The sequence below is a fragment of the Aythya fuligula genome, chromosome 5 (assembly GCF_009819795.1).
Source record: "Aythya fuligula isolate bAytFul2 chromosome 5, bAytFul2.pri, whole genome shotgun sequence".
Lineage (NCBI taxonomy): Eukaryota > Metazoa > Chordata > Aves > Anseriformes > Anatidae > Aythya > Aythya fuligula.
In genome coordinates, this window is record NC_045563.1 from 20,442,453 (window position 1) to 20,586,631 (window position 144,179).

At 41.0% G+C, this 144,179-nt stretch overlaps 1 protein-coding gene across 5 annotated transcripts; it reads right to left on the bottom strand.

Annotated features, from left to right (window-relative positions):
• Positions 1 to 298: 298 nt before the first annotated feature.
• PTPN5 (protein tyrosine phosphatase non-receptor type 5) lies at positions 299 to 83,026 on the bottom strand. Of its 5 annotated transcripts, XM_032189506.1 has the most exons (17): positions 82,901 to 83,026; positions 78,818 to 78,978; positions 72,412 to 72,465; positions 59,058 to 59,183; positions 57,501 to 57,609; positions 35,513 to 35,679; positions 34,492 to 34,611; positions 32,627 to 32,710; positions 26,608 to 26,846; positions 23,111 to 23,300; positions 20,512 to 20,596; positions 15,350 to 15,429; positions 14,733 to 14,870; positions 11,237 to 11,347; positions 7,432 to 7,592; positions 4,117 to 4,230; positions 299 to 909 (listed from the first exon to the last, which is right to left on the bottom strand). In XM_032189506.1, the coding sequence occupies exons 6-17, from the start codon at positions 35,672 to 35,674 to the stop codon at positions 816 to 818; spliced, it is 1,578 nt and encodes a 525-aa protein (XP_032045397.1). In that variant the 5' UTR covers positions 35,675 to 35,679; positions 57,501 to 57,609; positions 59,058 to 59,183; positions 72,412 to 72,465; positions 78,818 to 78,978; positions 82,901 to 83,026; the 3' UTR covers positions 299 to 815. The 5 variants fall into 5 exon arrangements, with proteins under 5 accessions (XP_032045397.1, XP_032045398.1, XP_032045396.1 ...); XM_032189507.1 differs by lacking the exon at positions 72,412 to 72,465; XM_032189505.1 differs by lacking the exons at positions 59,058 to 59,183; positions 72,412 to 72,465.
• Positions 83,027 to 144,179: the final 61,153 nt, after the last annotated feature.

Below are 144,179 nucleotides of genomic sequence, written 5' to 3' on the forward strand. Positions count from 1 at the left end.
TTGCAAAAGTAAAATCTGGCTCCATGTTGAGATGCCAAAATATTGACAAAGGAAATGTAAAATATGAAGAATTCAGATTAACTTCTCCACTATCAATCTCAGATTCACCCAGCTGTAAGGATACCAAGGTATGTTGCTGGTAGGAACTGGAGGCAAGAATTTCACTCACATCAATGAAATCATATTTTTCCCTTTAGTTCTGATAACGCTGGTGGGGACTGCTTTAAAAAAAAAAACAACAAACAACAACAACAACAAAAAAAAAACAAAAACAAAAAAAAGCAAACATGACGTGTGAAACATTTCAACATGAATCTACTTGAATCTTTCAATGCAGAGGCTCAGAAGGTTTACGATATACACAGTATTCGGTAATTTTATATGTAAAAACAATCAGAAAGAGGCAAAAATTTACTTTCAAGCTTAGTCAACATACGGCACATTTCAGCATGACAATTCAAAAAGTTTCACACTGTATTTGGATATAATAGCAATTATCTTTTAAAAATAGCAAACTGAAGACTTTTTTTTTCTTTTTGATTTTGTAACAAATGAAGCTACTATCCTTATTTACAGTATAAATAAGCCTTTTTTGGTGAAGATAATGTCCTGTCACATATGTTTAAGACAAGGCGTACCTCAGCTCTTAAATGTCAATGCAAACAAGAGCATAAAAGCAATATCAAAGTAAAATAATATATCTTTCTCTCCAGCTAAGACAGCCAGGTTACCATGCATCTCTTATCAGATCTGAAATATATCTGAATGCAGTCAAAAGTTCTCTTGGTTTTAGCCTTTAGGAATATCATGAACACTTATTCTTCTGCTGCTCTAGAAAGCTGTTTTCCATACAAGCTCATGACATGATGGACAAATTGATACTGTTCACAAGTCTGGATCATTCCTCCCCTGAAAAGGAAAGAAAAAAAGGGGAGGGAAACAGTAGCCTTATTACATGCAAATAACATACTAGGAAATGGCACAGCTAGCATGAAGCTGGTGTTACACACAAAAGATCTATTCCAACATTTCCTGAAAGGAGTGAGAAAGCACCCATTGATTGTAACCAGCTTGCAGTGCAACCTCGAGCTCTGTTCTGAAAGTCTCTGCTAACCAAGGAACAGAAACAAGTCAGAACAGGATAGCAGAGGCCTGAATCCAGTAAGACAATGCCATCATCATTTGCATATATATATCTGGCTGTAGCACCTGTATTCTAAGCACCATTTTAAATGTGGCAAAAAGCAACCCATACCTCAAAGCTCTACACTGACAGATATGAGATGGGGGAATATAAAGAGGTGAATTAGCTCATTTAAGACTTAACAGTTGCACTAGGGACTGAATTCAGGAACAAATTCAGGACTACAGAGAGCCAGGCTAGCCCAGAGAATTGATGCAGCACCCTACTTTCCCAGTCTGCAATATCTTTGTGCTGTCCCAGACTGTGTTTTTTGGGGGGGTAAGATCACCAGCAAACCAGATGATTGAGAGCAGGATTCAGGAACAGACACTGTAATTTTTACAAAGGACAACTCTAACTATTACCTGAATTGACTGCCAACACACCTTGACTAGTAAGAGACTCCAAGAGCAGAAATGTGTTTTGGTTCAGCTTTTACTGTTCTCTTTAAACCTGCAAATCTGAAAGGAAATGCAAGCAGGAGCAGAAGCACAATTTGCTTCTCTGTGCATTTCTATAAGTACCATATTAATGAACCCAAATACTACAGTGGGAGACAAAAATGAATGAAAAAGAAAAACACCTTAAATTTTGCTAAGAGTACCTCATAACAGTGATATGATCTCTTCATAATTCATTATGAAAATAATTAAAACCTGTAGTTCAAATTCACAGGTTTATACAAAATTGTGCCAGCACTAGTGCTGGCACATGGATCCAGGGAATGTGTTGCCAAAAGGAATTTAAAACAAGTGGTGTTGAGGAACATGGGAGCCTGGGGGTGGCCAGTGCCAACCAGACTGTGTCAGCTTGAGAAAGAGAACATGTGATGCTTTCCTTCAGAAATCAGAGGAAATTAATGGAAAGTTGCTTCCTCTGAGCCAAACAGGCAGCAGACTGGTAGCACCACCCTCAGGAACTGCCCTCTTCTCTGGGGCCCAGCTTAACAATTGTGGATCACACAGTAATGCTACCAGAAGGTAAATGAAGGTTCAAGACAACCTCCTTCTTCAGCCTCTTGCAGTTACTTTGCTAACAGAATGCTTGAAACACACTCTTAACAATGAACAGGAACCATGCTTCAACCTCTCATCAATGAGCAAAGGGTGGGAAACAGTGTGCTTTTAAAGAAACTATTTCCTAGCTGAGCATCTCTTCTCCATCTGCTCTATTTAACACAGGCTCATGGTTAATTTGAGTCCTTCTGTGCCATGCACAGCACTGAAATATATTTATGTCAGTCCATGACACACAAGGAATTTGAGTCATATCTGGTAACTGCTCCCCATTAACAGCAAGGTTGGACCCTGAAGTTGTAGCAACAGAAGCACTAGGGTGGCCATCAAGTTTCAGACCACAGGAAGTGATTTTCCGTTTTATCTCGTTCCCTGTTTTGCAGTAGCTTCCTCCCCTTCCCGCACATGCATACCACAGCATGTGCTTGCAGTCCAGGCTTTGGCACAGAACAGAGATATTACTCTTTCACCCCTGCTAGCCACAGGAACCTTTCAAATTTGAGTTGCATTCTGGGGAAGGACAGCAAATGTGTCTCAGCACTGCGGGAAGGATGCAGGAATGATCACTTCCTCTCCTTAGTCATACCGTGTTATGTTAGGACCAACTGTTGGCCAGCAGTGCAAAGCCCAAAGCACAGTTTTTTTGCAAAGGGAATCAGTGAAGGAATGAAGGGATTTTTCACTCCTTGAAGAAACCATGTTTCCCTATAGCAAGGTGGTGATTTGACTGCTTTCCATCTTGAGTATTTCCTCCCATGAGATTAAATGGCTTTTTCATATCCCACCCCACTAACAAGAGGTATGCAGCAGCAACAGTGGCCCCTGAAGGCTTGCTTTTGCTCTGTTGCATCCTCCCTTCTGCCTCTACAAATGACTGTCAGTTGCCCTCTCCCAGCAAAGCAAGTATTTTTAATCTGTTTTCTGTGCCAACTATGTTTGTAAACAGGTGTCTTTGACCATCATTCGCGTGGCTATTTTCCCGTGTTATACTAGTCATGGACACAAGATATATCAGATCCAGCCAGATACTTCACTGGGCCATGGACAACCAGCACTCACTATTCATATTTTGGTTTTCTTTTTCCTTAAGAGGCCTTTCCTTGTTTGGCCTGAAATCCATTGAAATAGCCAAATCTCCAAGCCCCTGCAGGTCCCTGTCTATCAGAGCCTCAGCAGGGCAGCAAGCATTTCATTTTCTGCCTCCCACTGAGCATAATTTCTCCTCTGAAATAAAGTTCAGCGTGGGGTTGAGGTTTTTTTCCTCAGAAAAATCTTTGGTATGTTTTTCGTGACATCTCTTCCCCCGACTACATTTATCATTATCATTAGAGAGAGCACTGAGACATGTTTTGATGGCACTTGAAACCAGTGGGAGAGGAAAAATAACATCTCTGGTGCAAAATTCAAGTCTGTTTACTTCATAATCAAACTCAAGGTGGTGTGTTAAGAAATACTTAACTGGAAACCATTGAATTTCTGGAGATTTTCACAGCTCCTTTCATATGTCTGCAAACACTTCAGCCTGTGCATGCTTGCCCCCTCCCCACAAGGTCCCAAGCAGCAGTGCCCTCCCAACAGTGCTCACAGCTCCAAGTACATGAGGCCAATTTTCCTTCTGGGAGCAAAGAGCTGATCTACAGTTCTGAAACAAGTGCAACTTTGATCCAGCTCCTCTGCTGGTGGAAGGTCATTCCAAGCCTGCACAGCTGCACAGATTTGGATACCAGCTATGAACCTAGCCAGGGATGTTTGTTAAAATTTACTGCTCTCATACAACAGGCAAGACAGAATTGCTTAGAACAGGACAACTTTGTTCCAGGAATGTTCTCCCTCTTCCTGTTTTGTTCTCCTTAGGTAAAGGGAAAGGTTACCAATTTTCTTTTTCTTTTTTTCTGGAAAAGAAACAGGTTTTCTTACCTGTCTAACCGTAACTGGCAGGCTGTTCGCAATATGTCAACTATGCCCTCACTCTTCAGCTGTTTACAACAGACACTAGTTGCAATAAAGCAGCCTGTCCTCCCGATGCCTGCACTAAGGGAGGGAAAAGGAGAGAGAAGCAGTGAACAAGTTAGAAGGGCTTTGGAACTTCATTGCACCCATTTAACAGGAAAACCAGCAGTCAAACCCCATTATTCCTTTCCTCCCTCCAACCTCTGCCAAGTGGGTGCTTGTGAATATGAATGGCTTCAACAGGACAACACGATTCAGCATGAGCTGTTTGCATTAAAAGCATGATTATTTCACATATAGTGCCAAAAAATAGACTACCACATACTGTCTTACCTAATATGTCATTGAATTTGTCAAACTAAGAATATAAATAGTATTTCTTGGTTAGACTTGCTTTGAGATCAACCCTTGCTTTGAGGGCAGCCTTTGCTTTGAGATTCTTAATCCTTACAGCTTCTTTGAAAGCTATTTTTCATTCATAGGTACAGTGAAAAAGCCCCCTTGCTTTAGTAATTCAATTTAGCTAACAGCAATATGATAAGTATGGTGCCATTTGTTATCAGTTCTGCAATCTATTAGTTCTCTGAATTAGAGTAGGATACAACAAATTCACTATTAAAGAAGCTTCACCTTTCCTGAATATCTTTGTATCCAACTCAGTCCTTGCTTAATGACCAGAATTGATTTTATTCTCAAAGGTACAGTGCTACTGAAGCTGTGAATTCTTATCACCTTATAAAAAACAATGCAGCAAAAGCTGACAGCCCTTCTTATATGTTAAATAATTAAGTGAGCATCCTCAGGAATAATTACCTGACACAACTGTAAGAAATCCTGCTTCCATTTAAATTGTGTTAAAGTCATAACACAAAAACACTGGCAACAAATGTACCAGCAATAATGGAGTCTGCAGATAGCTGCTGCTGATTGACTCCTAATAGTGTTTTTCTTTGATTGTATATATATATATATATATATATATATATATATTTTAATTCAGTATTTATGCTTGTTATGGAAACTGCATTAGCAACAGCTACAACAGCTACATTGTAATTGTTTTAACTTGTATTACAGAATGATTGAGGCAATTCAATGGAAGTTTGGTGGGCCATCTTACTCCCTAAGAGCTAATCCCAGTCTTATAGTCAAATAACTGTGATGAAGGTACCTACCTGACTTCTTTTTCCTTGTCCCTATAACTCTGTGCCTCATGTCTCAATTTATCTTCTAGTTTGTTTATCAATACTTCAGACATTTCAGAGTTTCAAAATATTCTTTGATGCATATGGATGCACATCAAGAGATTAAAAAAAAAAAAAAAAAAGCCCCTCACCTTACATTTGATACCATAATCAAATAGACTACTGTACACATCTCTTGTATGCTGCTTCCCATCCATAAATCTCATTATTGTGCAAAGGGAGGGTGCGACATTTTCAAAGACAAACAGCACCAAGAGAATACTTATCCCAGGCCAAGCTGCAAGTCCCTCAGTGGCTGAAAAAAAGTCATAATCCTTTTAAGACTGCCACACTATCCACAGGACCTTACCAAGACTGCTAGCCTCCTTTAACTTTACATTGCTTTTAAGAATAGCTTCATGATTAGGCTTGTACTTATTTTTTTCTTCAAGGTGGGTTACTTTACATCACTGAAGGCCAAACCCACCAGATTATGATCTACTGAGGACCTCCCACAGAGGCCAAAGGAGATGCAAGTACCCTGCATAAGTCAGGCCTTGACTAATGGCTTGCTGCACACACCACTCTCAATTAGAGGCATCAGTTTAAATTCCTTCTTTGGATAAAATGACTGCAACTGAGAATAATCTGAAAGGGCTCTGGTCCCCACCTATCACATAAAATACTTCATAACCCTATTGCCATGCCTCCTAGTGTCTCTTAGGTTTGGTTGTTGTTGTTTTTTGTTTTTAAATAAAAATGCCCTAATTGCCTCCAAATTATATCCAGATCAAGGACATGACACCATACAAGAAGACAAGGCAAATATGCAAAGCGCAAGTGACACAGTGGTCAGAATCTTCACCTGCAGCAAACACCATGCTTTCTCAATGGGATTTTTGAGAAATACAGATATCAAGGGTAAAGGGGATCTTGTTACAAACCATTCATTATTTTTCTCTGAACTCTCCCCTATTTCTCAAAATCCATTCCAAAACAGAGGCAGAAAAGTGGACATAAGACTTTAATTATTTACCCATTCTGCATACAGAAGGAATGACAACTCTGCATTTCTTATTTAATTTCCTTTTCTGGATTTGGAACTGCATTTAACCTCTCATCTTCAGCGTTATACAGGGAGCTCATATACAACCAATACAACCTCCATGCTATTTTTTGAGACACCTGCTTTCCAGGAGATCATAGCCCTAAGCATGATATCCATTTTTTTCCTGGACATAGGATCTTGTCAGTAGCTACATTAAAATGCATGTTCTAAGTAAATAAATCAAACAATCAAGATAAACCTGAAGAGATCTGATTATGACTATTCTATTAATGATTACTCTCTATTTGCTTATAGGTGGATCTTTGGCAACACTGGCACATGAACCATTCATGCCAGCCTCTTTAAAAAAAAAAACGACACTCCTGTTATATGATATCTCATTTACTATGGCTTTTGATTAACAACCATCTGTCATTTCCTAAAAAAAAAACTATGCAAAACTAGGTGAAATTCCTTACAGAAATCCCCAAAGTACATATTTTTATTGAAATAATGGAAAATTATCCTGGCAGTACTACTGCATCACTTACCACATTTTTTGCAATTTACCTGGAATAATTGTTTTGAGAACTGACTTGTTGTTTTCAAGTAATCACATTTAACCTTTCTAAACGCTAGCAAAACAAGACTTGCTTTTGTTCTCCAGAACTTCTGTTCTTCTTATTGGTAAAACATATTATTATTGTAGTTAAGGGTTCTTATTTTTCTGATTGCATGCATCTTCCTACTCAGTTTCATTCAGTGTGTTCATTTTGGTAAAATGGCCCTTTTAAGGTTACTGAAGACATATATTTCTGGTAAGACAAATGAAATGAGACTTATTACTTGTAACTGAGCCATCAACAGCTTCTGTGTTCAGCTCAGACTATGTGCATGATAAAGGTGGAAAGAGAAAACTTGAGTTTAGGAGCTCCAAGAATATTTAAAGCAGTTGGACCAGATCTCTTACATGTCTGACTGACGGCCAATACGACAGTATGCCACTGTATGCAAAGAAGCCCTTCGAAGTTGAATACATCATTTATTTACCTGCAGTGAACAATCACTGGGGCATTCTTCTCTTCTGTACTCTGCATTACCTCATCCACTTCCAGCACTAGCTGTAACAGAGGGGGAGCTTGATCTGGTGTCTTCTGGTCTGGCCAAGATGTGTACCAGTAATGTTTCAGGTTTCTGACTTCTTCTCCTTTCTGCAACCCAGTTAAGATAAACATCACAAAGTGGTTTTTGTTTGTTTGTTTTAAATTTAATTGTAAAGTCACATTGAAACCTGGCTTTCCTTTAGGAACGCAGTAAGCAAATCAGTGGTTAAAGAAAGAGGAGAACCAAATGGTGAGCATAGCAACACAAATCTGGACTCCGAAGATCGAGTCTGCACTTCAGCAAACTGCCTCAAAAAAAGGAAGAAAAACCTAACCTCCCCACCTCACCCCCAAAGTACTCTGCTCTTTTAGTGCCAAGAGCTGTGTGCAAAACAGTCTGCTCCCTCTTGACAGATTCATTCAGCATAGCCAGAGCTGTACTTGTGACATAATTGCTTTCATAATATATTTGACAGACAGAGAGCCAAGAGCCATATCTCTGTCTTTGATAGCTAGCTAGCTAGATGAGGGATAGAGATGGGAGCTTATTTTTCTCTCTTTTCTGACAGACAGACTCTTATCAGTTTCCTGTCACTTCTCTTCTCTTAGACATGGTGACAGATTCAGAGACACTGGAAGATGGGAATTGCATCTAGTTGCAGTCCAGGGCTTTTCATGAGACAAATTCTGATTGCCTCTATCTCTCAGCATATAGCAAATGTGTCTTTACCTTTTATGAGTGCCAAGCAGCACTCTGTGCCTCTGATTTTGTGTTCAAAGTGACATCCTTATGCCTGATTCCTGAAGGTGCCAAACAATAACATGGAGCTCAGGGAATTGGCCTTACCCTTTCAGCCATTACATAAGCCAGCTGGCACAGGGCTAAGCAAATGGCTTCACAAAGCCCAGGATCTGAGGTGTTAGTTTCCACCACCTTTCTTTAAACACGTCTGGCTGAGTTCAAGAGATGAAGGTGGAAAAAAGAACAAATTTGATTCTTTCTAAAGAAAGAGATGCAAAAATCTAGGAATAGTTTCTGTCACTGAGGCTGTTAAGTCCCTATGACTATCAGCTGATGCATGTTAGAAGTCCTCCATGATTGCCACCTTCCACCATTCTCCTGGGTTGGCAAAGCTTTTCGTAGCTTCACTTGTAAACTGGACTGTGGAAGTCATCTAGTTAAATCTTTTCTCTTTCTCTCATAGGATTAATTTTCACATGGATCAGCTTCCCCTCTTTGAGTTACTGCACATTCTCACAAATGCTTGTATTGGACATGGGAGATGGAACAGGGGTAGGAAACAAGAGAGCTGGACAAAAGAAGGCTGGGCTTCATTTAGTTGTTGCTCCAGCTTACACTGTGTTTAAAGTGCTCATTGAAGTGCACAGTCACGGGAACCTGAAGGGTACATCTAGCTCAGCTGAGAAAAAGAATAGTACTACTGTACCATAGAGCATGGCCCTAGGTTATTTACCCTTGTCAGAAGATATTCTGGTTAAGAGAGGATAACTAACTGTCATGAACAGCACTTTGAGCTCACGACAGTAAACCAGATCAGATTTCAACACTGCTCTGAAACATGGATATGCACAGTTGCCTTTCAACATGTGACTATGTGTAAGCCACAGAAGTTATGAACACTGTATTTTTAAGTGGGTCGTGAAAATTGCAATTCAAATGTTGTCAATAAAACTCAGAGAAAAGTAAAAGATTAAAGTCATCTGAAGAAAAACATGAATCACTACATAAAACCACTCATCTGACAAAAACAGAAAACAGCCAAACTTCTAAGCACGAACACTGGATATCTTTAGTTTTCTCTATGCTGTTACCAGTTCTACGATTCTGCTTGTAGAACCTTGTATACTTTTGATTTGACTTTAATAAAAATATTCTTCACTGGTGCTTCTTTGAGGCTGAGATGACTTGGGATAATTCTGAAGAAACTCTTCTGGAAGAGATTGCAGGATTTTTATTGAGGAAATTGTTTTGTCACTGTAACTAAAGTGTGACCAATTATGTGAGATATCATTATTCCAGAAGAAGTAAGCTATATATTGTTCTTGCTGCTGCACTGTATTGTTTGGGATAGGTAGTATTTAAGGTCAATGCAAGTCTGCAGTACACTTATAAATATTCTTCCCACTTGTTGGAGAATGTGATTTTCTCCTTGCTGCTTTCACAAAAAGTGTGAGTGACAGACTTTCCACACTCAGTCCAGACCTGGAATTTCATATACTGGCTTTCTGCCTATTAGCATATGGCTGAAGAAACTTGAAAGTGGTTGGATAAAAGGAAGGATTTTTTCAGCTTGGAAAGAAATTGTGTTGTTGTATTGAAGTCAAGGCTATATCTGGTATATTAAATATGTATTAAGTTTATGTAAATAGATTGTTCTTATTAAAGCATATAGCTTGAGATTCAGGAACCTAGCAATGAGATCAGTTTTAAAATAAGACTGGTATTTTAGACTAAGTAGCATCCAAGTACTTAAGTAAATCTGCCTTTAAACTCTCTTTCTACAAGATGATAGAATGGTTACTGGTATGTAAAATTAGACAAATAGCTGGAAAAATACTATGTTTAGAAACATGAGCAGAGAGAATTCTGTGGTGAAAAGTGTTGATAAAGGTCATCAGCAGTTTTAATGTCTTAGAGCGAATGATTCCTTAAAGCATCTTCAAAATCAAGTCAGTCTTGTGAACACCAGGAGTGCTACCACACCACTATTATGACAAGCAGACCAGTAGTCCAACCACTGCAAGAAACTGAAGGCAGGCAAGAACCATGAAAAGACTTTTGGTCAGTTCTCAACTTCTCCATTTCTTGTTAGTAGCACAACAGTCATCTTAAGCATAAACAACTTGAGATACCTAGCAGTCTGACAGCATTCTAATAATATTCACACATAGACAAAAAATACCATCTAAATGTTTTCTAGGTGCCTCCTATTACAAAATATGTAAAACTCCATGCAAGTAAAAGATTCCTATTAGCAACCAGTAATGCTTTGACTAAGTCTATTGCCCAAAGAATACAGAAGCCTTTGAATTCTACAGAATATCATCACAGTGTTTAGAGGGTTATTCCTCAAGCACTGTCTGTAGTATTACTTGCAAAGGCTGGTAAGATGCTATCACTGAACTAACACGTCACTCTAAGTGACCAGTCATAGAATATCCTGAGTTGGAAGCAACACAACAAGGATCATCAAGTCTGACTCCTGGCTCTACACAAGAACATCCAAAAATCAAACCATATGTCCGAGAGCATCGTCCAAATGCTACTTGAATTCCATCAGGCTTGATGCCATGAACACTCCCCTGGGGAGCCTGTTGCGGTGCCTGATCACGCTCTCAGTGAAGAGCTTTTTCCTAAAAAATCAAAAGATCAAAAACGTGCATCTTCATGCCATTTCCTTGGGTCCTGTTGCTGGTAACTGAAGAGATCGATCAACACAGAAGACACAGGCACAGAATGAGTCACTGATTTCTTCCACTGAGTTAACCCTGTACTGCTGAAGTTGGCCTGGAAGTTTTCAGATTGTACGCATATGGTATAAATCTTGGATTGCTTACATTATTGAGGTATTTGTATGTTGGTGAATTGGACAGAGCAATAATAACTGCAGTAATTAAAAGTGATACTTGTACAGTAATTTACTGTGCAAATATTTCTACACAGCTCTCTATGAAGGCCTGTTTAAGGGTTTAGGTAGCAAAACTATTTTAAGTACATTTGAATGATTTACCTTTAGGGTGATGAGCCTTAAACGGTAATCATCTGCTTGTATGACTTGGTTAACTGTGATTTCTATTCCTTCGTAGGTGACCTGTTCCTCTGGCCAATATTCTGTGCATTTCTGTGTGCAATATAAAATACATCTAGTCAGGCAGCCATCAAGGGAGGTTCATTTTTACTCCTCTGAAATTGGATTAGCGCATGCATAGATGAATATGAATGATGGTTGTTTCTATAATAAGTACACATTTTCAATTTCTATACAGGGACCACATTTCTGGCAATTTTTGCTGCATTCATAACAGCTTGATTGCATGATAAAAATGCACAAATCAAATAATGACTAACCACTGTTTTTAAATACACACATCCTTATTTAACTTTGTGAAATTGATACACATTTTGAAGTTTCACTAGAAAGGCCAGCAGCAATGTGCTTGTGTTTAATAATAGCCCGTGTGTTCAGATTAATTATTTTCTTAATATAATAATGATTAGCACAATGTAGACTAGTTGCTGCTGTTTCTGTGGTGTGTATAAATGGATACGGAAATACAAAATAATTTTTTTCTACTTTTGGTAAAGGGCCATTGCTCTCTGAATATAAGATTATTACCTGCATAGGTTTTTGTACAAAAGAACATGACTGGAGATGTTTGGGGAATTAGCTTGTGTACCAAAATCCACTTTAAATGGATGTTGAAGATCTTACATCAAAGATGAGGAACAAAAAGGAAGCAATAGCTATGGGATTTATCAGACTGCTACATTTGATTTTGCCAAAACACCACCAGAGCTGCAGCCAGAATCACCTGACAATTAGAGAAGCTGAAACCACAGTCCATTTGCAAATCTACATCATGGTACTGATACTCTGCAAAAGTTGGTGGGGATCTGTAACCACTCTTGTCCTGGAAGGACTGAAAACAATTGTGTTTTTCGTATGCAATCGCTCTTTAAGCTAATCAATATGCAAAAGAAGAGACAAGCACTTCAATGCGGTGTAGGGACAGGTCCATGGACAAGGAATGACATGAACAAAGCAGTTTCTTAGAAAAAGACTCCCCTGTGTTAAAGCAAGAAACAACCTCTTGTTATCCTAAGAGAATGAGAACCTGCTGCTGGATGGACCCAGTTAAAGAGGATGGTTGCAAGCTTTCTCTTCTACATGGCAACACACAGTCTTGAAGGAAGTGAGTTAAAGGTGTGTGTTGCCCTCCCCCACCAAGAGTAATTCCATTTCAGGATAAAGACTAACAACAGAAAAATATTCTGCAAAGCTACTGAGTCAAAATTTGTGTGTAGGAGAAGCAGTGCTGTTCCATCTGTATAGCGCATCAGTTAATAACCCACTGGGAATGTGGCCCACTGTGTCTCTGTAAAATTATTTACGCAGATTTCATCTTTACTTCCTCTCTTCTTAAACTGCAGAATCCATTGTAAAAATTGTCAAGTGCGCTAGCATCTATCAATAGCACAGACGTTGCTCTGCTTCAAGGAGTGGAGTAAGATTGCCCACTCATTTCCGTGGGCTGTCTGTCAGTTCAGATTAGATGCGACAGAGGGCTGAGATACAGAGCTCTTCATACGCACATTAGCCAAGTTGTTGCATTGAGCAGGAACACAAAGCCTCTGTTACTAGCATCATGGCAGAACAAAGGTTTTGGTTTTGAATCTACATAATTCTGGAGTCCTGTTATTCATATATTAATATGTATTATGGAAAAGAGGGAATGAATATAGGAGACATCCACGTGGAAGGACTTACCCTGTATTTACGGCTGAGATTCCCGACACCTTTTAATTTTTGATACAAAAGGTATCAGAAAAAAATCAACAGTTCTGTTATAATACAGAGACTGTAGCTAGCTCCACTCATATAGAGCAACACCACTGCACTGTGCTCCTTTCCAAGACTGAGATGATGGATGAAATACTTTGTCAGTGTGGATGAGAGAAAATTCAGATATAAAGGTTATTTTACATTCCTGTTATATGAAAACTATAGCAGAACTTTTCAGCAAATACATCATTCAGGACCAATGTTTCCTCTGTTTCTTTTTCTCTCTCAAACCTCAAAGTCCTTTAATGATTTGGGTACATTATGTCACAATATTTCAACATCTTATTCACCGTAACCTGCCAACTCTGATCAATGAGCAAGTTATTCTTTCAGTGCTGCCTGAGATCTGAGATAGAAGTGGATGTGAGGACATAAGTTTAAAATGTTAGTACAAACACAACATTTAGATTAGCAGCTAACTTTTTTTTTTTTTTTTTTTTTTTTTAAATCAGCAGTGCCCTGTGAGCATGTGTCCAACTAGCCAGCTGCAATTACATATTTTTTTGTGTTGCAAAGCATGGTAATTCTGTATCTGTCTTATCCATATATTTTTTTTTTTTCATTAAAATTCAGTCTAAAATGATTTACTTCACAACTGGGGAAAGCTAAAGGTTTGTGAACATGCAAAAATTATGGGCACTCAGCTTCCAGCTAGCACTTCAGGCTATCTGTATGACTATATTCTCAGTCTTTTAAGTGTCTGAAATGTCTTCTCCAAAAGAAACGCTCTCAGCTGAACTACTGAGTTTCAGGGACCAGCTTTGACAAATATTGCTGCTGCAGATAAGAAACACCATTTCCATTTCTCTACTACACTTTGCTGCCAGAAGTGAAGGGGGATGCAGAGCTCAACACATGCCCAGACCATATTCCTACATTCTACGCTGCCAATAAAGGTGACAGAAGATCAGCTACCGACCTGTAAACTGAAGCCTAAGCACACGGTTCTTGCAACTCTGCTATGGGGTAAATTTTGCAGTAGGTAAATTAGTAATCAACAGCTGCAGGGCAGCAGTATTTATTACTGCAAACAAAAATAACATTAGGCAGATTACCAGAAACACTGTAACAATTTACTTTCTAGAAGTACCAATTCCAGAAGGTTGTAAATAGAAAATTTCCGCTTCTTAATTTCAATATTTCAACAGCATTTCCTGGACATATTTGAGGAAAAGAGCCTCCATACCCAAGTCAGCTCTAGTTGTTGATTATTGTAACTATCTTTCACAAATCAGGGACAGCCTCTCAGAGAAGTGGCTATAGACAATGAACTATAATAAATGCAAGATTGAAAAACATTGATGTTGTTGAAGACTAAAATAAATAGGGCTAGAATACAATTCGTTCTGATTCCTTTGGAGACAGCTTTAAAGCATGTCTGCAAATAGAGCTGGGTTTGGAAAAGCTTCAGGTCAGCAGGGAGACAAAAAAAATAGCAGAACCAGCAGTAGGCTAAGTCAGACAGCAAAACAAGACTTTCACTAAATTGAACTGAAAGAAAAGCAGCTCACCTCTTCTCTAACTCTGAAGAATTTAATTCTAGCTCTGATTGTTTAGGCCAGAGAACTAACTTCTGTTCACTTATTTCTGCAGGCTTTGCATCTGTGCCAAAAATATCTGCCAGAGTACAGATAAAAATACAGACTATATGTAACACCATTACCTCATTCATCTCTTCTATATTGGTAATCATGACAATGATGGGAGAACGCTCCTGCCACACCATTCTCCAGAAATCACTGACAGTATTAACTATTGGTCCCTGAGTAGCAATATATACCTTTTCCTCTCCTCCATAGCCCTGCCAACAAAACAACAAGAGAACAGTTTTAACAGGGATGCCCACCACAACCTTGAAGGTTCAGTCTTTTAAAGCTGGTTGGAATGAAGACTCTGTGGCATCAGTTCTTCTCCCCTCTCCTGCACATATGCACATGGAGCAAAGGCACAATATGGTCTCATAACTCCAGCAATGAGAGTCCAACAGCCTCAAGGTGACTCTAGCTAGGTCACAAACCTTTTTGAGGCTTATTTTCCAGTGCTGACTGGAATCAGCCAACTGACAAGCAATTTGCATCAAGAAGTGCAGAAGTGTGCTTTTCTCTGGTTTGAACCAGTGCAATTGCACTTTGAGATTTAGTTTTCAGTTAATGTAAGCAGGAGAGAAGAGCAATCAGATCAGCCACGATGCCTTTAAAAGCCAGTGGATGTTGCAAATTTGTTTACATTAACAGTGGCTGATAGAGGCTAGGCAAACATATAGGAATGTTGAGCTCTTACCCTGATGTAGTTAGCATTGATGTAAGAGCTAAGGGGGTCGTCCTGATCAGCTGAGGTAAGGCACACTCTGCTGTGAGGATCTGAAATGTGTAAAGAGATAAGCAATAGTTTATCATTTGCTGATAGGAGAGAAAGAGAGACACAAGTGGTTGTACAGTGAGACATTTAGATGCATTCATGGCCATCCCAATAGATGTCAGTGGTCTTGGAAAGATCCCATGCTAAAATGTTAATACAGAGAAAGGTGAAGGGTACTTGGGGTCATTTAGCTTCCTCTGATAGTTTTACTCACTCTGAAGCCTGCTGAATTTTTCCTATTACAGTCAGTGCCCCAGAGCAACTCTGGGAAAGCAGCAACTTTTCTGCTCCAGAAAATTGTTTCTCAGTCTGTTGGGTGAATAGATCCATCCTGGCTTGTAAGACATTATTCTAATGGCAGCAAACGCTTTTTCTCCCAAATCATAAACGTACATTTCTTGCATGCAGGCAAGCCAGCTGCGTATTTTCTCCTCCATTTTGTCTTGCAATAAGCTAAAGTTTGAGAAGTGCTATTAACAAATGTAATGGCTGGGGAGAAATTGAAGGTTATTAAACAGTCCTTTTGCACAAGATTTTTCAGTACTTGAGGCCCTTCCTCTTTGGGACTGTTTATGAAGCATTATTCTTGTTTTAATAGGACAACAAATGAAAACATGATTCCATCTGAGAACCTCAGTCTAGCTCCCACTGAAGTCAATGGGAGCTGTTCTACTTGTTTTAATGCAAGCTTACACAGGCCCATATTCATCCATTATCACCAGTACTCCAGTTTATCATTCACAAGAAACATTCTTCTGACAGAGGACTTCAGCAAACATTAACAGTGCATCACCAGGGGAATATTAGAAACAAACCACAGATAACATCTTCATTAAAAAAAACGAGACTGTTCAGAAACCAGAACAAAATAATAAATATGCAAACACAGTGTGATATTGGATCAAGCACAGAGGACCAAACACACAGCTGTTCCTACTGTACTATAAACAGACTCAGCATGAAACACTGTCCTCAGATAGAACTAATTCACATAATCTATTATGTGATAATGAAGTCACAATATCATGTGATCTACAAAGCAAAGATAATAACAGAGATGGTGTTTAGCAAAACAGAAATATGGAAGCAAGTGAGTTCCTCAGAAATACAATTCCTTCCTGCTCTCCTTTGCTCATCTCCCTAGTGCTGGGGAGATGATGAGACAGGAGATAATGCTACACTACAAGGTGACATTGTTTGCCAGATGTTTATTTAAATGTTACTGGACTGGTTAGTGAGGCCCCTTGCCTAAGGTCCTTTTGTCTGGGTTTTATGCAGTCATCCACGGAGCCTGCTCAAGTTTGAGTAATGATTACATCATTTCCCCCTTCTCAGAACAGCAATAATACTATAATACTATATTGTCCAGCTCATAGTGAATCTCTAGGGACAAACAAATTGGATTGAAGAACTCTATCAAGTAAGTTAAGTGCCACAGACTTCTCAGCAAAGGTTCCTTTTGATATTCAGCTGCAGTTGAACTTGAGTTAATTCTCAGTGTGGACTATTACTGCTGAGCCCACAAATATTAAAATGTTATCACAGAATCACAGAATCACAGAATTTCCTAGGTTGGAAGAGACCTCAAGGTCATCGAGTCCAACCTCCAACCTAACGCTAACAGCCCTCCACTAAACCATATCACTAAGCTCTACATCTAAACGTCTTTTGAAGACTTCCAGGGATGGTGACTCCACCACTTCCCTGGGCAGCCTGTTCCAGTGCCTCACAACCCTTTCAGTGAAGAAGTTCTTCCTAACATCTAACCTAAAACTCCCCTGGCTCAACTTAAACCCATTCCCCCTCGTCCTGTCACCAGGCACGTGGGAGAACAGGCCAACCCCCACCTCGCTACAGCCTCCCTTGAGGTACCTAAAAAGAGCGATAAGGTCACCCCTGAGCCTCCTCTTCTCCAGGCTGAACAAGCCCAGCTCCCTCAGCCGCTCCTCGTAGGACTTGTTCTCCAGGCCCCTCACCAGCTTCGTCGCCCTTCTCTGCACCCGCTCAAGCACCTCGATGTCCTTCTTGTAGCGAGGGGCCCAAAACTGAACACAGTACTCGAGGTGCGGCCTCACCAGAGCTGAGTACAGGGGGACGATCACCTCCCTAGCCCTGCTGGTTAACTCCAAATTACGATACTTGGCTTGTGATTTTTCTGTTAATGTATTTACGTTTTTACAGTAGTATGTTAGTGAGCAGTTCTAATCTTATTTCATAGAAGAGAAGCTTCTTAATGCATTGTTGATAGAAGAATTTGTACTGTTTTAAGGAAGCGTAACTGAGTTAAACGGCCTCTCTTAGAAACGTATAAACAGGAATAACTCATTCTTTTCAAAAATCATAACGTTTTAATATCATGAGAGTTTGTGGCATGAATTTCAATTTTTTTCAAGACAGAAACATTTAAGTTAAATCGAATCCTACTCTTAACAAAAAAGTGTTCTTCCAGGACAAAACTAGTACATAGACCAGGCTAAAGAAGACACTGTATCTATTAAAACAAACAAACACACACACACACACAAAAAACAAACAGTAGTAGCCTGCATCTCTAAGAAGCCAAACAACGTCAGCTATTTTTTCCACAATCTATTTTATGGACTTTCTGTATTTATGCTATGTTGGACATTTTAGAGGAATTGGCTAAACTTACTGAAACATTTTGCATAACTGAACATGGCATAAAAGCAATAAAACTGTGTAGAAATTAAAAGGAAAGTCTGTCTAGACATTACTCTTCAGAAAAGGATTCAAAGAGACTGACACGCAACATGCCACCCTCTGGGATCCTGTAACAAGAGCCTTTTCCATATAATCAAACAGTGCCTTCAAATATCCTAAAGAAAAGTCATAATTTTCCAGGAAATTCCACAGGACTTTTCCCAAATAGAAGATTGCAAATAAGTAACTTCATGTTTATGAAATAACCACATCAACCTTGTTAGCTCTGCATTTTTTCAAAAACACCTTTCTGCCATCAGAAAGCCATCTTCTAAGCCATTTTACTATCAACAGTGAAATGTGAGTATCTGCAAAAAAAATTTACTACAAATGAAATATAAATTAGATGAATAACAGACTATTATCACGTCTCTCACTTACTACAATTAACTTGAGGGTTGCAAGCAACTGATTATCATGTTAAGTGACTACCTTTTAACAATAACTGCTTAGAGTGCTGCTGGAGATGCAGTTGGTGATGGAATTTTAATTATTTTTAGGGTTTTGGATTTTGGGTTTCACCCTGGTTTGGTAATCAAGCACTTGCTGTTCCCTTGGATAATCAGTTGCCTGAGCCCGCTCTGCAGCAGCTTGTCCAGTAGTTCCTGTCAGTAGTGCTTTCTGCAGCTTGGAGAAATACTAAGTAGATACACAAGGCAGCACAGGCAACATTTGGTCAGCTTGTAAACTGGGAAGTCAGTGGATGGTCAAAACCCAAAAAGGACTGGACTCTCCCTCATCTTGTCTACAATTCCCTTGCCTACTTCATGCATGGACACTTTACTGGGATCCTTAGATTTAAAGCATAAAGGAGATAAAAGTATAGTTTTTGCACTCCTTGCTAGCCTCTTTACTATCAGCATCGTATCCTTCAAAATGGGGGTAGCTGAACAAAGATGAACCCAGTCAGCCCATTTCTCTCCTCAAAGACATCAGGCCATCCTCTGGCCACAGCCTGGGACATAATTTTGCACAGAGACTGTGGTTTTAAAATTCATTCAAGAAAAATAAAATCCATATCATAAAGAGCTTGGAATAAGCTTGTTAATCTTTGGAGGCATGGTAGGGTAGAAACTAGTTACCAGGAGAGGTCAAAGCAACAGCAATGGCTGACACAGATATCCATAAGGCTGAGGTAAAGTTTGCAGGAAGTAATTAAACTGGAGTGTGATTGTTCTTAGAAGTATATGGTAGCATGTTGGCAGTTATTGACATCTCAGGAACAGGGTGTTAAAAATGGCAGCAACTATGAGTCTAGAAATACAAAATGGGATTTTTAAAATGGATCCAGTTCTCAAAATGCACATTAAATACGGAATGTGGAACAGACAGATCACTTTAAAATCCAGCAGTTTAGGCTTCTATAATCAGCAGTAGCTTCTGCAATCTTCCCTTTCCAGCAAAACCAGCAAATTAATACTTGAATGATTCATCACAATCATTAGCACAGAAATCGTAAAACATCTGGCTGAATGTTTTTATGCTTCTGGTTTAAGGTGGAATGCAAAGTCATCAAAAGGGTTGTGCATGTTGAAACATTAGCTGCAGCTGAAAAAGTTGTAAATCTAGGTTTAAAAAAGCATAAAACCTAGCCTGGAACCATTTCCAGCTAAGGTTCATTTTCTAAAATGACAAGTATAGCTGAGGACTTTTTTGACTTCTCTAAACCTATCTTTACTAACCTGACACTGAACCATTTGGGCTTTGCAAGTATAGCTAACTCTGGTTAGTGGTGGCATCTTCCCACAACGGCTTACAGCAAAAATGAAGCATGACATCTAAATGTATTCATTTTCAAGCAACTTAAATTCAGACATAGGAGAAAATTATACATACAGAAACCTGTACAAAATGTTTCTTTGAACTCCAATACTTGGCTACAAATAATGTAACAGAAGATTCTGATTTTCTCTGTCATCTTAATGCCATCAGACCTTTTTTCAATACTCTTTCTCTGTTTGCATTTGAGGTATGATTCTGAGAAATATATTGCTCGGTCAAATAACGTTGATAGAATTCAGTCCTTCTAAAGGAGTTTATCAAAGAAACTACTAAGTAGCTTCTGAATAAACACACCAAATTCCTGTGCAGAAATTTTAAACAGAACCAAATGATGTAATTCAATTGACTTTAAAACCTAAGTGCTACTGATCTTCTGTCAATTTTAGGTTGTTCATGCTCTGTACCTCTTTTGAAATTTGATTTAGCTTTGAAGCTATGTTGCTGCTTCATAAATACAACCAGTGGACAGGGTAATGACAGCACACTTGATGTATCCTGGAAAACACACCAAAGTGCAAAGCCCTTCAGCATGTGGAATAGACCACCCTGCACTAGTGATTAAAAAAAAGCAGGATACTTACTTGGGAGAATTGTTTTGTAGCGATTCTTCCGCACCAAGCCTGGAATATCATATTCCTTTGGATCAACAAAGTTCATTGGAATTTCCTGCTCAAAAAAAAAAAAAAAAAAAAAAAAAAGCAAGCAAACAAAAAAACACAGAGTAGATTGTATTATTAGATTCACAAAAGGAATAAAAAAATCCCAAACCCATTATGTCCTGGCTGTGAGGGAGATAAAGTGATGAAGTCAACCGAAACATATGGTGCTGTACTTCTAGCAATTTACCACCAATATGTGATTGATGTTTCCTTTTACTGTCACTGGCTTTCTTTTCTGAAATCCTTAACATGAAAACGTTCATAGTGACTAATTCATTGAGTAATATGCGAGACAGCATTATGTTAGCTCCTAATATTATTAGAACTGAATTGCAAGTGTAGGCACAGAACTAAGTAAAAGGTAGTACGTAACATTCTCTGCTCCAAAAGCGATGGACCTCAGACACCATCCATTCTGACTCACATTCCTTCTTCCTCCCTGAGGGTGGAAGGAAGTAATTTGCTAGTGACTCTCACCAGCAACAGATGACGACACACACTATGACAGGTTGCTGCATTGATCTGATACCATAGAGCTGGGCAGGAGCATTTATCACTCATTTTGCTCACCGCACTTTACAGTTCAATGGGCAAGGACAGCAAAGAGGTGTTCAGGGATTACCTGCTCTCTACACTACAGTCCTAAAGAAAACAATAAAGGAGAACCTTCTTATTCTCCAGTACTCATATCCTGCAATTAAGCGGACAATGCCAGGCAGGGACAAACAAGACCCTTCCACCAACTGGAGACACTAGACATGTGATAAGATGGGATGTGCAAATCAGCCTCAGCAGAGAAGCAGCTCATGGAGCTTAGGAGCAGAGATGGTCAGCACAGCTGCAGCACATTGAATTTGAGAGGCCAGTACTGGACACACTGGTAGTGAAGTCGGGAAGTTATGATGACCTGTTAAATTCTCAAGCTTTAGAAGACTGCCTCTTATACAGCACTGAGCATGCTGTGGGCCTTAACCAGAGGCAATTAATTATAAAGGATTTGGTGGAAGTAGTTTCCTCTCAATTTGAGGAGCTGCATGGGAGGCGAAACCTTCATGTTTTCCTTAGTTATGTTGTGTTCGGTCATCCACAACTCTACTTGAGCCAAGCTCTCTGGAGCTTACTCTCCACTCAAATTCTTGCTGAAATCAAGAGGACTTTGAGTGATTAAAATTCTAAATCTTGTAAGAATTTCAGGACTTAGCCCTGCAAGTGACACCCCTGACTCTTCTTCAAATGTCAAGCATGGCTGCTTGCTTTGTTATGAATTTGCACTTGGAAAACCAAGCAGGCTAGACAGAGACAGAAAATACAGACTGTAGAGCTAGTGGTAACTGTTTCAAAAAGAAATCTAGTTTACTTTTTTAATTAGAGAAGTTACATTTTGATTAAACAGCATTTTTACCTACACTTCAGTTTTCAGTAAAGTATGAAAATGACCTGGGATGGTTTGGCTGTTGATTTTCTGAACAGAAGGAAAACTAATTCAAAAGTTCTCAAAGAAAGGAAACTTATTTCTTCTAACATTGTTTTCTTTGCGTGAAAGCTACAGTGGGCCTCAGAGACTGATTAAACTGCATATAAGATTTGTTCAGCAGTCAACTCAGACACTCATTAAGTGACCACTTCTTCCCTTGAACAGCAATAGATGCTTTATTTCGAAACTATCACAGATTACCTAAACAAAAGCTTCTTTTCTTCAACTTGTACAGCACACTAAGTGAATTAAGGACCACAGATATCTGTCAGCCTTCTTTAAAAAAAAGAAAAAAAAAAAAAAGACCAATCTATCTCATATCTCTGAATCTCTCTCAAGAGCAAGTGACACTTGAAGTGTCATAAAGGGGACAGGCTGAGAAAGATTCAATGTTGCAAAGTATTTTCTTTCCACTCTGCTGAGATCCTATGCTTAAGAGAATCCTAAAAGCAACAGACAAAGCAGTTTACAGCTAGTAAATAATTTCTGTGCAGAAGAAAAACCAGTACAACATACTTTCTAAGGCTCCAGCTGAGTGACCTAGCCATCCTGTGCTTCAGTCATCTGGAGAACATTCAGGCAACTTGGAAAGTAGCTCCATGCCAAACATTCAACAACAAAGAGCATGCACTTGGACTAATTTAATCCCTAAGGCAACTCAAAATTTCAAGAAGCTGTGTCTATAGCAAACTAGGCTTTTCTTCTATATTTCAGTGAAGAAGTTGGATTTTGCATTAACTAGTAGCACGCTGAGGAAGAAAAGAGGAAAGGGAAAGAAAAAAAAAAAGACAAACTGGTGAAAACAAGACTTTGCTGTTGTTTCCAGAACGAATTCTGTAGTTTTTAAGAGAAAAGATCATTGAAAGCTTTCAGACATTGCCATTTCAAAGGATGATGAATTTGGGGATTTCGTTTAGTGCTTTACTGATCGAAGTGGAATTTTTATGTACTAATTTTAGTCCTGCGGAAAAGTAATAGCAAGGCTCATAGAATACAGACAACATCCCATTTTCCTGATGCTCCTATGAGGAAAGGTCGGATACTCACAAAGAACTCTGCCTGGAGTATGAAAGGATCCAGAGCTTTCTTGTGCAGTTCCTCTTCAGTAAGAATGTTTGATGCTGTCTGGAGGTATTCTTGAGCTGACTGTTCCCGTGGTGACATAATATAGCCAAAACCTTGCTCAGAACAGCCTGGGGTACACATATCTAGCGTGAGTGAAACATTTGAACCTCTCCTGCAAAACAGAGCAATCAGTTAGCTTACAACAGGATGGACTTCCCCATCATTACCAGCATGTGTCAGCAACAAATGCAGCCCCAATGACAGATAAACGACAACTTTAGAAAAGCACCCATCTAGTTCTATGTATATTATTGTCACTACCTTTGAAAAATTGGCAATGCTTCTTGTCTCAACAAGACTGAAGATCATTTTGTGCACTGGAATACAAAGGCCAATATTATCAAAGTGTTTTCTGTAGTAAGGTAACTGTATTTTCTCACCTAAATGGAAGCATCGAAGGCACTGAGCAGGCAACTGGAGGAAAAGTTTTCATACTTGTGTAAATCACAAGGCTAAATATGGACACTTTAAACATCACAGGTGAAAAGCTTGGTCCTAGGTTTCTTCAGGCCAGATCCTACTGAATAACCATCTCTTAGTAGCCCAGACAACATCGGGGGGGGGGGGGGGAATCTTGGGATAAACATTACCAGTTCAGCATGAATCAATACATAAGATGCTAACCTTTACAGTGAACAACTAACCTGTTTAAAAAAACAAACAAACAAACAAACAAACAAAAAAACAACTTTCTTTCAACGATAGTACATCATGAGAAGGTTATAAAGAAGGTCCCAATATTTTAAGAGTTAAGAGCACCTCTGTTTATAACCTAAGTGGAGGATTTTTCGCGGCATTTATACAAGTTAGCCACAACAACAAAATGAAAAAGCCAAAATGCCTGCATTTGTTTATTGAATATTTTTAAAGCATTCCAAAGCTTCTGTCAATCTCACATATCACAGACAAAAAAAAGACGCAAGTGCCATCAGTGAATGTGTATTTAAATATCGTTAGTGTATTAATGACATCACACCATACGATAAGTACTAGGTATAATGTTTATATATCCACACAGTAGACCTATTTTTGATGACTTTCACTCAGCTGGAAAAATCTACTTGGGAACAGTTTTTAGAAGCTGCCGAAAAAGCATGTAAACACATGAGGATGACCAGCTCACAGAGAAATGGGTAGAAGTTGTTACTTGGATCACAGCCTTTTTCTAGATTCAGGAGTTTTTCCAAAAGCATGTGCAGCCAGCCTCCTGCTGTAATTCACAGTCATGGGTAAATGATTTTGGATGAAACATGACTACTAGTGGTAGACACTGAGTCTTTAGTGGTGCTTTTCAAAAATATTTTGACCCTATCATCCTGTGTGCTGTTAAAGAGCTACTACATCCCTCCCCCAAAATAACTGCATTTGATAACAAATGCTTTGGGTTCTTTTAGGGTAGAAGAGGCTACATACGTAAAGGTATGAATAATTCTTCAGCATGAGGAAATGAGATGGTCTCTTCATAAGAGTAACATTCAGTGCTGTTTGAATTTAGCTAGCAACTACTCTATTAATGGCGTGGGTGGTTAAGAATGAGAGGGAGGAAAGATGCAGAAGCAAGATGGATAAAAAAAGAGGGATGGATAGATAGTTTAAACACAAAAACACAAAGGAAGAGTGACCAATGCATGATGTAAATTAAATTTCTCAGAGCATATTCCAAACCCCAAATGAGGTCTGGCTTCTCAAGCATGTGTATATTGAAGAGAAGTTCACTTTATGTCTTTGTATAACACATTCTACTTAGTGAGAGAACTTCAATCAGCTGTAGTCTTTTTCCCCATCCCTACTTCCTTGACAATTTTTAAATTTTAATTCACTACTTTAACTACTTGATATTCACTACTTCTCTTGAAACAGTGAGTATTTTCCCGAAACCAGCTGCCACCTGAGGAGAAATGTCAGCATCTTTAAAAAGAGAGATGGAATGAGATCAAGGAAGCTTCAAAGCACAAATGACTGAAACATTTCAGTCTTGTCCATAACGCAAAAATGACAGCAAAGCTCGCTAATATCAGCAGGTTCAGGGACATGCACCCAAAATTACTGGAATCTCATATTTAAAGCAGAAGAATATAATACAAGAAGACATTTTAGGACGAATAATGTAATCAAGAGTAAAGTATGAGAAAAATATTTTAAGCTCACAGACTGCAAATTAAAAGGCTCTGCTGTAACACTTCACTGTGTCACAGGGAGCTTTCAAAATTCAGTATTATACTTTTTTTTTTTAAATGAATCTAAATTTTACTTTTTAAGTTTTAGACATGAGAATTAACTATGGAGCGCACTCCAATTAAGTTTGAAAAAATGGAAGTAAAGAAAGCTGACACCTTTCTACATTGGGCCCTGCAATAAACTTGTTCTTATTCATAACATCACCTTTCAGAATTTTTGTGGGATTTTTATTCTGAAGATTTTTGTTCTGTTTCATGAAGACAATTGAAAGAACAAGACAGGAAAAAAAAATGCAGACAGCTAACAACGTAAACAAAGCTTTCCCATGGTCCACAGAAGAATAAAGGACAGGAACTTTAAATCAACTTTCACCTCAGAGATGAGGATACTAAATCTAGCGTACTTCCTTTTCACTCATGCACACTCTTATGATTGGTAAAATGTAATACAATAATCTTACAGATTGAAGTTCAATCCAACTGAACACTCAGCAACTCTGCTGAGCCTTCCCCTATCCGGCATTCTGGAATTCACACACCTCTGGGCCTTTCGAATTTTGCCTATTACAGGTGACCTACCTGTGAGATGTATGAGTGAAAACAGAAATGCAACAAAAATCAATGTTGCATCACCCCTGCCTTCCTTTCATCTCAGCACTGCCTTTTCCCAGTTGTGCATCTCCCTGAAAAGCTGTTGCTTTCGTGGCTCAAGAAGTGAACATCAGCTCACTCTACAATTCCATTACTGGGTTCATTTCAGAGGAATTAATTTACTTTTTGACTAACTTAACTGATTTAAGAGAATTACAGCAGATTGCCATTTGTACTATGGTTTGCCTCTAGAGTAAGGAGTAATCCTTCAACATGAGTGACAGAAAAAGAATTAACCAGATCCATCTTTCAGTGGTAAAAGCTTTCACTGTCCTATACTGGTTTTCACACTATGCAGTTGCCATCTTGGGGAAGGGCAAGAAACTGATAAAACAAATGCATCTTTCCAAGGAAACAAGTGAGGATTTTGAACAAAACTTGTTGAGAGTCATCTGGAAATTGCACTTGTAGATCAATATCTTGCATATTTAGGACTGGACTGAAAACAGACAGGAAATAAAGCAGCTACTTCTGTTTAAAACCACATTTGAAAGTGACATTCATAAAGGTAATAAAGCTTCCTACAAGGTACAGAACTAAGCCCACAAAATCTGGGACCAAACTTCCCCCTATTCGTTACATCTACCCTACCTTTCTTGCAAGCCCACGGATTTAACCGTTAGAGTAGCTGGATCTGTCTCCGCTTTAATGTCCATTACGCAGTCAAAGACCGGGGTCTCTGGTACAGGATCCAAATCTAGGAAGTCATCCTCATTTTTATCCTCTGTCCACTCTGAGTACGTGAATGAAGGCTGCCGGCTCACAGATTGGCGTCTGTCCTCTTGTAGCGGAAAGGGGGGATCTGGACGGGCTCTGAGCAGATGCCGAAACTGGAGGAAACAAACATTTAAAAACCTTTCTGCTTGATGCCAGCCCTTCCATACAATCTGGAGGATGGGTCATTAGGGCAGCATCCCAACTCACTGTAACATATCAGGATTGGGTAGTATCAAAGAGGACAGGAATGTTCCATGCAGGCAAAGCTTTGTGGTGTGTTACAGGAATTCACATCCACCCATTCAAACCTGCTTTCAGGCACAGAGGTTTCTACAGAGCTGGTTAGGCTGAACTCAGGAATAACAGTGGAAGCAGAATGTGCTTGTGATCATCACATGCAAGCTGTGACACCACTGTCCTTTTGTTCACTTTCTTACCTTTCCTAGATTTGTTTACAAAATCAAAATCTACTACACTATTCCACAAATGATACCTCTCCTGAATTAATGTTGTTTTCCATCTAACAATTTGATATACTTGGGTTAAGAAAGGTAAATATAATTTTCCTGAACTGCACATCTTTGATAACCTGACACCATAGCCTAAATTCATATATAAACCAATCATTTTTAGAGACCTTGAGTTTTAATGCACCTCATTTTGAGACTCAGAATGCCTATATCATCATTTTTTGGCCAGTGGTGAAGCCTGTTTAAAATCAGACAATTAGGTTACAAAGCATGACATAATCACTAAATAATAAATCTTGCACAGTTCTAGGACGTATGCAATATTAAAGTTGAATATTTTGCATTAATGAAGGGATTGAAATAGCATAAACCTAAAAAAAATATCATATTGTTTTGCATTGGTGCTGTGCCAGACTAGATGATTTTGAGATATTATCAGTGGGCTGTTTAATTCTACACATGGGCCATAAAAATTAGAAGTCCATCTCTGAATTCCAGTATCTGAAACTTCATGCCAGCTTTGTCCCTAGCATTGAACTAGGAGCAGTGTCACTCAGGCTAGGATTACACAAAGTGTCTTGTACAGCCATGCAGCCTTCTGAGACTAAGAAGAGTAGGTTGCATTTTTTGAAGTTAATATTTTTCTTTTTCCTTATATAGCTTTTAAATGGGTAGTTGAATTTAGAAAACATGCAAATAAAAAGGTCAAATTTGTCTTCCTAGGCTATGAAAACATGTTAGCTTGTGCAGGATTTTAAACAACAATTTTCTTGTGTGTGTCATGTACTCTTCTTTCTCTAAGCCTAGAGAATGAAAAGTGAAGCAAGTTTTCATTTCTGTCCACAGCCAGTTTTAGAGAATGTTAGATTCTCACAAAGCAGCAGTATTCAGTTGACAGTTATTTCAATCAAAATGTTGTTTCAGTTAATCAGGATACACAGCAATTACAAAAGCAAACAGAAACATGCTTGCTAGACTTATATTCTATACAAATTTGGGGCCAAATCTGTCCTTCACGCTTGGCCTGCTGGGTGGCAAGTGAGAAGCTTTAAGATCTGATTCCATTTTCATTCCCCAAGATGACTTCTGGAGTTTGGCCATCCCCCAGTACTAGCCATGATTCTTACACATACCATGAGACTGTGATATCCAAGCGGTTCACAATGCAAAGTACATCAGCTCAGCAACTTGATACTGCTGGATAGTACTGTCATTACTCTAAAAACCTGTTCAGGAGGACTAGACAGTGCTATGTTGGTCCTCTGCAGCAGCTGGAACCTTAACACACCATTGTATAAGGCAGAAACCAACAGAATCGCTACCACAAACCTCAAACACACTACTCAGCCTCTTATGTGATCGCTTGCTTCCTAATGTGTACTGGTATCTGGGCATTCTCTGAAATGCACCTCAAACCATAGCTGAGGTCTGCCCTCCTGAGAAATTTGTTCAACTTGTATCGCAGTCACAAATTCCCTGATACAGGAGTGAGCTATATTTTAGCACGTACACAGACAAGGCAAGACAGGGCCCCAGTTCTCTTTGTATCACTTCTGAAAACCCAATTGACTATCATTTCCTCAGCACTATTTGGTGGCCCAATAGTTATTACTCTACAATAAGGCAGTGAAGTAGCTATATAAGTAAGTGTTTCTTCTCCCTTCCCCAGCGAACTACCAAAATATTAGTGTAAGTTACCACAGTTGCTAAATAAAATATGCACAGGCTGTTTAAACTGACATGCCATCTTGTATACGTGTTGGCATGGGACTGACGTATCAAGTCCATCTATAAAGAAACAAGGGTACATTTGGTGAAGAAAGATTTCATTATAATGGCGCTCCTCAATGTAAAGCATCCCTTTCTATGCACGAAGTCCTTTCTGGGCATCACATCACTTAAAATCCAGAGGGAATGAAAAAAAGATCTGAGTGTACTGGGTTCACACGGCAAGGGTTTGGTGGCAGGGGTCTGTAGGTATGGCCTCTGTTAGCAGAGTCCAGCAGCTGCCCTATGTCAGTTCAGAGCCTCCTCTTGTCAGCTCCAAAGGAAATCACTGCTACCCAGAGCTGAGCCAGTGAGCGATGCTGTTTGCACCTCTGTGAGAGAAGTTCTAAGAAGGGGGCTGGGGGGGGCGAACCTAATGTGCAACAGCAGTTGAGAGAGAGGAGTGAGAAACAACCCCACAGCCCTCAAGGCCTGTGCAGCAGGAGGACAGGAGGTGCTCCAGGCACACAGCAGCAGTTCCCCTGTGGCCTGTGTAGAGGCCCCTGGTGGAGCAGGCTGTCCCCCTGCAGCCCATGGGTCCCACATGGAGCAGACCTCCACGCTGCAGACCATGGAGGAGCCCCCGGTGGAGCAGGTGGATGTGGCCTGGAGGAGGCTGCGGCCCATGGAGAGCCCCCGCAGGAGCAGGCCCTGGGCCGGAGCTGCAGCTCGTGGAGAGGAGCCCACACAGGAGCAGGGAGTCTGGGGGGAGCTGCCACCCGTGGGGTACCGGTGCTGGAGCAGTTTGCTCCTGGGGGATGGACCCCGTGGTATGGAGCCGTGTGGGAGCAGTTCTTGAAGAGCTGCTGCCTGTGGGAAGCCCCCACAGGGTCAGTGCAGGAAGGACGGCATCCTATGGGAGGAATCCTGCGTGGAACAGGGGCAAAGTGAGGATGAAGGAGCTGCAGAGAAAAAGCATTAGGGATTGACCGCAGCCTCATTCCCCTGCACTGCACAGGTAGAAAAGAGTGAATGGGGCAGAGGAGAAGTGGTTTTAGTTTGCTTTTAGTTTCTCACTGTTCTAGCCTGTTAGTAAGAGGCAATTATATTAATCTCCCTATGCTGAGCCTGTTCTGCCTGTGACAGTAACTTGTGAGTGATCTCCCTGTCCTTATCTCAACAATAAGTCTTTTCCATCATATTTTCTCCCCCTTTTCCTTTGAGGAGGTGGAATGAGAGAGTAGTTGTGGTGGAGTTCAGCTGCCCAGCAGGGTAAAATCATGGCACTGAGACAGAAGGAAAATAAAGAAAACTGCCTTCATGCAGCTGTCTGTTGTCCATCAGGCTAGGATTCTAGAAATCCTGCTTAGCTCCATCCCTGTGGTATTGCCAGTGTCTTACTAATGATTATTTTAAATCTGATTCCCTAAATACTGGTAGAAACCGATGTTTACAAATTGCAAATCAGCGTGACCAGTGATGAGAAGTAAGGTGACAAGTAGAAATGGACCAAGCTCATATGCTCTCTAAGCACCCACTCCTAATGCCACTGTCAATAAAAAAAGAAAAAAAAAAAAAAAAGAAAAAAAAAAAAAAGGTACTGGGAGAGATAGACCATTGCTCTGCACAGGACATTACTTATGGTCTGGTGCTCTGTGAATTGTCCAGAGAACAGGCTGTCACAGTGACATTTGTGCCTTAATCCACCTAGGACCAGTCCGTTAGTGCAGACCATATGATCACAAAACACAGCAAACTCAACTACAGAGAAGCTGTTATAAAACTGCTTCTGTACAGAAGTTTTAACTAACACTTAATGAGCCCAATCAGTTCTCATTTACACTGGTAAAAATGTTCATTTGCAAGGCAATGCTATAGATTCAAAGCAGTTAAAACTGAGTGAGATCAGGATTTTTGGGAACAAAACTCTTGTTTGAAGTTACTTTGTATCCTAAGAATAGTTTGACAATAAAATGTTTCCATCCACAACAAATAGGCTGGATATACAGAGATATCACACCCCTGCTATTCTGATTTCCAGCTCAGAATGTTTTGCTGGAATACACACAGTTCATCAAAACCCTCAGATGTCTCATTTTTCTTCATTACTATTTACAGTCACAAAATCACAAGACGAATTTTTGTCCTCAAAAAATAAACATCTGGATAAGGAACAGCAGCATCAAAAAAGCAGAACATTACATAAGCCAGGCTAACTTCCTTGCCTACATCAATGATCACCGTAATGCAGACATTAACACTAACTACTTTGCCTTGAGAACGGTTTTTAAAAGTATATCATCTTACACAGTAAACATAAGATTTTGCCACTGTGCTGCCTCTGAGTGAACTTCACCATGGAATATAATGTGACAAACTTCATACAAGGTGACATCAGGAAGAGCATGGCCAGCAGATTAAAGCAGGTATTAGCCCACTCACCTTGGCACTGGTGCAGCTGCACATTGATTAAATAGCATGTCCAGTTTTAGGTCCTCCAGTTTTAAATAGATATGAACAAACTGGAGCAGGCCCAGTGTAGGGTTACAAAAAGGTCAGGGGTGTAGAGCACATGATCTTTGAAAAAAGTGGAGAGAATTGAGCATTTTCAGTCTGGCAAAGAGGCAGCCAAGGGTGATGCAATGAAAGCCTGGAACTACTTCAATGGCAGGTATGGAGCTGATGCAGCCAGACCCTTCATACAGCTGATACCACAAGGGACAGGGGCCACAAGCTGCAGTTTGGGAAATTCAGATCAGACATTAGGAAAATCTTCCTCCCCAAGCGTGCCATATTGTTAAGGCACGGGTACCTTGAGAGGTGGTACATCTCCTTCCCTGGAGGTTTTCAAAACCTGTGTAGAATAATGCTTGTCTGACTGTATCAAGTATTGGCAATAGCCCTGCTTCAACCAGATGTTGGATTAGCAAACTCCAGAGGTCCCATCCAACCAATAGTCCTTGTGATTCTATGATACACTTCATTACATTGCACATCACTTAAACTGCATGTACTCAGCATAGCTTCAGCTTCCTGAGCTGCCTGAAGATGCTATAGTGATAGGAGGCCATGTTCTACCTGCACCCCCCACTTTAACAAAACAACATAGAGGGGCAAGAAATGCCCTACTCAATTAAAACTCCTGAAGTGAGAGATTTCTCCCTAGCTTTCCCATCTAGTGCACACCTTTATGCCAATTACACAGTCACACAGAAACACAACATAGTGCTCCTGCTCCCCAGTGGCTGACAGTTAACTAGATTAATTGTAGTCATGCCACTAATATTGTTTTGCAGCTGGGGCCTTGGCCTGTATCTACAAGGGTATTGCACCTGCAAGTGCCCTGGTGCTCTGCAACAGCTCTTTCTGCCACCTCAGACAACAGATGCTCTGTGGTCAAGTCATAAGGCAGCAATTTGAGATGGTTCCTTTACTGGGCCACATCCCTTCTATTCTAAGTGAAAACATTTTGCCCATCTGAGGACGAAAAGAATAAAAACCATCAGTGTAATCGACAATTCATCAAGAAATGGATTAAGGATAAGTGTAGTCATGATTTCTCTATGTAAGTCATGCCAAAAGTTACATAGAAATTGCCCAGATGTGGTTTTAAAATCATCCTAGGCGTAATGTCAATAGCTTAGGGTAAATTAGACATCTTTCAAAAACCTGCTGAAGAAAGCGCACAAACACAGTTTGTGCAGTACTGTACTTACCAGAGATGCTACAAGTAGCAGTCCTAGAGATGCTAAAGACAGCAGGATATATGATACCACAACACTCCCAATTCTAGTCAGGTCCTGCAATACAACAGAATTGATAATAATTATGAAGTACTTCAGAGCACAGTATAGTCTCTGCATACATGTTTTTTGGCAGAGAGTATGCATCCATTCTTGGATTTTCCATGTGGATTAGTCATACCCTACTCTTGTTTGTGGAAAAGCTACCACCACCACCAGAAAACTGCCAGGCTTTGGAGAAGACTGAAACTATCTGTGAAGGTCTGAAAGGCAGATTCTACTGTGAAGGCTGTTGCTGAAAGATTAAATCTGCTTCCTACCCATAAATATTTCCAAAATTGAGATCTGGATCCACTATTGAATTTTGCAAGCTGGACCCAAGTTTCATTGCCACAGTCAGCCTAATTTAATCTCTTGGCAGAAGGCTCTGAATTAAGTTTAGTACTGTTCCTGTGTTTGTAGGTCCTTACTAAAAACACAGCCACAGAGGACTCTCCTGCATTTTCCATGCATTCTGTTGAATGTCATCAGGTTCATTCGCAGTACTTGCAGTGAAATTCATTTTAATGCCCGAGTCATATTTAAGTAGTTCAGAGTCCAGCCTCATTCTCAGCAATATGTGCAAAATGCTAGAAAGAAATTCAGAGTTAAGAGTTTTATTTAAATGTCAAATTTCTTTGCCTTTACTGTTCTCAAGTATAAATTTATACTGTAGATAGTGCTATAATAAACAGTTCTCAAAGATATGCATGAACATCTGCACAGAGTCATACTCGGGGTGTTCCTGTGGTGCATTCTAGGAATCACTTTCCTCCACACTGAACTCACAGAACATTTATTTTCAGTTAAAGTCCTATAAATCAACAATTTTGTAAGGAACAATTTGTTAATGATAGGCCCACTGCAAATAAGATACAGGCAATGCTCTATGAAGAGCTTTGATTATGCATCATAATAAATCCAACCAAGCAAGGACAAAGAGAAAGTGCTTCTTTCAAATAAAGAAAAGAACAGGTGACATGCAGCTCAAACACTGTTAAGGGAACACAGAAAACAGTCTCCTCTGTACTTCAACCACAAGAGGCACTGACTCAGATTTCCTGTTTGTACTTCTTGGCCTCCTTTACAAAGATCATGTACAATGAATCTAAACATTCTGATAACAATTATATTTCACCTGATTTTTGAAAGTAGCTGCTCACCATTTAATTAAGGTTCTGTCCATGCTAGCAGAATCTGCACTGGGTATAATTACCCCAGTAATTAATCAAATGAATCATACCAGTATATGTGTCATTATGTCATGGTGAGAAGTTAAGCAATTTTACTGAGGTAGCTTTGAAGATATAATTGTATCCATACTCCCAGTACACCTGAAATACTTGTACCACATCCAGATATGCTCTAAACACTCAAAAAAACAGAATTTTGTGACAGAGTATCTTGTGATCTGCACCCTTTATGCAGTTTCATTCATTCTTCCGAAATTTAAGTTCTCATCAATTCTAGTAAATGAAGTTCCAGCTCTTCTTTTATGTCAGCTAAGCCTTATAGGGCTGACTTCTCATTGCTTTGTTTCATTTGCAATCATTTGTACATTATAAGAAAATCCACTGAGCTGATGTAACATCATAAACAAAAATTTAGCCCTGTTTCTTGAAAATAAAATATTAAAGTGCTTTCAGAAAATGCTTTTCAGAACATACACACAATGCAGTAGTCACAACATTAATCTGAGTACATGTGTATCATACATGTAGTCTAAAGAGATATTGGAAACATCATCCAAAGGTACTGACATCAACCATATGGTCAGAGAGAAGAGCACAGGGACTTACCTCCCCCTGATCTGACAAAAATCGTTCAAATGGGGTAAGCAGGTAAGACAGTAGGTCAAAGGCATTCTGAGCTACTGGGATGGTCCCATAAGTGCTGTACCACAGCATCATGCAGAGAAGCTGTGCAATCGATCAGAAAATACATAATGAGTATCCCTCATTATACAAACATTCATTTTCATTTCAAGACAGCATAATTAACTAATTTAGTTCTCATTGATTTTATGTTGATCACCACTTTTGCTTTCAGAAGTCAGATATTTTCTATGCTGTAGCTTAACAACAATAAGAAGACTGAGGGCTAAATGCTCAGCAAGCATGAACTAGATGCTTATCGGTGAGTTCAGCAAGCTTACTCTGATCTATACTAGCAAAGTGATTGCCCACAGTAGTCTGTGTATCAAAAGAGAAGAGATCCCTCTGATTTCTGAGCTTTCAGCATTATCACTTTTAAATCAAAACTGGAATTCAATGAACTTGGTGTTATTAAAACGTCTACCTCAAACTATGCAAAGCTCTCACAAATAGCCATGTTCACATACTTATCCCTATAAAAATATATACACACACATATTGAAGCATTTCATTTGAATCACAAGGTTGCTACACTCACCACAGTTAACATAAAATGACAAAAACAATGATGTTACATTTAGCACTCTCACAAAGGGGTATACCCTCACTTCCTAGCACAAAGGACACACTGGAATGAACCTTAAAGGGTATATTTACCAGTTCACTTTTTAATAAGATCGTTATTTACCCCCAAACATATTAGCGGCAGAAAACTGATCAGTTGTGAGATTGGCCATTTTACAAAGGAGGCATTTTCAAAGGGGCAGGGAATGGGATGGGAATTTGGGACATCCAAAGGCAAAGGCTGTTTGCAAAGCAAGGCTGTGGGAGGTGATTGCAGCTCTATCCACTGCTATGTCCACCACTATTGAGGAGGAATCCTCACAAGACAAGAAAGCTTGAGAGAAGGGTCCCAGCATTTCAAACTGATGACAAGCTTCCTTACCAGTATCTGTGAGAGGACAAACAGATACATGTTGTCTCCAGTCATGAATCCATTCCACCAGGCAGCCCAACCAAGCAATGCTGTTTTCTGGGAGGCTTTCAGGGACTGCTCTTTCCTGTTCAGCTGTCCTTGTTGTCCTTCAGCTTCATCCATGGACTCCATCGCAGCTGGATTGGAAAGACCTTCACATGAAAATGACATGTGCAGGGAATGAATAGCACATAACCCTGCAGCCACTGCGGAGGCTGCAAGAACTATTGTTTTCCTAAAGACGATGGTTACCTCTCAGTTCTGCATCAGTAAGTGCGGCTCAGGATTGCGAGCGTCACACTCTATTAGTGCAGCTGTATTCACCTGCCTTCGTCAGAAAAAAGTGAGTGTGGGCGGATAAATTATTTTCCCTTTCTTTCCGGAGGTGCAGATTCTGGGCTTTGTTGTTAATGCATTCTCATTTACATCGCTGTACCTTTTTGTTTTTACTTTTTTTTTTTTTTAAAGGAACCATCTGTGCTACTTCCTAGCTCCAGCTGCATGATGGCAGAGAATCCATTTTGTCCCTCCCTGCCTCAGTTTCTTCCTCTCCACCTATTTGTCTGTTTTGTCTAATTTGATTATAGATTTCTGGATTTTTGGCTGAGTGTTCTATGGCAAAGGCTAAGTCTAAAAACTTACTTTGTGGATGAATTTGTACTTAAGAGCTATTTTAATAACATTATAATGTTATTCCATTCAATAGAAATATGCACTGGAGTGGTAAGTCCCTCAGTAGCAGCTTTTTGAACACAGTATGCATAGACATTAATTAATTTACAAGATAAAAGGAGTAAAAGATCAGACCTATCCACTGTAAATCATCCTGATTTACACCTTTCCACACGAGGAAAATCCCAAGGCTGCTCTATGTACAACACTATTCTTAACCCTAAATTGGCTCTGTGTGCCTCAGGTAAAAGCCACATTGTTGGCACTTCTGTGGTTGGTCAAGGTCAGGTTTCTATAGAATGCTCTCTTCATCAGATATTTCTCTACAAGTCTTGGAATAGTAACCCTGTGTCGGATAAGCATCCAGAAACTAGCCACAGCTCTAAATAGGCGAAAGAAACATTGGATTCATGTATCATCTGAGGATCTGGTCATCTGTACAATAAGGATTAATGGAAATCTGGCATTCTGATTTCTAGAACACAAAATCGTGAGAGTGGGCAGGAACATGAGCTGTTAATTTCCTACTACTCCATAGTCTTTCCTCCCCTTGCCGAAACGGACCTTAGGACATGCCTCCATAAGAAAACAAGGCATTTGGGAAATGTTGGTGGCTTCCTACAACGCTCTCCATTCCCACAGCTGCTCAACAGCAAGAGGATCATCAACATGCAGTGACTGGGGAGACCCAGAGATGAATCAAAAAGGAGCACCTGCAAGGTACTACCTAGTACTTTCAGTAAAGTTCAGGTTATTTGTTTCTTATATTCAAGATATTTCCACTCAATTTGTGAGAGGGAGTAGCCCCAGCAGGGTATGCTGGCTCTAAGTGGATCTAGGTAGCTATTTTCATTGTCATTGTACAGGTATTTCTCAGGAAACACTAAGAACACACATCTAGAGAGACATACACCCAGGTATGTATGCCATTTTCATATTAATCATACAGCAATAAAATGTGCAGAAAATATGGAATTAAAAAGGTAGTATCAGAAACGTTAACCAGCCTGTATTTCTCAATAGTAAGTTTCCTTTCACTTCCATCTATGCATCCTTACTGCTGGAAGAAAACAGTTTGAAAAATAGCACTTGTTAATAAAAAGCAGACAATTTCTGAAATACAGCTGAAGAGGTCATGGGAACTCTGCCTCTCTGCCCTTCAGGCTCCAGACAGTAGTGCACAGCCCATGACAACCCCACCCTCCAAGAAACACACACAGCCCAAAAGCTGTCCTTCATGTCCAGAGACACTGGCCACATGCTTAACATCTGACCCCTGATACTGTGCTACATAGAACTGGATGCAAAGATTTCCATGAGGATGACACAGCAGTCATGTCTATAGTTAAGGCTGCATTATAATTAATACTTTCAATGTTGGCCTTCATTTTCATATTCCACAATGAGTTAAATTTGAAAGTTTCCAACTCTTCAGACTGCTTCATATCTCATTGGATCTAGATTAGGACAAAGGGAAACCCCCTGTTACTATTTGCCTATTTTTTTTTCTCCTGCTCTTTTTGTGGAATGCTTATGCTATGTGTTTTGGAACAGGAAGTTGAAATTTAGCCAGGACATAATCTTGATGTCTGAAATTATTTTTGCCATCCATGCAAAAGGCATTCACATGTGGCTGAGATAAACCTACAAGAATGTCTATTTACATAGTTTATTATGACTTCCTCGAGTCTCTAACCCATTTTCACTAAGCATGTCCCACTTTTTTTTTTTTTTTTTTTTTTTTAAGTCCCACTTTTCCTCCATCTGCATTAAATAATGTACTTCAGTCCCTTAGAATGGCTGAAGAGTCTTTCACTGTCATTCCAAATCCTAGTGATGGCCTTTGTTGGATGCACCTTCCTGAAGCTCCAGATAAAATATGTGCAAACCACAACTAAAATATCTTCGGGAAGACAACCAAAGCAAGGAACCAGAGAATACAGATGTCAAGTTCAGCTTTCAACTAGTTCTCATAAACTCATATTTCATATTTCAGACTACTTCTTTTTTAACTGACCAAAAGCTCGTTTACCTTGTTATGCAGCAGGTAAATAGAATGTCTTCATTTCTTATCTGTAACAGCCTGAGATTTTACAAGGCCAGTCATTTCTAAGCTGGAAGCAGAACCCTGACTCCAGATGACGATGTTAAGGGCACTTAACCACACACCTTCTGGAACAAAGACGTCAAAGTTAGGGGAGTGCTGGGTCCGTAACCATGGGGATCTATGCCTCTCCAGAGCCAAGAATCCCAATTCCCAGTATTCCAGTGTTGTCTAGCAACAGATGTACAATTGTAGGAGTCAAGTTCTTCTTCTGCCCTATGTGAAGGACAATAGACTACTTCTACTATCAGTTAATTTTTTACTGCATGAGGTAGAGATCTGCTCTATTGACCTAAGAACCACAGATTCCTGCTATGCTGAATTGCTTCTGTTCAGCTGCTATCAACAGGTGTTTTCACTGTTACAGTAAAAATCAACAGTGGCACTAGGTCAAGAACTCAAATACTTGAAAACTGTCAGAATTCATATGTGTAAATGTATATATTAAGAATCATGTCTTGGATATACAAAGAATTTGTTAGATTAATACAAGTCCACTAAAATTTAGTATTCCAAATCCCAGAATATTAGATTTTAACAAACGTAGTGATGCCCATCTAGGATTTTGTATTGATTTAACTATGTCTATGTTAGACAATACTTCAGTCATCATTCAAACTTCATATTACAACCCTATATTCATGTATTGCTTGCAATAATGGGGTTGGGGTTTCTTTCAGTGCACAAATTACATGTCTCACGAGTGAGACATTGGTAAAAGTTTTCATGTCAAGGTCAGTGGGAAGGTCTTGAGAGAGATGATAAGAACAACTACATCCAGAAGGAGTCAGTTATGCCTCACCTCTGAGCGATTTGACTGACAGTGAAATGTAACATCCACATGATAGCCTCCTGAAACCCTGTCCCATGATACAGAAATTCAAGTTCCACCAGTACTTCTCCTTCGACACAGGGCTAAGAAAAAGGAATTGCTAGAAAAACCCTTTGGAGGAAGAACTAAAAGGGCTCTGATATCTGTATCAGGCATACTCCTTGTTAAAGCAAATTGGAATTTCAAAATAGCACTGTGAACTTGACCATCATCCTTGCTGTTCAGGGAAAAATAACTTTCTGAATCAAACTAGCGATACACCCATCCCGTATTCTTTCCCTAAACACAGCCACCAGACCAAGTTGCCAAAAATAAATGACACAACAATTTGCTAAGGAATGATCTATACAGGGGAACTTCTTCATCCCCTCACAAGGTAACAGTAGGCTTCCATAACTCAGAATATATCTATTTCTAAACCCCCTTTACCTCTCTTTTTTTGTTGTTGTTTGCTTGTTTTTTGACTCTGCATATGGGTACAGACAGGGCAGAAGAATGAAACAAGAATATATACACACTCTAGGAAGAAAGCCACACACTTGGAGTACCAGACTTAGCTGGAACACTAAATGGCACTGTAGTAATGGAAGTATGATGACAATGCCTTGCAGTAACAAATACACCATAAACCAATTGAATGCCACTGTGGACAAGGCAGCAGCAGCTCTGTAACTCAATTGATTCATATTTAGAACCATCACAGGAAAAAAAACAATCCCCTCAACCATGTATCCTCACTGTATTTCCTAACAAATAGGAAACACAGGACAGACAACAGCAAGAAAAAACAAGAACATCCACTCCATGCTTCTTACTGTGCGTGCTGTCCTTGTGGCAGTAATGAGCAGAAGTAGCTTGGGGCAGTGTAGCACAGGTTGGCAAACCATGAGCTCTGTGAAACTACCTGCCAGATGCACAAGGTAGAAAGGAGAAATGGGCCTCGCCTATATCACCAGCTCTCAAGCTGCAGCAGCCAGCAGATTGCAGCAGCTCAGCAACACTGTCCCATGTTTGTGCTAGGTGTGAGGAAGATATATACCTTTGTCAACCTGTTTACGTCTCCATGATGACTGTACTTGACAAGAATTTACACTGAAGTGTGGGACCAGAGTTAGGAAGCATTGCTAACTATGAACATGACAGCAATACTTAACATCCAGCAAAATTACAAACACTTTACATCACAGACCTAAATCCATATATAGCCTCTACATCTTCGGGTATCAAAATGCAACTCTCTATTGAAATCACTGTCTCAGATTTCCATCTAATTGCTAGGAAGGTCTGCCATTGATTAGAGAACATTAACTGAACGTATGCTACTGATAGGGGTCTGCAAAGCTTGTTTTCACATGCATTGAAATTGCATATGCAGGACATAACCCTGGTTTGGTACTTCACCTAGCCAGTAAGGAACCCATTAAATCTGCAAGTCATTAGACATCGGTTTCAGTGAAGTCCAGATGCTGTCAAGACACACCCAACATGGATGAGCTGCCTCAGGGAATACACAAACATGAGGCAGCTTGTGCTGCTGGAGTGTGAAAAGACAGCTTCTCTACTCAAGGAATAGAACTATACATGTAGTACTAGTACAAAGAGATGGCCTTAGGAAGCATTCTCTTTTGCTTGCGACACCTTGCAGTATGAGAACGAAGGAAACAGAATAACTAGCTTCTAGATCACGAGGATTTTCCTTTTGCACTGAAGTGGTATGGGAGGAAGTGGGTATAAGGAAGGGGATCTGCCATATTTGCATTGCAAACAACTTGTGGACTTGAATTCCTCTCCCCACAGGAAACCAACCAGTGAGTCACTAACCTACAACTCAAACTTTTACTGATCTTTACAACCAGCCAATCTGAGATATTCATGAACTAAATACAATGGCAGAAGCTATGTCATAACTTACTGATGTCCTTACTGATGGGTACAATTCCTCATGAGGGAAAGGCTGTTTTTTCTTCATGTTCTCTACATTCCTAACTCATCTGACAAGTTACATTAAAAATTACACTCAAGATCTAATGAGCTGTGTTGAAAGCAGTGGGAATGCTAGTTCCACACACAGTTATAATAAGAATGCATCTCTATCTCTGGCTCTTCCATTATTATTTTTTTTATACCTTCCCAATTATGATACAGTACAAACTACTATTCTACTTGATTACTGTTTCCAACAGTCCCATACTTTACCTTTTCCAAATATCTGAATAAAACACTGATTGAGAGAGCATGTAGACCCTGAAAGTATCCAGATGAAGAGCTGAAAAGAAAAACAATCCCACATGCACCTTATAGGTACCTGTATGCGTACACGTGTGTGCACATATCATCTGCATGAGCTGAAAGCAAAGAGTTCATCTGTTCTTTGAAAGATCAAACTCTGGAACAGAAGTTGATGGAAACTTCAGTGACAACAATGCAAACTACAGCTCTGAAACTGAGGTTTTGGTAAGTATGATCACAGATAAAAAGCGCCTACCTCCTGTTGCTTAGTTTACAGAGAAAAATCTTCTTCAGTCCTTTCTTAAGAATAAAACCGATAATAAAATATCTCAATTTTCATTTGTATCATTACCAAAATGCTTAGTTAGACACTGCAATGCCCCTCCCTACTATTAGCTGAAAAAAAAAAAGATTAATTTACCCCTGATAAGATAGAGGACAACCCACACTGAGCATTAGTTTTCCTTTGCACCTGCTTGCCTGTGAGTGGCAATTAGTGCACCTAAAGCCAGCCTTCATTCTGAGAAAGGCAAATGTTCTCTGAAGTTTGTTTAAACAGAAGCACAGAGAGGGAAACGTGTGCCTTCTACAAGCCAGAAAGAGCACTGAGATTTATACTTTTCAAGGTCAGCTGGTGGAACCTGGACACTGCTTAAGCCAAACCAACTACCAGAATGGACAGATACATCAAAAGAAAAAAAAAGGAAGCTGGAAAGTCATGCAGAAAAAATAACGATCAAACCAGGCACCAACCTGAGGTCTATGTATTTCTGGTCCAATACCTCTCCTCTTTTACTGGTAACCTTATTTAACCAACTTAGAGAGATAACTTTCCTCTCTACTTAAGATAAGTTCTGCTAAAAAGAATATGCAGCCCTTTTCCCTGCTGGTGGGCTGCAAAACTCCATCCATAAATGGCCTATTCTCATCTCTGAAGGAACAGGAGCCTGATACCAGAGTGTGTGAGGAGAATAGTTGCCTTTCCACTCAGAAGCTCCCTGCTGAACTGCTGAGTCACACATTTTCTCTGCATTCATTTTCACACTGCTCCCACTCAGTCCACCTGCCACTTCATCTGGGATGGGTGGGAGGAGAGAAAAAGAGGTGAAGTCAGAAAAAATGTTCATGTTCACCCAGGACCATTATTATGACACAGCAGGGTCACATATAAGAGCAAGCCTGCAAGCTGCTAGAGAGGGATGGAGAAGAGAAATATCAGATTGCAAGACAAATTGCCTCCCCCTCTTCTTCTTCTACAAGAAGAGACCGGCCAGCAAACAGATTGCAGACCTCATCTGATTCCCAACTGGTCACTGCTGATTTGTTCCACAAGTTTCAGGCTTCAGACCAGCCCTTGAGATTCCTCCCCTTTTCTCCGACTTCAGAGTTTTCAAGATGCTGTGACTTTTTCAACAGTCCAACAGGCACTGTGTAGTAATTGCCTGGCTGCCACAGGGAAGTGTCACAATGACAAGTGACAATACCTTCTGGATAGACCCCAGTTCCTAAGGCCATCTTTAGCTGATTTGCTGCAGTGGAACTATCCATCAACTGCAATCCTTTTTCAAACAGAATAATATGAAGAGAAAACGTTAGTCCTTTTCCTTTGCTTGATTTTCATGGGAGCTACAACAGGAGTCAACATTTCCTGCCATCTGCTAAATTCTAATGTAAAGAAGGGACCCTGCTATCTGTGGTGGGAAACTTGTTTTATCAAGGTTATAGCAGGCACAGGTCTCTATTACATTGGACTGTACAGTTGAACAGAAATATACATTTAATTAAATTATGAAGGTAGTAATTTTTCTCTAATTAGATTTTTGGACACTTCAGTTCTTAAGTCATTAAAAAAGAGAAAATGCCCAGAAGCTTCCCAGTTTATTCAACTATTCCAAAAATACACCTCTGAAACTGACTTGCAGACTAAACCAGGATTAATTTTCAGACTAATTCTTAAACTAATGCTACTGCTTATATTCAGTAGAAAAACTAGAGGCTTGTTAAGAACTAGATAAGAATTGTTTTATAAGGCAGAATTAGCACTTCAGAAAGTGAGCCTGATTTTTCCTTGTGAGAAGGAATCTGTTCTTAGCTAATGTTTGGCCCCATTTCTCAGAAATTCTTCCAGTGCAAGTTTACTTGCTTGAAAGTGTGCTTGTTCTCTACAGGTCTGAAGTGCAAAATCAAAATCCATTCCAAGAAGATTTTAGTGAAATTGTTTTAACGTGCCTTCCTATATCAGGTCTCTTCCCTCCCTTCCCCCCCCCCCCAAGAGGCTCAAGAAATAGATCACAAAAAAATGTGATAACTGGTGGGAAAGGAAATACAGGAAAGAGAAAAAGCAAAATTCATAACCATTCTCCAAGTTCCTTACCTCTGTCAGCTTGTTGTTCCAAATAATCAAAAGAGTTTGGAAAGCACAATTTTATGTGACAGGACTCTGGTCTATGAAAACATCGTTGAAGGATGCAGCCTGCCACCAATGACTTTGCTGCGCTAAAGGGTGAGACTCAGAGACCTCATTTGAGCAGCTGCCAAACTCTTCCTTCCTTGGAGAAACCAGCTGCTCAAGACAGAGTCCTGCACAGTGCTACTGACTGCTTAATAGCCCTAGCCCATTGAGTATGAGCAAGTAACTTACTTGATCATCTCATCCAATTTCTAGTCTGTAATAATTCACATGAAAGAGCTGCAAGAACATGGCAGCTCACAACACCCTTGGCTGAGAAGGCTAGCTCAGGTGCAAGCCCTGCTTACACGGGAGTGAGAGGAAAGCAAAATCATCAGGCTGTTTGCTCGAGAAAGACAGGCCTCCCAGTTCAGCACGGACAAAACAGTAGGAGCCATCAGAAGCAATAAGAGTGTCAGATAAAGGAACCAAAGGCAAAGTATACGATAGTTACTGTACCATCTGCTCAGGTCTCGTTCTCCTCCAATATTAGTTATAAACTGCAATGCTTCCACTAATAACATGGGAGATGCTCTGAGTTTCCAGTGGAAGGTTAGTTATGCCACTGTCCCCATATAAATCATAGTTCCACTATTAAATCAAATACACACGAGGTTTATTCTTAACAGATCTACTAATGCTTACAGGTCTTAAACAAAGGATGTGTTGTTAAGCACTGTCCTTTTTCCTTTTCTCCTGGGAAACCTGTCAAGTTCAAGAATATGCTATTTCTCATGGCAGCTAGGGCCCCTAGAGCAGTGTTTGGTTCAAAACAATTAAAATATTAAATACAGTGTCAAATTACAGCTCTTGAAAAGTGAATGCAGACCCTCAGCGGGCAGAGGCAGCGAATATTAACTTCCATCACACCCACACATAATTAGCATTTGCCATCTTTCAATCAGGGCTCTATTCAAAGCTTCTTTTGTTTTTGTACAAGGCTTTTTCCTCCTTTCCTATTAAACCCATTGCAGAAGGTCCTTCTCATTACTGCTTAACAGTTAACTGCATTCCCCTTTTTAATATAAAGAATATATTTCTTGGTTATACTGTTTTCTTTGGGGAAAGTATTTCAAGTGCCTGGCAGTAATTCTGGGGGTGCCTTGAGCTTTTATAAACAGACCACAAGTTGACTTTCAGCTGAGTTGGTTGCCCCAGATCATTCCCAGCCTGCAAACTCCATTTAACAGGGAAAACTGACACCCACAAAGCAGCTCGGCAATTCTGTAGTTCAAGAGCTGTTGCTTTGACTGCTTATGGATCGACCTTGCACAGGAACATAGCTAGGGAGAATTGTCAAAAGGGCAACAAAGAGGCAGATTTAGATGTCCAGAGTTTAATTCTCTTCCTGAGATAGAATAACTAACTCTCCCTGCTCAAACCCAAATGATCGCTTTTGTACCTTCAGCCATTAACAACAGGATATGAGTAAAAGCGCCTGACTGCATAATCAAAAAACAGCTACTTTAATTTAAAACCAGTCAAACAGCCTCTGCAATAGCAGAGTCAATTAGAAGATTAAACAGAAAGTGCATTCTAGTTTCATGCACTTTTGAAAGTATTTAATATTAATACTATCGTTTATATTGGCATTAGCACACTTGTATTACTCAAATAAACCATATTTCTTTTTTGCAAGTAAAGAACTTCCGCAGCTGCAATGCAAATACCATTGCGTGCTTCTAATTTCTCTTGAGCAACTTCCTAGCCTGCTGACCTGTATGTTTTACATCTGTTTTCTCCTCTGGGAAATGAGAGAGCTTGCACCCTGAAGCAGATGGGTGATATGCTGGCCTCCTGCCAAGTTCAAATGTGAAGATTTTGATGCCGTCCATTTGGATACAGCCTGCTTTACTAAGTGACTAAAATCTTACGCCCTGGAGCCATCAGCAAAAACATCTAGGAGACCCACCATCACATTCAACATTTATTCCAATGACATTCTCTTCCCTGAGTAGAGTGAATTATATCAAGACTAGTCTCAACAATCATCTTCAGCCACAAACCTTTTATACGCCTCAAGGGTACCATCCCAACTATAAGCATTTCACTTTCTTTTATGGATTTAAAAAGGCTATGCTTGCACTGCTTGGCTTCCTCAAAAAATAATATCTTTCAGATGCTATCATTTAGTCACCAGAATAAGCACTTGGTTAGATAAGGGTGTTGGACACCTGGCAACAGGATGTCCACACTTCATTTTCTGTTTCCACCCAGGGCAGTTCCATTATGGGCACAAATGCAAAGGCTACACAATCAATCATTGTTGCTCCGGATCAGTGCTCTGCAACCTCTGTAACTGCAGGCTCTTCATGTTAGGGCCATACTGAGATGCATGCTAAGTATAATATTTCCATCAACCTCTCCTCCTCTCTGACCACCTAACAACACAAAAGCAAACAGTTCACATAGAGGAAGGTAACAGCTCACTTGGTTTCTTGTGTCCAGTTTTTAAAGGTTCCTGTACTGTGCTCATCAACACATACACAAAGGTTTAAGTAGCTAACTAAAAGAATCCAACAGTTTGCCTTCTCATCCTCTTCCCAGTGACAGAAATGTGCACAGGACAATGTTTCGTCTAGCTACATAAGCAGACATGCACAAGTTGTTATGGATTTATGTCAGAGTAGGTGAGGAAAAAAAACACATGCTGATGATAAGCTTTGCAATTATTCTGGGAGCATTTTTGCACTACTTGCCTGCAGTCAAGAGCTTCAGTGGCTTATAAAACAATCCAAAGAAACACCTCTCACAGAAGCCTGCATCCCAAGGTTTTCCTTGATCTGAGAAGGTGACTGTCTTGTACTCCACAGCCTCATGCCAAGTCATCTAGCAAGAGCTGACATGAACCAACAGGTCCACAAGCTGATAAGCAAAGCTGTCAAGACATCGTTTTGGAACCAGATCCTGAAACAACACAGCATTGCTGCTTTCAGCTCCAGAGCAAGGTTACTATCGGCTAGCCTAGGATTTTTTTTTTGTTCTGTGCACCAGCAGTCAGAGTGGATGCTTTCTCAGATCCCTTGGATCAAGATCACTCCAGAAAGGTCTTGTATATGATTTGATGTTCCACAGAAGCAGGTGGCATGTCTGCTGTATTTGCAGGAGGCAGAACTGTCAATGTACACTGTTAAAACCTTCAATTGCTACAGTTATAAAAGGTCTCACACCATCTACTGCTCTGAGGATGAAAAAGACATGAACTCATTTTACCACCTCATTTGTGCAACACAAATTGGGGTGGTTCAAAAGATTGTTTTCTCAGGCCCTGATTAGAGCATTTCTCTTTTCAGGAGCTCCTGATTTCTTAACATTTGTAATGCAGGTCATCACAAAGGCCACATGTCCTCATGGAGTCCAAGATGTCCCACCGCTTTGTTCCCATGTTGGAACACTACTGTGCTAGCTGTCTAAATCTGTGTTTTCAGGAATTTTATAATGTATTTGGAAGTGCATGCAGTCAAATGTCATACATACAGTGTTCCTTACATAGTGTGGGTGACTGTATGTGCCAATGGGAAGCAAGATTTTTTCCAGTGATACTTCTCATCCACACAGCTTTCTTCCTGCTATGCTATCCAGAACACTTCGTCTGCATTTACCGGAGATGCCAAATGCCTTATACCAAGTCTCTTCCCACACTGAGATACACACTTGACTTCTACAAGAAGTAGTTAAACCTGTACTGAATGACCTTGGAAGTCTCATTCTTAGCTCCTAAAGACCTCTGCTGAACTTTCCTACCTACCCTACTTGTCTTCTTCCACAGGGGCCAGATTCCACTCAATTTTTTTTCTTTGCGCCTCTTGACTTCCAGTTTCAACTATGTGTAACACACTCTTTGTCCTTTATGCTGTAGAGGACATTAATTATCCTGGGAAAATCATAAGCAGAATGGACAAGGAGATACGCTTTACACGCGGCTCAGGTAGAAGTGCTGTGATCTATTTCAGACATGCCAAATGTGGACTCAAAAGACAAGAGATGAATCAAGAAGATATCAAGTCCTACTTTTTGGGGAAGGGTAATTACAATATTTGTCTGTGTACTGACCTTTTATCTCTACAGATTTAAAGTGCTCTTACCAACTGAAAAGCCACAGAGTCACCGAAGTCATACATGTCTCCACTATGAATTGCATTTTAGCAACACACAGCAAAGCCTCAAGATCAAAGGAAGCTTCACCCAAGAGCTGCTGCACAAGCACTTTCACCTATGGAAAATGGCACAGGCTAACAAGGCCTTGCCAAGGACATTCAGAACCTGCCAGAGTCAGCGAGCACACGGCAGCAGCAGGCAGTGTGCAGAGTGCTAAAGGAACCATTTTGCGAGCCCCCGCCCAAAAACTACAAAACAAAATGACCTGCTCTGCAAAAGCTTTCTGTATTTATCTTCCACAGAAGACCTACAAAATGGAAGGCACTTAGTGTCTTTCAGGAGTGCCATCCTTCTTCCTGAAAGCCTGCAAAATTGGTTAGATTATTCTTATTTATTTATTTCTAACCTATTTCAGCAGGAATGCTGCCTTGGCAAGGAATTGAGAACCAAGCCTTTCAGCCTTACCACCTCAGCCCCCGTTTCTGGGCTCAGAGGTAAGAGACACTTCTTCAGGCACGTACAGAAAAGACAAAGGCATTCAAACTGCTAAAGACTTTGCCAAGGAGCAACTTTGGACTGTCATTTGAAGGTCAGTCTTAAACATACAGTATTTATCTGCCTATTGTGAAACAACTGCTGAAGCAGAACAGTTTTAATAGAATATGTTAGTTAATTAAATCCAGAATGTTAATGGGTTTTTCATAATACCATGGCACTGTATCTATGAAAAGCAATGAAAAAATTGTTCTATTTAAAAGTGGTAATAGCTGTAGTCTTTGAACATATGCTTAATGAATAAATCTGTTAGGAAAAAAGGCCTGTGTGTATTGGAGGAGGTTAGTATGTTTGTTCTCACTTAAAGTGTGCCATGATGGCAATAATCAACAGCAAATGGCCTCTATTGTCAGGACTAAAAATTTCATTTGGCCATTTACTTTCAGGTGAAACTGCTTTTTATTCAAAATAACACATTCTTTTAGCCTAACGAGTGAGTTGAAAACAAAGCCATGCCAGATTCATGTTATTAAGGACACCTGATAAGCACTCATGCTCTTTGGTGGGTGCAGAGTAAGAAACACAATGTAGTAATACCCAGGCAGCTTGCTACCACAGCATGGGGTGCAGCACACAAGGAGCCAAACAGACTCCAGTGAAGAGGCATTCAGATCCCATGGTGAGAACAGTCTAACAACCCACTATGAGCACATATCGTAGTGGTGGGCGCAATTTCAGAGATGAAATTATATAGAATACAGTACAATACAAAGCCTGAACAGAATAGTGCAATTGAAGCTCTGATGCCCACCTGAACACTAAGACAACAAAGCACACAGGAAGAAACTCAGTCTACTGGGTTTCCATGTCCAAGAACAGGTGTGAAAACACACTGGCATGTTCATATGTGTGGAAATAAGTATGGGAGGTATGTACAGTTAAACCACAGCCAGCTGGGTACTTTTAAAAGAACTGACAGATGTTATTAAAATGCACCCCACAAAAGTCACGTGTGTCAGTATTTACTCAATTCCTCTCCTGTCTTCCCAAAATCTTTTCCCGTGCAGTGGCAGAATCTCTTTTCTCCATTAAATCTGAATGCTCCTTAGGAAGATTCACCAAGGCAGACTCCCCTTCCTGTCCCTTCCCTCAATAACATGCTTGAATATGGTGCTTTTTACAACACCCAATCTAAGCCAAATCTGGACTGGAAGGCACATTTTGTGGTTAAAGGGCCATGGTTGAGTCCCAGGTGACATTCAACCAGATTTCCAAACAGGGCACATTGCAGGTGGAAATCCTACTAACCAGGCAGCAGGGGTGGGAGAGTGCTCCTCACTGCTTCTGAACAGTTGAGGCATAACTCAATGCCTGTTCTCCCTCAGATTTGATAATTTCTCAGTCCTTGCAGTCTTTCTTCTTTCCTATAAGAAATTTCCCCTATGAACATATAGAGCAGATCCAGATTAACAAAGATCAGAGATCATGAGTGGGAGGAAAGAGATAAAAAGAGGCAAAAAAAAAAAAGTAAAAAAATTAAAGCAAGTCTCAGGTTCCCAAGGCTTCTTTTTGAGAGAGAACTGTGACACAATGAAGAATATATTCCATCTTTAAAACCTCTGATTCTTAAGGATGGTATTCCCCTCCCACCCTCTTCTCAATATTATCCTTACTGAAATACTTCTCTCATTGAGTTTTTTTGCATTTCTTTCTGCTAAATACAGAAATGGTACCAGCAGGTATAAGTAAAGCATGAAACTTCAGTCTGCAAACTGTTAAGGCAGAGGTCTAGATAGCATGGTTCCAAAAGAGCAGGGCTTGTCAACGTTACAGAGTTGCTAAAGGAATGGCAGGAAGCTGACTTAGACTGATGGCAAAAAAATGAATGGATGCTCTTACTTTGTTTTCAGGCTGCCTTCTGGCTGTTTAGCATGAATCAGCAGTGGAGGTTTAAGATACCATGACATGAGACATTAGACTTCCAAAGAGTGGTTTGCTTCAGCTCAAAAATCAGGTTTATGAGACCATTACTAACATGTCAGCAAGGTTCTGTTCTCTAAAACGACTAGCATGTTTACTAGGCTGACTTTCAGTTTATTTCAGCATGTAGCTATGTAAATACTTTGCCTGTTAATCAATCAGTCTACCAACTCAAACAGTGACCATAAGGCATGCAAAAAAAAAAAAAGTTGGGATGTAACAAGGCGCCTGAACCAAAAAACAATGAACTGTTTGGGATCTCAGATCCCTAAAACAGGCCCTTGGTTATTTTTGACCTCTAAAATGTCTGTTTTATGACATAAAACTAGGTCCTACAAAACCACTCTCCATCAGGTAATATAAAAGATGAAAGTCAAGATAGACAAGAGACTAGCAACAACAAGAAGGGAAAGACAAAGATAAAATAAAGGTGAAGACAGGAACAAAAGAAGGAATGAGCATGCTTAAGAATAATGGAATGAGAATATGTGATGAGAGAAGAGATGAAAGAAGGAAAATGAATATAAGGCCATAGAAGAAAAGCCCACAGGAGGGGGAGTGTGAAAGCCTGGCAGAAGGACTGAGGGGAGACTAAAAACAGCAGCTGGCAGCAACTCAAATCAAACAAGACAGCATATGCAAGGAGCACAGTACACTGAAAACTTCCTTCCTCTTGAGGATTAAACCTTAGAGTTATGGTAGAGTCTTCCTTCCCTCTCCTCTGGAAGCCCCTGCCCTAAACTCTGGAGCAGAAGATCTAGTTAAACTTTTCTGCAATTATCATTTTCCACTTGCTACTGTGAGCTCCTCAGGGAAAATTTTAAAGGCAGACCTGCAGAAGTAAGACATGGATTTTGATTCATCTTCTGTAGTGGGAAAAATGATGCTGGGCACCACCCCCTAAACAGTTAAGGACATCAGCAAGCCAGATTTTCAGAAGGTCTATGGAAATATTCAAAATCCCCAATCCAGACAGACAGGGTCTTAGTTCTGCTGAGACAGGACTTTATACAACTTTAATCCTTTTTCAAAAGATGGGCCTAAGTTTTGTTGTTGTTGTTGTTGTTGTTTGTTTGTTTTTTAAATAGCTTAAGGACATGGGGTCTGTTTTGTACTGAAAGATAATGAGACAATACTGCAATACTGCACAGTTGCTCTCGAAACCAAGACTGGCAGGCTTTTCAAGCTGCTGCCAGCCATATGCTTTTGCTTCCTTTAATTGTATGTCTGCAAATACAGCACACAAATGTGTGTCCATGTGTCACTGACAGTTAAGGAATCAGGTGCAGCTGTGAGAGCATCAGCTGCTACAAACTGGACAGTCTGAGAGCCCAGCCTTCCAGGCCTTAAGCTATGTTTATGGTATCAGCACAAAACCTGAGACAAAGTTCTAAGTTGGGAAGTATTACAGTACTAGCCAGGGCTAGTATGCATGACAAGCCAAGAAATTCCTTTGCAGGAAATATCCCACTACGTCCCACCTGTTTTATGTCCTGGTATGCACAGGCTGCTACACCTAACTTCACAGCAGGAACAAACTACAGCTGTGACTCTTCTCCCACCATGACCATCCAGAGCAGGGTTGTAAGAGGAGATTGCTGTTGCACTTCTCAGGCCCACATACCCACATTTCCCTTATCAGAAACCAGGAAAAAAGAAAGATGATGCCATCCAGACCTCACTCTGACACAGTTAAAGTACATGGACAGACTTATCTCCTGTGATTGCTAAATATCAAGCCTAAGAGACATACATCCTTGTGGAAGGGAAAGAGATGTACATGCATCCTTGTGGAAACCCTGGAAAAACGCAGCTGCTGGAGAAGCAGTAACAGGAGTAGAGAGGTTAAGATATGCTAGAGAAACACAAATAGTGAACTGGAGCTTTGTACAAAAACACTGTGCTAGATCAACCTGGGTTGATTTTATTTTGTTACTTGGACTGTTACACTGAAGATGACAACACACACCATAATACACCACTTCAAACTGCTTTTCACAGAAATCTGTCTGCTCTAAACCAGTTCATCCTCCTTTTGAAGTTCATGATTAACCCTCATAGCAATTCAAAACTCAAAATACACACTCCACCAATACCAAGCTGTCAGCATTGCCAGAGACCAGTCAGCTTCACAGTTCTCTCCAGAGCTGTTGTCACTCAAGATGGCCTGCTGAAGTCGTTCACTTGTCAGTCATGCCCACCTATCCTATCCTATTTCTAGTTTCTTTCACATGGCTGTAGTGCTACAAGGAGAACTGAAGTCTCTCCACCATGGCCTAGTTACATACATCCATGGCCATACCAACAAGGTGACTCTATTGTGGTTTTGTGCAGGATGCCTGAAAGGTGGCCAAAGGATCCCAACTTCCATTAAAGTTCAGTGGAAAATAAATAATCAATTTCATTAAATGTCTCTGGAAATCCCAGATTGAATAACATAAAAGTATCTTTGATATTCAACACAAAGATATCCCTGATATTGTGAGAAGAATGAGACTACAGCAGAGGACAACCTTAGCAGATGTAACCTCTATAAGTTACAAACTTCAGTTTATCAGTTATAGCTGCTACATAGTGTAAGGCAAGAATGAGAAGGACAGACAGGACAGGAGAAGGAAGAGCATCATGGCAATTCACTTGCTAACTATCCAGCTTGAAAAAGGGTCAAGTACAAGAAGAATTCGAAGTAAAAGCCTAAGAACCTGTCCAGTCCTTCATAAAGGTATGTCTCACACACTCACACACACACACACACACACAAAATAGTCTTTCAAACATCACCTTCCAAGTCATTGCTTTTGCATCAAGATCTTGACATAGGCAGAATTTTGCCGTGTGAACTTTTTGTATTTAATCCATTGGTATATGCTGAACTTGCCATCCACAGCTAAGTTTCTTTTGATGCTGCTCCTCAATGTTACAACCGGCATTTTCACCATTTACCTGCTGTGCTGTGAATGCCACTTCTTCATGACTCGTAATAAAACAGGAAGAAAAACTGGAAGGAAATCTTACATGAAAACCAATGGGATTTTTCATGTGAAAGTCAGAATGGCTTTTTTCATGATTCTATTTGCATGTTGTTAGCCAAACTGTTCATGTTACTGTACAAACACTTTTTAATAACAAATCTTTCTGAATCAAGCATTCATTAGAAATGCTGACTAGTGTTTATAAATACTACAATAAAATCATGGAATGTCCACATCATGAAAGCTCAATTTTAAGTCAACAGTCTGTTTAAACTTGTATTTGTTAAAACATTAAAGAAAACAACTATGTTCCCAGGGCAGCCTTCTTTCTACTGTCAGTGGAAATTGTTAGAACCTCATTTACTTCGTTATTTTTGCAAAAAATCTCCCTGAAGTCATCAGGATTATTTGTGCAACACCCTCAAATGAAAGAGATCACAATCTGGCCCACAAGAAACAACAATTATACTCTCACGTACTGTAGACAGCCCATGTCATCCCTCAAGTGAAGTTCCTTCAAGGCAAACTTCCTTATATAATTCTGACAGAAACTTGTACTAAAGCAATAAGGACCACATAACTAAAACTAGCACATGGTAATTTACCAAATAGATACCTGTCAAGAAGACTAGATTGATTTTTGATTTACCTCTGTTGAAATCAGTGTCCCTGTAGATGCGAACCTTAAGAGGCAGTGTACCTTGGCACTGCAAACTGCCTCATTTTCATCATCTCCCTCTGAATCTTAGATGCAGTTCAGAGTTAGAATGAGATTTACATCAGTTTTCTACCGTGTTGAGTTTTGTGTACATACTGCAGAAGAAACTTGCTTTAATAAAGATTTAACTTGAAAGACCTCAACTTCAAACTGTCAACTCAAGCGCACGTTTCTTCAAAAATAGCAAGTTTAATTTTGCTCTTTTTTACAGATTCATGTGACCCCTTTTATCTGCATCCTCTGTTCCACCCGCACCACTGCAGCTCACGCATCTACAGCGAAACTTTTCAAGCCTCCAGGAACACCATCCAATTTTATTTTACTTGATGAACTATGAGGATGTAAGCGCGCACAAAATCCAGCATGAGGCAGTTCTGTGAAATAAACAGCCTTCTGGGAGTTTGAAATGACAGTTTTTCCTATATAGTCCATCATTTCATGTTTTAGCCATCCTTTTCCAATGGTTAGCACAAACACATTCTAACAGTTTCCCAAAGCATCGCTCAGAATTTGAAAGTAAATATTTATTCAACGTTTATGCTTCAACCTACCCTAACCAAGCAAAGCATTGGAAGTGTCTCATTAGTTCACATGCACACCAGTGAAAGTGACAGTGTTTTCTTTGCACATGTTCCATTGATTGCTCAGCTTAGGTACTAAATACTGGGACCCTTCAGCCACACTCTAGACAGCATTTTCTGCATTGTCCAAGTTCATTAGCTTGTTCATGAGCAAGTAGATGATATCTGTTCCTTAGCCAACCTGGAAGCAGGGGTCAGTCTATGGCCCTATAATGGACAACGACTAAAATGTTTATTTCAAAGTATCTTCCGGCAACTTTAAAGACACTGGTTTGCATTTCATACACCACTTCCTGAGCCTTGGCTCAGATTACCATCATATTTTATCATTGTCTTTGCCTCTTGTACCAAAACCCATCTGTGCAGCCACCTCAGGCTGAAGCTGTTTCAGGGTACCTTTTCAGCAAGCATGCTTACCAGAGGCAGCCTATACAGCCAACTCTCTTCCTCCACAGTATTTTACCAATGCTTTCATACTGACAATATTGTGTTAACATGAAGGCAAGCACACAACCTTCAGCTCACACTCAGCTGGAGACCTTTGACTTTTTTTTGTTGGAACAAGTTCACCTTGAAGTCAAATGGTTAACAGCTGTCAATCTGTCAATCTCGTCTCTCCTCCCATATCAGGTTTTCCCAGGCTAAGTCCTTCTGCAAGGCAGAACTATCACACCTTATTCTGCAATAAACAAAACTTAGTTGTTTTTTTCTTTTAAAAAACAAAACATACAAGCAAAAAAAAAAAAACACCTTTTTGTATTGCCCACATATGAAGAGGAAGACACTATCACTGCTGAATTAAAAGTCTTTTTGTTAAATATCCTCTAGGCTACATCATGAACACATGATATGTAGGCCAAGCACCATTCAGTGGAAATGAGTAAAAATTCAAGAGGAGAACACTTTGTTTAGGGCAGTGCAAAAGCCTAAGCAAAAACAGAAGGGGGAGAAGTGATGTTTCATACTAACTAGAGGAAAAAGAAAGCATTGTTCTACTAAAACCCTTCCTATATTCTCCACAAAGCAATCATATATGTGGACAGGAAAAAAGGAAATGAGATGTGAAAGCTCTGAACGTACTCAATATCTTTAACACATACTGACCTCATATCATAAACATGTAACATTTACTACTCAGTAAAAACACTAGATAGTAGTAAGAGTAAAAAAAAAAAAAAAAAAGATTTTGTTTGTGGTTTCTGTGTTAGCAGATGGATCAAATTCACTCCTGTTTTAACTACGTACTTTTAAATGCACTTTACTCCAAATCTCACTGCAGGGATAAATTTGATAAGTTCTGTAAAGTAAGTTCTGAATCTTTTTTGTTGTTGTTGAACCAGCAGAATGGCATTTACATCTTGCTTTGAAGTTAATATAAAGTCTATGCCTATAAAGAAGAGATAGCGTGCAATATCATGTTTTTACTTATGCTCAGCTATCAAGATTAAGTGCTCTGAGGCAATAAGCAAGTTTGACATTTACTGCATGTTTGAAAGCATTCTAACACAATCAAACTTCTAGTTATTTGGCACGTCTACACATAACCTCAATGTAAAAGTAACAAATACTGAGGTTTTATAGCCTAGGTTTAACAATGGCCTCAAGGGACCTGGACAAGACCTGTGTAACACGAAGACTGCAAAGAACACAAATGTGAGCTTATGGACAGGAAAGCACATCCTTTCTCCTGTCAAATGAGCAGTAAGCATTGATCACCAGCTGGCCAAAGCTGACCACTAGTGCTTCATCTGAAAAGACAATATGAACGCACAGGAGAGATATTTGCAGGGTACCTGAAGCTTCTCAGGATTTTTATGTAAACAGGAATAGGCCACAGCTCATAAAGGGCATTTTTGAAATAAAACATACAGCAGGTGGAATTAACCCATTCACCTTAAAGCTTGTTTGCATATGGAACATGTTTTTGTTCTCCAAATGCTCCCCAACAAAGGCTTTCAGAATCTTTCCATAAGCTGGGCCTCCCTCGCAGTGTGGAGTTGATTTGAAAGGCTTACCCGCACCAGCTGAACTGGCTTCTGTACAATAAAAACAATAATCGACCGCAATAATCTGCAAGGCAACTATACTTGCAAGATGGTATGGAAGGCTGTACCAGTGCAACATCAAGGCATTCTGATGTTGTAAGCAGAAGGTAAATGGATTAGCTTTCTAGATAATAAAAAGAAAAAAGGTCTATCTACACCAAATGCCTTATCAAAATTCCAATCTTTCTAATGTAGTTCTAAAAGCCCTCACTATGGAGACAGGAAACACTTTAGAGTTAAGAGATAAAACACGCTTAGAAACAAGTCCAGATTGACTTAAGTTTTCACCCACTACCCTGACTACTTAAAAAGAAAAACCAAACAACCAAAAAAAAAAAGTGTGCACACACAAATCCACACTAGTTTCCTTACAGCTCACCACCAATAAACAAAAAATGTTTGAGACAGCTATGGACTAGATTTAAGATGACTTTCCTAGGAGCTTTAAGAAGACTGAAGATCAATCCATTAAGTTTCTTTAGAAATCCTAATTAAATTGAGCTTCATAGACATCAAGGAGTCTTTTAACAGAGGACAAACAGACCCTCCGCATAATGTGAGAACCACAGCTAGATTTAAAGATATAAAGATATTCAGCAGACCAAAGTGATCTAGCAAAAAACATATATTCCCTGCTAACCGGGACTTGCAAAGCATTTACAACCTTGCTGTTCCTTGTTCCCTTCATTCTCCAAGAAAAATTAGGACAAGTTCTAGAAGTGTATGATAATTTTTCTTCCATGCTGAAGCATAATGTAATCTGATCTTCCTTGCCTTACTTACCATCAGACGTGCTCAGTTCTTTTAGTCACATAGTAGCTTAGCTCCAATGTCTGCTCCAGGACAGATGATCCTCTGGGATTATTGTTTATGTCCTTTAAGCTCTAGAATCCTGAAAAAAACATAAATGAAAAGTCTAAGCTTGAATACTACCAGGTGTCCAAGAAGCATTGTGGCCTTTTACACATCCTTTTACTCAAAAAAAGAAATTCTAGGGGACCATGATGTGATTTTCATCCCTAAACTATCAAGCCACTGATCTGAAATAAGCAGAAGCCAGAAATTACATTACCAAGAAGGAGAAATGTTTAATGTTATGATAACATCATTAGTCTGGTACACTGTTTATGGTTCATGTTTATCATCACTGCTCTGGCCCAGATCACTTTCTTTTGGAAAATAATCTGGTAGCAGCCTGCAAATTCCTTGAACAGTAGTAGACAGAAGTGCATCCACGTGTACTTTGTCCTCTCCTAAGGCTGGAATCCCGTAAGCAGTGTCTGAAAGCAGCTATGCCTGAAAGCACGTTCAACAGGTATTTGACCTCTGCTTTACTGATCTGCTCAGCTTTTTACAAATGATGGGATTGGAGGAAGCACAGAAAGGAGATTAAGTATATTCCTGCATTATGCTGGCCCACCTACTTTTGTTTATTACCTGCATACAGGAACTGTGATCCATCCAAAACCTGCAGCTGAAATCACAGTGACTGATTTCACTAAGATCTCAGAGTCCTTAAAGGTCTGAGGGTATCTAGGGAGCTAACTGAACAAATAATTTGGAAACGGTCCATCACAGCCTTAGACATTTTGTGCCACACCATGCCACTCAAAGCATAGCAAAAAACATAGGTAAAAGAGGGCCATGCAGGCATGTAATAAAAATAAATAAATAATAATAATAAATATATATATATATATATATATAAAAATAAATCCCCTCTAACAAAGTGCAAGGACTTTTTCCTCCTTTACAAATTCTACTAAGAGTGAGGCCAAAGCTGTATTTTGTTTATCCAGAGGATACAGTGCTCTTCGTCCAAATCTTATATGGTGCACCACTCATTTCTAAAGCACATTCATCCAAAGCCCACAGAAACCAATACAACTCTTTCTACTGATGCCAACACACTTTGCATCACAAGCCTGATCAGGATGCCTCCTGAAGAACAAGAATAAAGAGGGTTAAATCCTGAAAGTACACTCTTTTACAGAGATCTTGTTGAAATCAGGTAGTTTATTTTACTCAAAATTGGAAAGGCCAGTTTTGAGTAAGCTAACAAACTGAAGTCCACCTAGAAATGCAGCCTTCACCTCTGACACAAGGACATGAGGTGACCACTGCATACAGGTAAGCATGTCTGTGTGTTAAAGAAAAAATATATTTTTATTTATAATAATGCTAGTCACATTCTTAGAAGACACCAGGATACAACAGGACAGCAGCCAGGTAAAACAAAGTTGGAGTCAGCTACAAAACATAACCTTAACACAGCATATCTTAGCATTAAGGAATCTTCTGCTACACAGGGTAATGGACTGCTAAGTCAAAGAAACTTACTGTAAAGCCTCGGTACAGCATCTTTCACTTGTAATACAAACATAGCATGGAAGAACTATATAGGCCCAAGAATACGGAATACTGTCTGTGTACAGTGTGTGTCAAAACGTAATCCAAATATAATTCCTAAAACCAGAAAAAAAAGGAGTAAGATTCACAGACCATATTATATTTTTATATAATATAAAAAAATATAAGACCCTTGGAAATACCTCTCCCTCCTTCCCAGGAAAAATATGAGAAATGATTATTTTTTGTAAGTGTTTTTATTAAGTTTGTTTGCCAGTATGTTTTCCAAAGTCAAAGCTCTAACACTGCAAAGATGTCTTGCAGACAAGTCCGAAGGGGCAACAGAATTCTTTTACAGAGCAGATGTCATTCAAAGCAGCTAAGTCCCATAGAAAGACAGGGCGGATAGTTCTAAGTCTACCATCACCACCCTCATTGCTCCACTGAGGCAATAACATAATTGCCAGCACTAAGCAACAGTTCCAGAGTACGAGGCTTTGCAATATGCTCACTGCAATCCAGCAGCCTGTCTGTGAGGTGCAGAACCAAGAGGTAAGTGGATTTCATGACTTGGTAGATGGGCATATGATTTGGCCATCAGTAGCAAGTAATTTATTGAAAGATGCTCAGCTTCTCTATACCGCTCCCTTTCAATTCCTATAAAGGGCTCTGGTGTGTCAACACATAAGCCCGGTGTAGAAAGTTACTCCTTCAGTTAGGTGGAAGTGCAATCTACTCTGTATGCTCTCAGCGCAATGCAAACAGAAAACATCGCTAAAATTCAAGCAAAAAACACTTAATGCTTTTACAAAAGCAGAGTAAGAATGCGTATGTATAGTTTCTGTGTTTCAGCTGACATGAAGTAATGGTCGCACATACGAGTTTTTAACATAAACCTATTTACAGTGACAGCAGCCAAAAAAGCTGTTCTTTGACCTTCCCTAGTGCCTGCAGTTCACCATAATATTTGAACACTGGTATAAAAGTCTTCTTTACATCCACTGCTGTGCAAGAAACCTGGTATTGTGACATTTCTAGAGAGGCCAAATGAAGAATTAATGCTGAAGATGCAGGCACAGGGCCTGTATCTCTAAGTCCTTGGAGCTTCTAGTGAGAGTTCCCCCTTCTAAGCAATCTGCAACTCTTGTTTTTGGCCTTCAGTGTAGATGCCTTGCCAGACTACACACTGTGAAGGACTCCAACTGGTGAAAGAAGTAAGCCTATCTATTGCCTCACTTGCTCCATCTTTCTGTCTCTCCTACAACATGTCAACACTCAGAAGAAAATACTACTAAATCAAGGACAGTTTGGAGTCAGTCCTCTCTCTGACAACACAAAATCTTATTCTCAAACACCTTAAAAATCTTGCAGTTACCAAAACTGGTGTGAGAACAATAAGACTTGATAGCATTTTGTACCTACTTGGCAGTGATCTGGACAAAATATGCTGCTATGTGCCCATGACTACGAGAAAAAACCTCCGAGGCTGAATAATTTTACCAACAGCTAGTCACCTGAAACACTACATTGAATGTAGCCTCCCAACCAAGCCCTTGCTTTTAAAACTCTTACATGTCCTTTGTTACATTGACACAAGCCGATAAAACTAGTCACACGCTTACTCATGTGCATAAGTGCCAGCAAAACCAGGCTCTGAGTTAAGATAGGAATTCAGCACATCATTTTACCCTGTGTGAAACCTCTAGAGGATGTGTCACAGCAAACTGATAAGCAATTGCTGAACTACTTGTACCACGTACTCAGCAACACATCCAGACTACTTTATGTAAGTTGAAGGGACTTTACTTTGTACCAGCAAGACCCCAATTTCTGCTAAATCCCCAGGTTAATTTTTGCCAAAATCTCTGGCATACTCTGCCCAGACACAAGCAAAAGTTGCGCACATCACTGCCTGGGCACTGACAAAGCAGCAGAGAAGGCTGGTGTGCAGGAGCATCACCACAGATCAATAACACAAATCTAAAGAGTGGAACACAACAATATAATGGTTTATTGCTGGTTCTTCCCTGTTTTGTGAAGGACACAGAATCTAGTCCAACAAATACATCTATCAGGCAATCTGTAGCAATGTTGTGTTGTAAGATGTTCCCTCCCTACATCTACAACCCCTAATCAGCAAGAAGTACTTTGTTACAGACATCTCAACAAAGTAGTTTTTAACAAAGGGTGTAAAGCATTTCCCTAAAAAGCCACACACTCTCCAACCTTTCATCCTTACATTCACTTTTTCCACCTTAAGAATGGACAAACCTGAAGACAGAGACAAGTCTCCTGAGAGAGATGAGCAGGAATGTGTTATTAAACTAAAGCATGCATGTTAAGTGCTTTCCATCTTGGGACCAGAAAAACAAGTTAATTAACCAGATGAGCATACTGCACAGTTTATATGATGCAGACTACCTGTAGACTCTCACCCCAGCCATTCCAAACAACTTGTAACTGCTAGTCCACATAACAGCTTTTTTTTGCTAGTAAAATTTTGCTAGTAGAAGTAAGGTAACTGGAATGAGGGATCTGGATGCCAACTTTCACAGAGATCAACAAAGAAGAAACAGGTTTTTAAAATGGGGACAGAGAAAATAGAGACCAATCTATACAGGCTACTGAACATCTCTGTAAGGGAAATCTGGCTTTCCTGATTACTGGTCTTTAATTCAGAAATGCACTTGTCATCAAATGGAAAGTTATTTAGCACTAAAAGGATACTGACAGACTCTGCTGCTGTCAAAAAAAGAGTCCTGGGAAGAGTCTCAAGAGTTCTGCCTTCGTTTACCTGGTCAACATTGGAACTCTGCTTTCTGAAATACCTTGTAGGATGAGCCAGAGATAAGTGTGACGAATTTGGAAAAACATTAGCTCTTGGAACAAGCTGAGATCTTTCCATCAAATACTGATCAGCTGGTTGTCAGGTCACAGAACCAGTACTTGGTGGTTTGAAATTTTGCCTCCTGTTTCCAGGGCCTTCGTTTTTTTTTTTAAATCTTTATTTTTAAAGACAGCTGAAGAGATGGTCTCCCATTTTGTGTTGGCAGAGTTCTTGGCTCTGGAGGTCCTCAGCATTCCTTGGGGGATTTAAATGACACTGCCATATAAACAGTCAACACTTCAATGCAACCGAAAACTAACCTTAAGCTGATTTAACCTTACAGTGCTACAGAAACAAATGTTTCACCCTGCTCACTCTCCTCCACTGCATCATATTCATCCATCTTATCTATGCAGAAATGGGGCTGCTGCTTTAGCTTGCAGAATTGATGGAAAACTAATTAATTAAGGGTGTGGATTAGTCATCACCGAGAAATTGAAAAGGGGATCACCTTCAATGGAAGCTCACTGTTAGTTTAAATGCAATGTGGAAATGCATCCCTCTTACGGGGATTTACAGAATTTCCCCTAGGTGTTCAGCTTAGTCATGTCTGCATGGGTATTTTAAAACCATGGCTGAGCAAGTATTAAATGAAATTCCTTTGTTACAGCATACTCATTTTTGTCAAAATCTCAAACACTTTATCAAAGAAAGAAATTGAACCTCAAAAAAGGGCAGTTAAATGCAAGACTTTCCAACAGACTTTCCTCTGGAAAAGCAAAAGGGTTCTTCCAGAGGTTGAAAAAATTGTAAACTCAGATAATCACATCTGATACACACGGCTATCCTAGTGAACATTTATAGCAAGCACTTGAAATTCTGATGTCACTCACAATAGATATATCAGCTGGTGATTTTAAAAACTTGATCGTATATTAAAAAGTATGACCAATATTGTTTTCTGTGCATAGAGATAAACATCCTGCTCAATGATCTGAACTCCTATTTAAAAACAAAACCAAACATTAAGAATAAAAAGCACTCAGTATGGTTCTGAGACACATATGTGGCTGCATTGCATATTCCCTGCCTACACTGACAGTGTGGGAGATCTGTTAGTCATCTAATGCGCATATTTGCTTGGCACAATGCCTTCACTTTCATATGCAGGCAAGAAAGATGATTACCAGTTTATTGTATTTTTACATCTTCATTGCATGTTCAGCAGTCAGTATGACCAGGCCTTCCCAGATCAAACTACAAGCTGTTAGGAGACAGGCAAGTTCAAGGTACAGCCCAAAATCTGGAAGGTTATTAAGCAAGTCTATGAAGACAAGGATGACATTTTAGACTCATGTTGCCTTTTTCCCCTTTGGTTGGACTAAAAATGTTTCTTTTCAGAATAAGGACCTTTAATTATGTATAGCCTTACTTTTGATTTCAACCCCAACACAGATTCCTTTAATATCTTAATGGGCATTACAGCTTCTCAGCCAGTTTGCGTTAACTGTCTTCCTCCACCTCCCTTTCAGACAAAGCTGGAGCAGAACCAGAACTTAGTTTTCAAGCAAGGCTGTCATAAGATCTCCTTGCCCAAACTACAGCAATTCACCAGGTAAGTTCACAAGGATCCCATTCTTTTGGCATCTCTATTTTACTTAAACCATATAAAAACAAACACACACACACAAAAAGGTGTGCCTTTTCACCCTCAATATTACACGAAAAACTTTAGAGAAAAGGAGTGAAGCAGATCCTTCAGGCACCTCAACATTGCCAACCCTTGAAGGAACAGCACTGCCATCTCCCCTCCTAACGGCCCTGAATGCTGCCAATGAATATTTTACCATGAGATACTTCGTGTTACAACTTGCTTTCTATAGAATTAGTAGCACGCAAATCTAATTCCTTTCTGACACACAAGGGGAGTAGTGCTTTGAAGGGAGGTAGCTCAGGCTGTTTCTTAGGTATTTCATCTGTGAGCCCACTCAATATTGACTACTATATTTATGTCAAGAAGACTCATGCTGCACCTCTCCACCACAGAAACTGGCAAGGCCAGCCTTCCAGGGTAGCCTGGGACAGCCCTGCAGGACCTCCTCTAACTTCTTCCTTGCTATTTTAAGTGCCATAGATGATGTCTGCTGCCATGTCTCTGCTGTTCATCCCCCAGAGGCACACAAGTTTGGATTCCTGAGGACTGTAGTGCTTTGGTGTATCTGCCGACCACACTCAGAAGGTTAATGTCTAGGTGAAGGGAACAGCTTTTGACAAGCACGAGTTCAGAATATGTTGGGTCTAGTCTGATCTTGTGGAGCTCTGCCTTTAAGTTCCATGATGGTAAGACAGAAGAAATATGTGGGAAGCATCCACAATAATCAACTATCTCGAGTTAATTAGCAATTAATTTTGTGAGCTACTAAAGTCTAGCAAAGATGAATCCTGAGAGATTCTGGTCACAGTTACCCTGATGTAAATCTAGATTAACTCCTAGAGAGAACATCAATCCCCATGACAGTTACTTCAGATTTACACCCAGCTCCTCCGAATTTGTGCACTTGTTTTCACAGCCGTGTGGGAGATCTGTCTCAACACAAATCAGCTCTGCTCTCCTGCAGATTCTGCAAGGTACACAGAGTTATATTTCTGTAAAAATCTAACATCGGTGAAATAGGGAAATTAAATTCTCTGTTCTGATGAAACCTCGAACTCCCACATAGCAGTCAAAAAACCCTGCTAGAGAGCCAGCCACTATAAGTGGTCACAATATCTTCCTCAGCAATCAGTCTTTGTGCAGTAAGGATAATTCCTTTCAGCAGATTTCATGAAAATGATACACAAAGCAAGCACCAAAATTACTACGTTCTTCTGCTAGGACTCTTATGAGGAGCACTAAGAATACCAGATCCACAGACGTGCACGGCTTTAAGTCCACAACCCTACCAAAATCTACCTGAGCCTTTGAAAGACATCTTTCTATGAGGATAAAAAGAGAGGGGAATGAACACCTCCTGGCCACCAGCACTGCACCATGCGATACACACTGCAGCTGCATCCAAGAAATTTTATATAAAAAAGGAATTACTGTTCTGCCGCACAGCCCTTCTATCAACTCCATGTGGGTCTGCATCCCCACCTCCGCACAACCATCACTTCCCTGTTCCTTTATCCCTGAACTAACTGCTGGATTAAAATGACATAATGCTCCTTCCCACCCACATGAATCTCAATCCAAGTAGTGCAGCACTGCTCATGAAATTCTAATACAGACATTTGCTTACCTGAATGCTTCTGGGTGAGGCAGAGTACAGGCCATAAGTAACAAAGGGCAGAAACAGATCACATGCCATATACAAATGTAAGTGCTATAATTCTGACTTCGACACTTATCCAGAGAACTTGCCAAGTGGTTTGTGGAAACATGATGGAGAAATGCATAGAGACACCATTGCTAGATGACTTAAGTTTATTAAGAACTCTTTGCATCAAATGCATTTGCCTGACAATTTTTTTGGAAACAAGTGATAAATTTCCCTACACCACTCTAACTTTGACAGAATCAGACACATTCCTGCCCTCATTCTACTGCCAATTATGTTTGCACTGCAGATCCTAACTGGCTCAGCTAGTTTCATCCTGTGCAGGAACCAACTCTCCAAAGGAGCCTGTTATCTACTGAGTATTCCTTCGTCACATGCCATAAGTGGTGTTGACAGGGTTCCTCAAGATGATCCAACAAGCTCTCAGCATATTCTTCTTCCATTCATAAGGATGATGCTGAGGTCTGTTTCATTTATTTTTTTTTTTCTTCTCTTGTGCACAAAATCACTCAAGGCTGTTTTGCCATTAAACATTAGCGTGGATTCATGATCTCTCAGCACTGAGTCTCCATCAAAACAGTCTGATCAGCTTATGAGCAAGCATCATGCTAGCAAAGCATATGGCATGAGGAGAGGTAGCCAAAATTTTCATGGCTCCCAGCGTTTGTAGAGTCAAACAGAGTAAATCAAGCACATCCATAAGTAACTCAACCCACAGTAGAATGCACAGAAGAATATATGTCATGGCTAAACAAGCTTTCATCTTGGGTAGCATTTTGATTTTTTTGAAAGTTAAGCTACTTTCATGGTTAATGCTAGAATTTTTTTGGTGTTTATTTTGTATCTATAAAATTGCTTCACAAGGGACAGCAATACAGTTTTATGGACCCACTCTTTAACTAATGTCTCAGGGAAAAAAAGAAGAGACAGAATTTACAATACATTTCAACACTTCAGTGTTTAAATCACGTGGCTAGAAAGTATTTGACAACCAACAACTTGAAAACAAAACAAGAAGCATTTAGGGTGGCATGCCTTGAAAGGTAGTATACAACAGCTATGTAAATGCTGATCTTTTATATATATATTTTTTTAAGGTATAGAACTGCTTAGCTAGAAGGTTTGCCACACAGGCCAGTTTAGTTCTTATAATTAGACCTCTCAGTCATTATTAATGATTTATGAATTTGTTTACAGATACAAGTTATGCCAGAGTACAGTAGGATGAGTATTTTAAGAATGGCTATTCTAGAATTACTGTGTTTCTGTAAATGAAGTTGTTTAGAAACAGCTATTGCACAGTAATGTTACATGGATAACCTGTAAGGAGTACAGAAAATTGTAGCATACCACAAATAGAAGCCAGTGTTCTTCTGAGAAGAAGCAAAACAATCTAGCCTCCAAATGTACTGAAAAAGAAGTAAATCCTATAGCACCCTATAATGCTGATCTCCACCTTCGTCCATAAAGTGACTGGGCAGAAATAGAGCTAGGATTACATTTAAACCTCTGGTGTGTTTTCTGAACTTAAGTGAGCTTCACCAACATGTGAAATATTAATTAGATTGGTTACTTGCAACTGGGCAAGAATATCCTGCTTAATTTCTACAAAACTAAGTGGACACTAAGCAGACAAACAAAGCAATCTGTCTTTGTACTGTATCTCCAGGATCTCCCCAGCTGACTCATCCTCCTGCCTAAAATACAGCAGAACGGTAAAAAGAAATTTTTTACTTTTATCTCTAAAACAAAAACAAAACAAACAAACAAACAAAAAAAACACCATCTCACATTATGAGAATCAGAATTCCTTTGTGTAGTAGCAAGAAACAGACTAAAAGCAAAACTGGATGCCAATTTGCTAACTGCCATTAAATTTCCAGGAAGCTAATCCACCAAGGAGCATACTGCACCCTAGAGAGCCCTTAATTAATAGTGTCACATTTGCAACAGGCTAGTTAAGGTTGTGTCACCATTTACATTATAAATCCCTAATTATATGTTAGCAAAACAACCCCAAAGCTTACTGAAACATGATATACAGGGTTCCAGTCCACAAAGAAAGACCTGGAGCTTGGGCGGGGAAAGGAGGAGGACAGGTAAGGAAGAAAATGTTAGTATCAAGGTAGATTTGATTTGATAGTTTAATTTGCAAATACAAAAAAAAAAAAAAAAAAAAAAAAAAAAAAAAAAAAAAGACAAAAAACTTGGAAGCATTACAAATACCAAAAGCAGAGAACATTTTGGCAGGCATCTAAGGCTGAATCTCAGTGGGAAGTAAGGTGGCTAGCACCCCCCAAAGAATGATGGATTACCTGTTTCTAAATCAACGGGTGTTAAAGCATGTACCACTCCTAGGGTCTGGACCACAGTCCCTCTGTACTTGGACTGCTATCCTTGGTTTAGAGAGCTTGATTTTGCTTCCATCGCAGGGCGGATGATATCTATTCAGGGTCAGGAAGATTAGCGCTATTCCATTCCAAACATTATAAAATATACAGCACACGTGAGAGCTTTATGCACAGAATATATTTTGTATTGGATGGAGCATTACTTCCCCCTTGACATTTATATCTGGTACGTTTTACAGTTTGTTTACATTGTGTCTTTGATTACAGAACATATAGTATTGAATTTGGAACTCCTACAGCTTCCAGCCCCATTGGCTGGAGAAGAAAGCATGCCTCTGATTTTTAGTTCTTGGAAATGGATTACAGTAACGAGGAGGAGAAGCAGCATTAGACAGCATTAGAGAGTGTATGGAACAGACACTCCACGACCAGAGTCTGCACTAAGTGGTCTTAATATTAAAATATCAAAAGTAAGGACAGTAAAGTCACACTGAAGTCTGAGTAAAGCCACTAAGTGGTTTCAGTACCAAATGGAGGCCCATCTGCTGACTGCTTCCCACCTTCATTGTCCCAAGGTCCAGGCACTTGTGCCTCAAATGTCCCGTGACACACTACTCAGTATTCTTCAATGTCTCTGCTCACCCCAAGACAGTGTAATTGTCTCCAAGAACAGCCTCGAGAGAGCCTCCGGCCTCATTTGTGGCCAAGCCTGTCTCACTCATGACCCACAGCTGACTGGCAGTGGGGCACAGGAGAATGTCCCTTTTAATCTGTTCTCTGTATTATGGCTATGCATCCAAGTAACAGCACAATGTCATCAGAGCCCCAGGGTCATGCCACAGCCTTGCCCCACTTCAGATGTGCCACCTCAGCCTTGATTTCTACACCTTCAAAGCACTCATGCATGTGGAAAAAAAAAAAAAAAAGGATAAGAAAAAAAAAATGTACATTTATTCTAGGGTCCGAAGCAGTAGCTCAAAATGCAGTGGGAATCTCTTATGAGTTTCCTTACAGAGGAAGTTGGGTGTGATAACTTGGGTCCTATTTCTGCACTCAGGAACTCCATACCTTGTCTAATATAGACCTCCTAAATGACCCTAGATGTTTAGTTTTTGTTCATCTCATGTCCTCCTGGATAAGGCACATCAGTATTTTCAGTCATCCCTGGAGAAAAAAAAAGGAGGGCAGAAGGATAGAAGGAAATCAAGGCCAAAATTAAGACATTGAAGTATCTGGATACCATAAGCTACAAAAGAGTGACATATACACACACATGAAACATGGCCACCCTTAACGTACCCTGATTTGAAAAGCTTACCCATTCACAACATTCAGACTCTGTAAGCCAGCAATCAAGGCACTCACCCAGACTGACAATTACTGAATAGAAGTCATACAGTAACTCATAACCTCGCCTTTCACATATTGAGGTCTCCCCAGCACCAGCTAGCAAGCCGGACTGTCTTGCATAATCCCCCTCTTTCTATAAGTAGGCTAAGTTTATTAGCACAGTATGTTCATCTTAAGAAGCATTTCCATCAGACAGCAGACAATGCTCTAGAAAGAAAACCATTTTCTTGTTTCTACCATTGTACCAAATGTCACCTTCCTGTAGGCTAAGAAGCCTACTTCTCAGGTTGAATATTCCCAGTCATCCTGGGGTGCCACACGTCACTGAAGGGAGCAGACCTGGCTATCCCAAAAGGATGAATGCAGCACCTCAAACCACCAGTGTACCACTACTGTATGCACTTAGCCTGCTGCTGTCACAGCCTTAAAAAATTAATGAGTTCTCTAAGGAATATACAGACATAATATTCAAAGCAAAGGAAGCTGCTGCCAATACTGTTTTCCTCTCTCTGGACACCACTTCAAACAATTTCAAAACAGAGCAACAGCTTTTGCCCCACAGCAGACTATCAGGATTCTTTCAGACAGAAAACTGCCAATGGTTGTGTGCACCGGCCTTGGTATTATACAGCCTGCAGACCACCACCATGCAAGTCTGACCGTGTTTCACCCATTCGGGGGATTTCTGCCATTAGGTTTAACATAAGAATTAAGCTTCACTTTGGGGGTACTTTCTGAGGTCATTTTGGACCAAGTCTTTTTTTTTTTTTTTTTTTTTTGTGAAGATACTAAGCCCCACATAGAAATAATGACCTCCAAATAACTAAAGGAGTGCTTAGTCTCTCCAGCTCTAGCACTGACTTGATTTCTCACTTTCTCCTTCTCTCTGCAGCAGTTACCAACACACCCACAGACGTGATATGGCATACACTCAGAAACACAGGTCCAGCAACAACATTTACATAAAGTCCCTTATTTAAGGAATTAACTCAAAGGAACTAACTTATACCAAGGCAAACATCAACAGATGGGGCTTTCCTTCTGCACCATACTCCTCTAATGTAAATGCCTGGCAGGTACAGAGAAGAATAGGACCAATCACTCTCATCTTTTCCAGCCCTTGCTTTTCAGAACATTTCTGTACAAACAAGACGCTGAAGAGAAATGGCTTCTTCTGCCTTCCAATCCCTTTGCTTCCCAAAAAGTACTCCCCACATCAACCAGTGTCACTGAGAGACAGTCTGCCACCAAAAGGCTTAGAAATCCTCAAACAAAACAGATTAAACATTCAGAATTATCATCAATTAACAGCTCCAAAATGACGCATGAGAGATTAATACAGCAGAAAAACTTTAAAATTTACACTGGTGTAAAGTCTGAGAACAGTTCTTGAACAACAGAGGAAAAAAAAACCTTCTCTAGGACAAAGGACCAATATAATGTAAACTATTATTACTAGGAAGCAAGGCTTTAAATAGCCTGAAATGTCAGAAGGATCTCAGATTTCTACTCATCTCCAGCTCTGGTAGCTCATGAAGCATCAGCTCCTAAAACCACACAGCAACTGCAGAGAAGAAGATAGCAATCACAAGCAGATAGACACAATGTATAAGTTCGATATTTCAGGAAGCAGCATAGAAATAGTTGAATGGATCAGTGCCACTATTTCTAGGATCAGTAGTGGTTTTAAAAAGATACTTACAAATACCTGCTGTGTCCTGAAGAATAAGAGAGAATGACATCCATAGCAATCAGTTGCAAACGAAGAAAAAGGTGAAATGGTTGATTCTTTTACATAGACTGTAATGGTGACACAGGTCATTTCAAGGTCAGGTCCCATCCCATTCTGTCCCATTCTGTGACTGGGAAATCTCAACATCATCAGCTAATAATATTCTAGGCTGTAATAAACTTGATCCCAAGGGTGCTGAATGTCATGAAAGCAAATTAACCACAAATGCTCCACAAAAAATAATGCTTTTCTCCAAATCTAATTATTGCCTACAAGTTACCACTACACCTACTTGAATATAAGGCTCTAGAAGACTTTATTATGAACATGAGAGAAATTGTCATCAACTCTTAAAACTTACTTGAAATTCCTTATCCTCTCCACAAGCACTGAGCACCTTGCTTAAGGACAAACATCATAGCAAATGAACTAAAGAAATCATGATACCACAGTATCAGATCCTAATTTAACTTGCAGTATTTCCTCCTTGATTCAGAAGCCATAAAACAGATTATTTTCCCCAAAATTCCTACTGGATGGCACATCATCTACTGTGTTAAGTACTAGAAAAAAAATACCAATATATTTGAAGCATCTGTGTGAAGTAATTTCTATATAATCTCAGTGGTTCTAGCTACTTACACATCAGCCTTAATTATCTGGGGTGGGTTCATCTTCAGGTCATCACATATTGAACCCCTCTGATATCTCCCAGCTGAAACAGGTAATTAACTCTCCAGTGGTTTGAAGTTCTTCCTCATTAACACTTTTTTTTTTTTTTTTTTTGGCTTGGCTATTTGTTTCTGCTGAGGCTCTCAGTTGCCACTGATTTTATGCTAAATGTGGAATTCTTCCAGTTAAACTGTTCACTGCATTTATAGGTAACCTACTGTGTCTTCAGAAGTTACGAATGTAGGTGATACTATTGCTTCAGGGAAAAAAGCTCTTTCCTTCATTCTTGGGAGAACATCAAACAGAAGCTGTTAATCTGTGAGGATGTGATGGACAAAAACAGTGGTTTGCAATTCCTTGGTTTGAAGCTGTTGTGGCAGAAGGTTATTGAGCTTTTTGAGAGAGAGAGAGAGAGAGAGAGAGAGAGAGATACATAGCTAGAGGAGATAACAATTGGGGTGAAGAGGTGACACACCCAAGCAGAAAGGAGGAGAGCCATCCACTGAGCAGAAGACATTGGTATTGGCTGAAAAAAAATAACCAAGAAAAGCTTATAGACACAGCTAGGAAACTACATTCCAAACTGGAAAAAACATCTGGTTTCGAGGACTGAAAGTCAGTTTGGAGATCTGGTCTCAGTTTCTACTTCTGTTCAATATTAACAACCTAAGAAGGAAGCAGGATGCCTTCATAAAGCAAATTCCCAAATGACAGCAGACGCTACTCCAGCTAGCTTTGGACTCCCTTCTCTTCCCAGCATTATCAGTAATCTCACAGACACAGCTTTACAAATCCCAGACCACCAGATAAATCCACTCCAGTAGGCTGTGACAGAACACAGTAAAGACAGAAATACTGTTAGCAGGACCTGACTTTTAAGCAAGTTTGCCAAGCAGAAAATAATCTTTTTCAAAATTCTAGGTACACAGGTAATGGTCTCCTCTATTCAGCATGACACCTGAATCAGTATCTTATCACTGACACATTTTTTTGTGTTTAAAAGCCACTATGTGACATTAAAATCATACCAGGATTAACACCAAACAACAGTTCTCAATTTAATCTAATGCAAACTAATATAATGTAATCTTACCCACTCAAGGATAACAGACTGTGATAACTGATGTTCTCAGCTGCATAGAGTACGCTGCAAATAAAACATATTGTTGCTTAATTGCTGGTTCTCTCATTATCTAGCATCATCACAAAACATTAGAGCAGTGAGTCTCCATTTGTGATCTGCTGCCCACTGGCAACATGCAGAACTATGGCAAATGGCCAGCACTATATTCAGCAGCAAGATCTACAACAGTGTTCCCAGTCAGGAGTTTGAGGAGCTGAAGCACCAGAGAGCACATGGGGAAATTCAAAGGGATGATGTTTTTTTCCTAAAAAGTTCAGGATATACACTGTTGTGCATGATGCTTGGAAGTTCAAAAGAAATGAAAGTTAATTAAAAAGGGCAGTGACCACTTCAGGGAAAAATGCATAATTAAGGAGACAGAGATGTTATAAAACATGTTACACATGCTTGCAATAAATTTACCACAGAGCACTTAAACGCCTGAAAACACGGTGTAAGACAATAAATAATGGGTGAGCTAATGCTCTGTGCATTTTAGCCCAACTCCTCATGTGTATTGGTGCAAGTTAGGCATCATATGTGTGAGTGAGAAGCCCCCCCTTTCTAACCTAAAAGAAACTTGTAACTATTTCCATTATGCAGCCATTCAAAATGGGCTCTGGATTGCAGAAACAATCACCAGCAGAATAAAATAGCCATTACATGGTTTTCAGTCACAGGATTTGTTACAATAATTCACGAAGCTCCCAACAGTTTCATAACAAAGTAGTCACATCTGCAGTTTCACAGAAACGTTCATGTCTGTGCCAAGATTTCATCTCACAAATGTTTTCAGGCTCTGATTTCCATGTTTAGAAGAGGACTGAAACAAGCCAATTAGTTAAATTATTCCACCTCTCTGGCTTGCTATTCTCAAACTTAAGGAGCAACTGTTTCGGTCAGCGTAATGGAATGGTGGCAATGATCTGTACTGGCAAGGGAGGCTTTGCTCCTAAAGGAGACAGATACAGCCAAACTGCAGGCTGGTAATATGTACTGTTATTGAGACTGAAAATGATGGAACAGATGCTCTTGGAGTACTGAATAGAAGATGTTCTGTAAAAGAAAATAAACAAGTCTAGCTGTACTCAACAAGTCAAGGTACAGGAAGGAAGCAGCAAGTCTCTGTTCCTAAAAGTAAAAGGGTTCTGCAGAACTTTCAGAAAACTGTACTGGCTGACAGATAAAATAGAATCCTTTTCCCAGAGTCTCTGGATGCTGCTGGAAGAAAAAAAAAAAAAAAAAAAAAAAAAAAAAAGGCGGCTTATTTTATTTACAAGTATATTAAAAAAACAAACAGGCGAGAGTAATTCAGTGAACTGACAGTAAATTCAAAAGCAGCATCACGTGTCCAAGAGAACGGCATAAATAACGTATCTGGCAAAACAAATACTCTCTCAGAGAGGCTGAGTCAAGGTGCCAAGCTTCTTAAATCTTGCAGGAGGGGAGAAACATTAAACCTCAAGCCCATGAGGACTCATTGCCATTAGCAAGCCTGTAGGAATCTGCCTTCTTTATTATTTCATGAGAGCATACACCTGCACCCTGCACAAAGTACTACTGAGATTCAGAATCTTATGAATGATTGGGAACACTGGGAATGCATCCCGGTTAGTCTAGCTGCCTAGCTTTCGAGCAGTTAACTACTCAAGAACAGAATTTTAAGAATAACCTTCCAGAGTGGCTGTATGGCAAGGTTTCTGCTGTTTGTGTTGTCACCACTGCTGCACGACAAGTGTCGGGCCTACAATCCATGGACTGCTTGTGACAAGGCACTCTTCAGAGACCAGCCAGGAGCAGTGAGCAGGCTCAATGAGACAAGTAGTGGAGAGAGGAACAGTCCAACCAAAGAAAAAAATTCTCAACCTCTCCTCTCCCAGTCTCCTTGCCAAATATTTATAATCATCACTCTGCATGGGAACAAGGCTACAAAATACAACTTCTCTTTAAGAACTGAAATCAGGCAAACATCTGCCCCCCCCAAAAAATGAACCAAAAAAATTATTACTGCTGGTTTAACCCACCTCAGCTTTTTCAATCCTGCTTTCCAAAGGTACCCAAAGCTGGTTATACTCCAGTGGAGCCTTCCCTTCATCTCACTTCCACAAAGCATTCACCTCCACTTAAAGAAGCATGCAATGCTCTTGGCTGCTGAATACCTCCTGCCATTTAAGTGGCAGTAAAAGAAAGAAGATAGTAATTGGAATGACCTGCTTTTATAGACTGCAAGTCATCTATTATGAAAATACTTCGTATCTATAGCACCTGAGAGATATAGTTCAGAAGAAAGACCCCCCTCCCCACCATGCAAAATTCTTAGCTTATGTTTTCAGTAATTTTGGTTTTACACAGTGATACCTGAAAAAAACTCTGCATCTTTACAAAATGTCAGTATTTGCATTTCGTAACAAACTCTAAGATACCATTAGAGACTCGTGATATCGCTGGTGGTATAAACAGAACACATTTTCCCACTGAAGGGGAGTGGCAACTACCTGTAGGAAAAAAAAAAAAAAAAAAAAAAAAAAAAGGAAATGTTTTTCTCAGGGTAGAAACTGCTAGGTTTGCTACTTTCTCAAGTGCAGAATTAAGGAAAAATGCAGTAAAGCCACATTTTGAAAGCAGCAAAATGGATAGGCTTGTGTACAAGCAACTAAATCTCATGTTATAGCAAACTTCAGTATAAAAAAGAATTCACAAATCACGTTTAGTGCTGATCACAGCCTCAGGAATTAATATTTCCAGTGCACCTTTCTACAAAGAATCCACAAGCATCATAACCTGGGAGGGCAAGACATTTCTTTAGAGATTGTCTGCAATCTGTAGCATGATCTGTAATCTTGGTCTTTGCAAAGACCAGTAAGATCAAAAAGCCACCAGTACTCCTTTGGCTTGTCTAAGTCTGCACTGCAAACAAGGCAAATTACCAAACACAAGCCAAAGCTTTTAAAACACCAGATGCAGCTAGCTTGGTTTTAAAGGGTTAAGTCTCCAGAAGAGGCCTGTGTGTGAGTCAATGTCTGAGATAATTCTGTAATAGAAGACATGCTCTGAATTTCCATGTCTATTGGCTTATAATGTCTTGCAAGGCTTACTGGTTACAGCATGGAGTTGGGGAGGGGAGGAGGGGGTCAGGGAGAGAAGGCAAGGGAACTGTGACACTCAAGTTGTTAACAGCACTACCTGGAATTGAAATGGTGTAAAACGGTTGGTTTTGGCTTCCATCGGGTTGTATTTGGCATTTGCAGGATTAGTTTCTGGGGACCAATAAGGATGTTTTGTCCTGCCAACTGACTGGCTACAAGTGTGTCTAGCTTCTGTGTTAAACGAGAGATGACAAATTATTTGAAAAACTGAAAGTTTTAGCTCTTCAGGAAACCATCAACTTTCCTTCCACATAAGACAAGATATCTCACCCATCTGCAAGATTAGGCCCCAGTTCGTTTGCCATTGACTCAGAACCACATTGATGCTCTGGATTAGAAAAAGCAACTTCAAGCTCAGCCTCCAGAGGCTCAGATATGTGGGAATATTTCTGCTGTACTCCTAAGAGGTGTGAAATGTTTAAGTGTCTGGAGACAAACAAGAGCATGAAGTGCCAGGTCAGTCTGTTCAGAGAAGTAAAACAACCATTGTGAGACCTATGGGAAACCAAGGCCTTATGAAGAACAAAGTATCTCGCTGTGAGGAGTGCTCCAAATTCTGTAGTGTCACTGTTGGGTTTTGCTGTTTTGTTTTGAAGAGCACGGCCTCCAGGAAGAAGAACAGAAAACCCTGGAGTGAAGATCCTTGTCTACCTCCATTTGCTTGGCTACACAAACTAGGGGATCTGTCTTGGCTAAAGATCAGTGATACTAAACCCTGGGACTCGCTGGCCCGCTAAGAGAGGTCTGGGTGCCCAAAGGCAAAAAGAGGGAATCCAAAGCATGGGCTGAGAGATGTCAGAGCAGTAAGCCAAATATTCCACCTCCCTTCATCCTTCCCCAAAAGCAAGGTAGCCATTCATCCAAATGATTGCGTCATCTAAATTTGTTTAAGCTGGCCCCCCCGCACTGATAGGTGAAGTCACAGAAATAAACTATACATTAAACTGTACACAGTTAAATAACTAAACATTAACTAATTATGTAACATTAAGTAGCAAGTAGCGTGCTATTGTTTCAATACTGAAACAGCTTATGCACAGGTTTCGTAAACACAAATGGCCCTGTAAGCTTTAATTGAGTCTTTCTGGAAATGAAATCTCAAGTTTCTGCTTCTAAGAATGCCAGAAAAAAAAATGGTTAGGTTATGAAAAAAGAAATGACCCAAAAGGAAGCATAGATGAAATAACTGAATGTAGTCATAATATTCCAACTGATATTCCTCCCAGAAAAATACTGCTTTCTAAAACATTTTCAATTTTAAGTTTTCTACCACAACTTTAAATTTGGCGTTGGCATATGAATTAAGCTATATTCTATTGTAACACTTCTTTGACATTCATTTGCAATGATTTATAAACTGATGTACCACAGTGCTAATACTCTAACGTCAAATACTTACGTCAAAAAAGCTGATTGTTTACAACTTGTGTATCACACAGAAAATCTAAAATACTTGCTGAAATTTAACAAAACTCATAGAAATTGTTTTAAAGATTTCCTTCAAGCATCCTGTTTCTTACTTTGCTTGCATCAAGTCTGCCATGTCCCACATCGTTCCTCCACCATTTATTTCAAATAATTTTACATTTTACTGACATAAGTTTAGAGACTAGTGCTATTCCAACAACAATTTTCAGTATCTATTTCTTAAAGATAACTGGTGTGATATGTCATTATGTATATCCCCCTGAATTTCAGCAAAGGGCATACATCTCTAGACACAAAGAACTTGCAGCGTCTAGGGAGGCTGTGATTTTTAGGTTTAATCCTGATTTCATAACCATGCATTTCAAAGAGTAACAGACGTCCCAGAGTCACTTCTCTGCTGCGCTAGTAGTACAGCATGCATCATTACCTGAATAAACAGTTAAAATCATAAAAAGAAAGTATTTTACCACTATCCACTATACATAGCTACAGAACAAGCAAGGGTGTGGATATTTAAAAGGACATTTAACCTCGATTTCTCACATCGGTTTTACAGGTGAAAATACCTATATTTATCAAAGCACACGTGCTTTGAAAGATCTTCGTGCTTTTGTTACATTTCAAATTGCATAATTTTGGGACTTCACCCCCCCGCTTTGTTGTTTGTTTTTTCCTCTCCTCCATGTTTAGAGGCAATTTTCCCAACTTCTGCAATAGCAATTTATATCTAAGAGTCTGTCTATGCAGAGGTAACTACCAGAATAGCCATTCTTATTATTTAGGCTTATACATCTCCTTGCTCACAGCCTAGTTCTTTAAAATGTATGCACATCTAGCAAATAAGCTTGGTATACTAATGTTAGCAAATTTCCATATGTAAATTACTCCTCCATTTCCCACTGAAAAACATCCATCTCCTGCTTCTCTCAGGGTCACACAGGAATAAATGACAGGATTTGATCACTGACTATTTATAAATAGAATCACACTTTACAAGATTGCTTATTGCGTTTACTGTTTCTTAAGAGAGCTGTGTAACGAAGGTGAAAGGAAATGGAAGCCTGAGATATGGTTCTTCCACTTTTTGAAATGGAAAAAAGTCCACTGGACTTGTAGTTTCCAGTAAAGTATCTGCTAATATTGATTTTTTTTCCCCCCAGTTGTAGTATTAAGCTCATATCTGCCAAGTGTAATGCAATTTTTATATTTAATACTGTAGTTACAACCATGTAATATATACTGCCAGTGTCCTAGCTTCCTGACCTGTAACCTGGTCCCTACTGACAGGTCTCTATACAGTAAAAAGCCTCAGTCAAAAGCAGACTCTGCAAAGGTATGGATATAATTCACATGAAATATTTTTCATGTTTCATGGCATCAATGATTTCAAGACTGTTGGTAACTACAGGTTCCAAACAGCTTTCTGTAAATGAAACAATTCCTTATGAATACACAGCTTCAGAAATGGAAACTCCCTTGGTAGATTCAGTCAGGCTGTAAAGCTTACACCACCTATTTCCTAGATTTCCTAGCAGTTCTGCAGACAAAGCAGAAAGCAAAGGCTCACCTGGGTAAATAAACTCCATTTCCTCTAACAGAGAAGGATTCAGCTAAAATCTGCATATGGAGAATACCTGACCCACCAAAGAAAATTTAGCTGCTCCATACTGACATTAGCACAACTGAAAAGAAGCAAACACATACATACAGGTCCTGAAAGCAGACTCCAGCCCACTATTAAGTTTCTCCAGTATAAGAACCTTTTGTAAAATGAAAGACATCAAGTCTTTCTCAAGACTTACAATTTCAGACTAGACTATGGTGTCATCTTATGCTGCCAGTGTATGACAGGCACTCTTGAGCTCTATCCTCCATCAGCTTCTTTAAGGAACATTCTTATCTTGCACAAAACTGCTGTCTTCAGAGTTCTGGGTGCTCCTCAGCACTTTTAACGAAACATGATCTGTGGACAGAGCAGGTGGAAGAACAATTCTAGTGAAATATGAATTACAAAATTTGAATGATTTCAGAAAGCAATGTAATTAACACTATCTGTGCCATAGGTTATGCAGTTTGACGAAGCCATGTTTACACACAGACTTCCGTCAGAATGGTGGCATGCTAGGTCTGTGTGACAGTGGGTAAAACTGCTGGGCAGTCTGCACATTGCAACCATCACTATTTTCACTGAAGCTTTCAAAACCTTTCTGAACCACTGCCACATCTGCAAGTACCCAAGTTTGCACACAGCTTTATGAAGACATCCTAAACAAATGAGCGTACCTGAAATATATTACATGTGGCTAGCATTTTTTCTGTCACTCCTTGCTATGTGAACCCAGCATCACATACACAACTCTTCTGGGGGGGGGGGGGGGGGGGAAAAAAAAAAGCTTTATTGCACAGCCGTGTTTGACAAGGCTTATTGGAAGGTATTTATCTGATGCTCTGTAAAGAATATCGTGATCTCCCTGTAACTTGAGTTTTTTATACCGGAAGGATGAGATCGTGTCAAAGCCAAGAACTCTTGTTAACACATGCAGTTGTGTCCACGTGAGTTTTGTTATAAAAACGCTGAAGGTTGCACTAACAAGCTGTTATTCTGATATGCATAGTAGTAGAACATAGAACTAAACTAGTCCAGGTGGTTCTATACTATTAAAGGAACATGAAAAGAGTGGGGGGGGGAAAAAAACAAACAATTATTGTGCCTGAGCTCTGGAGGAGGTTAAAAAATCCTGCCACATTCCTGAGACATTAGGGCCCCTTGCCTTTTCCATGTATCATGGCTCACTTGCTATACAAATAAGGGGCCAAAGTGCTTTGGCAGCTATATGTAATGAAGTCCCTGACTGCAAGAAACAGATGACCAAACATTTCTAAGATAAAGGAAAAAGCCTTTTTTTAAAAAAAAAAATAATAATTTTATATATATATATATATATATATTTGCTTTTTGCCCTTTTGAGTCATTTCTTGGTGTTAGATTGAACTTATTTATCAAACCAGTATGAAAGGTGAGCCTGAAGGAAGGCATCTCCTCTGGTCTTGCTTTGCTAAAAGATGCCTTAGCACAAGTCACCTCCTCAGTTCATAACTTCCACTTGCATGTTCTACTTGCAGGAAGTCTCAAATATCCTCTAAAGTAGAAACACTTTATATTTAAAAGATAGAAATAAATTCTTGGCTTCACCAGCTTAAATTCAGAAGCTACACACTATCACAGCTTGAATCTAGGGTCACATCAGTTGCACTTTGCTGTGGTCTATGCAGTACTCTCTGAGTTTGCTTCTCATCCTGTGATAACAAAGTTCTCAGCAACCATGGGATTTTATCATGCACCTTTAAAAAAAGCTACAGTTGAGAAGACCTCTTCTGTAAAATCCTACAGTGCTTGAGTCACCACTGCTTCTTCTGCTTTTTGATTCAATATCTCCCAGGACAGAGCAGTTTGGTTAAGCAAACAGCAACCAACGAAACCTAGGAAAACTGCTTTTTGGTGAGGTTTGTGGACAACTGTAAGGTCAAACCAATAAAGTAGAATCCTTTAACAAAAACTGTAACACAAGCTAACTGTTTTTTTCTTCTGGAAACGAACGCTTCCTTTAATTTGTGCATTAATTTCACTCCCGTAGTGAAACAAGTTTATATGTGATGCTTATCTCATCTCTTCTGTTGACAAGCCCTAAAAAGGGCCAACCAAAAAAACAAATCCTTAGTTCCAACCTTCTCAGACTATTTGAGGGACTTAAAGCTCTGTATCTGATCAATGGTTTATGCAGGAAGAGTCAAAACAGATATTTTTTCCCCTTCCTGTGCTGCAAGTCATTGTAATTGCCCCTGCTGCAGCAACATCTGCCTTTCCAGATACTGAGAAAACAGACACTGGAAAGCATCCTACTGCATAATGGAATTTGGAGACACCCTCCCCCCCCAAAAAAAACCAAACAAACAAAAAAAAACACACACACACACACACACAAAAACTACCACCACCATCGAAAAAAATGCTCATAAATAACTTCTCTACCCCATTCTCTTGTTTTTCTTTAAGTCTTGAACTGCATGTCATAACAGAATAAAGCTCTTCCATTTAAAACAACTTTAGTTACTTGGAAGCTGAAGGCATTAACCTGCTTGTTGGCTTTCTACCTTTTCAGCATTTGCCTCATGAGATGCATGCTACAACCATTCAGATTTGCTTCCCTGTTGTGTATTCTACATTTATCACACTAAATGGATGGTCTTGCTATCTGGAGGTTCTTCTAGTTTTACACACACGACATCCAGTTGACAACTCTTTATAGTGCACTAACAAATATTTTAAAGCTTAGCCCTTAAAATACAACCATAATTCTGGGTGAAGAAAAAAAAAAAAAAAAACAAACAAACAAAAAAAAAAACAGCAAAATATTACAAAGAAGAACACCTGTTCAGTTACAGCACAATGAATTACACAGGTGAACATGATATGCTCAGCTTCCTGCGCGTACCTACTGAAATCCCTGGGATTCATCGTACACAAATGTAAACCAAGAGCTCTAGGATCCATTTTATTCATTCAAGTCAACAGGCTAAATTCTGTTCTGTCTCAATGGGAGCATACTGAGCCTCAGAACTATCCTTTGCTTCAAATATACAGCACAATTCAAATGTATCAATGAAACCATTGACCAAAGCGCTACTGCAAAGGAGCAAAATGAAAAGCGTCAGAAAAGCAAAAGGGAAAATTTCTATTTCAGGTATCACAGACGGTAAAATTCAGTACTCCGTCACATACAAAACTTGTGCTAAAATCAGGGCGAGCTCTGAATCTACCCAAATTTCAATTTGATCCATTAGCTCCAGCATTTATACAACAAGTTATCTCAAACTGCCTGACAAAAGGCTGAAACCAAAGCAGACGTTGCTTCTTCAGTGCATACAGTTATAACCAAGTAAGAACAGAGGGCAACACGGCCACAATTCTTCCGAATCCCTCACCAAAACCAGCACTGGGTCTCATCCTCAGCTGCAAGTCTTTGCCAACCAGGTGGCAAACCGCGGAGGGGGCTCCAAACCCCATAAACTCCGTGAATAACACCGTTATCCAAAAGGATAAACCTACTAAAACCGTCTTTCCAGATACAAGAATCACCACCTCGCTGAAACGCAGCTGATTAAGGAGAAAACCGCACGTCAAGTTGAAAAAAATCGCTCCTAACTGAGAGCTCGGGGGGCACGCGTGAAGCCCGCGTCCTGCTCCGTGCCGGCAGCGCGATCCCCACGCAGAGCCCGGCTGCTCCCCCCGCCCGCGGCTCCTCGGCACCAGGCGCTGCCCGCTAGGGGAAGCGGCTGCAGCGCTGAGGAGAGCGGCGCCGAGCCGCGCCGCTGCCGCCGCTACCGTGCCTGGGGGTGTGCGAGCAGCCTCCCCGCGCCTTCCCCGGCGGGGCTGCGAGGCGCATGAAATCACATTGGAGAAGAAGGGGAGATAAAGCGCGGTGCGAGCAGCCGCCCGGTGCGGCGGAGGGAAGGGGAGGGCAGGGCACCGAGGCAGCGGGAAGGCGCCGGGCTTGGGGGCTGCCCACGGGGCCCCCGCCGCTCGCCCACCTCCCTCCCGTCCTCCCCCCGGGACCCGGCAGCCGCCTTGTGGCGGCGCGGCACGGCTCAGCCTTACCTTGCTGCCCCCTTCTCCCCGCCGCCACCACCGCCGCCGTCGTCGCCGCCGCCGCCTCCAGGTGCGGGGGGCGCACGAAGGCGGAGCCCTCAGCCCGCCCCCCCCGTTTCGCCCCGAGCCGTTACGACCGTTAACGGCCGTTGCAAGTTGCCTCGCGCCTCTCCTCAGAGCCGCGCCCCCCCCCCCCCTCACACCTCCCCTGTACCCCGCCGCGTGCACGCGCACCCACCCCTCAGGACGCCGCCGCTCCCCTCCGCGGGGCCGCGCCCGCCTCAGCAGCCGCCCCGGGCAGGGGCAGTGAGGCTGGGGGCAGCGCCGCCAGCCGCCCCCCTTCCCCCCCGGGCAAGCCGCTCGCCCTCCTTCTTCCCCCGCTCGCCTTCTTCGCAGCGCGGCGGCGGCGGCGGCGGCGGTGTGACTGACAGGGAGCCTGGCAGCGGCCGCCCACGCGCGCTCCCGTCTTCTCCCCTCGCTCGGCGAGGGAGATGGCGAAGGCAGGAGAAAGCATGAATGGAACCGGCGGCGGGGGGAGCTCAGGGGGGCGGCCCGCAGCTCCCCGCCGAGCGGCTGCCGCAGTGAGGCCACGGCCCCCCCGCCGCCGGCAGCCCACGCGTGCCCTCAGAGCCGCGGGTGGGGGGCGGCGGGAGGGGGCTCGTTCCTGTCACGGTGCCCCCCCCGCCCCTGTCACGGCGCCAGGCCCCCGGCAGCAGCGGGCAGGTGTCCCCTCAGCACTCGGCCATTTTCGCCGCGCTGGCCCTCATCGCGCCGTGCTGCCTGCAGGTAACGCGTTTGGTGCTGACACAAACCCGGACGGGGACTCCTGTCCTGATGTGATAAAAGGCAGCAAAGGATTTCAAAGACCACACTACGCTTTCCCCTCTTTCTTCCCCCTCCCTTCTCCCCCTCCTCCAGTGATTACTTGGTACTGAGGAATAGCCGTGTATCCCTGTTGTTCCTCATATCGGTTCTCCCTAAAAAGGTTGTAACTTGTTAAACACACACATCATATGCTGGAGACCAGGCTTTTCTGAGCGCTCTGGCATCGATACTGTTGGGTATGACTTGTGGCGTTAGCTGGCTTACTCCACAGGCAAAGGATTCAATGTTCAGATAATGGTGGGCCTGTAAAATCAGCGAAACTACCTCAGTATCCATTCACCAAAAGTCAGTAATTGGTTTCAGTTACTTCGTATTTCATATATTTTCTTACTAATTTTATTTAATGGAATCCTTGATTGGAAAACCTGACGCTGTTTATCTATCTAATTTTTTCCTGTAATTTAAACGGGGCATTTTTCTTTCCTTCTGAATATTCACTGAATATTTTGTTATATGCCGCTAGATATGTTGCGTGCTGCACTTGAGACATATCTGCATTCACTGTTACATAATCCATAAACATGGGTTTTCGTCCCATGAATCTGGAATCAGATTCTGAGCTGTTTAAAACCAGTATGCCTCCACAAATTTAATGCCTGCCAGGAAATTTATATCAGCTAAAGTTTTAGCCTCGGAATTAAAAGGCTGTTTGGGATTCATGCGATGAGAGGCATCTCAGTAACTTTGTTTTTAAATTTTGCATTCCAGAAAACTGAGTACGCAATAAAACATTGTTGAGTCCTTTGCTATAGAATAACAAATGTAAGATTATAATTTAGATGGGTCAGTGCAGTTCTTTATGTATTTGTTTCAGCTTTATGAGGCTCTTCTCTTCATGCTAATAGTTCAACATGACTCACCTACAGTACATATCACTGCCACAGCTGTTGTAAACCTTCTTCTGAGTCAGAGAATGACTTTATGACCCAGAATTCTGGCAGCGAGTACTATCCTAGTGATTTTCCCAATTAAGAGAGAATTGCGAGTTGGTATCAGTGCAGGGTGAGTCAGAGTTTGATGCAAGAGGCAAAACTGGACTCATCAGTTACTACTGGACTAGCTCAGTGTGCTCTTCCCCTCCAAAATTCAATAACATGAAAAGCTGGAAAGAGCCTGTGTTGGGAACTCCTTTCAGATTTCAGAAAGGCTACTGTGTGCCGGGGGATTAGCTTCCTTGGTCCCAAATGCTCCGAGCTACTGTACCAGCCGTCTGCCGCTGGCTGCTGTGGGGTGCACAGCGACTTAGCAGGGGGACGGGGCCAGCAGCAGTAAATAGCTGAGAGGCCGTAGGTCTTCTCTGCTTTACTCCAAGAAACTCTTTTGCTTCTTGGGCTTACCAAAGTGCGGGAGGTGTGACATTAAAACCGCGTGTGCTGCTGCCAGCGGTTCTCTGCATTTTATTGCTGAAAAACTGCAGCTCAGATATGCCTCGACCGATTTTGAATAGCAAAATTTGGTTTCCTGGTAATCTGCCAACTGCTCGCTACAGAGCATGTATTGTGATTAGTCAACCAGCTATTTTTTGTCAAAAATTCTGTCAGGAGGGGCCAACATTTAGGGCTGGATATAAGGCTAAGCCATGATGGCAAGATGAGCTAGAGTTTGGGTTTGAGCAACCATTGTTATGGCCTGGCTTGAGCCTCTGGAGGCAGTGAGAGGGAATCATTGCTGGGGAGGGCAGAAATCGCTAGTCTGGCATGATTAGGAAGGGCTTAAGTGTGGGACTGGGGTGAGGTTAACGTCAGGCATGAGGCTGAAGGTGAAGATTTGGGACTTGGTGACCACCAGAGATGGGTTTATTGCCAGATGTGACAGTGCCTTCGGTGCTGCCACTGACAGCAGCTTTCTGCAAGGCAGGCAGAGGTTGCTGATTTAGGTTTACAGCGGGGATAGAGGTTGAATGTTGAGTGAAGCACAGACGATCAGCTAGGCTTGGAGTAGCAGTCAGGAGGTACTACCAAATAATTCCAGGGTGTCCACTGACAAGGTTGCAGAGCAGAGGCTATAGCTGAAATTTGAAGCATGATCAAGCTGAGAGTGAAGCACTCATGGTATACTGGGTTTGAGGCATCTGATGGAACAGGTAAAGAATCCCAGCTGTGGGTTAAGGTGGGAACAGTGGGGAATTTGTAATGTTTGAAGCTAGTGTACAGCCATATTTGTGCTCCCTGCTAATGCTTGATTGTATGGCTCAGGAAGTCATTCAAAAATCTACCCCAGCTGGTTCTAAGTGACTGGTTTTTATTTCCCTTTTGACCTTCTAACTGCTTGCAGCAAAGAGTGTGTCAGGCCCTCACAACGTGTTTCATTCAGTCACTACTGTTAATGGGTGAAGGATATGGGTTGAGCCTGTTCTCAGGGGCTCTGCTACAGAGATTTGTATTTTTTATTTTTATTTTTTTTTAAACTTCAGGTTGACAAATGCAAATCAGTCTTCTGGAGGTAAACTCAGTGCAGGTTTTAATTTTGTGATAAGTTAGATGTGCTGAGGTCAAAGTGTCATCTGGGGTTTGCCCTGGTAAGGTGTTGCTTCCTTTCCCTGTGTGTCACCTGCAGCAAAACAGCTGTACTGCACTAGCAACCATGAACACCATTTTAGTTCTTAGAGTTAAGAGAAAGCCTTGTGGAATCAAAGACACTCTGGCAAGTAGTGTTTCTGGTTGATTTTGTGTTGTTTGTTTTTTTTTCCCCGCTATCTGTGGTTGAGAGAGGACGATCAGCTTTGTGCCACAAAAGCCCTCTCCAAATGCCAAGGTGATGCCCTGCAGCTTTTCATCTGCAGCTCTGCCACATTTCTTGTTGCCGCTCTCAGTTGCTCCTTTTAAAAAGGGAAGCAGGTCCCACTGACAACATGGTGCATAAAACCACAGAGTCCCCAGTGGACTTGCACTGTCTTGGGGGAAAGTAACACCTCATAAATAATTCAACTGCTTTGGTTCCTTCTCCCAAATGGCTCATTTCTTTCAAAATAGCACAGTCTGATGCATTTATCTGGCCATGTTGATTTGTTTGGGCTGCATCCTTTTTTCTTTTATTTTGTAAGTGTAAGGAAAGATTAGTCCTGCTCCCAATGGGAAGAGTCCAGTGGAACTTGGCAGGCTTCTACATTTCTTTTCCCTCTCTTTGGGTTCTTCAACATATGTCTTCTTTTAAACAGGACAGATCTCACACGGAGACAATGGAATAAAAGAGCCAGAAAGCTAACCAGAGATGGCAAAGACAGATGCTGAAGTTTGTTGTACACTGATGGGAGCAACGTTCCCAGCCCAACTCTGTAGTTCTGCATCAGGTATGTGAAATCATACAGAAGGCCTTTCCAAATCGTATTGAAGCCAACTTATATTTGATAAACCCTCAAAGTCAGGGTTTATCTCCCCATCTTGGCCCTGTCCCAAGGTGAGGCAAGGAAGAAGTGGAGGAGATGGACTGACCCTGTCCAAGTATCCTGTTCTCAGACTACCAAGAACAGGTCCTTCAGTCATAGAGGCTTTTTCTTTCTTCTTTTTTTTTCTTTCCTTTTTCTTTTCTTTTTTTTTTTTTTCTCTCTATAAAATGTTATTCCAAATCCTGAAGTAATGCATTCATAGTATGTTTATTGTGATGTTAAGGTATGCCCCACCATGTCTGTTGTATTTTTTACAAGTTTACCTTTCATATAAAAAGTATCTGTAGATGAATGCCCATTGGACCAGACAAGAATGCTAGAGGGGTGGCTTATGTCAGTGCAAAGCTGTTTTCTGCTGTCTCTGAAAGGCTGTGGCAACTAGGAGGGGTCCCTGGTGACTGAAGAAAGGTAAATGTGATGCCCATGTTAAAAATCAAAAACAAACAAACAAACAAAAAGGCAAGGAGTAAGATTCGTGGAACTGCAGGCTGGGCAGTCCCTGGGAAGGCTGTGAGGGAAATTCACCTGGAAGTAAGTTCTAGGCATGTGAAGGAGAAGATGGTGACTGCATTCAGAGTGGGTTTACCAAAGGCAAACAGTACCTGACAAGTCTGATTGTCTTATATGATGAAAAGTTTAGTTCAGGGACCAAGAGGAAAACAGTAAATGTTGTTTCCCTTGACATTAGCAAGGCTTTGGCTTTTGACTTACTCTCCCACAGCATCCTTGCAGACATTTACGGAGATATGGAATGAGACAGGAACTGCAAGAATGGCAAAAAATGGGCTGAGCTGCAGGGCTTGAAGGGCAGTGACCAACAATTCAAAATTTATCTGATGACTGGTTATGAGTGGACTTCCTCCAGGGATGCTGCTGTTTAACATCATTATCAATGACCTGCATGAGGGGACAGGCTATTCCCACATTTCCCAGATGAAACCAAACTGGGGAGAGCAGTCTGTGGGCAACAGCATGGGGTTGCCTTCAGAGGGACATCAGGAAGCTGTGGAGTGGAAAAGTGGAAAACTTCTTGATGTTCTGCAGAGACAAATGCAAAGGTTTGTGCTTTTATGCAAAATTTTGGGTTTTGTAATGCGCTTTTTGTACTAAGGGAGTAATCCCATGTGACAGTACAAGCTGGGGACCATCTGGACAGAGAGCAGCTTTGCAGGAAAGGATGTGGGAGTCCCAGTGTATGACAAGTTGAACCTGAATCAGCAGCGTGCCCTTGCAGCAACAAAAGCCAACTGCATGCTAGGTTATACTAGCAAAACCATAGGCAGCAGCTGAAGAAAGTGATTTCTCCCCTCCATAAGGCACTTGTGAAGCTATGTCAGAAATTCTGAGTTTCCCGATACAAGACAGAGATTAACAAACTGGAGAGAATCTAGTGGAGGTGTCCCAAGGATCAGGCTCTTCACAGCAAAAAACAGAAGGCAGTGGTCTTAATTTGTAGCAAGAGCTACATTCTGACCAGATAAATTCTGACTAGACATAAGGAAACAATGACTACTTTCACAGTAAGCAAAACTGAAAACCAGTACAGGCTGCCCATACAGGTTGTGGTATCTCCATCCTTGAAGATACTTAGAACTCAGCTGAACAACTCCCTGAGCAACCTCATCTAACTTTTAAGTTGGCCCTGCTTTTAATAGGAATTGGACCAGATGACCTCCACAAATCCTTTCCAACCTGAATTATTCTATAGTTTTGAGAGTTTTTGCAGTTAGTCTTTGACAATGTCTCCATTTTTATCCTGTTTTTCCAAGAAGAAAATATAAGGGTAAGGCAAGGAAACAGGAAGAGCTATTTAAAACAGTGGGGTAAAAATACCAGGTAGTAGGTACTAAAAAGAGGCTACAGTAGAAACTTTGTGGCCAGAAGCTTTAGGAAGAGTGTGTGCTGTGGATCCTGGATAGAGGAGGAAGCAAATACATGTGAACCATCTGCAGGAACCTGGCTGTGTTGGTGTGAAAATATTCTGTTAAACAGGCAGAATGCAGGGAACTTTACACAAAATGCTGCCTCTGGTAAATTTACCCCTTTGTTTTGTGGTACCCTCCATGTCTTCCCCTCTGACCACTCTTCTTATGTCTGTATGCATAATATAAATCAGCATAGCTTTACTGAAGGAACAGAGCTACGCCACATTTGTTTTGGTTAAATATGAAATTAAAATTAGAGGGTTGTTTTAGTGCAGTAAACATGGTGGGAGCATAAGGGAGAAATGCAACTAAAAATAGCATTTGGGAAATATATATAGCAAAATGAACAAACAATATGCAGTGAGTCATGTCCAGCAGTTCTTGCAATAAAAGAAAGAAGAGCTTCTCTGGGGAAAATAACTGGGAATAGGTTTTGCTTCTCTGGAGCTGGAGCTACCTTCTGGGTGCAGCTTTTTGACAGTGCCTGTTTGCCCTGTAGCAGTGGGGTGTGCTGGCCCCAGGAGAGAGTAGCACTTGACGTTCACAGCAGTCATGCTGACGGTACTGCAGAATCTGAACTAATTTGAACTAATTTCTGAATTGCCAGCACTCAAAAAACTAACTGTGTGCAACTTGAATCACAGTGTTGTCTCGAGTCTTGGTGTCTGCTTCAGCACTCTTGTCCTGTAACAGGCTGCACGTGATGCGTTGCTGTGCTTAGCTAGTGCTTGCTGAAGCCAAGGGAGATTGTCGTGGGTGCAGAGCACTCTGGGCAGAGGTCGTGGCAGGGCTAGACCACAGAAAATGATGCATTGAATGACACTGTAATTAGCAAAGAGATCTAGTGCAGTCAAGGAAACCCAATTTTAAGACTGGTTAGTTTGGCAAGGACCAACAATATCCATTTTATACATGGCCAAAGGCTATATTGGAGTATGTCCTAGGGACATGACAAATGAGTGTCTCAGGGGAGCTGCTACAACATACTCATCCTCTTACCTGCCTGCTATGCAGACTTATCTTATACACTGGTGGAACTGCTACCCTGAAGCAAAACTAACCATGCTGAGGTGGAAAGCAGCAGCACAGGGCAGCTTTGCTTTTACAGCTGTTGGAACCCAAGTTAAGCAGGATAGCATTGGTCAGGCTTGGTGGCAGCAGTTTGGCCATCCCTATTAAATATAAAACTCAGCACACAGCAGAGAGAAGGGGTTCTGATGACACTATTTCAGCTTTGTTCTCATGGTAACCATTATGTCATCAGGATTCCATGGTTACTATAATATTCCTTATATTTCAAATGTGAAAAAAGGCAGAAGGAATAGAAAACTTTTCCCAAAGTTGAGAGAGAGATATATTTATTCAAAATTAAGTACTCCTAAGGAAGAATCAACCAGCAGTTGTTATTAGAAAAGCCATTTTGAAACCATGAAGAACTGTTTTAATTAGTAGTAGTTGTTTCTGCTGCTGTCCCTGTCAACATATGGTGCATGTCCTGGGGTTTCCCCTCTCTCAGCTTGTGTCACCACCAGTTATTCTGATAAACACACACTGCAGAAGGCTAACATTGTCATATTCAAAACTTTGGAAGCTTAATTTTTGCTTGAGGTAAAAACCTCAATTTATGCAAAAGTCAGAATTTAAAAAATCCAAAAGTTTAAGACTGGGGCTGTGGGGTTATCCACTTCAGATATTCAGGAAAAACAAGAGAAGTCTTGGTTTGGATACTTTCAAGCCACCGAAGCATGTGGCTCAGAGGAAATCAGAATGACAGCATGCTGTTTCTTGTTTGAGGACAAAAAGTGCACTGATGGCAGCGTGCTTTCAGGGGATCATGTCTGCAGAGACCTCGATAGCTACAGCATGAAAGATACCTTTCCTGGAGGAGAGAACATGTGCTCTGATACTGTGCAAACATGCAATTTTGAAAGTGGTCTGATAATGAGAAGTGGAAGAGTTTTAGACATTTCATGTAGAGTATGAGAAGGAACAAAAATAAAATAGATTATGTGTTTATTTTCAAAAGCAGCTGGTGTTCATGGGTTGTTCAGTGTTAGCAACTGCTCAACTCAAGGCAGCTTAAAGAAGTCAGTAGGCATTTTGCATGTTGTCAGTATCAGGTCCTGGGAGATAGCTGAAGGCAGAACCCCCAAACTCAGCACATTCGACATCTCAAATTCATTTCTGGACCTCCTGTGAGGTCAGGATTGCTCAGCTGGTGCCGGATTGGTTTTCACAAGGTAGGAAAAAGATGAATGAAGTGTTAGGTATTAAGATTTGATGGAGAAATTCTAAAATCAAACATAGTTTTGTTAGCTTTTGTATTTATTTGATCTTATCACCTGCATTGCTCTTCCTTCATTTTTCCCTATTTGTTATACCTGAGTGATGTATCAATTTTTCAGAATTGGATAGTAAATTCCTGAGGCCAAGATTGTAGTTTTCTGGGTTTGCAGTATATGAACTCAACAGGGCCCAATTGTAAAAAGGTGTGTGAGATTCTTACAAAAGCATGAAACTACACAAGCTAGATTTTAGGTGCTAAAAGCCATCTTTTTTTTTTTTTCTTTTTTCTTTTTTTTTCCCCAAATAACAGTGCAATCCATTGGCATCTACAATGTGTTGTATACATACTTGCAGCCCATGAAAGTTTGTCACATTAGCCAACAAGCAGAGAGCAAAGTTTCATGTCTACTCTGTAAAGTTCACCCAAAGTAATCAATGAGAGTGGTTCAGTTAACTCTAAAATGTTGCCTTTTAATACACATCAAGCTTCCTAAAGGATGAAAGTACCCCAGTTATCCCAATATTCACTTGACCTCTGCAAGATTGCTTCTGTATACATCCAGCATTCAAAACATTGGCTCTGCATGCTTTTTGCATTCTTACTGTTGCATGTTTTAGAAAAAGCAAATAGGCAAATCAGAAACGTTTTGGCAAAAACAACAGCAATCATCAGCCAGATCTCCCTGTACATAGAAATCCATAGTCTAGCTTCAGCTCCTCTAATTTCCAGGGGAATGGGGTAGGGGACAGGCAAAAGCACAAATCTGAAAGGAAAGGCTGTCACTGTAGAGAATCTTGCCTCTTGACTATAAGAATTTTCCATGCCAGCAAACAGCTAGAGGTGTTTCTAACAATTTTTCTCTCTCTAGATTAAGCAATCAGCTGCCCTTTCTTAACGTTCACTGTAGCCTAGCTAATTTTGTACATCTGTTGTAGTCTTGCAAATATTAGTAAACAAGCATTTCACAGGAAGCCTTGCTGCTAGGCAGAATTGATAGACTTTTCAGATAGCTGAAGTCCGTTTATCTGGGTATGGCTCAAGATATTTACCCGCTTATCTCTCCAATTAATCGTTCCCCTGCTCCAAGTTCAAGAAAATTAATGTCAGAAATCATCCTTGGGAACAGAAATAGATGCTCCCTTGGCAAGAGGCCACCTATGGCAAGAGGTCCAAGAGTCCCACAGAAAAATGTTTCCTGGAAAGTATCTTCTGCCTCTGAACAGTCCTACCATGTCCAGAAATGTTTGAAAATGCAGATAACTCATTCAGAAAAGAACCGTTTCAGTGACAGTTCCTAAGTTTTCCATGTGTCTGAGATAAATGAGTATTTTTTACTACTGAAGTTCATTCATTGTTAGTACATACTAACAATAGTGGCTGTACAGACAGAGGTTAATATGGACGTGATGTATGTGAATAGTGATGACTCAAAGAGATCACCATAGAGCAAATCAAAATACTGAACCAGGGGCAACGAACTGATTAGAGCCTTATGATTGATACCTTGGGCAGAGTTAAGTTCTGTGTCATATTTCTGAGAGACCATCAGCATAGAAAACAAGTTTATGGGTTTTAATAGTATCTTGATATCTTCAAGTATAATGGAGAAGGATGAGATTTGGCTCTGGTTTAATTACGTTTTACGGAATATAATCAGCTAAGAATTTTAACCTGTATGTCACGTCAGGATGTTATAAAGACAAGCTATACATCCTTTTGCTGAAAATAGCTTGATTAAGAAACCAAGGACCTGCATATTGTATGTAGTCAGAGGAAGTTGGCATATGCTCTGCAAGACTGCTTTGTCTGGCACCTGAAGCTGTTTTCAAGCTTTTTCTTTGAATTTTTCTAGTTGGTATTCGTTCCCAGTCTCGTTGTCACTTAGCATTACTGAACTGCCAGCAGCAGCAGCGCCCTTTCTTTCTGCCTGTTGTAACAAAGCCTAGTTGATCAGGCAATGCTCAAAAGTTACTCTGAATTCTGACTTATGGGAGCTTATGAATTAAGTGTTCCTCATTTGAAAAAAATATTAATAATAAAGAATGACAGTAATGAAAAATTGAATAACAATTTGGCTTTGTTCGGTGAAAGTTTTCTGGTGCAGCTTATCTCACATAGATGCTCCTTTTGCAGATGTAACTAATCATTTTTCTATGTTATTTAGAGAACATGTGCAGGAACTCATTGTTAATGTCATTAGTCTTCTTAATGCATACATGTAGCTTTACTTCTTAGCCAGTTTTTGTCATTACACAAACACTTTCCACATAAATAACCATAATACAGTCTGATTTACTTTTGAGTGGAAAAAAAAAAAAGTAATATATGTATACAAGTTCAAGAACACTTGGATTGAGCCTTTACTAAAACCAACCAGTTGGGAGTAAATGTCTTTGAGAAACCTTACTGCTCTCATATGTGACAAACAGTCCTGTCTCTCATGTAATTCGGTAGCTCTCTATATGCAAAATACGATCTATATGATCTAAAATATGTTACTATTTCTCAGAATGAAGCAGGGAATGAACTGCCACAGGCCTTCAAAAGAGGGAGGTAGGAATTCAAGCAAGTGCAGTTCCTCCAAGCCATGCAGCCCTTACAGTTACAGGTATTTTATGATATTGGCTCAGGACTGGGTGGGTCTGGGCAAAGAGTTTTCTAAAAGTGGCTAAGGTCATGTTGTTGAAGAGGGTAGGAATATTGCTCTTTTTTTTTTTATTTTTTTTTCCATGTCTTGCTTTCATGTAATTTTTTTAAGCACCCTTTATAAGTCAGATACAGAGACAGAATTCAGAGCTAACAGAGTTATTGCTTTTTTTCCTGAGTGGTAATAGCTACATTCCATCTTTCCATCTATTTCCTGTATAAAATAATGCCATCAGAACAAAGCAGTAAATGAGCTTGAGAACAGTGAATAGTGGTCATTAAGGGCCTATTGCAAAGTGCTGCTCTGTCAGGGAAATGGAGCCTGGTTAACCTAAAGCATGCTGTTGAAAACCAGTTTGGTTTTACCCAACTTGTTAATGTCTGCCTGACAGCTTGGTTCTGCAGGAGAAAAGGGAGAGATTTATTTCAGCACTGTACCACATCGCTGGTGCTTGTTGAGAAAAGTCTCCATCTGACTGGAGTTGTCAGAGAGACAAGCTGCAGGTCCAGCAGACTGTCTCTGGAGATGTAGCTTGGCTCCCCTGTAGTGCCACTGAACCCCTGTGGAGACTTAGGCAAATAGCAAAGGGTGCTTGATGACTCACTGTGCTCTCAGGCTTTGCCAGAGATGTCCCCAGAAAGGAAACCTGGCTGGAAGCCCCCCTGTTATTCTTTCAGCTTGACCACCTGTTTTTCCCCCACTTAAATTAGGCTGTCAGGTAAAGAAGATAGGGGAAAACTAGGACCTGCTCAGGTAACAACTCAGTCTGGAGATGGGAGATTGCCAAAGTTTGCATCTGGAGCATGGAGAGGGGAAATGATTTTGAATATTAATCTCTCAGCACTTCACTCTTCTACCAGTGGAATACTGATGAAGCTTTACCTCAGAAAAGTGTTGCATTGGCTGGCTGCTGATATAGGAAGAATCTGTGCAGAGATCATTGCCTTATAGGAACTGACCAGGAGAGAGGTGTTTCCATCAGTCAATACTTGCAGAATGACAGAGTTCAAAGGCAAAGTCAAGAAACCGTAACATTTTACCGCAGGTCTGGCAGCATGTGATGCTGTCATGGCTAATGCATAGCTACATTATAAGAATAAAATGTTCCTTCTGTTATGAGTTTTCAGGGACCAAAACCCAGAAGGAGAAGAAAAAGTACCACAGTTCACGACCTTAAGTGTTTAACTTTTTTTTTTTCCTGACATTTTCATGGTTTCAGACTGCTTGGCTGCAGTGAAATATGAGACCAAAACTGAAATAGGACAGAACAAGATAACATCAGATGTGACTCATATCAATAAGCTGGGCTAGCTCTTCTTTTAACTGAATGCTTTCAATCCTGGTAGCTTTAGTAGGGTTCTGCAGCTGTAAAAAACAGCAGTATTTACCCATGGGTGTTACCCCTCTCATCTAAGTAAGGCATAACAACAGAAGCAAGAGAAGGTTTATGAGGTAGTCAGCAGTAAATGCTGGGAATTTAGTATCCTGAGTGTGTTTCAGGTTCACAGCACTGGTAAAAGGACAAGGTGACATTACATTTTCAGTAATGTAGTATCCTTGTATTGTGCTGTTTTCTGCACAATCCAGGTTGATTCTGCTCTGTTCTGACTGAATCATTAGATATTCTCTTGCACATGCCTCCCCACAGTTCTTCACAGCTTAGGTCATGCTCTGGACCATGCAAGAAAGCCATTTCTCAGCTCTAGTAACAAGACGATGAAGGGACTGGAAATAGCTCTTTTCCTTGGGCCATGCTTCCATTTCTCTGTGACATTCCGGGGCTTCCACATGTCTGGACAGTGGCTACCTCTGGGTGCCAGGTGGTCACTAATGAAGGATGTATGGAAGGTTGTGGTAACGCACAACCTCTCAAAAAGCAGAAGCTCCGATGATGTCATTTTCTTGAAGTTATGGATGGGGAGGTTTTGGCTTCCAGCAATGTCAATTTGCTGTGGAGTAGATAGTAAACTAAGGGAGGAAAAGCCTTCGCAGCCTAGAGACTGTCTCATTCCCGGTCTGAAGGGTCAAGATACTGCATTGTGTGATGAGACTGCAGTATTACTGTCATTGAAGATTCAAAGATCTGCAATTCTAGCTGAAAAAGTAAGAAAATCCCTTCTAAAACTAAACAATGGGTCAAAACTATGAAGTTTTGGACCTTTTTTTTTTTTTTTGAACTCTTTAGAGGTTACTTTACTTTGAACTTTTATAGTTGCTTAAGGTGATATCACCATGGACAAAGCCTGCCTTACTCCTCCTTAACCCCTTGCCCCCAGATCCTAACTTCAGAGGTGCTATTTTGAACTCATATCTGCATGTATTTGACTTAATGTATGAAACAAATGTTCTCTAAAGCCAAACTCATCTGTGGCATAAGCCAGGGAAATTCTGTTTGAAGCTAATGTGAGTTCTGTCTGCTTATATCCAGAGCAGACTAAGTCTTAAAAGCCCTGGGGCTTTATTTAGTCTTTCCATGTTCTTTATGTGACTGGTTAAAGCTGTTTGGATTCAAATAGCTAATGGAACATTTTGACAACTGGGAAGCAAGAAAGTTAAGTTTTTGTTTATTTGCTAAAGCACCAACTGAAAGCTCCCTTCCCAGTTTTCGTTGCAATTTGATGGTGAGAGATTTGCCTAAAGCAGTACTGAGGCATGAATAGATCCATATTTCAAAGTAAATTCTATCTGAGGTCCATTTTGCTTGTTAAATTTACAGTATTTTAATCCATTTATTTAAATGTCAATTCTATGCCAAATCTTTCACAACATGGGAGTCCTGTTTATATTTATTGATACAATATCCCTGAGAGCAGGAGAGCAACAAAAGGGTGACCTTCCGCTTCAATTTAACACGACTCAGGAATCAAGCAATCTAATATCTCTCTTGTTGATTCAGAGAAGTGACACATATCACTAATATATTGCCTGCACGCACAAAAATAACACAAGAGATACTCTTGATTGCATTATTACTCACTTCCTATTTCTAACTTAAGAATGTGTTAGTAAGAGTGTTACACAAACTGTTGATACAGTATTAACAAGAAGAAATATAGTACAATGCATCGTAGGAGTAAGGAACGATACAGTTTTCCTGTGTGGGTTGGAGAAAGTATTTTTTTAAAATGTTCTGATTACACAGACTATATATGATTAGCTTAGTTGGTGCCAGTTACAGGTGTTTCAACACCCACCCTCTGTTATATGGTTTCTATCGTGATTGGCATCATCATCTAATAGCTACAGCAATGGACAGAGTGAGAATTCCTGGCTCCTAGGAGCGATCTACTGTTGTATGTCCTTGATCAGTCAGAGGTCAGGCTCTTAATGCTCCATCTTTCCATCTGAAAACAGAAATAATCTGGGGGTTGATGTATTTATGCTTACGCTTCTTTCCTACTCTGCAGTAAAAGAGCAAAAATATGTAAGCATTCTGTCCCACATATTTTTCTGGTATTTGAAAATTTATGTTTGTCGGGAGTTGGCCAAACATGATAATATTGATGTTTTCCTTTCTGTGGGCTGAAAAGTTTCAGTATATGGTATTTAGGAAATGAAGACTTCAGATGTTTCTGTAGTACAGAAGTGTATTGGCTGTGGGTTTTTTTTTTTGTTTGTTTTTGTTTTTGTTTGTTTGTTTGTTTGTTTTTTCCTGAACAATAACAAAAAAGAAGTAATTTGATTGGAATGATGTTTGACTTGCCTCCATGCCAGCTGAATGATTTGGGATTGTCATGCCAGCCCACTGGGTTTCTCAGAATTGCCTAAAGTCAGACAAGCCCCAGGGTGTACTGCATTAGGTGCACTACCTCCTGTCCATTCAGTGTCACCAGGAGACCTCAGGTAGCTGGAAGAGAGGAGAAGAGAAGCACGAGGCAAAGGTACTGCAGTTCATATGAACCACTGAAGCAGAGGCCACACATGCAAACTAACATTGATGGGACATGGAAATGTTGCGGTCTTGGCTCAGCAACCTGAAGTTTGTTGGTGAGAAGGAGCAAAGGTCAGGGCTTGTGGCACTGGAAGACTGAAGTAATCCCTTCATCCACCACATTCATGTAAACACTAGCAACGTCAGGGTGGAATCCAATAGAACACGTGACAGGACAAATATGAGAACACAGTATGAAAGGAGAGTGCTAATATGGATCTGGTGACTTGGATGGGGTGAAACGGCTGTGCCTCGGGAGAGAGAGATCGCTTAATATAAAATCCCAGAAGCATGCATTTCTGTGGCAGACTCTGGTACAGACCCCCAGCCAAAGCATTTCAAGATGCCTGAAGCCAGCCTGTATTCTCATCAGGAGAAGGCCTTTCAAAACTCAAATCAATGGCATTAGCAAACTCTCCCCATCTTCTACAGAGGAGTGAGTAATTGGTTGAAAGATGTTTATATAGGCTGTAGTAAGAGCAAATTCAGTGAACATTTGTGCTGTCACAACATTTTCCATCACACCAAGTGCAGAAGTGTTTCAAGAAGCTTCTGTAGAATACACAGAACCTGCAGCATCTAATCTGGACCTCCTATAAAATGAATATCTAAGAAGAATGTGGACCAGGATGTATTTCATGAAGAAAATAGCACTGTATTTATTTATTTATTTATTTATTTTGCAGTGCGGGGTCTAGTCTTTGGGTGCCTACTCAGCTGCAGGAAGCAAAAGAATTACAGCTAGAGTGGCTGGTATTTCACTGGGATGTGTTTGAAAATGGGTTCTTAATTCCTGCCTCCTGTCTGAGGAGGGCTCTAATTCTGTGTCCTGAGACAATCTGAGCAATGTGCATGCTCATCTGTCAGCTACTCAGCCAGTGGGGTGTTCTAAACCTCCTAGTTCTGCCTGGATCTAAATGTCACAGCTTCCTCTGAAAGCCACTTAAGATACTTCAGGAATACTCTCTGAAGGCAGCTGTAACCACCTGGGAGAAAACAACAGCCTCTGGTGAATGGCACTGAATGATTAGAAAAGCCTCAGAAGTATGCAGGGAGAGAGAAGGGGGAAGGACATTTGCCAGGTGTTTTTTAAATTATTATTATGTTATTTTATTCAGAGTGACATTAAAGTAAATGGTTGCATCCTGTGTTTGAACGCCGTTGTATTGGGTAAGAACAGAGACTATGAATTCACTGTATCTTATCCCTGTTGCTTTTAGGAGCTGTGAGCAAGAGACAGGAGCCTGAGAGGGATTTATATATGGAGTTACTGACACTTGTGACCAGTCATGTCCAAATTGCTTGAGCTTTTTGAGCTTCATGTCCTATTGCTTGAGCCTCCCCATCCCCCCCCCCCCCCCCATAAACCACAGTCTGAATGTTCCAGGGACCTGCTCTGTGATGGTCATACTGGCTATTATGGGCACACCTGGCTATTTTTACCCCATTTCTTGCAGAGTTCCTCAGTCTGTCATCATTGAGTCCCACATTAGGAGTTAGCAAATTGTAGGGCTTTTAGGAACATGGCTGTTTTTTAACATGGGGGGTGGTTGTTTTTTTCCCCCTGGATGTCTGGATACTCTTTCATATTACTCTCTGAGGCAGGCTCTAAACAAAGGTTGCTTCTGTGTGCGTCTGCTGGTTTTGTCATTCTATTATGCTGTGCTTTTAAATAATCATCAGGAGTGCCTAGGGCACAGGATGGGCACCTTTCCCATCTGATTTTATAAGCATAAATAAATACTTACAGAAAAGACAGCTGTGGCAATTCCCCCTCTTCTCTGATAGATCTGTCTTCAAAGCTGTGGATCAAAAGAGCATTGCAAATATGCTGCAGCGGGGACCATGACTCTGAGGACTGGCACAGAAGAGTCACATGTGAACTTCTAAGCCTGCATAAGTAACCTTCCAAAATGCAGGTTGAGAAAATAATAAACACACTTATTCTGTGTGCCTCTTGCCAGCAGGGGAAGTGCCTGCTGTCACTCAGAGCAACTCTCTGAGGCATTTCAGTCATGTATGGCAGCTGAAGGAGGCCTGCCTAAGGCCCACTGCCTTCAGAAATTTGACAGAAATTCATGTCTGTTTTCTTTGAGACATTGGAGATGGTACTGCAGAGACTTGTGAGATCTAAATTAAAATTCCAGCTCTGACACAGACTTTCGGAGTATATGAGCAAATTACCGTGTACCTCTGTTCCTACTGGTAAAACAAGGATGTTAATATTTCTTCTCTCTTTGTCTTGTATCAGAGCATCAGGCAGAGGCCATTTCTCACTAAATACTTGGACTGCAGCCCTTCTGGGGCAGCTAAACAAGAAAAACAGAAGTAAAAAAACTAAGTAGGCATTAAATGAATTCTAATATCTCAGAATTAATATGGGATGGCCTGATATTGGTTTGATATACCAAATAAGTAAGATTTACCCGTTTGTGAAGACAGATGAGCTTTTATTGAAAGGTATAAAACTTACCTGAGAGACAAACAAGTAAGTAGATTTGACTGTAGACAATTGTTTTCTTCCTATAAAACCAATGATGCAAGGGAGAGTTTTATAACTGCATAAGCTCTCAGAACAGCTCATCTGCTATTCTGTCTCTAAGCTTGGTGGAAGACTGGTAAGGGGAATGATCACGAATTCCCAGTTTTTATTACTGGGCTCCAAATATGTTCTTTCCAGAGCTCGTTCTAAAATGTCAAAGGCTGATGGCAACAAGACAAACTATCCTCATGCTGCTGTCATGAAGCTACTTCTTCTGGATGGCAAATATGGTGCTTGATATTGACTTTGTTTCCTCATACTTGTGTAACTGGAACAGGTATTTTACAGGAGAGAATGTATCCTCTTTCCACCCAATACTTAGCTCTGAATTGAACTGAAAAGAACTGTAAAGAATCATGGTTCTTTACTGTCCAGCAAAGAACATTTCTTAAAAAAAACAGTAATCTGGTATTTTGCAGTGTTGTAAATAAAGTATGAGGCAGCACAGGCAGAAAATAACCAGACCAAGGTTTTAAGTATAGAATCGCACACTGAATAAAGACTTGTCGTTTCTCACCAGCGTGAATGACTGAGGAAAGTGAAGGGCAAGGGAAACTGCAGTAACTCTGCAGCTCTATAGATGTCACCAGCCTTTCACTCCAGCCTTCCCCAGCCAGTTGGTACCTATCTCCCTTCAGCCATTTACTTTGTAGCCCCAGAGGGACTGTTGTTTGGATGATGAAATGCTGCATAGTACAAATTAAGGGCTGCCAGCAATGATCTGTGTCTGGACAGGAGATACAAAATGGAAAATCTAAACAGTAACGCAGTACTTTTTCAATTACATCTTAAGCAAACACACTTACTTACTAGGAGTCAGAGAACAGTGTGAACTTCTTTTTAGATATTGCCAGCTAAATCATTAGGGCATTTCCTGAGCTTTGTTTAAAATGATTTATAGAGGTTATTTGCAACATTTTGCCTTCTCCTGGAATTCTCACGTAAAAATCCAAACCACATAATTTCCGTTCAGATAACACCCACAGCAGGCATGCACTGTTCTCTCTGAAGCTGGGAACTTTTTTTTGCAAAATGGCAGGGGCTGTTACAAAAGAAAAATAAAATGGTCTATTAGAAAAATGGCCCCCTTGCTTAGACTTAGGTGTTAACTTTACACACTGAATAAGGAGCCAAACGTAAGAAGACAGGGCAAGGTGGGAGGGGAAAGGAGAACAGGGAGATGTTTGCTGGATGAAGTGAAACTTTTGGAGCATAAATGCAGTCTTTTAAATTAATAACTCTCTTTGGATGCTCTATGACAACACCCTAGAGATTTCAGGTTTGATTCCCTTGTGGAGCAGCTGCATCTGTACTGGGGAGGGTGGCTGAGTGTTGGCTGTACCACTGTCCCACCACACACAGCTCCTGTTGGTGGTATTGAGGGGTATGGCCCCCTGTAATCAGAACCCTGCTTATTGCTCTGAACACAACTGATCTCTCATGAATGGGAAAAGCTGCAACTTTTTTTATGTTATGTCCACAGGAAGAGATAGATAGATTGAGGCCAGGTTTGTACTACAGTATTTGGCTAGAGTAATTGCTAGCTGGAGGTGTGGGATGGAGGGGAGGAATGCACTCCTGTGTAGCAATGCTTTCAGAAAAACTCCTTTAGTCATGGTATAAGAAATATCTGCAAGGGACTTTGCCAGCATAGCCAGACTTTGGCCATGACTCTTGGAGTCAAGCCCTAGCCAAGGAGACTGCGCTCAGAAAATGTACACTCATCAGTCGCGGGAAACGGTTTCGACATAGGCTTCGTTCAATCCTTACTCAAGACATTTTTGAGACAGCCCCATACAGTGGTACTTTCCCAGATGGAAGTTTAAGTAAGGCCACAGGGAGCAGGAGGGAGAGATCAGAAATTGAGGTTAGGAGAGGGGAAGGTCAAGGCAAGGTGGGCAGCAGGGCCTGGCTGCTGGGACCCTCAGGCCAGTGTCCATGAGATCACACAGTTGACTAGCCCACAGTAGTGCATCTGGGGGTGATACAGAGCAGGACAGTGCTTTTCACTTGGATTTTGAACAAGTTTCTCAGAGTTGTGAAGTTAAATAAATAAATAAATAAATAATAATAATAATAATAATAATAATAATAATAAAGCTTTCTTCAGGATTCCCATTTTCTAAACTCACAGCTTAAAATGTATTAAAAACTTTTTTAGTAAATGATCCTCAAAGTGCTGGAAATACAGATTAGCTCAGCTGGTAGTGATACTGCAGGCACCCGCTGTTAATAAGTAATCAGCATCTTTCACAGCATGCCTTTCACCTTTGGATAGAGGGCTAGACCCTAATTTGATATATAAGCATATATTTCAGTGTAACCCCACTGAGATCAATACTATTGCTGTGAATTTACACTGGTGTAATAGGAAGTAAAATTTGTCACTAGAAGAGAGGGAGTGAAAAGTGAACATACATTATAATTCCCTGAGCAGTACATTTTCTCATTATCTCTGTTCATTCAGGATTTGAATCTTGGAGACTGAATTGATTTCAGATCTCCTACCACCTGACCCAAAACAAAAACCAGACAGCTGTGTTTGTTACTGTTTGGTAATATATTTTTCCAGGAAAACACAGCTTAAGCTCAGCTCTACTGAAATAACTGGCCGTTGTTTGTGCTTCATAAAAGGCACACTACTCTCGGAAGGAGAGCAAGTATCTGCTGAGACCAAAGAACTTGCTATTTGACTTTGGTGCAGTGCAATAGTGTGTCAAAAATATGTCTGAAAGCCATGTTTCAAAATCTCGTTCAAGGAAAAGGAGATGAAAAACCTAGAAGAGCAGGGTGAGGGAGTGCTTAGTTTGGGTTTATAGTTAGGTGCAAAGCAAACCCCACTCTGTTCAAGAAAATCTGAAAGACTGCAGATGTGCAGGCAGGATTAGAAACGATGAGAACAGAAGAGTCAATTTTGTGCAGCACCATGTAAAAAAAGAACTAAAAGAGTAATTCATTCACCATATTGACCGTGACACATTACTTAATCCCTAAAAGACATCTATTATGTAGATTACAGTCTGATCTCCAAATTGGGAAAGGCACGAATATTTTGGGACCCAAGACTGAGGTTTTGAAAGGAGTCAACTTTACTTGAGCACCAATACTGACAGTCTGGGTCCTGTCAGCAGCCTGGGGATAAACTTGAGTCCTCTTGGGATTCAGGCTTTTCTGCCTGCAATCAGCACAGTTGTCTTTTATGCTGAATTCTGAATTTGGAAAACAGCAGAGAACTGAGATACTTTCAGTAGCTTTACAGAGAGGGTAAAATGGCCCAGTGATTCAAACTGGAGCTTGTTGGTAGGTAGCCACACAGACCTAGTTTGCCGTGTTCTCTTGCAGTCCTGTTAAGTGTCTTGGGACTATCGTGGCCCACTGCCTTCTGACCAGGTTAGTTCATTTTTTATAGGCAATGATGAAGATGGGCTTGGAGACATGTACAGGAAATTCACAAATATTCATAGCCGTCCACATATTTTAAAGATGGAAGAAAAATAGTTTTTCATCTCCTTCATCTCAGTGAAGAACTATGGTTTAGTATTCTTATGCAATTTATTAATAAGCAGATGACAAGACTATAAGATGCTTCTGTAATGTACAGAGCATGTGATTCAAAAGGAACTCATTATTTAAATTCCTTAAACCAATCATGAACTATAACACAGTTTTAACTGAAGTAAAAGAAGATCCTCTTGAATATCCAATGCATTAATCAAGATGAGATGCAAAACTTTATGGCTGATGGCATATTAATTTTTGCTTAAAAGCAACAGACGTGTAGGCACAATCTATCCCATTTTAGATGAGCCCAGAGCTGGTTCATCTAGAACTAGTTTAAAAATTCAGCTGAAGTTCTCCAGATCACTTTTACCTTTAGCATAGGTCCATCTTCACTGGATACTCTTGTACTACAGTTCAACAGAGGTAAATGTATTTCTCTGAAGATTTAGACATACTTTTACAAACTGTATTAGTTGTTTGAAGAAAAAATGACGTCTTTTTGATGAGAAATCATTTTGAACTAGCTCACAGACTTCGCCATCTGGAAGAGATTGTGTGCAAATGAATCTTCAATGTGATTACAATTTATTTTAAACTTTCAAGGTCATACTTTACTGCAGAGAGAGGCAAATTCTACCTGAATAATATGTGTCCATCTCTTGCCAGTTTGCTGGAATCTTAAGTGGAATTAAACAACAGAAATGCAACAGCAAAACCAAAGTGTTGGGGTCAGAAATTTTGCCTGTAAATTAGGCTTGATTGTAGTCATCCAAAATCACAATGCAGAATAAAGGTATTCATTCCAAAAAGAAAATGAATTCACTTGTATCGTAACCAGTTTAGATGAGTTAATGTGAATTTCAAATGATGTGATTATACCAGCAGATGATTTATGGAATACAAACTTTGATTCCTGTGTTGCATGTAGTACACCACAAGCTTGGTTCATGCACCCACTTGAGAAATAATAACACAGGGCCCAATTCTCCCCTCATTTGCTTTGACTATCATAGATTAATAAGATTTAAAGCCAGATTGGGTAGTGTATTCTCTAATCACAGGTCTGACTGCTGAACTTGCAGCGAGCGTTGTGAATCTCACTAAAACACAGCCTGCACAAAACAAGCATCCAGTTTGGGCTCAGAAGACTGAGAATCTACTGCTTCCCCTGCTGGTCTGTTCTAATGGTTAGTCACTCCCTCTCTTAAAAATGTGTTACTTATTTCCCATCTGGCATCCAGATATGGGAATGTATGTCAGAATAGCCCTGCTGACTGCAATGTACGACTCCTGATGAGAAGAGAAACAGGCCTGAGATGTGTTTCCCCCGATCCTGAATTGGAGAGCCCATTAGTGCTCCAGGTCTGAGCACTTGGTGCCATCTATTTTAGTTTGCAAGCTGGGCTGTTCACTGCCTTATTACTTTCTTATGTTTGTTCCACTTAGTGAACATTTGTTTATCGAGTCAGCCCTTACATGGCTGTCCTACCCACTCCTTCTCACCCAATGGAGGATCATTGCAAAGTACAGTGATGCACAGTCTGCCATTTGTGTGAGAAGGGCAGGAGTTCATTCTGTCCATTCACAAGTTATTCCTACTCTTTGAAACACAAATGCACGTGCTTATGCAAAAACACGAGAAAACCCACCTAGAATCTCTGACAAAAACTCTTGCTGAAAGCTGTCAGTTGTCCCATATTGAGATAACCTTCCTTTTAGTCTTTTAAAGGTCAAATCTATCTTATTACATAGGAGCAAAGTTAGTGTATATCAGATCAGGCAGTTGCTAGAGGGTGGTAGAGTTTTCTTTTTGGATCAATAATGATGTATGAAAATGTCTATGTAATAATCCTTTTAACACTTCTACTATACCACGATTTTGTGATATCGCTGCTGATCTTGTAATTACATCGCCACCTGGTGCCTGCTAGCATCAAATACCAAGCTGCAGAAAATGCAGTGTTTCTATGACGATTTCTATAGCCTTCTGTGGTGTTGATACTGGACTTGAATATTGGGCTTAAAACATTTCTTCGGAGAGGGACAGGAGGGGCACAGTTTATACCAAAGTGCTGGAGTCCCAGGGTCTGATGATTTTGGAATATGCTGATTGACACGGTCCTCACCTCCCTTTGTAAATGCAGTATAACCCATAGGTTACTGCAGTGGTGGCTTTCCTGGGGAACACTGAGGTGGAGGCTGCTGCTTCTTAGCACCATGCACTACAACATGTGCTGCAGATCAGTGCATTGGCAGAAGCAGCACTTCCTCATCCTCCCAATGTCTGAAAAATCTCCTGATTTTTGAATACTCTTCAAACACAGAAGAGTTCCTTTTTATTTATTTTGCTTTGGTTTTGGAGAGGAACTGAATCACTAATTAAAAGCCAGATTCAAGTTCCCTTAAAGTGAAATTGTTCTTGATGGTGGGAGAAGACCCACAAGGTTCCTCAACCAGGACTTACCTTTGGCTATAGTGCACATATAGTGAAGGAAGCAGGAGATGGAACTTCAAAGCAGCGGGTAATAGAGCATTGCCATTCTCTAAACATGCTGAACAGATCACATCTACAGAACTGATTTTTTTCTGTTGTTTTCATGGTTTGGGATCACCTTCTTGTAGGCTTGATATAGAGAATACTGTTTCCATGCTGTAATATGCTGTGAACCCTGCATCCACACCAACTTGGCTGAAAGAAGTGCTGCTGTGACAAGCAGCTTTGTTCCCTCTCAGTCAAAAGAGTCCTGAAACAGCTTCCTCCTCCCATCCTTTGCACATTGTCTTGAAGAGAATATTTGTGGACAACACCCGGACACTGTCCCATGCTGTGCTGCCCTACATAGAGTTTCACAACTGCCTTACTGTGCAGAAGGAAACCGGGAACTTGGCCACAACCATTTCCTAAACTCTTTACACTGTGCTGTGGTTTATCAGAGCTTTTGTGTCCTTCTACCCCAAAATGTGTACTTCAGGCAAGAGAAGCGTTTCCCTGTGTCTTGCCTCCTGCTGCCACCAGCAAACACATTGTGGTGGGGGAGTCACCTAGGCAATATTAAGAGAGCAGGGCAGTGGGGTGGGTTAGTAGCTAGCATCAGGGAAAGGTGAGGAATTGGGAAGCATGACATAGAAAGAAGCTATAGAGCCCTCTGAGCTTTTGTAGTGGGCTGTCTCCTGGCAGTGAAGGAGGTAAATCAAAACATGGAAGGAAGAGAGCTCATTAGAACAATGTGGGCTTAGAGCAGAGGGATTAAGTAGGGGAAGATGGCAAATTCAGTGCTTAGGAGGACTGAGTGCTTGGAGAGGATCTACTCCTGAATACAGTGCCTGGTTCTTCACATTCCACATTCTCCTCTCCCTCCCACAGTATGAAGTTTCCACAGGGAGGAGAGTGTTAGGACCATCTACCCCACCAAGACAATTTCTTGATGTCTGCTGTACAGCTGTTATACCAGCCACAGTCTGTCCACAGAAGCAGGCAGACCTTACTTCCAGGCAGACCTTACTTATGCTACTGCCATAGTCATAGTGATTTCTCTTCTCTTCCAATTCCCCAACATGCTCCAGGTAGAGGAACCACGCTTGTTGGACTTCCTGTGCTGTGTCCTGAATAGGTGGCCCCCTCCAAAAACTCCTCTGAGGACAGCAGTCACCCTTGGACTGACCTCTGATCATTTCTTTATGCCTTATCCTGGGTAGAGGTTAGTGCTCGGCACTTCCTGGTTTTCTACAGCCTTTGTTCTTTGGTGCTCAGCAAGTGACTGTTCCACCTAGCACAGCCTGTGTTTAACCTGGAGCCTCTAGCCCGTTAGGGCTCTAAGTAGGAATTGGTGGCACTATCTGGTCCCCAGACCTGAATTTCAGAGATGCTAAGTACTTGCAGATTCAGTTGACTTTGTTTGGAGCTGCTATGGTTCAGGAGCTTGGCCATCAGGCTCCTGATGAATAGCCTAGCACAGTCAGCCAAATCTGAGCCAAGTGAAGGGAATTAGGCGTATTGACACCAGATGAGAATCTGGCCCTAAAATATCCGTAAGGCAAAGAACGGAAAACATGGGAAGCTTTCATAGATATTCTGTTTAATGTTTTGTAAACTTTCCTGCTATGTTGCTAGGGGAATTTTAATACATCAATGCATATAAAGTAGATCTCAGTGAGATGTTTGAAATCCGAGCCAATTCTCCTCCCGCCCCGAACTTCCTTATTGTTCCTGTCACCATTTCATCTCTCTCTCGCCTAGAAAAGACCCTACTGCTGACCCACTTCCTGCCCCTGTAGCAGTACTAGGAACTGCACAAGGAATCCTTGTTTTACTTCACTTCAGACGCTGACATTGCATTTTGCAGCTAGCCAGGCTTCATCTGGAGAGTATAGTTCTTGCATTTCCTGACGTGAGTCAGTGTAAGGAAAGTGTTTAACCTTTTTTGTCAAAGGTTAAACATATAAAAGGGGAATGTGAAGCTCTTGTATTCCTGTTGTTGCCACATTAAAGGGAGCAGCTTTCACGGCTGAGCTAAATCTAACTTTTTTTTGGGGGGTGGGAGGAATATTTCTTTCCGCATCCAATTCAAAGCTGCACTTCACTGCAGTTGTTAGGAAAGTGTATGTTTGAACAGGGCTATATGACAAGGTCATTCATTGACTGTTTCCACTTTTTTTTTTTTTTTTAACTTCTTAATAGTCCTTTCTGCCTTTATTCCCCTGACTCTCTCAATGGATTTGGAGAGGCTTGGACAGACATTTGTATTCAGTGTACCAGTTAGAATTTCTCAGAATGGTCTGTTTCTATGAAATATAAAGCACTTCAGAGGAAAACAAATAGCAAACATTCTTGTGCTTGAAACATTCTATTTGTTCCTACCTGTTCTTACTGACACCATGTTACTTTAATCCATCTTTCTCCACTGCTTGGCTGAGCATACTGTTTTATCTGTAATTACCAAGATTGATGATTTACCCATATTACCTACAATCACATGCCTCTTCCCTCTGACTAAATGCTTAATGGCTCGCTCTTTTCATGATCCATATGACTCTGTCAGAGAGCTCATTCCAGTTTTGCTATGTGTGTTGACTGCTTCTGTGTTCTGTGAAGCATAGGATAACACCTATTTTTGTTTAGAGACAACTCCACAGGTGACCTACTGGTTGTTTTGCAGAAGTTGTACCACTGATAATTTGTTAGTGTTTGTCTTTATGCCATGAAATAACTGATGGCAATAAATTGGCAGTGGTGCCCTTCATTTCATCCTCTGCAGGGACTCAGGCACAGCAAATGTGGCTTGTGGCAATGCCTTGTTGTCGTGTTATTCTTCAGATACAGACCTAATGAAGCAGGTCATAGGTGCTCCTACGCACAGATGTTTGTTCCAACCTTGTAAATTTCAGGGATCAAATAATTTGTTAGGACCTTGTAGGTACCTGCATTTTCAAATGTTGTGCAGGATGTTTTCATTAGAATACCACTTTGGGTCCTAGGACCAGGATTAGCTGCAGTTATATTGCAGTAATACATCTCTTCCTGAGAACTGGACTTCAACAGGGCTACATGTATGTTACTTGGGATCTGGCATAGTGTTTCTGCATGGTGTTGAGTTCAGAGCTTCCCATCTCCACACAGCTGCTGCTTTGTGTGGGAGGAACAGACCCCAACTGACCAGTGCAGCATCTAGGGACGCAACCAGAAGCTGAGTGTCATTCTTGCATGTCTCAGCACTGGTGTTAACCATCTATCTGCGTGCATGGAAACTCACAACAGCCTCTGTCTGTTAAGTATAATTATCTTTTCCATTTCACAGATAGGGAAACTGAGACAAAGAGTGGTCAGGGTTATCCAACAAGCCTGTGAGAGAGCCAGGAACAGAATCTACAGTTACCAATAACTGAAGGTTTGTTCTTGAATCTCTGTTGCTCAAGTCCTCTATTATGGCAGATAATTAGATTGTTCTTGCCTGGCCTGGGTTCTTCTGCAGCTCTGTAATATTGTATTGTAAGTAGCCACCTCCATACAACAGTTTTGCTGGGCTGGAAAGATATAGTCTTGAAAGGGAAAGAAGGATAAACAAAAGATAAAGAATAAAGAAAAATGAGAAACGTCATTCCCCAGGGAGTGTTCCTGACAATCTGTTAACTTTTCATTGGCATATTTGTAACCACTTCCAAAAAAATGTCACAAACTCTTAGCAGAGCAGCTTGAACCTCTGCTGATGAATTGAAGGAAATTTGTTCTAAAGAAAATACATCACATGAAGTTAACCCACAATACTGGACCAGCCAAGAACAACACCACGGAACAGGAATTCCTTTAATTTAACAATACCATAATCTCATTGCAGGCTGAGCAGTAACATTAGAAACTACACATATAACACCTTCCCTTACAGCTGAAATTTGGCAGTGGTGAGTTTTAAAAGAAACACCCCCATATCAACCTTAATCTTCAGCCTGGATACATTTGTTTCGTTATGGGGGTTTAGGGATTCCAGTGTTTTATTACAGACATAAACTGGATTATTCAAAATATACTGCAAAATAGTTCAAAACTGACACTGTGAGTGCTTCATTTCATAAACTGTGGAGAAATACGGATTTTCCATTGCTCTGCTACATGCTTCAATCACTGTAGTTCTGTCTCCTGCAAGGCAAACTGAGACTGGCTGTGCTTTCTTTAATTACATTGCTTTCATTGAAAATACAGATGTAATGCTGTGAATGATGCTGTCAAAAAACTACATACCACCTTCCATAGTTCTTAACTTACATCATAATTAAATGTCTCTTGATCGAAAAGCTATCTCATTACAAAGCTAGGTAAAAGAGCTTTATGTGGTGACCTATTTATGCTCAGGAATTGGTGGTGATACAATGCCATTGCAGACATAGCACAGAGCAGCTTCTAGCCTGCTGTGGTAGCTTTGACCTCCTCTGTATTCCCACTTAGAGGGATTTTGAGAAATAGATCTGAGTGTAGATCCGTAGGACATACACACACCTGTCTCTTTGGGCCCACAACAGCCTTTGGTGTTCTCCTGCTACAGAAGCAATCACTGCACTAACCTGTGCTATTCCTCCACATTGCTGGATCCTCTCTGCACCTCTTTAGTTCTGAGACTCCACTATACCAGTAATCTGGACATACAAATTGTAATCAGATTTGTTCCATTTAACTCAGTGCTTGAGTTAGGAGTGCAGTAACACCAGGCTCCTTAGGTTAGTGGTTGGAGATGACATGAAAATTTTCTACAACAAAGATTCTGTGACACTGACAGAACCCTTACCCCTTTTGGGTAAGGGGCCAGTGAAGAGCAGAAACAGGGTGCTTATATGAGCAGGGATCTTTTCTCCCTTTCTCCTTTCCTTTTTCAAAACTCTCCCCTGCCCAACTATGTCCTGAGATGCTGGATTAAAAACAAACAAACAAAAATAACGAACAAACAAACAAACATATAAAAACCACAATGTGACAACTAAAAAGGATTCCAAACGTATTTTTCTTTTGTAAATCTCAGATCTGTGGAAATCTGGCTCAGGCAGTTTGAAGCTAGAATGATGCCAGAATGACAACAAGTAGGCAGTTGGGAATTATACTAGGGAAGAGTGAGAAATGAAGGCCAATAATTTATAGGGGTAGTGAAAGTCTGAGATATATCTCTATTTCTCACTTAGCTCTTCCTCCTCTACCTTTAACTCTTTAAACTTTCTAAGGGCTCTGTAGGTTCTTTCTTTACTGTTAAATATAACACCCCCTTAATGATAAGTTACTGTCATACTCATCACTGGAGCTTACCTGATTTCTCAGTTGGGCTTTTCTACTAGCTGCTAAAGGAGGCTGGTGTTCTGGATTACAGAGAATCAAAAGGACAGGGATCAGGTATCAAACTGAAAGAGGAGTGAGGAAATTGCATATTCCAGGTCTGAGTCTGCACACATTTTTGCTGGATATATAGGCTTTATTGTTGAGAAAAATCCTACTTAGGTCAAGAGGAATACATGGGAATATTACTCAGCTATAAGTGTCTGCTGATCTAGATCCTTAATGAAGGAGAAGAACCCCAAATATTCTAAAAGCAAAGAAACAAAGCAAAAATATGTGAGGAGTTGTGAAACAGACTCGATAGAAACTTCTCCCAGATCAGCTAGGAAGTGGCACTGCAAAAGCTTTGTAAAGCAGTTACCTGTAGTAACAGTCTGAGACTACATGGGGCTGTGCAGGGTCTAGGTCTGAGCTTGACGTGCAAAGACTTGTAGGACCTTGGGCATTGTCTGGGAAGCACTCCTGAATTTGTTTATCTCTAAGGAGGCACAAAATCCTCTGTATATCACCCTCCAGGAGTAAGTCCAGGGTGAGGTTTGTATTTTAACTTCTTGCAGCGATATGTTCTGGAAAGGGCTTCTGAACCATAGAGAGTAAAAATGGCCTTCCTAAGAGCAGGACGAGAGAAATGAAGGCACAACAGCTGTGTCAATAGGCCATGCTACACATGGCATTGTTTATATCCAGGGATAAATCAGTTCTGGATGATGGAATTAAATTGCAGAACCTTCTCACCTGGGGTTTGAAGGGCTTTGTTTTCTTAGGATAAATCTGTCTCTAAATATCTGCCACAGGTCATATAATTTGACTGCAGTTAACTAGGAGACATTACCTTGCTAAGCTATGAAAGATCAAAGACCAGTTCTGACCTGGACCTTTACCAAACTGTTATTTCCTCTATGACAGGAGGCTTCATAGGGATAGGAGCCTGTGTGAAGCAAAGTGATTACTTCTGCTGCCATCATTCTTAACAGTACTGGCTGTAGCAGAGCATCCACCTTCATTCAGCTTAAATAAAACCAGCCTTTCCATTCCCAGCTGTAGCCACAGACTACTAAAACCCTGTTTGTCAGTGACACGGGTCTTCTCTTTTCCCTGCTAACATAGGACAGTCTCAAATCCATTTCAGAAAGAAAGATGATGCTTTGGAATTGAATCTGAAATGAGAGAATCTGGGCTCTTTTCCCAACTCTGCCACGTACATCTGGTAGTCTTTGGGCAAATCTTAGCTTGATCTATTCTGAGCTATGTGGGACAGGCACTTTCTCATTTGTTATGCATACATGCAGCGTTTAGCACAAAGGGGACTCCAACCACTCATGAGTAACCAGTGAACAGATGGTAGTACGTTGACGGTGTGACTAGGTATTCCCACTCTGATAATTTTTGTAGCAGATTTCATCTTAAAAAAGAAATCCTGCGAACAGCCCAGAAACAGAGGTATGTAAAAGAAAAATTAAATGAAAGAGACTATTTTCAATATGTCTTTCTCCCAGCTCTAAAATATGGAAAAGACTTTCCACAGTAAGAGCTGAGACATACTGGACGTACTGGTAAAGTCCTGCTAACGCCAAATGTCAGTGCTGTGCTTAGTAACATGGTAAGCCTGTCTTTTTGACTTCTAGAAATGGAGTCAAGAAGTCTTTGAGGGCAGATATTTGCTTAATCTCTCACTTGCATTCCCTCAGATGAGCTTTTTACAATTAGGAGTTTCCCCATTTGGCAATACTTCTGCATTGTCACAGTCAGAGATGACATAATGAACTAGTCTTACGCATATTCTTGAGCACTTCTGGGTAAAAATAGTGACCCTCGGCTTTAATCTTCAGAACTTCGCGTCTCAGCGCAGCTATTCTGATGACAAGGGTGAGCTGATCTGGCTAAGGCAGGAAACAGATGTATCCTCTTATTCTTAACATAAATTGTTGGGGTTTATTTTTTGGTTAGCTGCAGTCCTAATCTTGCTTTTGATCGAGTGCAGAGGAAAAGAGTAATTAGTGAAGTATTAGTGTTATTATTATTTCCTGACATTAACTCTCCTGCTACTTGTCCATCCTTTTCTCAGGCCCAGAAAAATGGTGTGTGGGTTTAGCATCTGAACTGCGTTTTTATTGCTAGTTCATCTCTGCGCTCTGAAGTAACACTGCGTCCACTCTACTGAAGTAGTAGAAAAAGTAAAAGAAAGAAACAAAAAATACTGCACACGGTCACAGTTATGTAGGTGGTAGGTGTCTCATAATAGTATAGCTTATGCAGGAAGGGGAGTAAGTTTTATTAGTATGTAGTTTTCATACTTGAAGAACAGCTTTCCAAATGCATCATTCTATCTGCATAACAAATGTAATAACATGTACATAGTAGTTTATAACAACTATATTATTGTATAACAACATATAATGACTGGTATCTACTAGGATGACTATTTGATAATAAAATTAATGATTCCTTTTCTCAGCATGGTTCTGAATGGTACAAAATCACTTTGTCCGTGGCTGTTACACAGGTAGCTGAGGCACAGAAAGAGATAGCTGATTTGACAGACAACGCAGCCAGGAATTAGCACTCCATCTTATGAGGCAGAGACATACAACTAAGCACAGGAGTTTCTTCCTTCCATGAGCATGAGTTTCTCAGCATTTCTTACACCTCATAGCTTACACTACTGCAAGAAGCCTAATCCTTGTGTCATTTGGGTTGTGCAGCAGGCTGTACTAGTACATCCTTCCCTCCTAACATCTGGTCTGGACAGATACCCCAGGGACCATGAGGAGATGCAGAGTGCTTTTTTTCCCCTCTCTTTTCTTTTCTTTTCCTTTTTTTTTTTTTTTTAGCTATTACATAATAGCTGATTTTTGGCTGCTGTATTTATCCCTGGTGAAATATTTTGTTTCCCTAAGCAGTAATGATAATACTACAGACCATATTGCAAACATTTGTGTAACTTTTTTTATACAAATCTGCTGCATATGTCCTTTTAGTTACTGTGGTCATTGTTCTCAGTATATCATAACTCTACTGCATAAGGCAGTTATGGAAAGATACTCCTCTGTTATATATAATGCTCTTAAGAAACAGAAATCCCAGGATATATTTCAAAGGCAAGATTTTCTAAGAATGATAGGGTTTTACTTAAACTATTTATCTATTCAAGCTGAGATAATCATTCAAGATCCAATCTAGTCTATTTCCAGAAATATCTTGTTTTTTCTCCATGATATGTGTATTTGTTGTCATTGTGATCAGCTGCTTTTAATATATTTTGACATTTAATTTTAAACCTACAGTTACACATTAGAGTCATTATGGCTACTAAGGCAAATTTAGTTCTTAAGCATCAGTGTAGGTCAGTGTAACAGTCTGATCATATGTGCCCTCAACATTTCTGAAATTTCATCTCCCAGGATCAGGGCCGGACACAAGCAACTGCTCCATTAACAGGCTGGGAGCTCTCGCTGCATGTGGCAAAGTGGGGACTGCACAGCTGTAGCTTTGCTGCACGTAGTGCTGCAACATCTTCTCCTCAGAGGCACTGTGACTACCATGGTATTTCTTTCATAGGATGTGCGGGTATTTCCCTTTCTCAGACATCTGGATGAGCAGTGGTGAAATGTGGAAGCTGAGGGGTACCTGAAAAACAGCTACACACTGCTGCATCACTACAATTTCTTAGACTGCTGAGCAAGAAAGGGAAACACCCTCTTGCCACACTTGCAAACATTTTGTCGTGTTCCTTGCTCAGAGATGTTATTGCAACTCATAGTTAATCTTTTCAATCTCTTCTGTCCCCATGGAAACTTTGGACAGCAGAAAAAAATGGCACAGTGTGATACAAGTTGCTATAATTGCTAATGCTGGCCAGATTAGTTCTGTGCAGTCTCCTATTTTTCTTCCTCTTCTCCCTCATCTTCAACAAGAATATTGAATATGACAAATGATACTGATTTCAAACTGAAGCTCTTAAAGCAAAATGTACATCTTCTATGCAGATTGGTGTGTTTAACTAAAAACAAATCTAAAATAGTTCTCCACAGAAACTGTGCAACTAATCCAAGTATTTTAGTTTGGATTACCAAAACCAATCCATCTAAACTGATTTGGAGGACCCATCCATGCTCCAGGGGTGTGCTACATCCATGCTTTTGTAGAGGAATGCTGATCTTTCAGGTGAGATGCCTCTAAAGGAGGCACAGTATGGGGGATTAGAATGTGCTGTTATGATTTCTCTAAGTGTGTAACATTCACAGCATGCACAGTAGTATTTTGGGCTGTGATAACAGGGTGATGCAGATTGGAAAGGCCTTGTGTTACATCATCTTTGGTGACTGAAATTAAAAATTCTTGAAATGGGTGGAGAAAGAATTGTTATATTTCTCTGCCACCCTGAAATGATAAATGCTTGGAATACTCTAAGAATTTTATTGAAGTGCCTAAAAAGAAAATATTTATGCTACACAAAAAATCTTCTAGACCAGTCAGTAGCTGAATTTGAGTGTTCTTGTGTTGGTTTGAGGTTTCTATTATTTGATTGGGTATTTGTAGACAGATGGCCTCTTGTAACGTTAATACAAACAACTTATGTAGAGTGATTGGGTTGTGTAGTAATTGGGGAAATACTGAGGGATTAGGAAAGAGGAGAGCTTGCCAAAACCTAGTTTCTGTTTATACACAGTTAATTCCTTCTTATAGCAAATTAAGCTTTTCTTCCTTGGACATTTTCAGCTATTCTGATCAAGTAAAGCTAGTTTGGGATACTGAGAAATGGAGGTTTGTAGGTCAACCTCATCTTCCTATGATGCTTCACTGGTATAACAAATAAAAGGTGATCTGCAAGTACATTTTTGAGATGATTTACATAGCTAAACCACCCGTATTTCTGAGCCTGAGCCAGCAAATCTATAAAATGCTATGAACTTCAGATGATGCAAGAAATGTTGGGAAGGGACTGAGCTGTGAACAGAGTTGACCAAAAGAGAGCTGAATGGGAAATTTCTGTGTCCATTTCTCTCTCTCTCTCTTTTTTTTTTTTTTTTTTATTGCACATTGTTCCTCCAGTCTACCTTTTGATTTGTACCGCAGTGTTAATCCAGCTTATATTTCTTTTAAATTTCTTTATCACAACTATCACATTTATAAAAAATGTAAATAGGGAAAACAGTTAAAACTTTGCTTACAAAATCAGCATAAGTATTTGGCAAACTTTACCAAGATGCAGTGTTTTAAACTTGTGGAGAATTTAGGATGTGAAAAAACTCTACTATTTCAATAATGGCATCAGTTGCTCCCCCTCTTCCTTCTCTTCCCTTGAAAGAAAATGTGACCAGCTTTCTCTGCTTTAGGTTTTTAGGTGACTGTTAAATGAAGCTATAAAACCAAGCTTATGGGGGTGAGGTGTTTTGAAAGACACTCATAGGTGAGAGACCCAGCAGGCGGAATACAGAAACCTCCCCAAACCTACTGTAGCAAAGTATTTTATTAGCCTAGAACTGGAATGGAACTAAAAAGCAGATTCTTCTGTCCTGACCACAGAGAACTGCAATGTGGCTGTCCACACCTAAGCTGATTGTCTGCACAACCTTAAAAATCAATGCAGAGAAGGAGGCGCTTTTTGGATGTTCTCTGTCTGGTCTGCTGCTTGCATCAGATGAGCTGCATTGTGCCAGCCAAGTGACGTTCATCTCCAGGAACAGTTAAAGGAGCCTGCAGTGACTAGCTCAGATGTAGTCACCCCCACTGCAGGTAGCTCTGCTTGGTCATCTGAAACCCACCTCGACTGCCTGCTGTTTGACGGCTGTTCCAAACACCGCAGCTCACTGCCTGCAGTATATTGATATTTGCGCTTAAGCAAAAGGAGCTCTCTGACCTAAGTGGAGTTTCTCCCCTTGGCTGTTGACACTGAGACAAAATGCATCCTGTGATGAAAGGAAAGCATGTACAATGCAGTTCAAAGTATCAAAATGGTTTGCTGAGCTGGCAGGAAATTTAATTTAGCACATGGGACTTAATGCTGTGAAGATTAAATGTTCTTATTCATATGAGAATGAAAGCCTTGTGATTGCCTTATCAAATGAAACATGTGTAGGGCTTCCAGTCACCAGGCCATAAAAGCTGATATACTTCTGCTCGTTACAAAGGTCTTTCTAGTCCTTCTTCTTCTTGCTCCTCTGAAAGTGTTTTTAGCTAAGACAGGATGACCAACTGGCATAACCTCATTTAGCTTGCAGGTTACTGTATCACCGATAACAATTTAACCCAAGACTCAAGAGTTTCAAGTGGGTTGGATACAGACAAGGGAATAAGAGACCAGGGCAGGCTAGGAAACTCCCTCTCTCTTGCTTTGTAATTTATTTTTCCATAAAATTTTCCAGGATTTCATCAAACATTTCTGGTATTTCCAAATCTGAGCTAACTTTTGGAGAGACGTCTGTATTTTGATTCTTGGTGAGTTTTGTTCTGTCCCACAAAAAGCATCAATGTCAGGTTCTAACCACATAGATGCACTTCAAATTCCTATATCTTTACACCCCAGAGTACTGAGCTGCAGATTGTTGGATGCTGGATAAAACCTGCTGCAGAGACACCTGGAAAGTATCAATACATGATTAGCATGTTGCTCTTCTCTTCTCTCTTCTTTTATTTCCTAGGCTTCTGCTATTGGCCATTGTCATTGACAGGTTGGAAGGCTACCAGGAGATTTGATATGATCCTTTAGGTTTCTCTTCAGCATAACACAAGTACGTACCATGATAGCAGAGCTGTCACTCTGTCTCGTTGGGTTCTAATGCAGCCAGTCCAACCAAACTTCTAGGTGGCTTGATGCTTAAATGCAAGGATCAGCTGGTGGCCAGTTTACTTAAACAAGGCCCTCACTAGCAATGCTTGTGAATCTGAAGAGAAGCACAGATGCCTGCTGGGCAAAACCAGAGCTCCCACCCACTGAGGTCCCACTGGGGTCCTGTGACAACTGGTGTAGGTGTCTGTGCACAGCTGCTCAAAACTCCTTTCCTGCCGCTACCAGATTGTGCTTATGTAGTCAGGGGCTGAATAACACTACTTCGGTAAAAAACGTACAGAGGAAAACAATGCAGAATATTCTTAATGGATTGATTAAGAATTAATTCTTAATTCTTACTATTAATATATTATTAATAGTAAGAGAATAATGATAATATTAATAAGAGTATTAAGAATAGCCGTGGAATTTCCAGTTTTCCTAAGAGTTCCAACCTTTTTCTGAGTGCTGCATAAAGGCAGCCTGGCATCATTTTTCTGGCTGGAAGCTAGAGCAGTTTCTGTACCCCAAATATAGAGAGCTGAGTACTCTGTATAATAGTTTTAGAAGATCAATAGGTCCCTTTGTTTAGAGATCTTGATGTTAAAAGAAAAAACCTCTTGTTTATGTGCTGCCTTGGCCTATTAGCCTTGTTTGTTACTAATAAAAGTTCTTTCAAAGCACTCTGACAGATCAGTCTTGAATAACTTTCCATAACCAGCAAAGCATTAGATAGGAAAAAATAGACAAGCAAAAAAGCCTCCTAAGGTCTGCCTTTCTACAGGCAATGTAACTTTGGGTATGAATTTCAGAGTGGGTAGAGAACACAATTCTGCTTGGCATGGAAATATATACTAAGTGGAAATTAAAAAAAAATAATCAGGAAATATCCTTAGCTTATCAGTTCTATGGGTGTATTAGCAACTTAGATGAGAATAGTTTTCATGATGAAAAGTTAACTGTGCATGCTTTTGAACTGTTATTGCAAAATAAGAGGAAGGGGGAAGTTTAATAACTAATGTTTTGGGTTGGGCTTTTTGTGATTTTTTACATATCTTTTAGCAGCTGTGGGCAGCAGAGCATGGAACGGACATGTTTCTGTTCTCAGATGGAAAAAAATAACCTTCAGAAATTTTCATTGGACAACATTCAGAAACTAAAAGCATTCAAATTTTTCTCTAGGCAAAGGAGAACATTTTATGAAAAGGCAAATCGCAGGAAACATCCAAACAGATGAAAATTTGAAATATTTTTTTCTGTTGTTTTTTTTTTTTTTTTAAACATAGTCTTCATCTGCACACCCAACCTATCGGTGCAGTTAGAAACCACTACAGATACAACATTTATATAATGAGAAAAATCAGTTAATAAAATGATATTTAGAGGAAGATCAACATTTTCCAAATGTGAATGTCTAAAGTTATGTTCAGAAGTCTTTAGGTTTAGCCTCCTACAGAAGACTATCTTAATTTTTAATAAGCTCTGGACATATGCAAATCCCATTGGAGTTGGGAGTAGATGCTAATTTGAAAGTCAAATAACTTCTCTAGAAACTTACATAGGGATTTCTAAGGTATCCATTCTCTTCACAGAAAGTATAAAATCAATGCTGTCTGAGCTGATGATACATTTAGGTCTTCTAAAAATTATTCTTTTTGGACCCAGATCTTCATTTTTCAGGTTCAATGTCTGTTTTGCTGAAGAGTCCACCTTGCTGCTCTCTATCAGAGCAGATGTGGACCAGTGAAAAATTTTTGGCAAAAGTCTTGCCTAGGCCATGCCAGGGAGGCTGAATCTTGCTTTTTTTGGGAAGTATTTCAACATAGAACTGAAGTACAGCACATGGCTTGTGTGTTACACTACAAGCCATGCATCCATACTGCCTTCAAGGGACTGCTCAAATGCTTCAAGTTAAATACCTGTGAGTACTCTATTGGATCAGAGGCCAGCAGATGGGGCAAACAGGGAGTCACCTGCCAACTGGAGGTTTTGTCCTACACAGTGGGACCCTCTGCCTTACCTTTGTTTCCTTCTACACCATCTCGTGTCATACCACCTCTTCAATTTGCAGATCCCCTGCTGAAAACATCAGATCTCTTTAGTGACTGAATTAGATGTTTGCTTGCTCTGTAGGCAGCCATGGAGGATTGCGTAATAGGACAGTGCTGATGTTTCCACAGTGCTCTGGGGAAGCTCTGCTTTGCATTATTTCGGTGCCATGTAATGGTCTTAATTTTTTAAAGGTTACTTTTGGACACTGGATTTCTTGCTTATGCTTGCTGATTTCAGCTGGCTGAGGCTGATGCCGGCTCTCTGCCTTGCCTGACCTCCTGTGAAGAGGAAGCAAGATGATCCTTTATTTTTTCACAACCAGTCTCCAGAGGAGGAAAAGCCCAGTTCCCGATTCAATTTGCAGTGCTCTGCTATGCAATTCCCTCGTGATACCCTCTTCCCTCCTCTTTTTTGCTGTAAATTGCAAGGGCTTCACCAACTGAGCTGCAAGCCTCCCTTGGCATCTACCTGTATCTGTAGCAGACAGGCAATATTTTCATGTAGCTCCCTCCAGACCTTTGAGTTTGCCTATGGAAACTTTGAATGAGCTGAAGTACTGGGGTGGATGGGTACAGTTGTAAAAATTGCCCAAAGCAAGGAAGTCAGATGTGCAAGAGACTAACAGCAGCACCACAGTGTCAACACTAGTGAGTCATCTCCCTGTTGGCACTAAGCACAAGGGTGACACTGCCCAGCAGTGACCCAGAAGACTAGGCCGCTGCTTTTCTTGCAAATAAGTAGTGTCTTTTCCACCCTCCATACGACAAAGGTCTTTATTTCTTCAAGCTAATGAGACCACTCTCTATACACTGAGTTCAGCTACATTTAAGCAACTTAGGTATATTGTATCACAGCAGAGCTCCTTGGCATTTATGCAAAGGGAAAAAATTCAAATGAATAAACTCATGTTTTATGACTCAGCAGACAGAGTCTCAGTTTCTGGCTTTCACACAATCTTTCTCTGCAACCTTGGGCAAACTACTTAATTGCTTTCTGTGCCATCTGTAAAAACGTTCCCTTCCCTGTGCCTCCTATTTTATCCATAACCACTTTAATGCAAATATTATCCTACATATTTGCATGGTACCTACCAGCTAGGAAACTTAGCTCCTGGTAATCCCTAGGCATCATTAGAATTAAGAATAAACTAGTAATATCTGAGTAACATCAATTTATTTCAACCTACACTCCTTTAACATGTCTTCTGGATGTCTTCCAAATATTGCCAAACTAGAAATGAAAGCACTAATAAGAATGTATCTCCTGTCATGTAGTCTGGCTAGAGGTTCCACAAATAGGGAGCTTTCAGTACTGAAGACTGAGCACAGATGCCATGCCAGCAGGGAACAAGGCTGCAAACGGAGAGTTGGAGCCATGAGCTGCCTGGCAGTTACTGTGAAAAGTGACCTTTTTATTCACTGTAACATTCCTTGTCTCATTTTCTTCCTGCCAGAGTGGCGTGTGTACAGGTGGGCAGAACCTAGGAAACACAATTCCTTGCCTTGCTATGTCATGCTTACCGTTATTGGGGAGCATTTTTTTTCCTCTTGGACTTGTACCTCAGGATCTGTCTGCCTCCTGTAAGAGATTCCCAGGTACAGATCAAGGAAGGGGAAGGTGAAATACTTTTTGAAGAGTTGTCTTTGGAGGTCAGCAACAGTTATAATACATGCAATACATAAGGTACCTTATACGTAAATAAAAACCCATTCTTCTGAAGTTTGGGCAAATCTGACACAGTCCATATCAGAACATTTTGAAAATAAACAAATGCTGAAAAAGAAGAGAAAAAAGAACAGGCAAATATATCTACCAACCTTCCTTCTCAATCAGTTTCAGGTGGGCCCAATTTTGCCTTGAAACTACGTTCAAGCAACAGGGTGGGACTAGTCTCTTTCAGCAGTATGCAAGGGCTTTATACGCACTAGTATAAGAGCAGCTCTTTTTTGCTCTGTTTTCACAAGCCTGTAATGCCTATGCCTGTATCAAGACTCAGGAGATTCTTCAGCACTGTGCCGTTTCTGGCAGTGTGAGGTAGCTCTTAGAATCTCTCTATAGAGGTCTGGTAAAGTAGGTGGGGTAATTTTGTTTATGAGTTGGCCCAGAGATTTGCAAAGGAGAAGAGAGGATGGCACAGTCTTTCCAGAGTCCTGTTCCAGTTGGAGGGAGACTTCTGTGGCCTGTTATGAAGTGCTGGAGGTTTACATTTAGCTTTTCCTGTCGGAAGAAATAGATCTGGCAAACAGCCAGCTAGCAAGCTATTTCTGGGAAACTACTTTCTTAATAATTAAAAGCACCTGGGCAGACTTTCCTTGTTCAAACAGCACTGTCTAGCCAGGCCTTGGGGTCAGATTCAAATGTGGAATGGCTTTAGCAGTGGCAGAAGTTTAGGAGTTCATGGTACTCCTTTGCCTTGTGCAGCTTGGATGTCCATTTGTGCACCTGAGGTAAAGTTGACAAAGGACCGAATGAAAGTCTGTGATCTCTAAAGTGTCAAAAGCTCCTTAAAAGCTAAGTGCTCACTCTGGTTGTGCCAGATGTTCAGAAACAACGAAATGAACTTAAAAAGTATGTCTCCCCCTGTCCCCAACAATGTCTTTTGGATGGTGACCCTTTAGGGATCACGTTTCTAGACTTATTCCTGCGATCAGGAGGGACCCAGTCACACTTCTTTTTAAAGAAGAACTGGGAGTCTTTCCTGCCTGTGATGCAGGTGTAGGTACTTCTGGAAGATGAAAAAGCCATTCTCATGATGAGGCTGGCAGTCAAACTGTTAAAGGTGGTGCTGATCTTGAACTCATTTGAAATGAAATGAATTCAGAGGAATTGAGATGACTGGAATTATTTATAGTTGAATATAGTTGTGAGATCAGACTTTGTATTTAGGCGGCTCCTACTTCCTTAGTAGCTTTATTAGTCAATAGGTGTCTTTTTGAAAGCATGATGTTTCTACCCGATGTCATCTAGGGAGGGAATGGGGGACTGGCAGGGCATCCTGAGAAAACATTTCTCAGTTGGCTAACAGCTGTCTTCCAGCTTATTCTGCCAGAACCTAGATGAGGCAGTAAAGCTTTCACTGCTAAATGTGGCAGTTCCTGTTGTTCATGGGATACCAGGAAGGAATATGGCCCACATTTGTGGATAATGTGCATTATAGATGCAGTAGGCCAAGTACAGCAGTCCTTTGTGTCCAGGGGAGAGAAATTAGAGAATGTACTTGGCAACTACCCTCTAGAAGGGAATAGCACCACCATTAAATGGTAAATAGGTTCATTATCTCTTCTGTCCTATAGCTATTACTTATGTCTATGTATGCCTTAACCTCTACCTCAGCCAGTTTTTGTATACAGTATCCCAAACTTCAATAAAACACACAAGAAAGGCAGTAATTACCACACAAAATTAAAGGGATTAAGATAGGATGCTAGATAATCTACTTGGAGAAAAATGTAGCTGAGCTATCTTAACTAAATGAACTTGTTCAGAAAATCTAAGCTTGTAAAGAACACGTAGATGACAATAAGGATTAATTATCATGTCTCAGGCCAAAACCTGAGGACTTCTTCAGAAGGAAATCAGCAAATAGTTTTGTTAATTAACCAGAGATAAATACTGAGTTAAAAAATATTTATGATTTTAACTTTACTCTTTACTGTTCTGTTACCTTTAGATAAAAGAATTGCTAACTCTTGGAGATACATGTTTCCTTGAGTCAGAAGTGCCTAATGGACTAGGTAAGATCAATGTTGAGACGAACTGTTAGGGGAAAAAAAAAAAAAATTGGATTGTATTTATTTGTCTCACCAAACCACATTTTAATAGTAGAAGCAAACTCAACTTGTGGTACAGAAAGAATATACTTTGCAGAAGAGAAACATAATCAGCTTTATCCCCTAGTTTAAAGACACTGGTTAAAGGAAATTAATTGTGCAAAGGGTCCATTACCATTCCCTCTGACAATCACTAAAAAGCACAAGCACATTCTCTATTATCTGCTGCTTTTCTGAGCTGCAGGGATTAGAATCTCTCCAAAGGACACCACTTTGAACCTGCAAGGCACCCGGTTGCCTGAGGTTCAGATAAGGTTGGTCAAACTGCCATGATAGGTGGGCATGGGGAGTCTTCTCATGGCAATGATGCTTCCCCTTTATCAGGTGTTAAGTGTCCCTCTTGGGGTGTATTACAGCAAAGAAGCCAGTGACTGAGAGCAGAGAACCCAGGCCTAGCCAAAAGCATCTGCCTCAGCATACCTGGTTTGTCAAAAATAACAGCACAGTCTGACAGGAAGCCCATGCAGTGTATTTATGGCCACATCTGCAGTGCTTTCAGCCGTGGATAGCTCTGCCTCCACTTTGCAGCTTGTGGTGTGGCAGCAGCAATGCTTCTTGAACAAGAAAACTAATTTTTTTTTTTTGTAGTGTTTCTCTGCTTTTGACTTGCAGCTTTAATATTGAAGGTCTGTGCTGTATGATTTATGTTCCTTGTCAGCCACTTCAAATATTTCATTTCCTTGCTTTGGTATCACCTGGAGGTATGAGTCTTGTGGAGAAATAAGGCAGTAATTTTCTGCCATACCCCTGCTATCTGTTTTGCTTTCACCCCATTCTCTTCCTGTTTCCTTTCTCCCTGGCCACTGTGAAGTTATTCCTTGCCAAAAAGGGGTGTTTTTACAGTGACACAGAGTATCTGTACTGCTGTAAAGCCCTGCCGAAGACAAGACACTTGTTTATACTCAAAAGGAGTTATGTGCTTAATCTGGGCTGTCTTCAACTAGCAACAGAGATGACAGTTACAGCTCCTTACCCAGTCACTCACAGGGGGGAAAAAAATAATCAAAAAAACTTGCATCTTTTCTGGCACAAATACAGTCTGTAGTGCTATTGCCCTTCTGCACTGTCTCACTTTGGAGTTTGCTAGCAGATCTGCAGCAATTAGCAAGGAGGACAAGTATGAAAATATCAGATGATCACATGTTTTCATATCCTGTAAAGTTCCTACAACAGTGTATATCTATGCAGATGCACTTTGGGAAGTTCAGGATCTTTAGGAAAATGAAGTTTTTCAGTTTCAAGAGAGCAGACTATTCACCCAACCTTTTTAAGTTGTCAAATAGTTATAAAATGAACTTGGACTATTGTGGGTGAGTACTTGTTGAAGCAAGCAGAATCTAATCTATCAATTTCTAAGTGCCTTCCATGGAATTTATTTGTAATTGTTGATGTGGCTTCCTTGCCCTCTGGGCACTTGTTTTCTTGCAGAACAGAAGCACCATTCAGAACGGCCTATTGTTTAACTAAGGAATCGCAGGTGGAAACATCACAGACTGAAACTATTAATCCAAAAAGCAATGTACTAGTCTGTCATTTTTGTTCATACGTAAGTGCATCTTATTAAAATATGGGGGAATAGCAATAGCAGTACTTCATTGTTTGTTTTGTTGTTCGTTATTTCAGCTAGAGTTTAATGAATGTGAGAGCTTCTTTCCAGGAGCAAAAGGAAGGCACATAGCATTGACTGCTGAAGTGGTAGATAGCAGTTTTTCCTTAAGAAAGTAGATACTAAAACAAAAAATCTAGAATCAGAATCTGGGATCTTTGAAAGGGATATAAGCCAACTTGGCATTCAATTCTCAGTGAGAGTTGAAAGGTCAGTATAAGAATTTGGCCAGCTAAGCCTCAGCATGTCTTGCAGGATGTTTAGGGCTGTGGTGCCACAGTAAATAGCAGGTTATTGCCAAAACATCATTTCCAGTCAGACAGGACAAGTAAATGAACAAAGATCAGAGTGCATCACCAGGCATTAGAATTGCAAGTGCAGGGATGCAAATTCAGAGCCAGGGAGTGTAGCCATGCTAGCTGGGATGTGAACTGATAATTTTTTGATGTCAGCTTTTGTTTTCTTCCCAGGCAGATGTCTTCCTAGCCTTCTTGCCATTGCTTTTCAAGCTCGGTTGGTAGGTTTTATTGCCAAAATTCTTGAAACCATCCCAATTCAATCACACTGGTTTGAGCCCAGTAAATAGCACCTGGTAGCCACCAAAAAGAGGCTCAGGATGGTCTCAGTCTCTCCTTGTGCTGAATACCAAGACTGCAGGGACTCAGACTTAACTTCCTTGCTTTTTGCCTTTCTGACACTTGTATACCTGTGTAAAAGGCAAGAGATATTCATCTTAAAGCTGGCATTTGTGCGGGTTATATGTAAAACAGGACAGTTGTGGTCCAGACAGTATTTTTATTGCTCAACTTACTGTTTTTCCTGCTTTATTATAGTATTATCAAACATAGATTGCTATGGAAAAAAATCATGCTTCAATACTGTATATGAAATGAGTACAAGAGGATGTGTCCACATCACTTTCAGGGGCTATCTCTGCAGTGGAGCAAGAGTTGGTTGATTCTGAAAACTGTAGTCACCTAGGACATCCACCAACAGTTCTCCCCCAATCTAGCTGATATGCATCACCCTTGAAAAACATCTGCAATCTTGCATAATTACTCCCCATTATTTTTATTTCTTGGGGGGATGAGCAGGACATTATAAAAGCCTGGTTAGCCTAACCCTAACCCCTAATGCTAACCCTCTGCCACTCAGTTAATGTTGAAAATAGGGGAAAAGGAGGCTTGATCATTTTGTCAAGAAAATCAATATTTGCTTTTTAATTTCTTTAACTTGTTCCTTCTTTAATATACTGATACTTGCCACTTTGGGATCTGAGCAGTCATCTATGGCTGGAGATTACAGTCCTTACATCTGGGAATCTTGGTTCTGTTAGTTACCAGTCATTTTGGCAAGTGATGTCACAGAGCCATGGTGTTGCAGACAAGTTTAAGGCAGATTTTTTTAGAGATGGCAGGATAATTGTAGGACATCATGGCAGATGGTACTTCTGGACACCATAGACTATTCAGCCACTGCCTTTTTTTTTTTTTTACTGTTCTATGACAGAGGTCCCCAGTCATATCCACACCTGCTAGTTCACATCAGCCAGGTGACTTCACTTGTTCAGTAGAGCAGACTCAGCAATTGTGAAGCTTTGTAGCACAGCTTTAGAAATTATTCTGATGTCATTCCGTTTATATTGTGTGGTGTCAATTTTTTTGGAAACAGTTTTTCTCAGAGAATTAGAACAATTGAAAGTGATTCCGCTCAAGTTCTACATGCTAAAAAACATCTATGTGTTTTATTTTAGTAAGCAGGGAGATGAGAAAAAAAAAGCTTGTAAAGTGGGGGAGAAGGGCAAACCTTTCTACCAGCTGCACAAGCTCCCAGATTCTCCCAGTATGTTCCAGACTCGTGTCAGTTCCTGGTGCTTTTTGCTCTATATGCTACCTCAGACCTGTCCCTTACTTATGGGTTGCTGAGATACGGATGTGCCCTTTGGTAATCCCTACAGAGATTGTCTGTCGTGAACATTGCTCTCCTGTCTGAGTAAAGCTCTGTATGTTTACTGTGCTAGTAGTCCTTTGCAACCCATGACATTATTCCTGCGTGAAGTCTAGTGACTACATGGGATGGCATTCATGAGGCATGTTATAGGGCCAGGACTTCTTCCCTACACCCATTGAAGCTAAGCCTATTTGTTGCTGCATAGAAGACAGCCTGCTTACAAGACTGATGCCAGTTTGAACTTGAGTCACTTACAAAAATGTTCTGTTGTCTTGGGAGTAGCTCAGGTGCTGCAGATGCTTTGGAGTGTGTTATTCTGTGGGTTTTCAATGCATATTTTCCCCTCAATTATTATGTAAAAGATATCCTCCCTGCCCACCTTCCCTCCCACTCAGGAAACTGGCCGCTGAATAAGTGTAATAGATTGACTGAAGGTGTTTCCTGCCTCCGAAAGTCATTTTCAGTTATTGCACTTTGAAGTCTTGTTGAAAGTCAGGTCTAAAAAAGAAGACAAAAGCTTGTATTCAGTTTGTTCTCTTTTCTAGCCTCCACCACGGCAACAAAAAGCAACTAAAACTGTCTTTCTCCTCTCTCTCAGTCCAAAGAAAACCACCCCAAACCTGGCCTAACCAGGACACAGAAGTTAACTTTCCTCTTTCAAAAAGTGACATTGCCTTTCAATGTCCTATTTGGTCAAATTTCACCATCCAACTTAAAGATGGTCATGCCAGCAGCTCAGTACACCTTTTATTCCTTGTGAGGAACATAAGAAAAAGCAGAAATGTGCTGCTTAGGAGTTACAATACTACATAGCAGTCCTCAGCCAATAGTTCTGGCAGCTACAGACTGTGGAGAACTTATGTGAGCAGAAACCAGGTTATATCCACATCCAACTTCGGAGACATTCCAGCATCTATTATAACAGTAGAACTATCCCAGGTGCAGTACTAAATAGAAGGTGTTCTACTTTTTTTTTTTTTTTTAACCAAAGCTGCTGCTGAGCGTAGCATTTGCTGCAAATTCTTCATTTTCTGCATGCAGCTAAACACCCCAGGAAGATCCACAGCACTCATGAAGACGTTCACCTCCATAACCTTTTAATGAGTGTAGCATTATCCTTTCCACGCACTGCTCTGCTTTCGAGGACAACTTCTAATTTAATGTCCAGCATTTATCTTGTCTCTGAGGCCAGACAGAGAGACTGAATTGTGTGCTGTGATCTTCCATTTGATTTGAGAACATCTGAACCAAATTAAGTACAGATTTTTGTTCTGTTTTGTTACTATTTGTGTGTGGACATGTGTGCATATATATAAAAACCTTCTCCTGTGAAGACCTTTAGTCAATCTTTTAGTCAATCTTTTCTTTCAAGGTTATTTTAAAAGCAGTAGAACTGGATTTGTTCCCAGGACAACACTGTACATTATGGTGATGTATGTTTTAGTTTATTCTCCCCTTATTTCTCTGTTGCAATATAAAAGGGACTGGAGTCCTGTTTTCCTAGTTGTTCCCAAGAGATGCATCTGAGTTCAGTGGTACATGGAATCCTGAAGGACCCTTTTGGGGTCTGAGGAAGTGGTGTAAATGAGTCAGAGCGATGTCAAGCAGAAGGAGCACTTTGGGCTTACATTGCTTCAGGGCACTGAGCAATGATGGACAGGACAGAAGGCCGTTTGTCATTCAGCATGAGTCACATAGGTCCTGTCTTACCTGAATCTGTGAACTTGCAATGGCAAGCAAGAACACACACCACTTTTTGGATCCCAGTCTGAAATTGTATCACTGAATGCTTCCTCTTATTAATGACAATAGTAACGTACACTTTCCTCACCCATTGTCCTGTCTCGCCTATTTAAATGGCAAGCTGATGCTAACGCTTATTTTTTGCTGAGTGCTTATACAACACTTTTGTACAGCAAGGCCCTGTTTTGGACTTTGCTGCTGTAAGCAACTAAGGAATGAATGCTCTGCAGGGGAGGCCACAGATAAACCTATCCAGCCCAGTGTCCTGTCTCCAGCAGCATTAGGAGATTGTGCTTAAGAAGAGCAAAGAAAACTGACCGCCATCTCAGATCCATGACTAGCATCCAGTCTTTGATTTGGGATGCTGCAGACTCACCTCTGCCTTCTTCCTGTTTATGGACATGTCCTTAGATTTGTCACCCTTCTTTATGGAACTGCTTATGCCATTTGCCTTTAAAACCTGCTGTGGCTACAGATTGCTATGTTTGCTGCCTGTTATGTTTAAAAACAAACAAACAAACAAAAAAACATATTGCATCTGTTCTAAGCCAATGTCTTACTAGTTTTGGTGTGTGGTTTTTGTTCTAGGTGGGATTTAATGAAGAAAAGCTCTTCATCCTATTTTTGGGTAGCTTTCTCCACTCCATTGAAAAATGTTACCTTCTTAAGTCTTTGTAAGACAGCTGTGCCATCATCTATGTCATTTTAACTGCCTTTCCCTACAAAGTCCATTATGTCCTTCTTGTGATGCTGAGACTAGAACTGCATGTCAGTCAGGATGTGGGTGCACCTGGATTTTATGTACTGGCAAAATGATGTTCTCTGCATTGTTCTCAACACCCTTCCTGATGATGCTCAACAATGTGAAGCCTCTTTTGGCTGACACTGCATTGAGCTGATGAATGAAACTGTGAATAACTAATGAGACTATGCTATTGTGATCGAGGCTGGCTGTGGTATGCAGTTAAATATAGCCATACTGATTTTTTTAGAAACTATTTAATTGCCAGTCTCAGTGCAAGGCTGATATTATCGGCCAGGATGACTGCTCTGAATTGGACTGCTTTGGATTACTGTATATTTTTGCAGTCTCCCCTTTCTCTCTGCCTGGAACGTCAATAGTACACCTTACTGTACAAACTAGATCGCTCATAAGTAGTATGCCTGCACATTCCTCCTGGATTTGTGAGCAAGAGCCCAAGGCCACTTTTAAACTTAGGTCTCTTGTTCAAAAACTTGATTATGAGGATGTGGAAACACTTCTCTCTTATGCTTTCTTTTGAAGAGGTTTTATGACTCAGATGCACAAATTAACTTTCAGATGAAAGTATGGTGGAAGCTTTAGCCCAGGAGCAACACCTACCCTGTTTTATAATCCTGTCACACATATAGCTTTAACATAAGCCTGTAGAATAAACACAATTTACCTATAGAAACAATTAGGCAACCACAGCTGTCATTCAGGGAATTTCCAGCAGATTAGTAACAAGCTGTGAAGAGCCTGTGGCCTGAAATGCAACCTTGAGCCTCTAATTCCTGGATATCATTTGTGTTGAGATGGTTATTGCTGCTGAACAATTAACAATTAACACCTGGAAAACTCTTTAAAAAATCTGGGCTTTTATTTATTATTTTTTTTTCTGTTTTCAGCATGCTACGTCCCACATTCTGGCATGAATCACAGCTTGTTGTCATCCAGCTCTTTCCTGTGGTCTGCATGGCTAGCATTCAATGACAGCATGCTATAGAGAAGAATCATTGATCCAAGGAAACTATGAGGTACACTTATTGTTCTTTCTCCACTGACCTCTCAAAATAAAATCAGAATAGCCTATTTTGTAATATTCACACAAGAATTTTAAACAATCTAGGGGAGATGAATGTTTCACCAGTGTACATACAAAAAGAAGTTTGCTAACATTTTTTTTAATGAATCGAGTGGAAACTGCAACTGTTTTATGTTACAAAGTGTTACATTCTTATATTTATTGACACTTCCTACTGTGGCCATCTTTGGTATATCTGAGCTTATTCAAATGTCAGTGAATCCTGATAGGTCACATCAGTGCAGCTGGTGTTGTGTCACTGATTGCATACTTCTAGCACACAACAAATGTCTCTGGAAATGAGTTAGTCTTTTGAGGTCTGGTAACAGACACTGGGTATTGTACCCTAAAACAGTAACGAGCGTCCTATGCTTTATGCCAGTTTAACCTCATTTAAGAAGCTGCTGATGACAATGCTGCTAGTGATTGTTACAATCAAAGATCTGCATTAAGGCAGTTCTATCCTACAGGCCTAGAAATACTGTTTTGCTACGTGTAAATTTCACGGGATTCATACAGTTTCTTGCTGCTGTGGATGTTCCAGAGATGTGACTACCTCCCAGAACTACACAGGCCTCTTTTTTCAGGTAATTGACATACAAGTAGTTGTGAGGATTCAGCCACAAGTATTATATGAAAGTAATTATCATAGATTCTGCATAGCCTGTACATGGAAAGCCCCTTCAGCTATGATGGATCCAGACAGACATGCTTTTGTGAAAGAGTTTTAACTTCCAGTAGTGACGATACAGCTGGCTGGTTGCTTTCTGGAGCAAGGGATCAAATGCCTGAAGAAATACAGTACTTTCTACTTCTAAGATGGGTTCTATGGGCTACTGAGGAAAGAAAGATGAGTGAATTTGAGAGTCTGGGAATAATGTGAGTTTGGGAACGGCAACTCCAGCTTCAAGATCCTTGTAAATTTGAACAGGTCAGAATCCCATTTCTTGCTCTCTCAATGCCACTGCTGCTTGAATCAGTGGAGAGATTCCCACTGAATTTTAAGGCTGGCTGGATTAGCTGTTAGACTGTTGTACTGGAAAGGCACGCAATCAAAAACACCATGATGCTCTCGCTGTGAGCTGGAACTGAGGATGGCCAAGTACAACTGCTCAAGTGCAGTTGTGCAGCAAAACCCTGATGTGCCGCCATGAAGGTGGTTGGTTGTGTTTAGATGCAAGCGAAACCCTGCCTGGGCAGGAGCTGCGGTTTGGCATCTTAGAGCCACCAGGGCTCTCTGCAGGCACAGGGAGCTATGACAAGGAGCTTGAGTCAGAGGTGTAATTTCCAAATTGTAGGGTTTGATCTGCAGAAGATATCCCAGTGTTAACTTCACTGCAGCCAGTGAGACTTCTGGCAGTCATGTGGCTTACCAGGAAGAGCCTTCAACTGGAAAATAATTCTCAGGTGCCTTGCACAGAATGGAAAGTCTAGAAAAGATGATTTTGTTACGGGATTTTGTACAGTGCTTATTTTCTTACTTGAATGTGCCCTAATGATTAAGTAGTTTCATGAAGTAATTATCTATTTCCTCCAAGCCTTACTGATAGGAAGGGATGAGCAGCCTCGTTATCTAGCTCTGACTCTCAGCCCCTCACACACGTAGCCATGCACATGCCCTTATTCTCGGGAGTCTCCCCATGAACTCCCAGGCAACAGCCGCTTCCCTAACGCTGAGCGTGTGTTTTGAGGGGCAGACGGGCCAATCGCGAACATGTGAGCTCCCAGCCTTTGGGAAAACCAAGGCAGCCCGTGCTCCCGTAATTAAAGACTCGGGGTGTAAGCTCACCTCGCTCGGCCCTTTCCCTTCTCCCGGCCGAGGGGACGCCTTGAGGGGCAGCAAGGGATGTTATAGGGCCAGGACGTCCAGCGGAGGAGACGAAGAGAGGGACGGGGCCACCGGGGGGGGGGGCGAGGGGTGACAGGGAGCCGGGGGGAGGCGGGGAAGCGCCAGCCGCGCCGCAGCACGGCCATGTAAGGGGCGGGGGGAGCCGTGCCGAGCCGTGCCGAGCCCCGCTCAGGGCTCCCCTCGGGCTCCTCCCGTGCGCAGCGCTAGGGGGAGCGGCGGCCGGGAGGGCGGCGCCGGGGCGGGCGGCGCGGGGCCATGGCTCCGGGGGAGGCGGCGTCGGGCTGAGCGGCCGGCAGCGCGCCGGGAGCGCTCTCCGCCACCATGAGGCGGCTGCCGCGGCTCCTGCCTTGCCTCCTCCTCCTCCTGCTGCTGCTGCTGCTCCTGCTGCCTGCCGAGGTGAGGCGAGACGAGACGCGGGGCGGGGGTCTCCCGCCCGGGGCGCAGCCCGCCCGCCGCACCTGCCCCGCGGGGAGGCCCAGGGCAGGTGTGCGGCTGGGGCCTCCCGGCCGGCCTTTGTCCCCAAACGGGGCTCTGTCCCCTGCCGGGGTCCTGGGGGCTGCCCCCTTCTGGGGAGCTCAGCTCGGGGGGGGGGGGTGGCTGCCGGCTGACACCGGAGGCAAGAGCCCGCGGGACGGCCGGGCGTGAGGGTGCCCCCGGGTGCTTGCCTCGCTGAAAGCTACCTGGGGGATGGTTCCAGTCCCCCCTGCTGTGTAGGGTAGCCTGCCCTCGTTGTGTCACTGCTGGTTAATTAGTAATGCGTTATTTGCACTTCTCCCACGCCAGCGATGCGTGTCGCCCGCTGGGTCCCAGGCTTCAGGAGAGGTGTGGGTACTGGGCAGTAAAACCCTGCTGTGCTGTGGACAGAGCGGACCTGGTGGTGTACGGCCGTGGGTCAACCGGAGGCCTCTGTTGGCACGGTTGTGTTTCAAGCTTACCTCTACACCTGAGCATGATGCAGGATGTTCTTCCAAGAACACCTTTGGGTGATGTAAATTGTAATCCCTTGCCAGGTCATCCACCCATCGCTGGCTGGCATAGACTTTCACCCCATGCTTGTCTTGGCTGATGATTCTCTGACGTTTCCATAGGTATGCTACGTGACTGCTGCGAGCTGTCATGTCTGGGGGCTTGCTGAACTTTTGCTTCCAGAAATACTTGCTTGGCTGCTCTGCTTTGACCGTTTCTCCTACAGAAGCGTGAGCATGTGTTGGTATGGACCAAGGTGCTCAGTAACCTGTGCTGACAGTTCCCCTGGCTTGTTTTTCAGGCCCACCCTGAGTGTCACAGAGCAGAATTACACCACCTATTGTTTAATTGTTTTTTCCTTATCTTACATCGGTAGCAGTTTGTGATTACAGACAACAGTTATTGTAAATCTTTGCTTCATCCTCTTTGTATGTTTTACGGATTCAGTTTTGGGTACCTGTGTTTCTGTAGTTCCATCTCCTTTTGCTGTTGTACGAAGGCTGGGAGTCATGGTCTGACAATGCTGAAGACTGCAATTTTTGACAGTCTCGGTTGTGACATGACCCTTACCAGTGAGCCAGGACTCTGGGTCCACCAGCATTCTTGACTGGTGCTGTTCAGTACCTTGTGGGGTTTTGAATATTGGGAGCGCCTGCTTGATCTCTTGAGAGAGGTGGGGGAATGGGAACCGAGTCCCTGTGAAAATCATTCACTTGTTTGAAATAGCTAGGTTTCAGTATGGCTGCTTGTGGTGGTAAGGGGGGTAACGTGTGAAAAGTGTGTGTTGGATTTGTGTAACTCATTAATGCCAATAATAAAGATGTGAAATAAAGCTTTACTTGGAGGGAATGATTGCTCTATGCATAATTAGTCTCGCTGCCTGTTCCAAGTACCATTGATGTGGTTTTGTTCCCTAAAAATAAGGATGGCATCTAGTAGGGAACAGTTTGGCTCTGTGTGGTGAATTCTTGGCACAGGTTAAGGCAGATGTCAGTGCTGGCCACTGTTGTTCATGGTGTGGCATGTGTGTGGGTACAGGGACGTGGCCTGGGGCTACCTGGTGAGTTATCCTGAAGGATGAAGGAGGCAGCAGCTGGTGGGACCATCAGGCATGTGCCATGAGCTGGCTTCGTGTAGTGCTGGTAAGAAACTATGGCCCCTTGTCTGCAGTCTCCCTGCTAGCCTGCAAGAAGGAGGACAGCGAGTTGGATGGAAGCATCTTGGCAGGATCTGGCCTCCACGTTGCCTCTGAGACGACGGCTGTGGGGTCGGTGAGGGCACAGAGCTCCTAACACAGGCAGCATTGTCGGCCCCAACACACGCGAGGGCCGGGAAGCGTCCCGAGCTGTGGAACGGCTGTGTCACGGCAGCTCCTCGGTGGTGTGACAGGCATATGATCTTTCTATGGTGTCTTTTACTCAAGGATAAGCATCTTCCCTATTTTTTTTTCCTTAACGAATTACAAAATAGTGGGCAAGGTTGGCTTTCTTTTGTTTTAAAAACAAGACAAAGGAACCTTGTTTTGTGTTTTTATGGGAGCTGGTGGTTTGAGAATGATCCTGGTAGTGATACAACAGCATAACATCCACTACTCAAAAATAATAGACTTCTAAGCTCCTGTGTTTGTGTGGTTGTTTTGGTGCTTAGAATTACAAATGCCTTTTATGTGGACCTAACAGCCTGTTCTTACAGCTTATTCCCTGCACAGAACTCCTACTGATGCTGCGTGAGTCGATTACATAGGATTATGACTTAATTGCTGATGTGAATTTTGAACTGAGGAGTTTAAATGAAGCACCATCATATTTAAAATGTGGGCTTGCCATGTGTGTATGTTGCACGTCGGTTAATTTCTGCTACATACTGGTCATTGCTAATCATCCTTGTTGATTCTTGTGTGGTACTTATTTTAGTTCATAAAATTATTCTACTCATCACATGAAAGAAAAAGATGTTCAAAGTAAGTACCATTTACAAAAAGATTTAGTAAATATTTTGGTGTAAATCTATGCATGGCTCCTTTAGAGCTTTAAAATATAATAAAGCTTGAGAAATGTGAGGCTACCTAGCTGCTACTGTAAAGCCACCCCTGGGTGAAGCCTTTAGCAACCACCATTAGATACCCTTGTTTGGCCTCACTGGTCCAGAGACCTGGGCATGCCTGGAGTTACGCCATGGAGAGCCGGAAGGGAAGCTGTGGCTGTGGACTGTGTTTCCTTGTGTCAGAGGAGCTTGGAGATATACTTCTCATCTGCCAGGACGCATTATTTTCTGTGGTGACTGATGGTTGATGCTCTAATGCAAATGCTTTCATTCTTTTACTAAACCACAGTTTAGGCTTATTTCAAGAGCTTCTGTATGCTCAAAACGAGAACAGATGCTGCGAACACCTTCCGCAATGCTTCATAAATGCTTTGTTTTCAGCGCGGCACAGATGTGCACAGCGACTGTGTATTGCAGCACACTCAGTTGGTTTCCAGTACTTGGATTTTAGTCCACAGCCAGCAATACACAACCAAATATCTTCTTCTGCGTGTTTGAGATCAGAATTTAGGCCTACAGTGGAAATGTTGTCTGTGCAAACAGCCACGCTATTATTAGTACTTCCTCAATTATGTGAGCTACATGCAAGTCTTTGTTGAGGATTTTCATGGCATGTCATTTTTTTGGATTGGAGTTGCAAAGTATCAGAGAGAGAGAAATTGTTACTGTTTTAAAATTTTGGGTTGTTTATTATGTGGGGCTGTTTTTTACTAATCCATATAATTTTAATGTGTGCACTTCCGTCTTCCTACTACAATTACAGATCATGGAGTGAGCATTTCAGCAATGTCAGAGGGTGGTTGGGAACTGGAAATTTGATGTTCGTAGGTATGAAACCATCCCAAGTCATCTGTTTGCTTGGGTTTTTTTTCTTGCTTAAAAGAAGATTTCTGATATGAGCAAAGCTATTGAACCAGTCAGCCTCTGCACAGCTGGGTGCTAACCTGATGTGACTGCTTTTTGTTAGACTTCAAAATTTGAATGTAGATAATACTTTGAGCATCATCAAAGGTCAGTGGGAGCGTAGGAGGAGCTAGTTGAATTTTCTTTAGCAGAGAGGGTCTACTGCTATGTAGGAAGGGGAGAGTGACAGAGAACCTGCCTTAAATGGAGCCATCAGTAGGAAATCAGCTTTCAGCAGGAGATGACTGTGTGGAGGAGGACATTAATTGTGGGGGGAGGTTGCCAACTAAGTGTAGGTGAGCATGTGCTAGAGTGTGAGACGTTAGAAAGCATCTGCTGGGGGGAAAGAGTGATCAGGCATGTGCAGGAAGAGAAGAACAAAACAGATGCAGTGCTCTGGAAAGCAGCACCAAGGCTTTTCTCTAAGCGCTTTCCAGCTGTTCCCAAATGTATCTGCACATAAACAGGCCCCCTGGGGGGCTATTAATCCAAAATTCCAGGAAAAAATCCAAGATTAAGTGGGAAAGGTATTTCTGAAATCCAGCAAGGAATGGACACATACATGTGGTCCAACCAGAGCTGGATTGATGAACTCGTGGCTTTTACTTATCTTCTGAGCCGTTGATGGGCATTTGGTGGAAAGGGCAGGGCAAGACAATAGAACAGTCATATCTTGCCGTAGAGTCTGCCTGATGTTGATGGTGTTTGGAACCTCACTGAATGTGTGTAGGGTTGTTTTCCCATCGCCACCAGGACATTTGAAGAACCCCTTGTTCCCTTCTAATGAAACCCGTAGTGTGACTGTCACTCTTTTCCCACTCCGATTGATCTGAGACAGCCTGGGCCACGTAAGAAAGCCTGTGTCTCCACCTGTAGAAATGCAATGGTAGAAAATGAAACTCTGCTTTCACCAGCATCTCAGAATAGAGGAAATTGTGTCTACGGCTATAGCCAGAAAAAGGAATGGAAGAAGAATTGGAATCTGCTGGGGTACCAGACCTGTGGGGCTGTAATGGATCTCAGACTTGTGTCCTGCAGGTATTTGCAGGGAAGAGGGCTGAGGCTCATGTCTGAAAGAGCCCTGCTGTGGGGAGGAGAAGGGCTGTTGGAAGGATGACCTCTAATCTCCTGGTCAGTGTCAAGAAGCCTCCTTCTGCCCAGTACTACGCACTCCTCTTGTCTTCCCTTTTGTATTCTTCCACCTCCTACTTGATTGGTGCACTTTTGACTTCTCTAATTGTGTCGTACAGTTTTAGCCAGACTAAATTAGTAAAAAAAAATCAACTATGTCATTGGTGAATTCGTAATGTGTGTGTCTTTGTTGTCTCTTTTAAAATGTTGGGGCTTTTTGTTTTCTTTATTGGAAAGACTTCATGGTTTTTTGGTTGATTGGTTTGGTTTTGTGGTGTGCAGGAGAATGCCATCTACATACCGTAGTACTGTTTTCTGTTTACTGTGCACCATATGGGCCAGGGCTGGAATATAAGGAGTAATTTGTGTGAGCTCCCCCCACCCCTACTGAAGGTAAGAGACTTTTGCTTCTGAGCCCATAAAATCATCAAGGCAAGGCTTGAGCACTGGGTCTGGAGCTTTGCTGTAAATTACAGCCTGCCTACTGTAGCCTGGTGAGCAGATGCAGTCTTGTAGTGTTTCTTGTTGGAGGCTGTTGTGTTTTCAAATCGGGTTTTCTACCAACTCTGTACCAGGAAATAAGGAGGGAGCCAAGCACAGGTGCCCAGGATTAGGTTGGTTGTGCTCTGCTTGGCTTGTGAGTCAGGGGCATGCTGCGAAGGCGACGGGGCAGCGGGCAGTGGCCAGAGGAGGATGCAGCTTGGGTTTGGGGCAGACCAGCCTATGTACACAGCGAGGTATGGGACTGTCTGCGGTGTTACAGTCTGCATGCTTCCTGCTGCCTCCCTCTGACGCTCATTTTGCCTGCTGTGTCAATTGCCTGGTCCCTGCAGATAAGTGGAGGTTGCTTTTTTCCACTGCCCACCTTCCCTGCAATTTCCTTATGATCCCAGGGCATTCACTTGAAATTTTGAACTTGCCCAAGATACTGTGCTCCAGAGGAACAAAGGGGAATACCATGGGAGCTCGTTCACTTAGCATCACCTGACCCATGACTAACAGCAATCGATAGCAGCTCAAGGACAGATGATTTGGTGCTTACTGTCTGATTGGTACGCGGAGGGATCACATCCTTGTCTTTCTCTAAACTTGCTCTGCTGCCTGTCCGTGCGTGAGGTGGCCTGTGCGTTTTAAAGTGGAAATGGCAGGGAAGATGCCGGTAGTCTCCAGCACCAACAAAAGTCAAAATGTGAAGAGGAGCCCTGCCTGGCAAGGGCAGCGCTCCTGTGTGCTGGCCCTGCTCTTGGAGACCAAGAGGGAGCTTTGACTGAGAAAGAAGGGGGCTCCCACTGTGAGCCTTGGGGTGCAGGTGGAAGGAACGCACGTTGGTTTCACCATAGCGGAAAGTAGCTGTGTGGAACTGTCAAGAGAGGTTGACTCAGCCTTACCAGTGGTTTTGTCACAGAATTAGGTGTGCCACAGTTTCGCTGTACTTTTAAACATTAAAAAGTGATGTTGTTATGAAAACCAGGCTGAAGGGGAAAAACGGTGCTTGTGGAAGCCATCAAATTTACAGATGCAAAGTTGTGTTGTGTTGGTAAGGAAGTTTAGCAACAACCTGCATTTTCCTTCTTTTGTGGTTACGCTCGGTTGTTTTCTCCCATGCTGCAGAAGCTTTACGTACTTGTAAATTCCTCAAAATGAGAGGGAAATAGAATGAACAGTGTTAAATTGCCAGGGTCCTTTTAGGACATTAAATTTTGTTTTCTTTCATTACTTTTCTCCAGTGAAAGCAAACATGGGAGTTCTAATTTTTCTTGGTGCTGCGCATATGAACTCTCATTCACAACCTAATTTGAATTTGGGGAATTATTGACAGGGCATGGTTTTTCTGCTATGTGAATGACATTTTTGAAGACCTTGCAGTCCACTTGCAGGATCAGCCACTGCTGATAGTAGACTTGGAGCTCAATACCAGTAAGAAAAATAAATAATTTTTTGGGCTGTGGTCATGATTCCAGTGCCTTTTTTTTTGTGTGTGTGTGAAGTAGGCTGTGCGTTATTAACTGATGTCTTTGATGGCTTCACCTTGTATAGATAAATATTTCTTTTTCTTGTAAAGGAGAAATACAAGTGTAGGCATAGTTTCCTTCTCACAGTTTTTGTAAAAGTGTGTCTTCAACAAAACCAAGGGGAAAAAACAAAGAAAATGAAAAGAAATAGCTCTTTCTTTGGGGAAGTTCAATGTCTTTGGTTCAGTTTGCATAATTCTTTGTGAGGGGAATTCACCTCCATGGTATAGTTCCGCGCAGCTGGGCACCGGGGGAAATAACCAGCCCATCGTTGAGGTCAGGATCTGGCCTTTTTAGCTGGTGTACTGCGGGCACCACAGATGCAGGCCTGGTGTTTAAGCACAATTTCCAATAGATGTATCTGACAGCTGGAGAAAGGAGACCAAGGTACTCTCACATGAGGTAGATAACATTAGCATCTGCAGAGTGAAAATACTTTCCTTTTCTTTTTCCAGTATCTCTGCAGTGTGAACTTCTATTTCTGGAAGTATTTCTGAGATAGAAGATTTTTATGTGAGTTTGTTTTGCAGTTTTTCTGATGTGGCTAACAGACAAGCTAGTTATTTTTTCTAAAGAACCTTGTACTAGTTTTGAAACTACTCTTACAACCAAAAAAAAAAATTATGCTTGGAAAAGCATACTTTAGTTTTACTTGAATGATCAATCATAATAGATATAAATTAAATATATTGTCACATCCCCATTAAAATAAATATTTTTGAGTGCGTGCGAAACATTTGTAGATAATGGTATTATGAATGTGTTAACTCAAGTTCAATTTTAAATCGTAATTACGGAGAAGGACAAGGCTGTACAATCTGGAATTAGATCTGTTGGCCCTTTGTCCTTTAATCTCTGTAACAATGCAGGTAATTGTATGTATTTAATAAATCTCAACAATACTCTCCTTTGTGTCTTTTAAAGAAAGAAAAAAAAACAACTTTCCTTTGTCTATAACTTTTATCAAGGACTTGCATTTGGTAATGTTAACATTTTTAGGAGATGCTTAGAACTAGAGAAGGTAGGCAGCTAACAGCATATAAAAAATTTTATGCCTTGAATCCATTTGGGAAAAAGGCTGCTTTTCCAGCTTAACAATTACGGATGAGATATTATAAAGTGTTTAGCTATTTCTTGTGAGGTAAGATTTTAATGGCCAATGTCCTCCAGCACCATGTCAGAGCATTTTTATCTTGTTTCTTTCTCCAGCTGGAATGGTTTTTCATTATTGCTGGAAGGTAATCGATCTAAAATACAAATGCCTTAACACAGGGTATTTATATGTGGATTTGAGACTATGTAATGAAAGTGTAATTGCTCCTGTGCTTTAATTGTGGGCATGTGCCCGATTCCTTTGTGACACCGTAATTTCTGATTTCTGCTACACACTTAGAGAAAAAGATTCACATTAAAGAAGCTAATAATTAGACTCTATATTCATGAAACTGAAAGCCTAAAATACTTGAAAAAAGCAGTTATCCTTAGCTAACTTTGTAATCACGTAACCTGCTTTAAAAAAAAAAATCTGTTCAACCAGTCTATATATGCATTTGATGATTAAAGTATATAATGAGTTTATTGTACTCTATGTTAAGCAAACTTTCTTTCTTGCCTGCAATATTTTGCAAAGTACTGGCACTGCTAGTGAGAGTATGTGTTGAGCTGTAGCCAGCAGCAAATATTTGCAGGTGGATGCAATATCTGGAACCGCCTTGAGTAGTACTCATTTCCCAGTACTACAAGACAGACCTACGGTATGTGGTTTAACTGGTATTTAACTATTGTCTTCTGACTCAGTCTTCATACTTTTAAATGCATCTGTTGATTTCCTGGTTCAGTTGGGGAAGCGTATGCTGCAGAAGTGAACAGAAGGCCAGAGCTTGTAATTATTGACTACGGAGTATGATTTCCTCTTCTTCACCCCAGCAGTCTCTTGGTAATGACTCCTAGGTCTCTATGGTTAGGATTTCATCACAGAGCTGCAAATAAAGAAGTTCTCTTTTAAAGTTCTAAAAGTTTAAGCAGCCAAAAAAAAAAAAAAATCTTTTGTTTCACTTGCCCTGTTTTTGACTTGCAGGAAGGTACTTCTGTTCAGAGGTGGCAATTCTTTGTGATTCACAAAGCAGCCCCTGCTCCGTCCTGGCAAAGCTGTTGCCTGCTGCCTGTGCTGTTAGGCAGGAGGTCATTCCCAATGTCTTTCACGGTGCCCTATAGGTTATGCTTACACATACATTCTGTGCAGTGCCTTTCTGTTTTGGCCTGTGAGCAGTGTGCACTGTGCTTGTTCCAGTGCCTACCTTTAAGGCTCTTTACGTCACCTGACACAGTTGCTACTATTTATTTATTTTCCAGCTCCTCTTAAAGATAATCGAGTAGTCAATTGCAATGTCCAGCTCTGCCAAAGACCAGTTGCTGCAGATGATGGGGTGACGCCCTGTACTCCTGTGTGTGCAAAGCTGGCTGCAGGGAAGAAATCTGAGGTTGTCGTGAAAAAAAAAAAAAAGATGTCAAAAAGAAACAAGGTACCTCATGTGCTGAGGTTTATTTGGAGTTCTGTTGTATACAGTATTTGTCACTGCTGTCTTCAGATGGTTGAAATGAACTTTGAAGCAATGGTAACCTAAGATTTGCAGTGCTAACCTGGTTAGCTGAACGTTTTGTCTCCTGCAGAAAAATTTGGAAAAGATAAGAGATAATCAAACTTCACTTTCCCTGTTGAGCAATGGTCTCTTAATATTTGCTCTACCAAAGTAAGGAATTTGCTGCTCTGTCATCCAGGGATGCTGTAGGACTTCTGAACTCCTACTGGAGGTTTGAGGATTAAGTTAATGACCGAGCTCTTTTAAGGACTTTGTGCTATCAAGGTTTGTCTGAGGGCAGAGGAGCTGCTCACCTGAGCTGGAGGGTGGACAGGATGTTTCCAGAACTATGTAAATCCATTTCATGCTTGTCTTTGCAGGCTGCAAGGAAGCAAGACATGATGTGATGTCTTTCCTTCTGTCAGCTGAACAAACTGTCAGCATCTGAAAAGGTTCTGATTTCCAGCTGTGCTCTTGGCAGCTTACTTGATTGAGTTTCACAAACTCCCATGTACATGGGTAAAGCTATCCAAGCTCCTGGGGCAGGTCTCTGAGCCATAGCTTCTGAAACCAAGCCATGGTTTCACGTGACCACTGGTCAAAATAATCTTCTCCTCCAGTTGCTTCCCCTCACATCTTTTCTGCACATTCCTCCTCTGTTTTGCACTGGTTATGTTTTGTGATCTGGAGGTTGTAAATACGGTAGGACATTGTGCATTTGTACAAAGCTAATATTAAAGGATCTCGATGGGGTTAGGACTTCTGGCAATGGTTTCTTAAAAAAATAAATAAATAAATCTTTCTCAGTTGCCAGGTGCATGTAGAAACTGAACATAGTGCCCCACCGCATCTGTCTCTACCAGGATTCACTTCTGCCCATGAACTGTCAAAAATGAGAGCTGGAGGAAAAAAGCTTCCCTTGCACAACTTCCTGTGTTTTATGAATACAGTATTCCCTTTTGGTCATGAATGGGTTATAAATTGGACAAAAGCTGGGTTGTGGGGTCTTGTCCCTTTCTTCTCTGAGTGAATTGGTTAATTCTTGTGGGTTTGTAGATAGGAGAGGCATTCCTTACATCGGGCACAGATGGGGAAGGGTTTCTTGTGCTGTGAGATAGACATTCACCCCTAGACAGAGGGCAGCCTGTGGTAAACCACTTGTGTGGTGTGACTGAGGCAGCACAAAACCTTGGCAGGCACTTAGTGGGGCAGCAGATTTCATCTGGGATGCTTAGCATGTTGCGGAGCAAATCCGAGCTGTGAAACAGCTCCTTGGAGTGAGTGGGGATAGCGAGGGGAAATCGGGGTGCTAGGGAGCAAACTGTACCTCTGAACGTGTTGAGAA

Coding starts and splice junctions, on each gene's coding strand:
- PTPN5 (XM_032189505.1), bottom strand. CDS start 35,674: ATGGAGTCCATGGATGAAGCTGAAGGACAACAAGGACAGCTGAACAGG. Junction 32,711..34,491: donor TTTTGTCAGATCAGGGGGAG/GTAAGTCCCTGT, acceptor GTTGTATTGCAG/GACCTGACTAGAATTGGGAG. Junction 23,301..26,607: donor TCCGTGGGCTTGCAAGAAAG/GTAGGGTAGATG, acceptor TCTGTTTTGCAG/GAGAGGTTCAAATGTTTCAC.